Raw genomic sequence first — 144179 nt, forward strand, 5'->3', positions numbered from 1 at the left:
GAAACATCAACAACACGGGAGCAGCTCTCTGAAGGTTTACACCAGTGAAGGCCGAATTTCCACATGCAGGTGTTCCATGCTCCCAGTAGCCAGGCCACTGCCTGCCGCTGCCCTCCTGCAGCGGGAGCGGGCACCTCCCCGTGCCCGGGAGCGATGGCGAGTGCCCTCGGGCTCCTGCCGGCCCAGGGCTGGGAGCCTCAGCCCCCGGGGCTGCCGAGGGCTGTGACCACCCCTTGGAAGCCACGCGGGCACCAGGTAACTCCCCGAGTACCGGCAGCGCCGGCAGCATCTCCTGGTTTTTAAAGCTAACGCTAGTTTCAAAACTCCTCCGAGACGAGCCCTGCTCAATATCCCTCACGTTTTCGTGGGGCTTCTGCCTCCCTACATGGCCCGGGGCTCTCCCAAAAAGGGCAGGCCCCTCACCCACGGTCTTCCCTCGGGCTCCCCTCAGGGCTTGCACCATCCACGGTAAAGCCTTGGGAGAAAGAGAAAAGGGGAAAAACCTCACACCGTAAGGCCCACAGGGCGTTTAGCGGTGGGGCTGAGCGTGTCCCCCTCGCTGTGCGAGCGGGATGCCGGTCCCGATGCCGGCGGGTGTGAGGGAGGCGAGCGGGTCAGAGCCCCGCGGGGGCGGCAGCAGGTGGCCGAGAAGCCCCGAGGAGGCCGGGGCGGGGTCGATGGGACCTGGCGGAGAAGGCTGGAGCAGCAGCAGGAGCCGCGGGCCGCGCCGTCGAGGGGAGGCGGCGGCACAGGGCCCGTCGTGCCCGTCCCGTCTGGGCCCGGTGCGGTGCCATCTGGGACAGGGCCAGCCCGGTGGCACACGGGTGGTGGAGGGAAGGGAGGTATGGAAATCCGCCATAGAGAAAGCACAGAACCCTTTCTTTGGGTTGGAGTTGGGTTTTGGCAGAGGGGACAGAGGGAGGAGAAACATCAGCCTCCCCGCGCCTTGCTCCCGCCTCGCCCGACAAATGTCCGCGGCGGGCAAAGCCAGCCGGCCACCCCTCCGCCACCGCGAGGGCTTCTCCGCCGGCCCTGGACTCGGTTTTTGCACTGTGTCTCTCCGGTATTATTTTTACCAGCTTCCTCTGGTGCACACTGGGCTCCCCGCGCCAAAACTCGGCCAGGGGGTGCGCACCGGCCGCCCCCCGCTGCCCACCCGCCTGCCTCGCAGAGGCCGAGGTGCCCCGCGTCTCCCTCGCCGCCGGCCCGCCTGGGGATGAGAAGGCACTGCGGAGCGCCAGGCTTCCCCTTTAACAACCTCGCCGCTTGTTTTGCTGTGTGGGGTTGGTGGTTTTGTTGTTTTTCTTTTTTTTTTTTTCCCCCGAAGGGGAGAGGGAAGGGGGGTAGTCTGGGTGTAGGGAGGGGAGAGGGGGAGAAGAGTGGAAAACGTTGGCTCTGTCCATGGTCAAAGTAATTCAGCTATAATCCCCCTTTCTCTTCCTCTCCTGGAGCTCTATTCATATTCTAATCACAGCTTTTCCTTCCCTAAACCAGCCACTTTTATCAGAGCCCTAGCTTTGCACTTTTACTTCCACTTCCAGCACATACAACCGCATGCAGAATAAGCAACTTTTTCCAGCCTCTGTCCTGCCTGCCTCTCCCCCCGCAATCCTCTAACCCGAAATGGGATCTTCGCATCCTCGGACTAAAGCTGGGAGGCAACACCAGTTTGAAAACGCACCCGTTCGGTTCTTCATTTCTCTTGGCTGTCGGGATCACCCACCCCCTGCTTTCCGCCGGGTCCCACGGAAAGCTCTCCGGGCCAGCCGCTCTCCGCTGCCAGACAAGCCGGTGGCAGGCGGCCCCCACCCCGTCTTGCCCTCGCTCCCCGAGGCCCGGGGAACGCATGGGAGTCCCTGCCGCAAGACTGCAGTGCCAGCATCACTTGCCGAGACACTGGCTACTTCCCTCTCCCCTCACACCCCCCTTTCCTACCCACACACATCGCCCTTTTTAAATTTTTATTATTCTACAATAAATTAAGCTTACAAGATACTTGGGAAGCTGTGCAGCTTCCAATGCCATGTGCCCGCTAAGGATCCCAACTCAGAGCCCATCGGGAGGAGGAGAATGAGGAGGAGGAGGGGAGCTCGGCCGCGCTGCACGCACACTCGGCAGCCCCAAAGAACACAACCCCAAACCTACTGCCCGTTTGAAGATCTAAGCCAATTTTGATCTCGGGCTGTAATGAGCCAAGGACCTTGGGTGGGGGCTGGGGTAGGGAAGGGAGGAGTGGAAAGACCGCTGGAACTTTAAATAAGAAAAACGTTTCTAATGCTCTAATAGAAGAGGGAAGTCGAAGTGTTGGGATTGCGTAGATCTAAGGCCCCCCTTTTTGGAGGAAAGCTTTTCTTATTCAAAACAGCATCACAATGGGCTTCACATTGAGCCTTGCCACATCCCCATCTGAGTAGCAGCCATTCATCAGGCTGGCTGGCCTATCAATGACATTTCTCCCATCAGGGCTTCTATAAAATGATGCTTTTTCCCATGAAACATCCGCAAACATTTTGACGGGTCTGGCTTTGCCCTGCTGGATTACGGAGTGTCCCTCTCTCCCGCTCTACACCCCCCTCCCCAACTATCTGCCTCTGCCCTCCCTCCCCACCCCCTCGCCGCCACCCTGCTCCCTCTCCCCCGCGCATCTCTGAGATAGGGGCTCTCCACACCCCGGGACCTTGGGGCTCCCGTCCCGTCCATGGGAAGAGCATGCATTGCGGGTTGCTGGAGGAACCCGATATGGACTCCACAGGTAAGTCCCCCCCCGCAGGCAGCGGGCTCCTCTCGCCCCTCAGGGAGAACTTTTTAACTTGACCGTGGTGGCGGGGGCAGCGCGGGCGGCAGCGGGGGGAGCTGCCCGTCGCACCGACCTCGCAGGCAAATGAGCCCGGGTGTGTGCGGGGGAGTGAGGTGCGGGGGCCGCGGAGGGGGAGCTCTCGCTCCTGGGCTGGAGGAGCCCTGCGGTTCCACTTGCAGTTACGATGTAGCAGAGGGTGGTTTTTCCTTTTTTTTTTTTTTTTCTTCTTCATACGCTGCCGGCCGGCAAACTAATTGCCCATCCTCTTCTAGTTTTAGACGCTCGCTTAGGTTTGAGTAGAGCCTTCCAGAGGGGAGAGAAAACGAGGTTTATTAAGGAAGATGGTTGGTGGGCTAGGGCGAGCCCAGCACCGGGGTCGTCTTGTCCCGCGGGCAGAGCCGGGACTGGGCCGATTTGGAGGGAAGGCAGTTTGGGGAAGGGCAGGGTGGGTCTCTCTCCCCGCACCCCCAAACGATGCCCTGGCCGATCCGGCAAGCGGACTGGAGAAGGGCGGCTGGAGTCCCACCAGCGAGCGCCGCCAAAGGGGAGAAGCCCCGGCGAGAGGCTACGGGGACGGCCTTAGTGGAGAGGCCGCCGGCCTCGAGGGCCGCAGTCCGCGCCCCGCCATCCGACGGCCGCCTCTGCCGCCCGGCCCGGCCCGGGGGCGGCGGCGGGGGACGTGGGGCTGCGGGTGCCGGCTCTGCTCGGGGCAGGGACCAGGCCTAAGTCTATCCCACGGCGGCTGTCAGCCGGCAGCCTCCCGAAACCGCGGGCCCAGCTCTCCCGCTCCCTGCCGCCGCCCTGCCCTTTCTCCCGCGGTTTCCAGCGGCCGCAAACGCTCCGCTCTGCCCGGGGCGCAGCCCAAGCGCTCCCGCGTGCAGCGGAGGGCAGGCGGCCGCCACGGTAACCTTTGAGATTTTCCTTTATTTTATTAGCACAGGAAAACACCCCCTCGTCCCCTTACTCCATCCCTCCCTCCATCTCTGCCTGCCTGCCTGCCCTCCCAGGCGTTTCCCAGGCGGACAGCTCGCACTTTAGGGACGGCCCCCGCTCTGCCCGCTCCTGATCTGCCCCGTCCCCTCCTGCAGCCGCTGCGCCGGCTATGACTGCCGTGCTGGGGGCAAGGTGGCCGGGGAAGTGGAGAGCTGAGCTGTCCCAGCCCCGCAGCGGGATCAGGTCCCCTCTGCCCTTCCCCGACGGCCTCGGCGGGCCACGTTCCGCCGGTCTTCGGGGCTCCGCAGCTCCGTTCCGGCTCCTCCGGTGTTGCCGGCGCCGTGCTGGTGCAGCTGGTGCGGGTGGGGACGGGCCAAGGGGCGATGGGGCAGGGCAAGCCGGCCTCGGAACCGCTTCTCTCCCTGCCATCACGAACCCGTCAAGGGCTCTCCCATCCCTCGCTTCCAAAGCAGCCCGACGGGCATTTTGTATAATTTAAATATTGATTAAAAAAAAAAAAAAAACAAAAAGGGAAAAAAGAGAGAAATGGAGGGCGGGTTGCCCGACCCCGCTCGGCTGTTCCTGCAGCGGTCCCGGCGCGGGGCGCTCAACGCACCGGGTGGGCTCGGCCCCTCTCCGGCCACCGGCGACATCAGCCGGGTTGGGGCCACATTTATTGCGGGGCCCCCGGGACTGTAAAAACCCTGGCGGGCTGTTCCTGGGAGAAAGCGTTCGGCGGGGAAGGAATCGTTGTGTTCGGGTCAGAGCGTGTGCAGGAGTTAGTAGGGTGTTAGAGAAAGTTGCTCTCCTGTCCGGTGGCACTGCCGAGGTGGGGTTAAGGGAATGGGCGGCATCATCTCGTTGTCGAGTGGAACTGGTTTTTACGAAAAGAAAAAATCAAACATAACAAAAAAAAAAAAAAAAAAAAAAAGCCCCGCGTTTTCTACTCCTCCTTTAAGAATTGTACATCCTCCGGCTGAGCCTCCGTACTATTCGTTCCTTAATTTCAGTATAGTTATAATAAATGGCAGCATGATTGATTAAGATAATATTAATCAAAAAACACTTTAGTCGTGCTAAACAGATGGCAAGAAAAGTGGAGCTTTGCAGTTGTCTCATTCAGACACCTTAACCTCCCTTTCAGAGGACTTAATCCAATTAGCTTTTCTCCTGAGTTTCAGTTGTTATGTAAAGATCCTTTTGCATTGTGGAGAAATATGGCTTCATTGAAAAAAATCAGTCATGTTTTAATTTGTCCTCAACAGTTTTTCCCTAAACCAGCGGGATAAAAAAAAAAAAAAAATCACCCGCGATTCTAATTTTGAAGTAGGGGAATGGTTTCGTTCCTTCGCCTTCCCCCAGCAGTGCCGTGTGCTTCCATCGAGTTTGGTTCCCGTTTCCCCAACCTGTAGAGTGACCCATGGGGGCTGTCACCAAGGCCGAAGTGATTTCTGGCCGTCCGGGGTCCCGGGGAGCCCCCAGCCCATCCCGGGGGCCGGACAGCGGCAGCGCTCCCGCAGCAGCGCCCGGCCCCGACGGCCCGGCCTGGGCACGGCGCGGCGGCGCTGGCGAGGAGCTGCCCTCGGAGCTCTCCCGCTGCCCTCAGGCCCGGCCCGCGGCCGGGGAGTGGGACACCCACCCCGGAGGGCCACACGCCCTTCTCGGTGGGTTTGCGGCATCTTTCCTCTCACCGTTTTGCCGCCGCCTTTAGCTGCGTCAGGCGCCCGCCCGCCCCCAGGGGTAGTATCTCGGACTCGTACCTGCCCCCAGCCAGGCCGGGAGCCGTCGAGCCGCCGGGGGAAGTGTGCGGCCCCCTCTGGGGCTCCCCCGCCCCTCCGCTGTGGGGCACAAAGGGCTCATCCCGGGAGGGCTGTGTCTGGGTTTTGGGCTTGCTCCGCCTGCCCTGCGCTCGGCCCGGCTCTCACCCCGCAGCCCCGGCGGCAACCCGACACCTCTGTGCCCGGAGCCTGCCGGGGAACCGGGGACTGCCGCACCAGGACCCCATCACCGCCCCCGGCAAAGCTCACCGGCGGGCTGGGTGCTCGGAGCCAGCGCCCAAGGGCGCCCCGAGGGGCGGCTGGGCCGGGGGAAGGAGGCTTGGCGGGCTACCCCGAGCGTTAATAGCGGGTTTCCACAGCCGCAGCCCCCCCTAGTGACATCGGCACGGTGAGTGCGGGGCGCTGCCGGCGGGGCAGAGCTCTGGCCCCGGTGCTCAGCCCCCCCCGCGCCGCCCCAAGGGAGCTCTCCCACGCAGGACGCCCCGCCGGGCTCTCGGGGGCGCCGCCCGGTCGGGAGCGGCGTGCGGGGCCGCGGGGTGGTGTGGATTTCCCGGGGGGCCGCCGACTTCTCTTCCCCGCGGCATCCGCGGGACAGCGCTCGCCGCCCCTCTCGGGGAGCAGGAGCCGAAGGAAACAGAGGCACGTTCTTGGAGCGCAACTTTTCTGCACAACTCAATAAATATCCCTCGTTATTTCAGTATTGGAGCCAGGCAAAACCTCCACTGGTTTCCAGGCGCTAGATGGATGAGGTCCTTGGGACGTGAAGCTGAGACTTAGGAGCTGATCCAAAGCCCATTAAAACGAGCAGAAAGCTTTTCAGTGCGGTCAAGGACATTGGGATTAGGCCCTTAAAGCAGTTTGTTTGAACCACGAAAAGCTGGTTCCGCCGCCTGGGTTGAAAACTTTGTGGCAGTGGCCAGATTTCAGTCTGTGTTCTTATCAACATAGACAGGTGTTGCGGCAGTGGTGGGTGACCTTTGCGACGAGCCTGCCATATAAAATGATCTAGCATATAAGCACCGATTGAAGGGAATTAATGGCTTTCATATGCTGGTTCAATTAATGAAATTACCAGTAGTGGTAATAAGTACTTGAATGCTAGTTGGGAATGGAGCTGTGACGTTTCAGAATGTATGTGTGATGCTGAGTTGTGGGATCCTACATTCCAATTTGTTTAATCCAAACGAATGGTTGATTTTGCTTCTGAAAACTGTTTGCTTTTCTTATTGCAACATAGTAAAGAGGAAACTTGCTATTGGCTTTTTTTCCACTTACTTTTCTGGAGTACTTTTCATACTTAAAAAAAAAAGTGACTTACTTTTATTGGAATAAGTAAAAAAAAAAAGTTCTTTACTGCTCTAGAATTTGTGTTTGTAAAAGCTCTTATATGCTGTGCAGTTAAGATGATCCAATGATTCTTTAGAATTCTGAATTTGATATGATATGGAGATGCAAAAGAAATACCACTGGTCCTTTGCATAGTTGAACCTGAGTATTTGTCCTATGTCATTTTGTATCTCATAAGCTTTCACACATGAAAGAAATGGAGCAGGGGAAAAAAAAAATCAACCCAATATAAAGTTTCTTCTTTCCTGCTGCCTGTGGAGATCCTGCAGGCAACGTTTGTGCTGAAGGGCCTGATCCTTGGCAACTCCCTTTGCCTTCAGCAGCAGCAGAACTGGGATCTAAAAGCAAGTCCCATCACCGGATTAGGTCTTCATTCCTGAGGGGGTTTTATTAACTTTGTAAAATCTGTAGGAACTTTTTTAGAGGTTTATAATTTGATCAAAATTTCCTTGAACTAAGAAGTTTATCTTTTAAGTCTGACTCAGAGAAAAGAACAATTTTATGATATATTTGTCTGCTAATGAATTAATTCTAAAATTCTTAGGGAGGGGGAATTGTGATACTTTTCACTGCTCTGCAATCTGTTATTTACCTGCAGTAGAGAAAAGGTCTTTAAAAGGATGGGGAAAAAAAAGAGCTAAAACAAATGTTTGCATGAGAATAGCCAGAGAACTATAGGAAACTATTTAATTTATTTAAGGTGCAGTTTAGGGTTTATAGTTCTCAAGATTTTATTTGAGTTGAACTTTTATTACAGAAGGGACTCTGGATTCAGACAAATAAAACTTTTGGGTTTGAGACTGTAAAGAAACCCGTAGGCTCAGTTGGCCTATCACTGTTACACCTTTGCTATAGCAAACATACATTGAGCAAAAGATCTTCTTGAAATTAGCAGAGACCATTTTGTGCTAAGATACTTGTGATGCTGCTAGAACTGTCCCACATAAAGCCATTGAAATAGTATCCTGCTTCCATCAGGGTTGTTGGCTTGTTTGCTTTTGGAAAATAAATCTGGGTTTCAGCCAATGATGCAGTGAGTGTGCAGGCAGGGAAGAAGGTTAGAGTAGCTGTAAAATCTGCAGCATCTCCAAATGTAAACACCTTTGCCTTCTTCCACCTTAATCTGCAACTGATCTGCAAGTTAGGACAGCCATAAGGAAGTGCATCCCCTGGAATATGATTTCCATACATAGGATTTCACTGCAGCAAACTAAAGATCAAATCATGGGATCACTGAAATCCGCATGGTGACGAAATGATAGTACCTCTTCAGATCAAGACTTTTGAAGAGGTGGCCTTAAATGCAGCTGGGGCTTGATGGTTCATAACAATGCCTTGAGAGCAGTGGTGGGCTGTCATGTAACTAATACAAATATAAGGTCAGTTCTTTGGGGATACTTGATGTGACATTGGAGTCCAAATAATTAGCTCACAATTCTGTGAGCACTGAGGTTTGTGAATTTTTTAAGTTCACCCACTTGTCTGTTTCCCTGCATCTGGGCTGGATTTTCTATTTGTTTCATTGTGTCTGAAAATGAATACCCAGTGTGATCCGACCCTGCTGGAGCCCAGCACTCCAGCAGCCAGGGGATTTGATTGCTAACATACTAGTTAGGAAGATGGATAGCATAAAGGATATTTGATGGCTGAGCGATTCCATAGATAACAAGTGTAGGAAGGAAGGGTATGTGGCGATGATTAAGACAGTGGAGGCCCGCATAGGTTTTTTAATATGTCTGTACTACAGGCATGTTTACACACTTCTTTCAGGTCCTATAAAATTCTATATGTGTTCCAAAGAGTTTCTGTGAGCTTTTAAAACTGTGGTGCAATTTGCTGTTGGAGATGGGTCCTGATCCTGCAATGGCTTCACAAGGGAAACACCTGTTGAAGTCCATGTGTGTGCCTGGGAGGCGGCAGGTGCCCAGGGTTAGCACATAATGATCCCTCCCCACAGCTGGGAATGTGTAATAACTTAATTGTAGCTATTTTACATACATAACTAGCAGTACTAGGCTGTCTTAATTTACATTTATTTTTTCTCGGGAGATTTGCAGCAAGAACAGTTTGTTAGATATAAAATATTAGCCAGTCTTAGAAACTGTGCATTAAGTCGGCGTCAGAGTCTCTCTTGCTTGTTGCAAGAGCTGTGGTTTCATTCTCTGTATATAAAGAAGTGTTGGTTAAATACTTTTGTCCATTCTTCCCTTTCTGATAAATTTGAAATTAGGAAAAAGTGGAGAGGGTTAAATATAGCTTTAGCTCTCACTGCACCCAGAAGGAGACAGCTCATTTGCAGCTCAAATTGCCCCAAGGTCGAAAAGCAGGACTCAGCACTATTTTCCTTCACTTCAGCTACAGTTAAGCACTTTGTTTTCTTTTATTGGTAATTGAACTTAATTTCTCTGAGATGGAAGTTGTTATAGGAACCAAGGAGTTCATTCACACCTATGAATGATGTGATCACAATTAATTAGCAGTTTATCCTGAGCATTTTTGTGCAGGATACCAAATATTATTGTAATGGCAAACAGTATATCTTAGATAGCTGGCACATTCTCTGAATGAGTGATTCCCTGAACCTTACAGCCCTGGGGATTAGAGGCATTCATTTCAGAGCAGTAGACTGGGTACATATGCTGGGATTTCATCAGTTTTCTGGTCTTGCTGTAGTCAGATGCTGTGATCATCGCTCTGACAAACTTCGTGCTGAAGCTTTCAGTGCTCATGAATCCCATGGCAGGGATTCAAACACTTAGAAACACAAAATCCTCTTTTCTAGGAGCTTTGATTTGCTTGCTGAGATTGTATCTAGAAAAAAAAAAAAAGGATATTTGCCTAGAATTAACGACTACAAGTTTGAGTGTTAGAAATTACTGCCTTTTTTTTTTTTTAAAGAATACAGTGTCTAGAAATAGAACTACTTGCTGCTCACCTTCTCTATTTTCTCTTTGTAAACTTGCACTCCTTAGAATTATACTCTCAGACTCTCCTGGTTCCTTCAATGCAGCCATTTTTACTAGTTTGGCTACTTGGGGCAAAACTTACAGATGCTTCTATTAAGTCAGGTAAAATTCATTATATGAAATATCTTACATGCAAATACAGGTTTGCAAGGGAGATCTCCAAGTCAACAAAATAGACATGAGCTTTCTGTTCTTGTATAGATCTGTAAATTCAGATATAGCTTGTGCTACACTTGTAAAGCAATAAAATATCAGAAATGCAGTGACAAACATAATTAAAACTAGCAGGAAAAGCAAAAGGTAGAGGTAAATACAGATATAACTGAATGTTAGAAGGGTTAACATATTTCCCTCCCCCCCTACAACCCCCAACAATTTTAATTGCTGAACTACTTCAGAAATGTTTAAACTACCTCAGCTACAGCTGGAGGGAGATCCTAATTCACTAGTCAGATCTCATGAGAGGTCATCTAGTGCTGGGAGAAACCACCTGTGTCCCAGAGGTAGGTCCCCTATGGTGACGACAATGCATACCTGATTGAAGAGACCCCACAGAACATCCTTTTCTACAACCAACCACACTTTTCAGCACTCTGTAACAAAGGTGCAGTCTGTTGCAAAAGACCAAAAGTTCCTGTGTGGCAGAGGAAAAGCAAGAAAGGCTGTATCTTTTCCTAATATTCTCAGATCTTACAGAAATAGACCATTTGTTTATTACAATTCATGGATGGTTGTAGGAAGTAGGAAAAATCCTGTCCTTCAAAGGGGAAAAAAAATTCTCAACCACCTGGCTTGTGTGATTCCCACTGTCATCTGACATTCTTTTTAACCATCAGCATGGGTCAGGATGTCCTAATTAAGCAAATGAGTATTTAAGGCTGTTAACTACTAGCTACCCTACTCCTGACTGTTGCTATCTCTGATGCTGTGAGGAAAGTAAAATACTTTCTGTTTCTTTATCCCTTAAAAAACTTAAGCAACGCGGGGAAGTAAATATTCCTGGCTGGTCCTTAAGGTTGCAGTGGCCTGATAGACCCTTTAAAAAAATGTGGTGCAAGAAAATATGGAAGCTGAGTACTGCTCCCTGAGTGCCCTGTGTCCGGGTACAGCAGTATCATGCTGTTCCATGATGAGAGCTGCCTGCTCCTGTGATGGGCGTTCCTGGGTGCGTGGGCTCATGTCGTGGCTGGAGGGAATGGGCTTCCATGAAGAGACTCACCCACCTCCCAGCACAGCCGTTCATCTCCATGTTTCTCTCTGTTGGACTGGGCCAAGCAGTGGGCCAGAGATTTGCTGGCTAACACCTTTGGCACCCTGGGGGCAGCAGGAGAGGAGCTGTGCCCTGTGCTGTGTGTGAGACAGAGACCCCATCGGGGAAGATGTGGTGCAAGAGCCAGACCAGGAGTTCTCGGCACGACAGGTCTGCAATGTGTGCCTTGTGTAAGTAAAAGGCTGCTTCTTTTCGTTCTCTTGGGATCAAGGGTAGAATCAGCTATGTTTTAGTCATCAAGGAAAATTTGGCCTTAGGAGAGAAAGAGTGCAAATGACACATTTGCTAAATGGCGTATTTTGTTTGCATGCCAGCCTGTGTCCCAGATGGGCCTCCTTGGTGCTCACTGTGTGACACCATAATGTCCTAACTCAAAGGAGGAGCACTTAAGAGACTTACAAGATCCATGGCAGACCAAGGCAGCAGCCAGGTAAGATTCACTCTGTGCCCTTTGCAGGCTGAGAGCAGGGACTGCTCCCAGAAAGGTGCCCTGTTCCTTTCTCCCAAGCAGTGGCAATAACACATCCTGCTGGTTGGACTAACTGGCTAGCACAGGTTTCCCAAAGTTTCTCTCTCCTAAGTGTAGAGTCACAGGAACAATACTGGTGCAGGGGCCCCTCTAATGTAAACATTTTTTTTAAAATCAGTTGTGGTAGGGGTAGCAAATGGCCTCCATTGTAACAAAGTGGGGAGGACTGCATTTACAGAGCGGTTTAATCACATGGATGGAGCAGTGTGTTCACCTCTCCTTCTTGCTGGGTCATTTCCACTTTGAGCTCTGCAAACAGACCGTCTATTGAGCAGTTAGTATTCAGTCCTGAATATTCAATACTAGACTCTTGTTTTGGTGAGTCTTCGGCAAAAAAAGAAGGAGGAAAGAAGAGTTCTCTTTTTTCTCATGTTCCCTCCCTGAGTTTGTTTTGCATATTGTTCAGCGGAGACTGGAGACTTCTCAGAAAAGCCAGGCTCTTGGTTTTAAAAGCACTGGTCTACTTTCATAATACTTTCTAGGGGGAGGGAAGACGCAGTGTGGAAGGGACTAAATTCATACAAGGTTTACAAATCCGTGAGTCTAGGCACACTGGGACCTGGCAAAGACTTTTTGTCAACTCCATTTAGACTATAAAATTAATAGCATGAAATGCTTGTTCAGTATACACAGAATAGCTTGAAGAGGTACCAATCTTTGCAGGGGTATGTTATGATGATTTGTTGATGTCCCCTCTGCTAGTTTTGGTAGGCAGATATTCTCTGGGTGCAGCCTGAGAGCTGAAAGAAACTGTTCATTTGTTTCTGTCTGCTGTGCCATATTTGTCCACAAAATGGTTGTGAATAATGTGATGGCTGCATCCTTTGACAGTAGTGAACAGCTAGATCTGGAATAGAGATCCATAAAGTGAGGAAAGGTGGCCACCATCTGAGTAAATGTAGTGTCTCTTTCCTTTAATTCACATTCTTTTTGGGTCAAGTGATTGTCTCTTTCTTACTGCTATGATTATGTCCTGACAGTTGAGGTTTTTTGTACATATGTGTCTATCTTCTTATGTTCTTTCTATCTGCCTTACTGGATGCTGTTTCTAATGAGAAATATTTACTGTAGCCCCATTCCTTCAGGAGCTCACCTCTTTTCTCCCAATTTAAAAAAAAAATCTCCTCTCTAGTTACTTTATTTTCTTCTATCCTTTATTTCTGACCATGCCCTTTTCTTTCTCATTCATTCTTTTGTTTCTTTTCCTTTTCTTTTTCATCTCCTTTCCAACAGCCAGACTTCTCCCTCTTCTCTTGTCTCTCTGAGCCCCACATCCAGGGTTTTTTGTATCCTCCACCCATATCTCACATCTTTTCATTTTGTCATCTTTGTGGGCCTGTCTTACTGATGTACTGCTGCCTCTGTGCCAAATTGGCCTGTCTGCTGGATTCATCAGATGCTGAGGCAGAGGGGAAATGTTTCATGGCTACTTGATGCAAATTCTGTTTCTTGTTGAGTCACAGCCTTCCTGTTCAGCCAAATGACTCCAGCCTTGTGCACTGGAGAAGAAGAGCTGAATTAAGGACTTGAGGACTTTATGTCTTCTGGTACACACTGATGAACTGAGGGGCAGTGGCAGCAGCTGGGAATGTTTAATCCAAAAGCTAATGAGCCGAGACTGCTGCAAGGTGTGAGTATAAGACATGTTGTGCAAGGTACCCAGAAATTAAGGCCCTATGAGCTCTCTTGTGGGTCTCACATTAATTCTATAGTATAAGAAGTTAGTGGTATCTGGGGCAGAAAGGGCATCAAGAAATGCTGAGCTTTTTTCTGGGAAAGAATAGGTCCGGCAATGATCAAGAGGCATGTTTGCATTTCCTTGGAAGGAAACATTGCAGCTAAATCAGAGACAATGATAGCATTTACACTGATTCGTGCAGCAGACCCCGAAGGACTGAGGAGCTATAACGCATCATGTTGTAGAAGCATGAGGGTACACTTTGCTGTGTGCAGAGTTGGTACTTGGAAGGCACGTGATGTGTGTGATGATCTTTACTGATAAAAAGATTGGCTGCATGTTGCACAGCAAGTTAAAGTTCAGCTCTGAGAGAGCTGAATTGGTCAGATACTGGTGTCACTAGCTTAAATGATCCTAGGGGAACGTGAGGAAATGTCACTGCACTGAAATCAGACCAAGTGAGGTTTGCTTTGCCGTTAAATGAGTAATGGCCTTGATGAAGCAAAAGCCAAGTGGCCATTTACTGGTCTGGTGAAGCTTCCTTTTCAAAATAAAACAACAGATAGCATCTGTGTGTGACTGGGAGAGGAAAAGGGCTACTCCCTAATTATCATGCATATTGAGTTGGAAATGCAACAGCAATATGTTATGTGATTCCAGAGAGGGGAACAGGTAGGACTTCACATCTTGTCTGATGCATGCTCGAGGCTGCCCAAAACACCAGAATCAATGTGCAAAGAAATCTTGTATTCTAGAGTTATTGAGGGTGCTTGATCTACAATTGGGGTGCAGTTTCTTAACAAGGAGCATTGTTGGTAGAGTACTTAAATGAAAGTATCACATTTAATTGAACTTCTGCACAGTGCAAAGGGTAAGCAGAATGCAACATCTCATAAATTCCAGTTTTCCTGCCGAAGTATTCTGGAGGAGTTAAATTATGAACTGTGGTGCTTTTTATTAACAGTTTAAACATGGCATGCCAATTTTATATACTTTATCAAACACTTTAGTAGAAAATCAGTACTAGGACCAAAGACCTGGTTAAAAGAAGAAAAAAAAAAGAGCTCTCTCACATTCAAGAGAATCATACTTTGCATTCTTATGATATCAAGGCGAATCTTCACAATGCTTTACCACAATCACAAGTCAAAGAAAAAGAACAAAACCATTCCTGCCAACATCCAGTAAGTGCCCTGGGCCAATGTCCATTAACCCTGAAATAGTTCCAATAGAATTGTATGCCAAGAAATAAGAACAAAAGAAAGGACTGAAACAAGAGTGCCTGACATTTTGCCCTGCTGGAAATGAAATAAAAAGTTAGATTAGCAAACAAAACACCAAGGTATCTGGCAGCTTGTCAGGGAAGCGGCTCTGCCATCTGCACCAAGGCCATGTGTCACTGTCATCCCTGAGGAGAAGGTCTCTTGGAAGAACAGAAGATGGCTATCCAGGACCAAGGAGGACACTGGCATGATTTCCTGTGGAGCTTGAAGAGGTTCCTGACAGCTCACACACACTGACTGAAGGGAGTGTGCCTTGCTGGCCGATAGCACCAAATGACACACTGAGGAGCAAAACTAGGCTCTGTATGGCAGGTCCTCCTCAATGGTCAGAGAGGAGCTGGTTTGTGAACTAGGAGTGTCTATGTGCTGAAGGAATCAGAGGGAACAGCAGCTGGATGATGGCCCTGATATGGTCTCGCAAACCTTTTGTTTGACAGTGGAGAGGAGGGAGATTTTGATTACATCACCTGTGAAAACATATGTCTTAGAAAATTCCTGTGTGCGTGATTGGCTGTTCAAATAGCTTGTTCTGCTTGATTTTGGTTTACAGGGGGTTTAATGCCCTCGATGGGAGCCAATGGCTGCCAAGCCCTGTCATGTTACAGGCACACAGTTGTTCATTACATCGTGCAGAGAGTAAGCCGCAAGATCTTGTTCAGGTCTTGCTTTTGCAGTAGATTGAGGTTTTGGAGATAAAGTGATTCTTGTTTGTTTTCGTTCAAGCAGTGTGGTTCTTTAAAAGCTTTAAATGTGCTGCTGCAACCAACCTGAAGAGAACTCCAGCAGCATTACACTTCTCAGGTGGCAGATGTACCTGTAACCCAGAGTGCTGTGCTGCAAGGTGTGAGAGAGACAGAACAGGAATCCTGCTTCTATTCAGACTAAATGTTATGTACAGCAGGTAGTAGAATAGGCTTTTAATAGTTTGAGGGTCAGACTTCAGGTTTATCTCATAATCATTACTCCTGAGAGAAAGGGATCATCTCTTTTGCCTTTAAGGGACTTTTAAACTAGTGGTTTGTCTTCTAAGGTGATATGACAAATTGATCCAAGACACTGAAGTGCTACACGGTGTAGTCTCCACTTGCATCAGTCAAAATATTAGACGTACTGGCTCAGTTTTTCTTTACTTTCATATAGCATTTAGAAATTAGATTTGCAGCCCACTAAGGGATGGCCAAAACAGGCAGACTGCTCAGACAATATGAATTTAACAGCTGTAGAGGTTAGAAGTTCTCTGTCCACAGCAACGGTGCAACATAGCAGGAACAGTGTCTGTGGGGTGCTGGCATATCTCAGACCATGTTCAGCAAGATCAGCTCTGAAGAGAAAAGCTTGAGGAATCATGCAGACCTCAGCACTTACTCTGAGACAGACAAAAGAAGAAATTCTTAGGGTAGTGATGGTTTCCTTAATAAGAAAAGATACAGAGTATCATCCTATCAACTCCAATGAAAAATATTATATTAACTTAGTACCATGGGTGATCAAACTGGAAATGAGTGGTTCCACAATCTTCAGTCAGCCTCTTGAGCTTTTGAGTTACTGCTTTTACCTGCTAAACCTGCTGTCTGCAACCACTTTCTCTTGGTCTAACAGATCAGATGAGCAGCAAGGCAGTATTGCTGGCCAGCTCAGTACTGAGACACTTGGCAAAGAGATGCTGTGGGAAGAGATGAGTAACTCTTCCCTCTGAGAACAACGAACAAATAACTCAGAGGGGTGCTAAGACTCTGTATGCATGAGAGGAGTTCCTCCTCTGTCACTGGAACTGTAAAATTAAGCCTGTCATCACTTCTGAGTATTCATTTTTCCAACATGTCCTCTTGTAAATCCACTAAAATTTGGTTGTCCCTTTGTATTTTATATACCTTTGCTCGCAGCTACTTGCTGGTGGGTTTTTTTCTACATTTGCCTTGTAAAACTGGGGAAAAAATTACAAGAGCAACCATGGATGCAAATAAGGAACTGGACTGTGGCAGCTGTGCCATCCAAGTTGGTATATGGCTAAGGCAGTGGTTTGGGTCCTAACAAATCTTTTATTCTTATTCCAGTGATAACTACTTCAGTGACAAGCAAACTTATGTGAAAGAAATGCTCGTCCATGTGCAGCACCCTAAGTAATTGTGTCATGCTTATTTGTGAATTGCTTTAAAATTTGGAATAGGAGAGCCAATTTAGAGCTGAAGGCGTCTGAGAGGGATTTTTGTGCCATTGCTAGGGCTGTGGTGAAATAAATGATTGTGCAAACTGATACTGTGATTGCAAAAAGCCTTGACTATCTCTCTAGGACATGGGAATTCTCATACAATTTCAGAAAAAATAGCAATTCACAGTTAAGCCAGTGATACAACCACATCCAGATCAGAGGATATGGCATAACTGGGGAAAACCAGTACTGCTTACACCACTGTAGGGAATGAGGTGAGCAAAATGCAGCTCAGATTGGGAGACCACAGGGTCTCATTCTGCCTGTAAAACCTCTTGATCTCCTTTCAGGGTGCACACACATACCCTCAGGGCTGCAGCCAGTGGCTCTGGGTACACTTGCCTACCAACCATGCGGCACAGCCCCTCCAGTAGGTTTTGGCATCCTGTTTGGGTGCTGAGCAGGACACAGTGTCTCACAAAGGCCAGAGGAGAATCTGCTTACAGGTTGTGCTATTACTGAGTAACGCTTAGCCCTCCTGGCAGGACAGGAGCAGCAGAAGCCACTGCCAGCTGCAATGAGGTCCACCTCCTCTTCTCCTCCACAGAGCCTGAGTGGCTCTTGCACTGCTCCTGTTATGGCCACGCACATGAGGGAGCAACGGGTGCTTTCTGTTCTGGGCTGCAAATATGCTAAGCCAATAACCACGACAAACGAGGGAGTAATTATCTCATTTAATGTACTGGCATTACACAGGCACCTCTGCTGTATTTCTCTCACCTCAACTGAGGCTCTGTAGGGAGAAGCCTTTCAAAGGTGTCTTCTAGGAGCAAACCCTTCCTTCTGAAGAAGATAGCATGTCAAAATAACCTGTTAAAGTTATATTTGAAAAACATTTGTGCTTCTCATTTCTGAAAGTTCATGTAAGCTCCTGCCACTGAGCAGCTCTTGTGTGTTTCTGTCTGTTTTGGGGAATACTGGGTGTGCCTTCCCAGCTCAATGTTTGAAACACCATACAAATAAAAATATGTTTGTTGGTGTGAAGAGAAGAGCCTTGGTAGGGACAGGGCAAAGCTACACGGGCCTCTGTTCTGCCTGCTTTTGAAAACAAGTTCAGTTTAAACTTCTGTTGTTAAAAGTGTGGTTGGCACATTTAATGGAGGTGAAATACTCTTGTGCTTGAGGCTCAGTGGAAGTGTCAGTCTTAGCAAGATAAGAGGCAAAATGAGGGCCAGAAGTAGTTCCATACTTCTTTTTTAATCCATTTTTTCAGCATTTTATTGGGAACAATTTTTGTTATTTGTTTGTGTCACAGTAAGTTATTCTGCCAGAAAATTGACACTGGAAAAATTATTGTAATTTGAATAACCATTTCCTTTCCCTTGCATAGGAATCCCACAGAAGACACAATGTGTTTGTATTCAGTAATGTACAAAATTATATAGCAAAAGTTTGAAGGCTGAGGAACATAGTTGTGTGTTTCACTATAATTCACTCTTGATCTTTGGGAAGTTAAATAGTTGACCTTATATTTAAAGATGCAGCTTCAAAATGCCATTAAAAACACTATTTGCTTTCTTTGCTAATAGGATTGTGATAGTTTCCATACTGTATCACAGTGCAGAATTATCAGCATGTGACTATACTACATTTTACTACTAGATATTAATAAATATATTTACTTTGCCTTGATGGTTTTTGACTAGTGTTGACCCTTGCTCTGTTGTACTGTCCCAGTACAACTGAGGGTACAATATGCTGGGGCTTAGGATCGGAAGGAGTCCCTGAGAACAGAGAGAGGAAATGCCTTAATGCTTGATACACTGAAAATGCAGTGAGTGAAAATACAGCCTGTATTAGATGGGATATATTTTCTTTTGCTCTCACAAGCATCTCCCACTAGAAATTTTGAGTTTCTCATGTTGTGTTAATGATTCACCACTTTATGAAGCCTGATACGCACTTCTGCTCCGTCGATGCCTGAACTCTCCATTACTCTGTGACTGTTCCTGATGTGAAAACCTGTCTGTGAGAAGTTTATAAGGTCCAAGTGCAATAATTTAGGCTTTAATCACATTAAAGCTTCCATACCATGTGACTCAATGTGTGTTTAGAACAGTGGAGTAATATGATCAGTGTCAGCCTTGGGAGCAAGTGATGGAATCTCAGCCTAGTGACACCAGGGGTTTACTATGGGTCTTTTCCTGCAGCTCTGCAGCCAGACTGCCTGGGACAGGCCCCAGTGTGGCCCAGTTGTACATCCATGTGTCATGAGGGAAAGAGAATTCAATGTATAGAGGGCTTTACCCGGCATGTTTGTTATGCTGGAGCAGGATCTAATGCTATTAACTCTTACAGAGCTTCTAAAAGTTAGATTTAGTTTTGACTTTAGCTTTTGTTTGCTCTGCCTCTTTCTCCTATTTTTTCTTCTTTTCTTTTTCCTTGCTTGGTTTTATTTTAGGCAGATGCTATCGTATCTGGAATCTGCAGGCTGCTGAAGGGAATACTCAAAATTTTAGCAAAACTGTGGTTGTATTTTTATTTTCTTTTAATACCTGAAGACATTGTTAATAATATGGGAAGTTTAAAGCCCTGTAAAAATGTTTTTCATTATACAAACAGTAAAAAATTGCTACTTATAAAATGAAGATATTTATTAGAACATGTGTTTATTTATTAATACTTAAACAATTTGGTTTATGAGATAATACAACCTCTAAATGGTTAGTCGGTGTTGTCACGTTTTGTCATCTGCCAAATAATTTGACAAATTTGCTATAAACTCCCTGACATTTTTGCTCAAAGAGTTAGTTTTCTTCTTTCTTTGGTGCTAGACAGGTCATGTATCTTTTCAGGCTTGAAGAATTTCTGTCAGCTATTTAAATGCAAGGCCACAAAGAGAAAGCCAGACTCAGGCAGCAGCAAGCTCAACCGGGGTGATTCAGGACCAAAGGAGTTGCAGCACATACTTAAACAGCAAATGTGCCCTACTCCAGAGACTATATCTGTCAGTGTAAACCGTGTTCTTTTCAACGGAAAAGGTGGATGTGTGCAGTTATCAGAGACAGTAAGTGAACCAGAATGGTGAAAATTGTTATCAAGTGACACTTAAAAAGTTTTTTTCCCCTACTACTTAGACAGGGAATGTGACTAAAAATGGCTGCTGCCAGTTCCCTGCCGCCGAGGGAAGAGGATGCGTTCCAGCTTCCCAGCTCTCGGTGCCGGGAGGAAAAGAAAGGGCAGAGCTGGGCATCGGTCTCTCCTTGGTACTAATGGCAGCTGCCTTTGCTTTTACTCCCTGCAGCTGGGCTCAGAGCCAAGGGAATTATATACAGCCATGGCTGTGTGCTGAAAGGAGGAGGAGGAGGAAGGGTAATCTTTCTCAAGGCTTCTTGCACCTCTCTCTGATGTTGCCCTCGGCAGCAGGTTTCTCTCCACCTTGCAGGGATCTGGGAGGATCCAAGCTCCTGCCCTGCAGCCCATGGTACTAAAATGGGACAGGAGAGATACCGTTTGCTCCGTTTTGGGGCAGCAAAAGAAATCTGGCACAAAGCAGCCATATCGTTGTGTTGGCCCTCAGACAAGGAGGTGATACACCCCCACCTGAGGCAGCTGAGCAACATGAGCAGGGAAAGCCTTGAAGTTGAGAGTCACCACAGGCTTGTGGGTTAATAACAGGGCAGGGGCTGATCAGACAGCCCAGGCATCACTGGCAAGTTTTACATTGTGGTGTCGGCAACATTAAAGTGATTTTTATACAAAGCTGTGTTGAATTTGATGGGAGGAGAAATACCCTTTAAAAAATCTATTGACCACACGTATTTTTTTTGCCGATTTTAAGGGAGGTGCCTCAAAAGAGAAGGCTGTAGGGAAGAGGCAGTGTGGTTGTGAGGGACCTTAGGCACAAGGCAGTTTGATGGTGAATGAGTAAGATGCACACAGGGACATGCTTGTACTGACGAAGGCAGAACCACAGCATGTTCCCCCTGTGAATACGTAGGCAAAGAGGCACAGGGAAGGGAATAGCCTGGAGGTGCCACAACATTGCCTGAAAACCAGAAGTGCACAAAGTAACAGTACCTGAAGTCTTGTGGCAGGGCCTGGAACTCAACCTTGAAGGGTTCTCAGCAGATGCTTTCTGATGTCCCTTTTGATTTTCTCTGTTGCAGTGGAGAGTGTGGGTACAGAGCAATATGTACAAATTTGTGCAATTGCCTGGGTTTAAAAAGCATTTTTTCTGTAGGATGTAGTTGGTCATGACTATTTGTCTTTGTTTATTGGCATCCAGTGCCGAAATGAAGTCATACCAACTTTTATCTTCTATAAACCAGATGGGCAGCTTTCCCAAGACACTGGGTTCCTGCTTTCCCTTCAAGTCTGCTGCTGTGATGGGCTTTGCTGGCTGGCAGATTGCTGCCTACGCTGTGCAGGTATCCTGATGTGTCTGGAGGGGGGGGCTCATGGAATGGAATCCAAAGCCATTTCCATGTCTTTGAAGGTGTTTCTGGCTCTGGCAGTTTGCTGACAGCGAGGTCTGTTTCCCCTTATTTCTTGTGCATCTCTTCACTCAGCAGGGTTGTTTCCTGTTGTAACTTGTGGGGTTCCCTTGCTGCCTCCTCACCTATCCCTTCTTTTTCGTGCTTTGTCTGCAGGGAGCTCTATGAGCATAAGCTCATTTCTGACCATGTTCACGCCCTTGAAAAATAGCCTTCTGAGGGAAGTCAGTTTATTGTAGCAATACCCAGGGATTCCAGACAAACTCAAGGACTCATATTTCATACTTTGTCCAAGGAAACACATAAGAAGGTGTAACTTTTGCCCTGAAGACCTGTAAATTCTGCTGAGTCTGGTGCATCCTCTAAAGTCATCAGGGGATGTAAGTTATAGCTTCCAGAAAGAACAGCAGAGTCAAATCAATGTAATGCTGTAGGTAACTCATCTGACTGATGGAAATAAACTGAAAGTGGGAACAGTGGGAGGACAGAAGTGGTTGAATTTGCACTGTGGATTGACAGAGGTTTGGGCAGCTCAGTGGCTACTGACTTGCTGTGTTGGACTTGTACCAGTGAGGAAAAGGTCTTGGTAGGGCCTGGGACTCCGCCAGTGTGAGTGGGGTCGTAGGACTGGACTTCAAAGAACACAGTTTGATCCTCACTGTAACCAGAAATCACATGGATGATTAATTACACACGTTAAGATTTGTTTTCAAAACCAGTAGAAATACTTGAGGATATACATCTTTGCCAGGCTAAGACTTGGAAATTATTGCAATTTCTGTGTTTCAATTGATTTTTTTTTTTAATGTATCATGTCATGGGGAGGGGAGAGAATATCCTGAGAACCTTTGTTTTGTACACAGAAGTGTTTCAGCCTCTGTAGTTTAAAAACAAACAAAAAATGAAATTGAAAAGGAACAGCTAAGTTTGAAAGCAAGAAAGGATTTTCTTGCTAAATAATGTCAGACTGAGCATGTTTTTACAGAAATGTTACAGAACACCATCTGTTGAAAAATGGTACTTTATTTAGATTTATCTGTTGCCAGTTTATTTTTTATGCAAAGAAAAACCCACAAAAAAAGATCATCTTTGGTTTTTTTGCAGAGAGTTGGATTGAAAGATGTCTCAGTGAAAGTGAAAACAAACGTTACTCCAGTCACACCTCTCTGGGGAATGTTTCAAACGATGAAAGTAAGTAACTTGTCATTTGCTTAAAATCAGTGTGAACATGTCCAAGTGCTCATTTCCTGCTATATAAGTTGCTACATCTGGGTGATGTTTTTAGTACTGCATAGTTTGAAAAGTCAACTCACTTGACATATCCAATAGTTTTATTATTTTTTTTAATATTTGCATTTTTTTTAAAAAAAGGGAAATAATATATCTATTACTTAAAACAGCTAGAAGAATTTGTATGTCACTGAATAAAGGTTGGATGACCTCTAAAATGTGCTGTTAGTATCAGCTTATGAGTAAAACCACCTGTTTTGCTTTTCACTGGTGAACAACACGTGGCTGAAATACAGTAAAAAATGTGCTGCTTGTCAATTCTACTATATCAAAGCACACATAAGAAATCTTTCCTTTAAGAATTAAACAATCATAGCATTAAAACACCATATACTAAACCTTGATATTGATTCCTTTCAGTCACAGAGAGGAAACAATTATCAATCTAGCTGATTTTAAAATAGCTATTTTTTCTTATCTTTTCTAATTATCATAATTTCAGATCTTGATTTTTAACAACAGCAGGTAATCAAAAAGACTCCAAAATAGTTTAAATTAACCAAATAATTTCTTTTTAAAATTGCAAGACAATTCTATCTTACCAGTAGTTTTCCCTGTTTATGCAATTTCTATTCTGATTAATTTGCCTAAAGCAAAATACTCTTCATGTTAGTTTTCCTCTCAGGATTTCATACATTTGTTCATGTTATAAGACATCGATGCAGACTGAATTATTTAATTCAGTAGCTCATGTTTCCTAAATAAAACTTTAGAAAGTATATTTTAAATAACTTCTTGGTTGCTGAATGTCCCATTTACATTTTTTATATTTTAAGAGAATTACTTTATATTGATATCAGGGTAAAATTACATGCCTTGCAGCACAATGTTGTAATGGAACATGAAATTTGCTGTAGTTGGGCCTTACTCTTATTTATCTGGGGGTATCTTTGGAGGCAATATCTCTTCTGAAGGAGAAGGGAGGTGTTAGTAGAAACATGGTATTTATTTATGACTCCCAAATGGGCAAGGATCCTAAAGACAGACAATAAAACTAGGAGAGGTTTGGGTTTTTCTGTTTTTAAAAGGTAAGGGGTTAGAAATTAATTTATCTTTAAAAATAATAGTGAATGTACGAACATCAGCTTGTTAATTTGCATTTTATGAGAACCTGTGAGAGGTATGAATTTGATTTCACTCTGATTCTACTGAGAAAGTGATGAAAGAAATCTGTAATGAATGAGATGTGACTTCAGACTCTTAATAGGGCCAGAATTCAGGACTCAACTCTATTGACTTTAGTGAACTTTCCTTAGACTCACAGTTCAAGACAGTATTGTCAAGGAAATTATTTAGCACCATTAGCTACATTAATAGTAAAATTATAATTTCACTATTACAGGTCTCCTTCTAGGTTTTGTTCTAGATTTGTTGCCTTAAATAGGTTGTAACCAAACTTGCAGTAGTTTGTTACATGTGCTTTAAATGGGAACATGAGAAACCATTCCACCTACCTTGGACCTGCGTGGGTCAGCAAGAGCCCGTATTTCAGACAGTGCCATCGAGAAGATAGGATAGTGGTTCCTTCTGTTTTCTAGGGCTGGAATTAAGGGGCAGGCAATGCTAATGAAAGGAGGCGAATTCAGAACTGATGGAACAAATACAGAAATGAATTTGTCCCACTATTCATGTGCAGAAGACATTATTGTCACAGTATATTATGGAAACCCAAATGAGACTGAGAGTTGATTTTATCTGGCTTCCTTCTTAATAGCCAGTTCTACCAGATGCTTCCTTTGCACTGATTACCAGCATTTCTGCAGTGCAGATAAGAGAATTAATCCACCTGAAAAGTCATCCTTGTTTTGAGGGGGAGGTGAGAGAGAAAAGAAGGTGAAGAGGAAGGAGTAGGAAAGCAAAATAAGCCACTTGTCCATCAGCAAGACCAATAATCTGTGAAATTCAGAACAAACTAGAAGTTTCACCTTAGAAATCATTGTACTGTGTGCTCCTTTCCAGCCCTGGAGTTCTTTCCAACATTTCTCTAACAGTGCCCACACACCAACCAAGAAATTTCCAAACTACTGTGTCACTTTTTGTCCAGCCTCTGTCATACACTTGCAAACAGCAGGAGGCAAAATGTTTTGAGAAAACCTACATAACTCTATTTGAATTCTTCAGAATGGTGGTCAAATTGCTGTTGTCAGTGTAGCTCCAATTTTCATCTGGAGCCAAAAGAAGGCATCATCCATCCTTCCCTTGACTAGATTTTTGTCTCTAAATACACTAGGTAGCAGTTGCTGGATTCTACCAGAAAAAAAATGTGGATTTGGTGTTTGGTTAGGATTTTTTTGGCCTTGTATCCACTGAAGATTATAAGAACTTGTGCTGTGAACTGATAATGTTCTTACTGACCATCATGCTTGCTCTCGTGACTGTTTTTTCCTGGATGATTTTAGAGTTCATAGGGTTTTAGGACAGGAGTAATAGTTTTGCTAGTCTCCTTTTCTACTGATGAAGTATGCTATAGAGCCATACTTCAGGCCACAGGGGCCCTTTGCAATCTTCTATTCTCATCCAGATACCTCCAGGCCTCTTAAACCTGCATTAAACTGTGAAAGGAAGCAATGACTCACAGCTGAGGATTCCCATGATCGCTATGCTTCTTGAGGTGTTTCTTACCCTTTTGAAACATTTTATGACCTCTTCCAAAAAAACCTTTTCTATTCTAATATAAAAATTACCAGTAAATTTTATTTCACTTTCCAGTTTTTTAAACACTTTCCCTCCTACCACTTCCACACTCCACATATTAGTCAAAAGACTCAAGGAAAAGGGAATGGAACAACCTTGCATTCAATAATTAAAAGAAAAACACCCTCACATTATTTTCTGTGTACTGTGCATTGAGCCAGATTAGCCAAATTGAAATAGGGATCTGGAAAAATACAAATAAAGGCTTATGAAAGTTTCACTTTCAATTCCATTGGAAAGAAGTCATGGTGCTACTTGGTGAAGTGGAAGGATTGCTTATCCAAATTTTCTTGCTTAGTTAGAAATGTGAATGTGTAGACAGTTCATATGAGATAAAAGAAAATATTCACACTAGTTTTGTACTTCAAAAGCAGTGTTCAAAATCCACAATCTCACCAGCTGAATCGGACTTATCCAGCAGCTTCTTTTCTTATTTGAACTAAACTTCTTACTCTTCTGTTAAAAAAAAACCTGTTTAAAAAAGAGCTACTTGTTTTCATTGAAATTTTCCTTGGGGAAAATTCTTGCTTTTTCAGTCATACCTGCTCAGTGAGAACTCTGCTCCTATGTTTCTCAGAGGGTTTTAAAAAATCCCACTGTTTAAAAAACACAGAATACATGCTAATGAGCCTGAATCTCATTTATAGCTACATGTAAGAAAGAGACAAGATAGCTTCTTACTCTAAATTCTAGCTAAGGCCACTTTTGAGAATAGTCAGAATGTGGCCTGCAAGGGCTACAGAGGAGGAGGCTATTCCTCTGAGAAGTGTGGAGCTAACCGAACAAAGGGAATTGTTTTATCCATATAAAGCTACTAACAGCAGGTTAGCTGCTTTTGAGATGCATGCAGGCAGCACTGGAAAGTAGGGAGTTCTTCAACTACATCCACAGTGGAAAGAACTCAACTCCATTTTAGTTATGACAAACAGATTAACATAAACACTTCAGAAAAAGGTGTGCTAATGCAGGGGCTTCACTTTGGGTTGTTCCACACACAGTGTTTAAGGCAGGATGCTCAAAGAGGTGCTGAGCATAGCTCCTACTGTCTCCATGTCTTGCCCCAAGAAGCAAGAAGTCCCTCAAGCTGTACCTAAAATCAGGCCACTGAAGTTAGAGGATGCCACTGAGAGCTCAGGGAAAGCCACAAAGACACAAAGAGAACTCTGCTCTGGTGGCTTTGAAACAGAATTTTGAAAATAGAAAGATGGAACTGTTATCAAAGAAACTTACATGGAGTTTGGGAAGAAAAAGATTTGTTGATATCTCTGGGAGCCAACAAATATTGTTTTTCTATGATGATCCTTGGTTTTAATATCTTTGAAGGCCCCTTCTGTGTTGAGAGTTTTACCCATTTGAATTTTAAGAGTATTGAATTTTAAAAGGTATGAGTTCATTTTAATCTACAGTTTCGGTCTGATGGGGACTGATAACTGAACAGGCCAAAAAGTAAGAAGTGCTATTTTCCCTTTCCTTTTCCATGTTGTGCAAAGAGTTCTGGAATCAGACTCGAGTCAAGAGTTACAGAAAACATTCCTTGCTCAGTGTGGAAGCCATCAAGTGCTTCTACCAATCAAAATATAAATAATAGGGATATTTATTATTTTCTGCTAGTCAATTATCTGATAAGATTATATAGTTAAAATGTACAAGGTAGAATAAGATGCTTTTATGTGTAATGCTGAAAGTTTGTATTTCTAGATCCCCTCTATTCCTATACCATGCACAGTTCTTTCCATCTAATAGAAAAGAGAAAGTTTTCAGAAAATAAATACTTCAGAAAACACCTGGTAAAAATGAGAAATATATTGGCTGACAATTGGTCCACTGGCAAAAAACAAAGTAGCTCTGTGTTCTTGTACAGAGAATTGGTTTGGGGGGAGACAAGCACTAAACCTGTGAAAAATTTAGTTTTGTTGAAAATCCACTTTTCAATGGGAAATGTTTTATGGGAAATGATGCTTAAATTTTTTTTTGAGTAAATTCATCATTCTCCTACTTTGTACTGAGAGACAGTTCATGGAGGATGTTGGAGAGCCTTGAAGAAGGATCTCCAGGAAAAAAACATACCTGAGGAGGGAGATATAAATTGCAGCTTATTATCTAATTGTTAGTTTGTGTTATTAAAACAAATCCTTACATGGGAGGAGCTGAGTAAGGCTGGCTTGAAGTGTGTCTGAGGGCAGGTAAAGCCCCTGCTCAAGGGTGCTCACTCTTAATGCAAGCAAAAAACAGCTGGAGGAGAGATGGAAGGGGTGTGGAGACCCTTATATTGTGTAATTTAGATATTGACTTAATGTCTGAGGGAGTGTCACACATCCAGGGGGGAATTCGGTCTGGTTAGCACAGGTGAAAACCTCCCGGTAACACGTCCTTGAGCGTGAGGAGCGGCGGCCGCTCGGCATTCAGGCCCCGTGTGCCGGGGGTTTGTTGCACGCCGACCGTTTGTTTGGGAAAAACAAATGAAAAACACAATTTAAAAGTGATTTGAGATGTGTGTGTTGGTCCTGTGCGCTGAATAAAAGCGGTCCCTGAAAGGCAGGGAGGGAGTGTGCGGCCCAATAATTAGGGGTCCATTGTCATGCAGATGCAGAAGGGGGGCAGCGCTGGGGGTCCGCGGGAGCTGCAAAATGGGATTTCCTGACACTCAGGGGAGCGGCCGAGCGGGATAAAGGATGTTCGGTTAGCACAGCTTCCCTGTGTGCAATGGGAGAAGTGCTGTGGCGCGGAGGCTGCAGACAGGGCGTTCCAAAGTGGGGTGTTATTTGTGTGCCTGGGTTCACGGAACAGCACAAAAGGCCTCCCGACAGGGTCTCATGTTCAGAGGAGGTCGCTCGTAAGATCGGCTCTCTTAAGATGCAGCATCCTAAAGGCCCGCTTAAATAACTTCAAAAAGTTGATTGCATGAAGAAATTAAACTTGCAGTGTGGTGTACAGGCATAGTGATTTGTCTCGTTGTTTAGGTCTTTCAAAGTCTTCTATGCTGAAAGCTTTCATCAGGGACAAAGTTGTGAAAATATCAAACTGTGTTTAATACAACAGCGTTTCCCGAAGAATATCCTTCTGTAGCTGCTGATTGTGCTTTACTCCAGCTTCCACCTAGGAATGTTTTATATGTTTCACAAAACACAATTTAATAGGAATTATTCTATACATACTTTTAAATTGTTTCAAAAGAACTAACACAAACTAGGAAGAATCCAGTATTTGAAGTTTTATTTTAATTATCTTTTTCTTTGTTCATCTTTTATTTAAATTTTTGTAAAGTCAGAAAATCAGAGTTACCTTGAAAGCAGTTAATGAGGAATACTATCAGATAAATTATCTGAAAAGGAATAAAGTATATTACAGAACATACACTTCTCATTCAGAATCAATCTTTGTAAATGTATAAACAGCTAGTACATATCATATGTTAGGATTAAACAGTGGATGAACCCCATTAGTTTAAATGCCTTATCTAATATAAAACTAAGGTAAAACAACAGTTCCCTTAAAGCAGGTCAAAGTGTTTATATGTCCTCACATGTTGCTAGAGATCTAAGAGTTGCTTTTGCTCCATATAAATTTATCCTTTTTGGTGTCATTCTTCCTGGGTACCACTCTGCTCCTGCTATCAGTGATGTTTGCAAGGTTTATTGCCTCAAGCAATATCTACAGATGGTAGTTTAGAGAACATCATTATTTACATTTCCATAATTTAGCTGATATTTTGAGAGAGCTTTAATACTTGAGAACATTTTAAAAATATTTTTTAATTATTTTAATTTTTTTAACGAATTCCTTACCATTCATAAAAAACTTTTTTAAAAAATTACTTAGCAGTTCACAAATGCTTGGGAAATTCCCACTGAAATTACATAACATTTCTTTTGTTTCTTAACAGATGAGGAAAAAGAAAATAATAGAGCATCAAAACCTCACTCGACTCCAGCTACACTGCAATGGTAAGATGCCTTTTAAAAAAATCAAGAAAACCTGTTAGTGTTGTTTCTTATGTATTTTCCAGAGGAGGAGAATAGAGCTCTTAGACATCTTATACAGTTCTAAAGAAACTTTCACTGTAAGTGTTTAATGTGCTATTAGTATCCTGTACAGCATTTCTCAACAAATGTCCTACTCTTAAGGGATTTGTATGAATAGAGGAAACTTCTGATATAGTTTAGAAGATCTACTTGGCATATTTGTTTGTCACCTTGCCAGCTGGTGATTTGTGGTTTGCCATCGTTGTTATATTTATTACAAAAAGAAAACTAGTACTGAGAGGTTTTTTCAAGACTCACATTTGTTTCAGTGTCTGATGAAGCCCACCCTTACCAGCTATTTTACCAAACTGGGATCTATGTAATAAGATGAGCAAACACAAATAAAGGCATTTCGTTGGGAACTATTGTTTCTTTACACCTCTTTGTATCACAAAAGTCTCATTTTTCAGAAGTTCAAGAAAAGTGACTTTCCTTGAACAGACACTCAAGAAAAGCAGTGATTACAAACAGAGAGAAAATTATAAAAATCATAGTGAAATGTCATAACGATATTTTTTTTTTTCATTACTCACTCCCACAACTTCCACACAGTTAAATTGGATAATAAAGAATAAAGAATTATCTAGGTAAAATAAAAGAGCAAGCAGGGCTTACCAGGCCCAAATTCAGAACAGTGTTTATTTTGCAGTGAAGTCAGTTAAGAGTCTTTTCCACAGGAGCAAACAGTGTTGTAGCCAAGAAGCCAGCATTAATTAGAACGTGCCAACGATACTGTTCCCAACAGAAAACATGCAAATACTGTAAACAGTCTTTTGCCAAATACTTTCAAGCTTCCTCAGTCATAAAGGTTAGTAAATCCCTAAACTCCTGGGATATTGAGCCCTGCTGGAATGTACTGTGCGCACTTAATGCTCATTCAGCAGTGTTTGCAATAAAATCCTAAAATTTTGATTCTGAAAAGGCTGCTTACATCTTCTTCCCTTCTCTCTAGCTAGTGTAATGGCTTACTACCTCTCTGCTGCACTAGGTTTCTTACATGTTGAGGTAGGTCAAACATTCTCCCCTTTGACTCTTCTGGAATATCTGCAATTTCCTCTATTTATTTTCCACCCAAAATTCCACAAGGGAACAGAAAGCAAAGAAGTTTTAACATTTAAAATCTTTAGCTGCTGTCAAACTGAATTATACAATTGGCTAATTTATTAATAGGCCTGTAGGTAAAAAGATTCCCAGCTTAGTAGCCATACCATCAAACAGTTTTCCGATGGTTTCCATGTGCTTTTCAACATATGTACTGCAGCTTTGAATTTGTATTTCCTGGAGGACTTTATGTTCTAAACGAAATTACAAGCTCAAAATTTAGGGTCAAATTGCTGAGTAGTAAGCTTACTTTGTGTGAAGATGTGGAGTTTTCGCCGTTCTGGAGTATCAGACACATTAGCATCCAGTTATTTGTACAGCAGAAACACCTAGCAACACATGGGTCAGTAAACTGTTGAAACAGCACTGTAAAAGTGCTTCCTGTAGGTTTAGCTTTATGTGTTTGACAGTTTGGCCTGCTCAGGTGCTGTGGTTTAACCTCAGCCAACAACTAAGTATCACACAGCCGCTCGCTTACTCTTTCCCCTTCCTGCTCCCACTGGGATGGGGAGGAGAGCTGGAAAAAGATGAGATCCATGGGTTGAGATAAGAACAGATTAATTATTAAAATAAAAGTAAGATAATAATAATAGTAATAGTAGTGGTAATGAAAAAGAGAGTAATAAAACCCAAGAAAAAACAAAACCCAAGAAAAAACAAAACCCAAGAAAAAACAAAACTCAAGAAAAAACAAAACTCAAAAAAAAACAAGTGAGGCACAATGCAATTGCTCACTGCCCACTGACCATTGCCCAGGCTGTCCCTGAGCAGTGATTGGCACCTCACAGCCAACTCCCCCTGGTTTATGTACTGGGCATGATATTCCATGGTTTGGCTAGTTCAGATCAGCTGTCCTGGTTATGTGTGCACCCACAGCTTCTTGTGCAGCTCTTCACTTGCAGAACCTGGGAGACTGAAAAGTCCTTGACTTAGGGTAAGCACTACTTAGCAACAACTAAAACATCACTGTGTTATCAACATTATTCTCATACTAAACCCAAAGCACAGCACAGTGCCAGCTACTTGGAAAAAAGCTAGCTCTATGCCAGCTGAAAGCAGGATCAGGCCTCACACTAAGTATTTGCACAGTCAGGAAAGACAAAAAAATTTAACTGGATGTGCCTTAGGCAAACATGCATCCTACCTTCTTATAAGAATCTCTGGGCCAGATTCAAGAGGTAGAAGTGGTGGGGTAAGTTACTGACCAGATTTCAGGACAGAGTATCAAATTGCCCTTGTTCTGGCAAATGGAAGCTTCACAATCATCTGCAGCATCTGGTGTCTGCCAAGTTAAAGCTGGTCATGTTTTTCTGTTAGATGCTTCTATCACTTACAGCTAATGAAGGCTATAGAGTGTCAGAGAACAGAAACAGAGGAAATGCCAGTTGCAAGGAAAAAGAAGAGGAAGAAAGCAGTAGGGAAAGTGTAGGAAGACATAAGGGAAATAAGTACATTTTGTCACGTGGTTCACATTGCCATCAACTTCGTTAGTTATTTCTTGTCTGGCATCTGGCCAAAAGGGGCAAACAATATCAATCCCATGAGGATCTATTCTTAATTCTTGTGCCTCTCCAAAGGCAAAGTATGTTGAACATTTTAAATGTGGAGGAGGAAGAACAGCTGAAGAAGCCAAGATGTCTGGATGGCTGTCAGCCTGGCTAAATATCCTTTTCCTGGAAACGGGAATGATGCTTTTGTTTTGTTTTGTTGATGACAAAAAATGAAGTGAAAGGCCTGGTAAATGTAGCGCTACTGCCAAATACATCATAATTGGGGAAAATATGCAAGCTTGAATTTAAAGGTTAAGGCATGAATACAGCAATATCTAGTATCCTGTGCTTATTCCACATTCCTGTGTTCATTATCATCTCTAAAGCTATGGCTTGGCTCTAAAATGTTCATGATTATTTCATTGGTGAACTGGTTGACCAAAGTGCAAGTATGGAACTTTATTTTACTTAATTTTGGTGTGTGTGTATGTCCACTTCTCCAAACACAGAATTATTCGAAGTACAGTCAACCTAATTCCATGCAGTTTTGTGGCTTACAGTGTACTTAACAGTATTGTGAAGCTAAAATCAGCAAAACTATCCTATTTTCCACAACAATTATAAAAAGAATTTAAAAAGAGGAAGGTAAATTGTAAGGTAATGGGTTCTCCCCAGGTTACTACTTCCTCAGAAATTGTTATACTGCATCAAAATTAATCGGTTCTGGAATCTTTTATGTGATTAGCAGTGATTAACATCACAGTTGTTCTGTGGTCTTGATATAAATAAATAAATCTGGAACAAAACTACAGACCTGATTCTGCTATAGAATAATCTCATTTAATCTTGAACTATATGAGTGTATAAAGAGGGAAGCAGTAATAGGGACAGATAAAATTGTCATTCCTGTGGAAGTATTAGGGGCTTTATTCCTACACTGAAGTGGCACAAAAGGTCTCATTGTGAACTACTGGATTTCATGTAGCTTTATTACAACATTCAAAGTGTTTATATATATATATGTATATATATATATATTCTTTCTGGTAATGATTTGTTAGGTAGAAGATTGCGTTCATTATCTTCCTACAATACTGTAGAATGAAGCTGGATTCAAAATATGATAAAGTTGTTAAATAAAAGACAGGAAAATAAAAGAAGTGGAGCAAGATGGGTTTTTGATCATTAAAAAAAAGTTCAGGTATAATGGGGCATTGTTCAGTGTCAGACTAATGACTCTCTGTGAAAGAGAGGAGAAAAAGAGAAAAATTCATCAGATATGAAGAGAAATAATTAACTGCTTTTCTTTCTGTCCTGTCTTGGTCACGGAAGCTGACATTCCAATTAGCAGCTATAGTATACAAACGAACTCTCCAGGTTTTGAAAGGAGGTTTTGTTAAAGCGCTATGAATTTGAGGAAAGATGCCATGATGATATTTCTGTAGAAACCAAGGAAGAATAGATGTTTCCCATACAAACGGAGTCCATTCATCTGGCCGGATATCTTATTAAAATAGTTTGCAGTCACAAATGATCACGATAACTGAAATGGAAGGTAGGTAGGTCCTGAAAAAGGCAATGAAGGAGAGAAACTAGGTATTTGGAAGGTGTTCTACAGCTATAAAATGATAGGGGATCATCTGCTGTAAAATTGGAGTTTTTTGAGAATATGTGTTAATTTTTTAATACATTTAAGGGGAAGTTACACCTAACTTCTTCTCTTACCCAGAAAGGCAGACAAGCACAAAAACACACGTTTGCATATGATTGACACTATGGATGACAAGATTAATTATGGTTTAAAGTTAAGTGTGTATGTAAATATCTCTTGAATATTTTTGGATAAGCAATAATAAAAATTCCATTTCAAAGGAATGTTTCTTTAATCTATAGATTTATAATGAGACCAGTTTCAAATTTTAAAGATTAAGCACGTGCCTACTCTTATATTTGACACATAGTATAAAATTTTGTAGTTTCATATTTGCATGTGCAAATAAATAATAACTTCTAAAAGGCTGAGGAGGATGTTTTTTTCAGCATTGTGTTCAGATCATGGATTCTTTTTTCTTTCCACTTTATCACAAATAATAGCAAGAAAATATTTTACAGTAAGATTTTGTGCACAGTCTTGAGTATTTGCCAATAACTTGCTTTAGCTGCATCTGCTTCCTCAAGGTAAGCAATTTTGCAGCTGGACAGGAGTGAAAAGAGTGTCATGAACCAAAGGTGACCTGTTCTGTAAAGGAGGAGAAAGTGCTTCCCCTCAGGGAACTTTTACTGTTTCGTAGTTGTACATATATTTGTTTACTGCAGGATGCACTGAGAACTCACAGCCTATAGTTTTGATAGCAAGTATGAACCAAATAAAGCAAGTAAGTTTTATGGAAATGAATTGGAAGGAACACTTAGGAACAAAGCAAATTTAGTAGACAAGAGGAAGTCAGAATGTTTGGTTGTAAAAGATGCAGCTTTGTGTACTTTTTACCATACAGGACATCCAACATACTTGCAGTTCTCTCTGTTTGATATTTCCTTTTTAAGGCTGGAGGAGAACTATGAGATAGCTGAAGGTGTTTGCATTCCTCGAAGTGCTCTCTACATGCATTACTTGGATTTCTGTGAGAAAAACGACACACAACCTGTTAATGCTGCCAGCTTTGGAAAGGTAAGTCTAAAGCAGCATGATGACACCTTAAGCTCTCACTTGGTTCATGTGCATTTGTATTATTGAAAATAATTAAATCTTCCCTTTGAGATTGAATGAAAATATTTTGAATGAAATATCTTATGTGTTCAAGTTATTGGACAAAGGCTAAGATTTTAAGTATTTTGATGGTTGGAATAATTTGTAATCATGACTAAGCTCCAAAATACTTCAGTCCCAGCCTAGCTGACAGTGACATGGTATACAATATTGGCAGTTAAAGCTGAGTTGGAAGTTGAATACAAGCCAGTGTAAATACATTTACATTGTGACCTGCACTGCTTAAACAAATATATAACTTTTAAAAACAAAAGGGTAAAACATCAGTCATTGAATTTTGGAGCATGTCTAGCCCATTCTTGTAAGCATGATATGGAGATCCCTGAATTAATAATATCAAATGATATGGCAAATTCACATGGTGGAGTACAATGCCTCCAGATGTGAAAGTCTAGAAAGCATCTAGCTGCCTTTTTGTGGCACTGCAGGTACAGGCTGCCAAGTTATCTTTGCACTGTGATTCCTGCTCTAGTAAGAGCCACTGTGGTTAATTCCAGATTCGCAGTGGAGGTGCATTCCTACCGCAGACACACCTCTGCATCATCCAGGTATGAGCAGTAAAGATCTTATGCTCTACACCACTAGCAGATGTTAATAGCTGGCTAGAAGGTTACATAAAGTTCATATTTTGGATTTTCTGGCCAGCTGAGGTTTTCCTTTCAGTGAAAAATAGGGTGACATTTAAAACTGAAATTCTAATATAGAATGTGTCACAGGTCTTTAAAACTTGTAGGCTGTGAGAAAAACAAAGTGTAGAATTTGCCACTGTTTTTGAAATGCTTGCAAGCATGAGTCTGAAGCCAATTGTCCTGCAAGATATTCTCTTTTAGTGTTTGCAACATTTGTTCTGTAGAAATGCTGGGTATTCAGAGGAGGAAAAATGTTCCTTGGGTAAGTGCCTGTGTAAAAAGCAGGTGAAGGAGAAGAATGTATTTAATGAGGTGACATTTGCTGTAGTGCATATTTAGGTAGGTAGTCTAGTAAGGAAAGTAAAGTGTACCATGTTGTAACATTACTATGTCTGTTGTGTCTTGAAGACCTGCACAGCTCAGTAGAACCTGTGTTAGTTTTCTGTTTAAAGACAATGTGTGTGAATGAAATTGCTCATTGTATGTTGTATTCTTGTTACCAAGTGTTAAGTGCAGTGGCAACATTTAATTTAGGCACAGTGAGAACAACAAACAGATTTCTTGTAGACTAACACATTTGGAACGTAGCTCAAGCTTACACAATGTTAATTTTGTTGCTGCTAAGAACTTCTGTAAATTGTAAGGTGTAAATATTCTGAAATGATTTCATCAGAACATAAATTTACCGGGGACTTACTCCACAATTTTTTGGTATGTGGCAGTTTTGTTACACTGCTTAATACTTCATCCTCCTCTTCTCCTGCCCCTCACACAAACACCCCTGTTCATTTGCAGGAGTATCTTGACCTAGCAGGACAGGTACAATGACTTCCATCCAAAAATCACGGCATTCCAATGTGTTCCTCGTATGCCGTCCAAGTGTTTCCCACTCAATTGCAATAAGGTTCTGAAGCAGTGATGTATGAAACCTCTTTTACCTTGTTGTGAAGAGGAAGGGAGCCACACAGAATCATCATAATACTGTCTCATACTAGTACTTCATGTGACCATTACTTTTGCATCTGGGAACTGATGCTTCCGCACTGATGTGTCCAGGAACCTCAGACAACATTGGGACAAATATTGAAGTGAAACAGGCTTCTGCATCTTCAGAACCTGGAGCAGACCCCAGTGGTCCTTTCCAATCTATTACTCCTAAGAAAATGTACTGCACAATTATGAAGACCTGTAAGGCACACTTCCACTTCCTTCCATCAACTTCTCCTTTGGAGCAGGTACATGGATGCAGTTTTAGCCAACAGAGTTGTTATTATGTGACTTAAATACCATCTTGGAAATGTGCATTGCATAAATGCCTTGGAGGCAGTAGAAGTAGTGCAGTAAAATAGGTGCTATTTAAGGGGTTCTGCATTTAGGTGCTGAAACAGAGACCCCAGACATGTTTGTCCTCATTGGGAAACATCAAGAGCCCTGCAGCTGTCATCTCCTCCAGAAAAAGGAGTTAGTTGTTCTGTGAAATTGTAGATAGTTCGCCTTTCAGTAGACCACACTGAATTTATGATTCATCTTTGAACTTTAGCTCTGTGGCCAATGTTAAATATTTAGGCTTTTTCTTTAACAGACTGGCAATTTTTAGAAAGAGAGAGAGAGTTCAGCACATTAAAACAAACTGTAATAAGTAACATCCTATGTATTGTTACATACTCAGTTACATCTCACTTAAAAGAACAGTGTTGATTTCACTTTTAAAGATACCACAGGAGACATGAAGCTTATCTGAAAGTGTTGCCTCCAGATTAAGGTTTTGTAGACAGCACTTCAGCCCATGTGTTCTTCTTAAGCCTGATATAAGTCAAATATATCCACAACAGAGCGTGGCAGGGAGAAGAGACAACTTGTTCATGAACTGCTGCACTAATGAGACTTCCCTACCATCTCCTATGTTCCCTAAATCCATAGCTTTACCTAAATCTTATGTAATATCTCCATGTTTCCCTGAAGTACATTCAATCATTTCCAGGTCCCAGTCACTACATCAAAGATCTTGCTTCTTTCAGTTTTCTCACACATCTGCTGCACCTTCTTTCTACATTATTTTTTGAGTCCCTTGTGTCTGCCTGTCTATTTGTCTGTATCATTTGTTCTCCCCCCTCCATGCAGACAGCTGGGCAAGAAGCAGCACATGGGGTGGCTGATTCAGAGCAATAGAAGTGTTGACTGGTTGCCTCATGCTCATGATTGTCCAGTCAGGCAGGGCCAAATGGATAAGCTAAAATCTGAGATTTTCTTCCCTGTCTTGTCCTCAGCATTAACATCAGTATGTTCTCCCCACTCTCCAGCCATAATAGTATTTTCTATTATACTGCTGGGACATGGACACCAGACACTTGGTAATATTTCATTAGTGAAACCAAAATTGGTCCAGGGGGTGGAGAGATTAACAAAGAGACAGTAATATTTGTAGCTTGATTTCTGAGGAAATCAGGTTAGTAGCAATTAAAGGAATAAGAAGAGCAAAGAACAGAATTACTGTATAAATAAACACCTTTAAAAAAGCAACCTGTACTCCTAAGCCACATAAAGTACATATGAAATTAAGAATAGTATGGTATGGTTATTAATGTGATATATTCTTATATGACAAAGTAGTTGTAACTTTAACTTGTTAGCCAAGATTTTAGTGTTTTACTCACCCAATTAACATGTGAAAATTACAGGCAGTTTTATTTATACTGGCATTTACCAATCTGCTATGCTATCTAACCTGCCATAATAGTACTTGTCTGCAAAAGGCAGGACCAAGGGTTCTTTTATATACCTTAGATAAATAGTGACTAGGGAGGGCCCTGTAATTTGCTGGTTACAGCTCAGCTTCAAGTTAAGACTCCAGTGTTAAGCTTCTGCTCTTACTGTAGACAGCAAAGCGTATTATATGCAACAGGATCATGATTTCACGTAAAAGTGAAGCAGAGTAAGTAAAAATGTTCCATGCAACCAGTGAAAAGACAGGGAGGTACAGTGAGGCAAGGCAGGTATGTCACTGAGTTATTAACAATTAAATGCTGCATATGAGAACAAGCTCTCTCACAGAGAACGTGTTTAGACTGTGAATTAGTCTTCAGGCAGAAGGAGTGAAAGCCCTGTTGCTGAGGTCACTTAAAAAGGACGGCAGCCTTGTGCCCCTCAGCCCTGTGCTGCAAATGCCTTGGGCTCTGCTCCGGGATCTTGTGGATTTGGAGAGCGGTTTAAGATGTTTCCAACTGAAAGTTCTGCCGCTGCCTGCAGCAGGGAATGCAAATGTATGGCTTGTGTTTTTTTTTTCTGAGCAAAAAGTTAACATAAAACACCAGTGATAATAAGTACAGTGAGCTAAAAATTACAGTGAGGGGTGATGACTCTGACATGCCATTCTTACTGGGTTTAATTGCAAAAGCTAAATCATTCTGTTTCAGGGCCTTCACTGAATCAAATAAAAAGCAGGAATGTTTTGAGCATTTCCAAGCCCCTCAGTAGCTATAGTGTATGGATGGGTGCCATAAGGCTCTCCTGGCTGTACCATACTGCCCAGCTGTTCACTGGCAGGTTTTTGAGCTTCTCTGTCACTTTTATTTCCAACTCCGATTTTTGTTCTTATTTCTTTTTTGACCCTGTATGTACATTGTTTTCTTAATCAAGACCCCTGAAGATGTAATCTTCCTCATCTTCAGCGACTTCTCCTATCCTATGTCTCCTCAGTTCCCTGCTTTAAATTTACTGTACAGTGCTAAGTCCTCTGCCTGACCCTGCCATACCTCGCACACAGAACAGTAAATATCTCCTGGTGAAACTTCCTTTGCATCCTCATAAAGCATTCTTCCCACAACTCCCATATGCCCCCTGGAGGTTAAATACTTTCCTCTTCGGTTTTTCTTTTTTTCTTTTGGGGCTTTCCTGATATGTCTTTTGACAAGCAATAATAAATTAATATTTGAAAGGGAAAACGAAGAACCCTGACACTTTTCAGGGTGGTTCTCCCCCAGCCTGAGGTTCCTTTACATCTCTCCGGCAGCATAAAGAGGTTTAACGTGGATGCATGCTCACATGAATTTTGTGCTTCCTGACTGTCTTTGCTGTAAGTGAAAATTAGATTCCAATAAATGCATTTCACTAAATAAAGGGCGAAGTCCACAACCGATTTGTAAGATTGGTTAGGAAAGAACTTTTTTTCTCAATAGTTTGCTTTGCTCCAGGGAAGTACAAGCTGTACCAGCCAGATTCTCTTTTTATCAAGATGCACTGTCCCTACACCCAGAAGTTTTGCCAGCAGGACTTCTGCTCCAAGCATGATTAATATTAATAGGATTTACACTTTCATGCTATCATACCATATGATTTTAATGTTTGAAAAGGACAGACAAGTCCTTTATTGACACCTCTTTGATGATGACATTGTGATGGGATTATGTTCTGATTTGTCTTTGTATTGAAATGTACACCCCAGTAAATTGCCTGTTGTTCATAAGGAGGTACTTTCCTGAAGATGTATTTTTTTTTCTTTACTCTCAATTTGCTCCTAAGTAGCCTCAATAGTAACTGGTTTAGCAAAGCCAAGTTTATTCCTAGTATTCTCTTCTGATAGACTAAAGTAGCACTTGCTTTATTATGAACAATTTCTACAATATTGAATACAAAAATAGAACTGAGGAAAAATCAATCTAAATCTGAGAATGTGCTTTCTGTTTCTGCATCGAATGACTGCATCAGTCTGTCAGTGCTATCTGAGCTGTGCCTGCTTTTCCTTCATCTCTTTTTAATAGCTGAGGTTCCTGACTGAAGGACAGTTGACAGCAGTGTGGCTTTTCTTCCCAAGTCAGAATCTTCTAGGCCAAGCTCCTCTGATGAGACCATAGTAACACAAGCACTGCACAAGCAGTCATGCTGGTGTGGGGAATGATGATCCTACAGTGTAGTTGGAAAGGTATTTGGTCCCTTGGCTCCGCTTCACTGACCCCTTGTATTATTGCAGGTTGCTGACTATTGTCATTTTCTCCACAAGCTTGGAAAGTAAGGAAACCAGCAAACACACCTCAGTTTCTCTGGAGTGACTTTTCCTTTCTCAGTGCCCTATAGGAACGGGATTTTTAGTGGCTTTGCGAGTTCAAGCATCTGGCTTCCAGTTAGGCTTTGAGCATGAAGTCGATTGGCCTGGGCTGCTTTACCTCATGCCTTGTCAACACGACCCCGAGGCTGTGCTTACAGCACCGGGTCTGCCAGAGTGCAGGGATCCTGGCGCTCAGCCTTTTCCCACAGATATGTTGGGTGATGGCAGCGAGCGGGCTGGCACCAGTACAGAGCAAGGGGAGTTGTGCAAGGCTTTAGGTCTGCTTGGCTTCAGCAAGTCAGCAGCAAAAGTGGCTGCAGCTCAGCTGAGGATCTGAGTCAGAGCATTTGGTGTCTGCAGTTTTATTGGGATGCAGTAAACTGTTTGATCATGCCTTAGGCTGAGTTCCATCTGGCCAGAGGAACTGCTGAAGGAGGATATTGTTGTACATAGATGAATCTGAGGAGAGATCTCATAAGCTTCACTAAAGGGTCCAGTTCAGTCAGAGTTCCTCACAAAATCTGATCTCCATGACAGGCAGAACTTGGCACAGGCATTAGAGAAAGTGCCAGCAGGCTTTTCTGCCTTGCTTTGCAGTATCAGTTGAGATGTATCAGTGATAGAAACAAGTTCTTATCCTACAGCTAGACTGTGCCCTAACTCAAAAATTGCGAAAGTGAGTGAAGAGAAATGGGAAGGTTATTGAATCCAAACAGACAATAGATCTGTGATCAAGAGTACATTACAGTCTTCCCTCCTGGCCATGCAAATAAGTAAGCAAGAAGTAGAGAGGGTATAGACACAGTCACAGCTCTTCTCCTTTTCTTTACATGGTTTGGTGGATTCGAGAGATATGAATTGTATTTTGTAATGGACTACTTTGATCTTTCCTTTCTCATTCTGGTAGAGTGCAGTTATTGGGTTGCAAATTAGTTTGATTTTATTTCATTACTCTATGAAGTTCTAGAAACATGAGTAGAACTATTTCAAATAGAAAGGAACAAGTGTCATGAAGAATAATGTCCCTGTAGATCAGGTGCATTGACAAAACGATTATGCCCTTTGAAAAGCAAAAATTTAAATTATTTCAGAGAAAAGCCTTTTAAAAGCCATCCTCTGCCTATTGCCCCCAGAGCAAAATTTAGTACTTTGACATAGGAGGGAAGAAAAAAAATTACTTCAGAAATTTCCAGACCTCTGATTTCTTCCATCCTTATTTGTTTGCATAAAGACAGGCACATAAGATGCTTTATAAGATTTTTTTTTCCCCCCTGATTTGTTTTGACATCTCATATCATAGACAAATTTAGATGGAATAGTTAGGAAACAAGAAGTTCACAGTTTGATAGTGAATGCAATGAGGAGTGATGGGTCACAGTGTAGTGATGAAAGCAGAATATCCCTGCCCATGGCAGAATGTTCGGAACTAGATGATCTTTAAGGTCTTTTCCAACCTAAGCCATTCTGTGATTCTGCAAGTCCTCATTTTAAAGCTGGGCCTGGCTCTGCTTGTGTTGGAATGTTACAGTACTGGAGATGTGAGGAGAGAGGCAGTGGCAGAAATTACAGCTGGCAGTAATCAGGTTGAAGGAATGCACCCTTGCAGCCGCTTGAGGGTTACAGAACAGCTCCTGCAGGCTGCCATGTCTAAGGGTAATAGATTGTGCAGACTGTAGCACAGACCTGTGCAGAGGAAGTGCATTTTCCTAGCTGTTGCTCATAAAGCTCTCTCTGTTATACATGGGTGCTCAAGTAACCTATTTAATTTTTATTGTCTTATTTTAAGAATGACCAGAAATGCAAGTAAATAGATACTTAATTCAAGTTTATTCAGACACCTCTATTGGGTTTAAAAAGCTGAAATGGGATAAAAATCCTGTTGGCTCCAAGATTTGTGCAATATATATTGAATGTTGTACTACCAGTGTTGCAATCTCACCATGGGAGAATATGAGAAGATCTTTCTTTCCTGCATTCACTTTCGCTGTCCCATACATTGAGTGTCAGGGTTACTGCCTGACAGAGAGAAAAATGTCCCCTTCTGTTCTTACCTGCACAGACATTCTGAAAATCACGTTTCAGGATTGTCTGCAAAAGGGTTAAACAAATGCTCACCTGGTTATACCAATCCCCTGAAAAGGTGTAAACTATATATATATATCTGTGTTGTTCTATAATGTAATGAATTCTATCTGGCTCTTATGTGTGCAGTAGGCACTCAGCAGAAGAACCTTAGAGCTGGGAAAAGATAAGACTGTTCTTAATATTGTTGTTTTTATTTGAGAAAGGCATAAAAGGTCTTCTGTAGACAGAAGGTAAGATCAGGTCTTAAGCAGAGCACAGAGAAAAGAGAGGGAGAACACATTAAAGTTTAGTAACTGAGAAAAATTGCGGGAGCATTGGCTTCTGAGGCTAATATAGTAGGGATAGAAGTTACTTCCATCTGAAACTCCTGATCTACATCTGTCTCAAAACCAAAAAGCCAGGTAACATAAAATAATGCCTAACAGTCAAAACTCCAATGTAATGTAGGTGAAATTTCACTTGGAAAATGTAAAACCTGTACCTTTTTACTCAGCAGATCTTATAGGGTAGCTGGAATTTTGGTCACTTTGGAGAAGTGTGAAATGAAATTTCAGTTCCACTGAAGGACAATGGTAAAAAGGTCCGTTCACTCCAAAATTCCCTTGGATACCACCCATGAGATCTTTTTACCACTGCTTCTGTTGAGAAGCCAGAGCTTCTGTGAGAAAAGGGACTGGGCTCCATTCAGAAAGCAGCTCAAACTGCATGATCTGGTCTTGATTCATTTGCTTGTGCAACTTCACTGCAGTGATGAAAGGAAAATGACCCAACTTGGTTTTCAGATCCAAACCTGAATTTTCATGTCTGACAATTAGGATCCCCTTCCCTCCCCATAAGATTGAAAACTTAACTCGTTTCCTCTGTAGGTCTTTAAAAATTAATAAACATTAAACCTATGATGACATATTTTATAGAGTGACTTTTCAGGCTGAAAATGATTTAAAAATCAACATTTTGGACCCTTTGCTTTTTCTGTTCATTTCAGCACACAGTGAACTCCACTTTGTCTTGCCTTTACCAGTATCATTGCACAGGGATTTGCATAAACATAGCTTAATATAAACATCTGTATGAACAGATAGTTCTCTTAGTACTTGACTTGTTTTATTCAGAACACAAACATTAATACCCGTGCATTTTGTACAAGCCCCTAGGTATGAGTATGCCATGTTATACATATTTTACATATTCAGCATTACATTAAAAAAGTCCTGACTTTTTTTTTAGAGGTTTGCTAGATTATTCTCTCTTTTTTTTTTTAATTATTGATAAATGATATTTTAAATTATGCATACTTTCTAGATGTATTCTGAAAGGTGTATCTCATTTAAAATTAGCTGGATTTAAAAAAGAAACAAACAAAGAAAAGAAAAAGAGATCATCTGATCAACTACTTCATTATTCTTCTCTTTTCCTTATCACCTCTGCCCTGGTATGTAGAAATTGGCTGATTTATTTAAATCCCAGGAACTCACATGACATATGGTTCATAAAGTAGCATTTACAGTGTGCATTGTAACACTTCATTGCCACTAGAAAGACTTGAAAGTAATATGGGTTCATCCCGTTCAGAAAGAAAAGATAGAGTTAATACTAACTAAAATTAAGTTAAATGCTGAAAAATCAATTTTTGGAGAGGAATGGTATTTTCTGAATGGCAATTGCCACCAAAAAAAAACCCTACCCCAAAAAAACCTACACAACCAACCCTAAAAAAAACCCCTAGCCCAAAAAAACCATCCTCAGAAAGTAGTTCTTCAACACTGCCTTTTTTCCCACAGCCTTGTGGAGCCCCCAACCCTGTCTGCAGAAAATGAAAGAGAGAGGGGTGGGATTAATGTGTAATTAAAGGGAATTTGGAAGGCTGAGATGTTGCGGAATGTTAGATCAGTAGCTGGAACAGCATGTGGTGTTCTTTAGGCAGGCTTCATTGAATCCATACAAAAAAAGAAAGAAGGGCTGCTTGCCTGTCTGCTCATTTATCAAACAGCTAGGCTGAACTTTCACAGCTCCACAAAAGTGTTTTACTGTTTGCTGAAGTTTTGCTCCAGAAATTAAAGCTGAACAACCTAGTGACTCCGAGTCTATGCTGCATTTTTGACATCAGCCATGTCTTGAAAAGCTCTTGGAAACCAACACAGGTCAATTTTTATATGATACAAAGGGAGGATGATTATACCTTTTGCTAAAAAAATAAAAATTACTGAAGAAATGGTCAAATATGTGACATTGTAATGTCTTTATTTATGTAGCACCTTTTGATCCAAATACGTGTTCCAACGCTTTCAGTCATCAATCAGGATTAAATATTTATCACTGTGGCAAAATGGTTAATGGAGAAAAAAATCTGTATTATCTAATCAATATAAATTGATTTTTTCTAGTTGAGCAGTTATATTCCATCTTGTGTGTTTGTTTTTCTTTAATCTTAGTTGGTGTTCCCACTCAAAGAGGAAGCATTTAGCAATTTAAATAATGAAAGCACAATTAAAATGGATTACAAATTTTAAAAGGAAGAAATTCCTTTGCAAGTGATTCTTCAAAGCTTGCTGCAGTCTTTCTTGCATGACTGTTCTCGCAGAAAAATTTTTCTCCTACTTCAGACCACACTGATAATCAGGTTCAATCCTGTGAGGTGCTGAGCACCTCCTTTCCAGCAACTACAGTAAAGCTTTTTCATCAGGATTAGCCTGGTTGATAGAGGCTCTGATGACTGAAGGCACAATCTACATTCATTGATCTATTTCCTTAAATGCAACTGGCACTGAAGTTTTGTTTTACAGTAGCAATGTTCTTTTAATATCTGCTGACAGACTAGAGTCTGGATTCTTGATAGTATCCTGCTGTTTTTGAGATGCACTTGTTTTCCATAGAAGATTTATTGATTACAAGTATCTTTACAAATGTCACTGAGAATCTTTCTCGGCAGAAATGGTGCCCCTGTCAAATACCAAAATCTTTTTGGAGAATCATCTGTCAGAAAAAGAAGTGTTTAATGGCAGGTTTGTGAAGGTCCATAGAGAACTTTGTTGATCCTGCAAGCTGACAAATAATCAGTAGGCCAATTCTCATTACAATCCTCCTTATTTTAGAGGCAGAACCGATCTGAGATTTTTAAGGAAATATGTTCTATTCCTGTAACATCTGAAAGTATTTAAATTAATGGTAGTTAATGGAGTTATATTGAAGTTTCAAGTCTCTTTCCCCTCTTTCAGTAATGGAAAAAATAAAAGCTTTATTTCTGATTTCTCCTGCCATGTATTTTGCTGACATTGCTGTACAGTTTTTCTGCTTTTGTGTCTTAAAAGTCCATATTAAATTAATAAATGTGCTTTTCCATTTTTCTTAATATCAGTTCTATTTATTTGCAGATAATAAGACAACAGTTTCCACAGCTAACAACAAGAAGACTTGGAACCAGAGGCCAATCAAAGTAAGCAGTGTATGGTATCATTATCACCTTGCACAGGGCCCTATCTGGCCTTTGCTTTACTGAATAGAATAGTAAAAGAACAGGGAATAATTTGTCCAGTTGGGGACTTAAAATCAACTTTGATGGAGGTTTCATTGTAATCTTTACACTGTCTTATTGATTCAGCAGTGATCCTGCAAAGGTGGTCTAATGGAGGCCTTTTACTGATTTCATCAGCGATATTTTCCATGTTGTTCCTATACTGTTTTTCATCTCAACTCACTTTACACAACGTAAAGAACATTTACATCCAGGAGTACTGGAACTACTGTTGGAGGCTGGGAAATGACAGCAGGTTAGCATCATGCTTCTGTTTAGAGGACCAGTGTCAGAATGCTGTCTAGAACGTAGGTAGGAACATGCATTGGCCTAAAATGAAATTGTCCACACAATTTAACCTCCATTTTGCCTGTGTAATGAAATCCAGCATACCTTTAAGTGATCAAGGCATTAAACTTATTGCCTTACTCAAAAGATTATACTTCCTGAAAACAGTTCATCCTAATTCCAGAATGAGAAACTGATTCTGAATGAAGTATGCACTACCTTGACTCTTTCCAATTGTTGACAAGATGTGACTCTATCAATTTATGAAGAGGATACAGTGATGTTTTTATACTGTTTTTCTGCTTGTGCACTCCATGAAATGTTTCTAGCGGAGCTTTGAGTATTTTTTTGGCAAATGTAAGGCAATGTAAGGCCTGAAAAATAATAATAACTACTTTTCTTGATTAACCTTCACAGAATCCTACAGGGTAGCATAAGAGCGGTGTCTGTAGTTCACAAGCAGAAAACTGGGGAGAAGAAAATGAAAATCTGAGATGGTGTGTTTGCAAAATTTGGTTGCTAAAGTTTCCCTTTCATGACAGAGCCTATAAATATAATATTCCTAAATGCTGAGAAAGAAATATGCTATTAGAATTGAACTTATATACTCAAGTTAGAATGACCCACTCTTTAAAGGAAAAGAAAAACTAAGATGCTAAAAGAAATGTCATTAAAAATAGCCCTACTCTGCTCTTCTAATAAGTTATCCCTGCCAAGATGTATCTCTTTGATGGGACAAAATGTCCTTTCCCCCAGCTTGATATTTTCTTAGTTTTTATAACTAAGCTTTCTTTCTCTAGAGCAGACATATTAAAGCAGCTAATTGAAGATCTGAAATCCATCCCCAAATGCAAATTCAGAGTTAGTGTAACATCAGTCATAAAAGCCACCAAAAATCTCTCGGTGGAAATTCTGGGTTAGTGCAACAGCATATTAGGAAAACGTGATAGGTCCAGAATCAGAGGATTAGGGTTTAGCACTGAATATAAGTTTCATGGAGGTTCATAGTGACAGAGTGACAGTGTGCACAAGTTGCTTTATGGATTCATATGAAAGTACCCACTGTCAGTCTTCCTATCCCTCTGACATCAGCTACAACTTTGTTATTTGTCTTCCCATTTAATGAAAGGAGTGAGCACTGCTGTATTTCCAAACTGGAGCTCCACCTGCAGCTCCAGGAGTCTCTCAGAGGAGCAAAACACTCCTGATCTGCTGACTGAAGGTGTCTTGCACCTCCAAAAGCTGTCTCTTTACTCTCAATGAGGCTAAAAATCAATGAGACTTAATATCTCTTGCATAATTTCCCCCTAATCTGTCTGCCTGTCAGAGCAGCTTTCAGGTCACATACTCTTTTCATACGACTTTTGCAACTGTTCTGCTCCCTATATAGCAAATAAGAAGAGGTTTCTGTTACACAGAGAAACTACATGCATGCTGTACTTCTTTAGGATAAATACACTCTGTGGTAGACCCAGCACATCTGTAACTGAGCTCTGGGTTTTGTTTTCAGAAACATCTGACTACTTTCCAATTAAGTGTTATGTAAAGAAATTACTTTAGACATTAACACTTCAGTTCCTTTATCACCAACTGTGCTGACCCATTGCTGCCAGTATGATTTTCATTCTACTTCCCTGCTACTGCCAAAGGAAGTTCTGCCATAGAAGTGGTTAAGATTATCTGACTTCACACTGTTCTGCCTTCAGTCTTTTTATAGCACGGCTGCCTTGTAACATTACAAAGTTCAGAGCTACAATGGTGCTATACTCCTGGCCATCACTTGTGAGCCTTTCTTCCTTGCAGCTGGGTTTATTGATGTAAGCATGCAGCTGTTCTCTATCTTGCTGAGCTTAAATACAGTTCCACCACAGGTGAGCCATGAGAAGGCAGCTAAACATAAAAGCCAATTTCTTTCTGTACTGCAGTCTGAAACTCTTCCATTACACACACAAGATGTTAGTTAAACCTATGGAAGCTACATGATTTGAAGGGAATTTTGCTTCTTTCTTTAAAGGAGTACTGCATGAGGGGAAAAAGCATTCCACAAAAAAGATTGTGTTGTCTCCATGTTATTATTCTGCATATCAGAGTTTCAAGCCCTGTTTATTGGATTAAGTTGTTTTGGGTTTTTTTGTTGGTTTTGTTTTTCTGATAGAAATACACAAAAGTGCTTGAAAAAGACTCTGTGTAAACTACTCCAGTGAGTTTTGGTCATTTGGGATGGTAAAATTACTGAAGGAAGAATCTATCTAGAAAAATTTTGGGGTAAATTTGGCTATTGCTGTCTATATGATTTTGAAGCCACACAGTAGTTTACTGCCAAGTGCAATATATCAGGAATTAAATAATGCACAGTGAAACTTGACTACATTTTCCAGACTTTTTTTTTTTACTGATTTAAGACAAAACTTGATATGAGACTGACCTCTGTTTAAATTATACAAACCTCTCAGTCAGTCTAGAAATTTAGCAGTCCTGTTTGCTCTCACTTCTTCCCTCTGCCCCCCCTTCCCTCAGCAATTTTTTTGTGCTACCTCCCTGTAGCATTTCCTTTTGGCTTCCCCTACCCCAGGTGTAGCATGCAGGACATACAGAAGTTTTGTGGCTCTTATGTGCAGTGTATGCATGGCAGCTGCCAGGGACCAAACTGGGGTGTTACTGTTCAAGCTAAAAAGCCAAACTTCTCTAGCTGCTGTCATAACCCCAGTGTTAGCACAAACTTGCCATTAGTTATCTGTGACAGGTCACAAGCAGTCTGGAGCCTGGTTTCTGGTGTAGGATGCATGTTTTGACCTAAGCTCTGATGGGCATATTTGGAGCCAATAGTGTGGCTTTCTAAGGTATTGAAGTCAGGAAGTCCCTCTCACAGCATGTCAATTTAATGTTTTAATAAATTTCACTTGGATTATTCAATACTGAGTTCAAAATAGCTTTTATTTTTAAAGGAAAATATGGAATGTCCTCAGTGGGCATGGCAAGGGCATCATGTACTAGGAGTTTGCTACAACTCCCCGGGCCTCCTCTCAGCCTGTCTGTGCTGGTAGACAAGACTAGATTTCTAGCTCTTTGCCACCATTTTCTGATGGGTATTATGACATGCACTGATCTGTGGGTGAGTGACTGTGGCTGAAAAAAGGAAAAAAAGTCACCCGAGTTAGTTTAAACCACCGTCACTTAGATGTTACTCTTTCTTTAATTTAATTGATGAGCTTTGTAGAGCCAGCCAATTTGCCCAAAGCAAATTTGTGTCTATTGAAGTGAGCAGGTCTGGTGGCAGAACTCTGAAAAAGTAACTGACTGGAGAGTAACAAACATCCAGAGATTATAACTTCTGGTGCCATCATAGTGGGATCCAGAAGGCAATGTCTTATTGTGATGTGATAGGTATAGGGAGAAAAGTAGAGGATCATTGAAAATTCTGTCTAGGAAATTAGGCTGATGCAAAAGTATACCAGCAATACAATCTTGTGATGCCTTTTGCAATCATTACAAATCTAGCTGATGGATTAGTGGTTCCTGAAGCTGAGAAGCTGAAATAAATTTAGGAAATTATGGAATGACTAAGATTACCTTTGATGCTTTGATGCAAGAGTTTTACTTGATAATCACTACTTCCATCAGCACCTATAATAAAGCTGAGTTGTAGCATAAACTTGTACCATAAGACTACCAATCCATTTTTGTTGCACAGCCACACTGTGTAATTCCCATTGTGGTCTGCTGAGACAGTTAGTGTTGTATAGCTACTCACCTAAGCCTAGTGCTGATGTAGGGTATGAAGGAAATAATTTGAACTGTACATTTCCTACCATCCATTGCTTTCCAGCACAAGCCTTTCTCTTCCTCTTTTCTTTGAGGTGTTTTCAATTTTTGAAATACTTCTGATCAACTCATTTGCAATAAAGACTCACGCTTTTCAGGGACCAAAACAGCCCTCAACAGTCTGAGAATCAGGGAACTGAAATAACAACAGAAGGGCCAGTCCAGAGGGTCTGTACTTCTGCTTATTGCTGAACTAAAGGAGCAGCTGCACAGCAGAGCTCTGCCAACAAGCAGCTTTAAGACCCTTTTTTTTTTTAACTAAGAAGAAAAAAATGGAATTTCTTTCTTTCCTGCCCTGCAACAGAATTACAAAGAATGAAAATAAGTAAGCTCAATATATTACCACAATGTTCTGCTGCTGCATCAATAATTGTTAATAATATGTAAACTATTGCCCAATCTGTTTTGCTGTAGAAATTATCAATTTCTCTTGTCTCCATTTATTTTTTTCAAACTTTCAAACAATCCACTTTATAAAATATACATCTCTATGTATCAGGTACCATTATTACGGAATTGCAGTGAAAGAAAACTCCCAGTATTATGATGTGATGTATTCTAAAAAAGGAGCAGCTTGGGTCAACGAAACAGGAAAAAAAGAAGTAACCAAACAGACAGTGGCGTATTCACCACGATCCAAACTGGGAACATTACTGCCAGAGTTTCCAAATGTCAAAGATCTAAATCTGCCAGCCAGTCTGCCAGAGGAGAAGGTAACACTTTGGAAATCTTTTCTCAGCTTGTCTTGGGGTTTTTTTCTCTGCTCTGGATGAAAGCTTTGTCTACTATATAAAGACTTTAAATTAGAGTAAGTTTAATAATGCTTTGACTTGATTTATGGAGGACTGAATTACTTCATCTAATAGGAAGAAATATCTTCCCTTAAAATAGGCAGCCGACACTATCAGCTGTACAATATTTCTAAAGCCCATGAACACTCTTTTAAAACTTACATTACATACAGCAGGTGAGGTTTGAGGGCAACTTCTTAAATACATTATAGCTCTCTAATCTGTGAACACATTTGGTGGCAAACTGAACAACAGTTCTGATGCTTTCTTGAGCAGAGAGGGACTTAGTGCATTTCTTATCCTTCTAGACTAGAAATTAAGAGAATCCTATCTGCACACATGACAAAAATGCTCTGGCTTCTCTTGGCTGAGCTTGCTAGTTTTCTGGTTCTATTCACATGTGTAGTATCGATGTAAAGTGGACAAAAGAATAGGGTTTTATAGTTCTTTATGTCCTAATTAGAGCCACATTCTCGTCTTTGATCTCACTGAGGCTTTTTGCTCCTCTTACATTTGAAGAATCCCCATTGACATAGAAAAATCCATGAATTCAAAGGGAGAATTTACTTTTAAGAAGAAAACTCATTTTACAGCTAATATAACTAATCTAACCAGACGCTAACTGATTTCATTATTTTTGCAGTTGTGCATAGGTAAGATAAGAAAAAACTTACTTTTTCTGTGCTCTATATTCTGAATTTTTAAAAGCAGATTTCCTAAAATAGAATGATCTTTTGTGTGTCTCCCTCATTCTTTTTCAGGTTTCTACCTTTATTATGATGTATAGGACTCACTGTCAGAGGATACTAGACACTGTAATAAGAGCAAACTTTGATGAGGTATGGTTACAGTTGTAGTTTAATGATTACACATAAGGTATTAATGGAGCTGAGACTTTCATGTATGATATTACAGACTTACAGTTCTGTGCTGGTTGATCCTTTTTATGAGAAATGTACAATAGCTATACCTGAGTATATACTCTGTGAGCGATAGCACTAAATCTCACTTTTAAAGCTGTGTGAGTTGGAGGAACAAAAGCAATGGAAATGTTTTTGTCCCTTTGTTCTCCAGCAGGATTAAGGTAGCAATATCCCCTTACAAGACATGGGACAATCCACAACTCAAGAAGTGTGTCCACCACAGCTTTTTGAAGCATTTTGTTGGGACTGAGCAGTTTGAAGGAATTCCTCTCAGTGTTCAGTACAGACCCAGGTCAGGTGTCACAGCCAAAACAGTGGGCTCTGCTGGTCTGTTAACAATGATACAGAGTGGTGGTGGGCTTACAGCCTCCCAAGTATCCCAGAAAGCTATAGCTGAAGTGTCCAGTTGCTCAGCTGTACTGCAGCGCAGCTAGGAACGCACACACTGCTCAGGAGCTGATACCATCTGTTAGAGGTGGATAAGGTTTGTACCTATTGCATATCTGACTTAATCTGAGGGGTTTCTGGCAGTTCATGCAGACAACTTTATAATTAGAGCTGAAAAAAATCAAATGTTAATGGGATACAAGCAGTTTTATATTACGTGGGAAGAAGGCTTCTAAGCCAGGAAAGCAAATCTGACTGTAGAGATGCTGAGGACCTGATTTAAATATGACATTCAGGTCCTGGAAGAAAATATCAAAGGAAATAGGTCTTTTGACTTTGTCTTCTGAACAGCAGGACGAAATTCCCTGCTTTTCTTCCTCTCATTGTTTAATTCTCTCAATCTTCCGGTTTAAATCAGTTTTTGCCCTGTTGTACCCAGTCTAGAAGTTCCCTGTGAGAAAAATATGTGATACATATTCAGGAAATTTGGCTGGGTGACTCTCAGAATACTTTCTTAAGAGCAGGATGCTGTATTTTGTTAGGGAATCTGTTTATCAGGATTGATGGTGGGGAAGGGGCTGAGCAGCAACAATACATAAATGGCGAATATTTTTTACTGTACCTGGTGTGGTTATTTACTTCACTACAGATTGCACGCAGGTTATCATTCATGAATGCTGGTGTTCTGACCCCTGTGGAACTGATCCTGTCATTCTCTGAATAACACCTTTATTTCCTAAATTAAATTTTTCAGAGGTTTATTTTGTTGCGTCCTAAATCTCCTCCCTATTTTTTTTTTTGCCTTTCTCCATTTTTTCTTCTCTTTCCTTCATATCGGAGGAAAGGAGAAATCCAGAAGTGTAGTGTTTCTTTCCAAAATGAAGAAAATGGTGTACTGACCCCTTTAAGCCATGTGCTATCCTCCTCTCCCTCGTTACACCAAACCGTAGATTGCATTCCTTTGTATACAGGGTCAGAGAGCAAAGAGAGAGAAAAAGGCTTGACATGTGGAAGCCAAAGAGTTACACTCACCAGCCACTGATGGAAGGTAAAAATATGGTGGTTCCCATGGGTCTCTCTGCTGTAGTAACACAAAGACACCCAGTAACCAACTCAGAGTGTCTCCTCACCCTTTGGTTGATTCTTCCACTGAGTGCTGTGTTACAGTATGAGCCTGTCTAGTTAAGAAATATGCCTTGCCTGTGTGGCACACTATCATACCAGCTCTGGGGCTAAAACAAATGCTATGTAAGCAGGATCATTTCAAGAGAGGGGTATTTGTGGCCGTTGATTATTTTAATTTAAACATCCCTGCTTCTTCTCATGATTGCAGGTTCAAAGTTTTCTTCTGCACTTTTGGCAAGGGATGCCTCCTCATATGCTGCCTGTATTGGGTTCTTCAACTGTAGTGAATATAGTGGGAGTTTGTGATTCAATTCTGTACAAGGCAATTTCTGGAGTTTTGATGCCAACAGTACTACAAGCCTTACCTGACAGGTCAGTATAGCTCACAGCACTGACCCCTTCTAGCTCAGCTGTCTTTGTTGCATGTGTTTTCTTCAAGAATGACACCAGTTCTCAGAAAGCTGCTTGCTGCCACCCATTTTCTGAGTTTAAATCACAGTGTCAATTGAAAGAAGTTGAAGAGCTTACATGTTCCTCAAGAAATGTTCAGATTTTAACAAGGCTTGTATTATAAAAAGCTTGGAGGGTTGGGAGTTTTTATGGGATAAAGGATACCATCTTCTTGGTTTCTTAACATTCAGCTGATAGTTTTGTCCCAACTTTCAGGGAATGTCAGAAGTCTGCAGGTTGCAGAGTACCACCCTGTCTTCTGAAAATTTCTGACACTTTTCTTCTAGTCTGTGAAAACAACATAACTGTTCTGGATCATCATGACAAGAGAAGGTGGCCTGACCACTCTGTTTGTAAATATTCACATGCATATTCAGGCACTGCAACCTAAGCATTTGTCTCTGTATACAGTCTAGAAACCCAACTGTTATTCTGCTTGCCAGGAATATAAAACATTAAGACCATACTTGTGAAACCTTGAAGAAGATGATTTAATTTTAATACTATTCTATGAAGAACAGAAGCATTATTTGCTTAGGATCACTTTATTTAATAAGTATTTGCCTCTGTTGTTTCAAAGCTAAATTCACTTTTCCAATCCATGTGATAGATTTCAGCTGTTCTCTTCCTACCAGGAATTCACATCAGTCCAAGAAGTCTTGTTTATATAGGTGAAGCAGGACAGAGATCAACAGTCCACAGCAAAAAGTATAGTCATTGAGTGCAATGTTTCTCCCTTTGTTTTTCCTAATATGAGTATCAGGAAGGTATTTTTCCAGACATATTTGTACATCTTTAGTATTGTTTGACTGATGCAGTCCTGGTGCGGAGCAATTTGTTAAGAATATTGCTCTAGGAGTTTCTTATTGATGCTGTATATTTAGCTCCCAAGATTTTAAAGTGTCTCTAATCACAGAAAATGTTTTCAGGATGTTGTTCTGCTCCCCTGTGTGCCTTTCATGACTGCTAAAGTACTGAATTACAGGCAAGGTATTTTTTACACAAGAAATCTCTTATAAGCATGGGCTATTTTTGATAAGACATGTACATTTTTAAAGGCTTTCCTTCCCCCCACCCCCCCCAAATCTATTTCACTGGAAGGATTAAACAGAACAGCAGTCCTTTTCTCAAGCTGCTTAGTTCTTTCATAGCAAATAAGGAGAGACTTGAGTGTGAATATAGACTTTTGTAATGCATATAAAGGGCCAGATTGTGGCTATTAAGCCATAGCCTGCACTGGAGGGGGTGAAGAAGGGTCTCATTGCAATGGAAGCTCCTGAAGGAAATCTTGCTGACTCAGCCAGAATCCTCTGAGATACTTCCTGGGAACAAATTCTGGCTATCTAGAAAAGCCACTTTTTAGTGAGCACAGCAGTTGTCATCCATCCCTTTTCCTCTTTAGCTGTCTTTGTGGAGCAGAGCAGGCCTATGGCCATGTTTATTTTACCACATCTCAGTGCAGTGTGTTAGGACTACAAACAGAAAAAACTTCCTAGTTGAAAGAGGAAAGTTCCTTGTACCTGTCCTCTCTCTCTCTCATTTGTGTATCTCTGCTATTGCTACAGGCAGTTCAGCTTTGTCTGTCAGATCCAGCTGTTAGGGTCCCCTGAACAACACTCTGCAGCTCTTCCTGGAGACTGACATTTTATACTGAGGATTCCAAGAAGAAGAGCAGAATGGATCTCCTACCAAGTTTAACAGGAAATGATGGAACCATGAGGAGTGGGTAGCAAGGGAGAAGAGAGAAATCTCACTTGTCTGGGAAAGTTCCAGTCCTGCACAGAGCTAAGCGGGCAGGTCCTGCTCCACCCCCGTTTCCCCCACCTGTGTGGGCTTGGCCTGAAAATTCCTCCCCTCCACCATCATCCCCACTCACTGGTTCTGGCCTGCAGCATAGTTGATTGTTGCTCCACTTGAACATCCCTGTATACATCTGTATAAATCTGGGCACAGCTGAGCAGAAACCCAAAGCTCAATTTATTGTCTTCTTTAAATGGTTGTGATTTTGTATTTGTACAGAGTATGAATGATTGTATTTCAAGTAGGAATACTGTTTGTAAGTATCAAAGTGGTGCCACACAGAGACTTCCATTCTTTGTGAGGTTTTGAACATGGTGGTATGTTTTGCTTTTGCTGCAAAGTTTTCAGCAGTTTCAGAAGTTTTTCTTCATGCCTACAAACTAAGATATGTTAACAACTCTGCATAATAATGAGTTGCAAATAAATGACTCATGGTCCCACACATTCAGATTTTATAGTATAATGCACAGAGTAAATGTGTTCTGATGCAGTGATTCCTTTTTGCAGTTTGACGCAGGTGATCCGAAAGTTTGCAAAGCAACTGGATGAGTGGCTGAAAGTAGCTCTCCATGATTTGCCAGAAAACCTACGAAATATCAAATTTGAATGTATGTATTGCTCAATCTCTCTCCTTTTAAACTAGGATGTACAGTGTTTATTGATTACAAATTAATTGCAAGTGAGACTAGTGCTCTTTTAGGAACCTGTCATCATTATAAATCTTGCATTCACTTACACTCTTCACTTGTTCATGAGAACCAATCTCATTTAGCGAAAGAAGACGCTGCTCAAAATGAGAATTTCTTTTCCTTTCTTGTGGATTCTGATAAGAAATTAATTTTGTTTATAGTAAGCAAACATTAGGGATGATATTAGGCAAAGAAAATTATTAAACAAACCTTTAGGCAAGCAGAATTTGAATACAGCTTGAGGCCCTTACTCAAAAAAGTGCCAGAGTTAAAAATGAAGGAGATCAAATTACCCTGTCACCACAGGAAAGGGCACTAGTCCTTTTCAGACGTGCTTTGTAGATGCCTGCAGTGCACATCACCTATTGATAAAGCCTGCTTTATTTCACGGCTCTCAATTCTTTGCCTTTCATGAGCACTAAATTCCACACCACAAAGTTAAAAGAAAAAAAAAAACTAATTTAGGAGAAGGATTAACTATTTTGATCAGCGTGGAAAATTAGGTGTATATTTTACTGAGAACAGTCAGAATGAAAGTTGGAACAACTGATTTTAGGGGGTTTTGAATTTGTTTAAAAATTAAACAAAATAGGAGCTGAGAATATGCTTTACCACATCTTTACCAGTTCAAAAATGTTGAGAATCTTCAGCAGCAAAATCTTTTCCAATCTTATAGGTAGAGAGAAAGAGTTGGACGATGTACTCTCTAGTCATTCTCAGTCTCTGTTCTTTGACTGCCTCTTTGTACAGTACAGAGGGAAAATACTCTGTGGCCACATCTAATATCTCTTTGGATATACCTGAAAGTCTGGTGATTTTGATATAAGGAAAATGTTGCGTGCATCCTGCCTTTTACATGAGTCTTTGTTGCTTCTGCCATTGTTTCCTCCTCATCAGAATTGGTGATAGTGTACACAGCCAATGGAGGTACTGAAAGGAGTGACTGCAAGCTTTGGTAATGTTTGCAGTTCCAGAGTCAGAGATTACAGACAAAATATGCACAAACCAACATTTTATAAGTTCATTTTCCAAGTATAGGAAATATCGTAATACCAGGTCTATATTGCTTGCAAAGAGCTAAAATAGGAGCAGAGGACTGGCAAGTACCTTCTGAGGCACTTTAGTCCATAATGTATTAGCATATCATGCAACCACTTTCAGAAACTTTGATCAAATACTACCTGAAACTGTATCAGAGTTTAGCTCCTACTACTTCAGTCAAAAGACTTCTCCAAAACTTGTTTGCATTAAGATTTAGCAACCTTTTCTCATTTCCACACATAAGGTACCTATTTATATTTTATGCCCACTTCTTCTTGCACCAACATTTGTCTTCCCATTAAATAGTTCTTTCTGGTCTTCAGTTCCTTTGTGTAGCAAGAGAAAATTTGCCATGCTGAAAAAGCAAAGCACTCCTATTGTCCTCTATGTTTCTCTTGTCACCTCATTATTCACAGCATCTATAAATCATTGCTTGCAATATGCCTCTGTAAAACTGATTGAGCATCCAGATTTAAGGTTTTAGGTCAAGGTTTAAATTAAGTGAAAATTGGGTTATTTGAGTGAATTTTATATGACCACAATTTTATATAGGAAACTGGATCTTGTTTTGTTTTATTTTATTTTGTCCTCATTTTAATTTAATACTTTCAGGAATAATTTTCTTTATTTAGCACAGTATGTAAATATGCATCTCTTCTTTCCTGCAGTGTCCAGAAGATTCTCACAAATACTCCGGCGACAGACTTCACTAAATCATCTTTGCCAAGTAAATATTTCAGTTACCCAAGTTTGATGAATGCCATTTTAACTGACTTTTCAAATAATTTTATGAATTGACAGGTTGGACTTTACTCAAAGAGGAGGAGAGCATGTTAGCAGTTTGTGTCCAATATTTATTGTGACCATCTTTACAAAACCAAAAAATAATCAGTGAAAAATGCTTTTCTAGACAACTGGCAACTCTTGATTATTAAATCCAGCAGGGCATTTTCATGAAAAAAAAGTATTATTTGATTTGAAGAGATGGTTCATTTCCAGTAAGTAAATATGAGACATGTCATTGCTTTCAGAGCAGTGTGTACTAGGCCAATTGCAAAGCAAGAAAAATTTCTACCTGCCCAACAATAAACTTCAAGTCTAATTGTATATTACAAATCAAATGCAAATTGGGAAAAACAAAACAGCTGAACCACTGGGCTTTTAAATAGACATGGTCATGTAACCATAGCAAGTGAATATAGAAACTGCTCTGAAGTGTTTGGTTTTCACCAGTTCACCTATCAACTACCTATCAAAAAGTCAGGAAGCCAAATTCTGCGTAGTATAAAAAGGGAGGGAATACATGGAGCTAATTAACATTTCATCCAGGTATTGGAGGGGATAGTTTGTTTTCAATGTCACACTGAAAGCTCCATTTTTGGAAGGTGTATCCAACACCTCTGGTTAAATCTGTGAGAGGTGAAGCCCACAGGAAGAATCTGGGGGAAAAAACCCCACTCTTGCAAGGAATTCTTTGTAGCTTTCTTCCTCCGTTATTTTTATGGTGGAGGCAGAGAAACCAGTGTTACCCTTCCCCAAATTTGGTGGATCATCCCCAAACCTTGGAGGTCCATAGGAATTCAGAGGAAATCAAGATAAAGAGACCACAACCTTCTGCATCAGACCTGTGATCAGTTTACCTACATGAAGGACTCTTTCAAGTGCACCACTTCCTTGGGGAAGCTGATAACTCTAGTGCGGGTTATCATCCCTGCTTAACTTACAGAGATCCATTGTACTTTATATGACCATGACCTTGTGTCACTTCCTTTCCTCTCAGTCCATCCTCCCCATTATCAACAGCAGCTCCCTGTCTCAGTCAACCAAGACACATATCTGATGAGGAGGCAAAGGAGGTTTGACCTTTTCATGTGGCTGAGGGAAGAATGAGAGTCTTCCAAGTCTGGGAGAGGGGAGGGTGCAAACCTGAGTGGGGTTTGTTTGGTTGTGTCTTGACTTTTCTTGTTGCTTTTTTGTTTTGAACTGAAGCTTGCCATAAAAACCAACAGAGCTGATAGAGGTTGAGGGGTCTAGCAATGGCAGCATCAGATTAGTGTTGCTCCTTAGGGTTTGGGGTGGATGCTAGCAAAATACTTGTAGTTGATTAAAGTAGGCAAAATTACTTGAGAAGTCTCTTGTTTGAGGGCCTTGTAATATCCATAAGACATCAAGCTGGTGGGTGGGGGTCCATGAGGAGGATCAACTTAGTGAGCCTAGCTAAGGAAGCGTAAAAGGGGATAAAGCCTATTTTTTAACCTAATAAAGCATGAACTAATGAATAGATTGGATTGGATTACAGGCATCAAGAACAGTGATCCACAGTGCAGACATCACATTTCAAATGCTGGAGGACTGGAGGAATGTGGATCTGAATAGCATTACCAAACAAACCCTCTATACTATGGAGGACTCACGGGAGGAACACAGAAAGCTCATCATACAATGTAAGAGCAGAACCTTCAAATAAAGCCAGGTGAACTTGGTTTCCTGCTGCAAACAAAGCTCAGAGAAAGTAGCACTATTTTTGCAGCCATTGGTTTGCTTGCAGGCTTAAGATAAATGCAGAGACATTCTACCAAAATGTAAGGCAAGCCCCTGCCAAGGCCTTATGTTTTGTGACATAGATCTGGGCACTCTTCCATTAATGAGTTCCTTTCTAGTATCCAGAACAGTCAATGGCACAAAACTTTCACCCAAATTCAGGAGGATTTTTCCATGAAAAACTAAATTTATGAGTGAACCACTGAATATGTGAAACTCCATTCTTTCCTGCTGTAGAATTGCAGGAAAATTGTCTTTTGAAGGCCTTGAACACTCAAGTGGCTGTGTATTTGAGTCCCTTATAAAGTTGTTTATAAAAAGCTTCTTTTCACACCGTGTTTTCATAAACAAGATCACCTGATGGGGTAAGCTTTCACCGTGAACTTTCATGAGTAAGTGGAAGTCCTATATCAAACAAGTTCATTGGCTAATTTAGCTTCTGTCTGGTATAGTGAAGGGCATGGACTTAAAAGTGACTTTGGAGATATGGGCAAATTGGTTTTAGAATCAAAGATCGTTTGCAAATATAAAATATACCTTCCATAATCCAGCAAGTGTTTCATGGTTGCAAGCTTAGGTGCAACATGAAGCACCTTGAGTTTCGTTGATCTGAGGCAGCAGAGCTTTGCCTCTAGCATCGTTCATAACCTCACTTCTCTGGGAACACACCTGTTGTATTGCCATCTCTCTCCTGAGAACACCAGTCATCTTTTATCCAGATCCAGCCTTAACGGAGTGCAAGCTGGGCAACCACTTGTGGGAGCCCAGCAAGGGTAGGTTTGCTAGTGAGGTAACTCTTCCACTGAGTGGCTGGGAAGAGGAGGGGTGACACCTTCACAGGTAAACTGGACCCTACAAGGTTGACTTTGACAGTCATTCCACTGTGTTAACACTAGAAGCCTTCTCCTCTGTTCAGGGATGGGCCTTGCATTCCCTGTTAGCTCTGTTTTCCAGTGAGAGGTGCTTGGTACTCTCCTTCTTAACCCTTTATTCATTTCCTAACAGGGCCCTCTTCCCTTTTGAGGAGATAGAAGCTTGACATGGCAGTAGAGGAGGTAGCATATAGTGAGATTGAAGTCCAGAAGCTGAGTGCATCCTTCTGCTATCTGTTCTGTTTTCACTATCTAACCAACATCCTCGCATTGCCTGAAAAAGAGAGTTCCCAAAGTTACACTCCCTAGCAGCAGGAAAAGTTTTGGCTGCCATTCAGAAAATCCTTAATGTTCAGGAAAGCTTCTTGTACATGCACTAACTACTTAAATACAAACTTTCGTGTAATAAAATCAAACTGAATTTTCCTGAATGCTAATGGATTTGAGCAAGTTTTTCCATATTTTAGGTCCATACTGCAGCATTTAACATCCTGCTTTCCAGAGGCTGCTGAGCTTTTTGGGCTGGAAGTCAACTTAAAGAAGACACAAGTTCTCTATCAACCAGCACCTCAGAAAGTCTTCCTTCATCCCCATATCACCGTTGGCGAATCAGAGCTCAAATCAGTCCAGCAGTTTAATTACGTAGGTAGCCTCATCTCCTGGGATGGTAGGATTGATGGAGAGATAGACAACAGGTTAGCAAAGGCATACATTGCCTTTGGAAAGCTTCATAAAAGAGTTTGGCGAAATAAACACTTGAAGAAAAGTACAAAGATCAGTGTTTACAGAACCATAGTGCTGTCTACTCTCTTATATGGATCTGAATCTTGGGTCATCTGCCGCCACCACCTGCGACTCCTCGAACACTTCCATCAATGCTGTCTCTGCACAATCCTAAACATCCACTGGTCAGATTATGTGACCAATACATCTGTTCTTGAACAAGCAGCAGTCACAAGTATTGAGGCCATGTTGCTGAGAACACAGCTGCGTTGGGCAGGGCACGTCTCCAGGATGAAGGACCACCGCCTCCCTAAGATCTTGCTTTATGGTGAACCTGCCACTGGCTGCCCCGAAGAGAAGATACAAGGACTCCCTGAAACAACATCTCAGCCTTGGCCATATTGATCATCATCACTGGTCTACTCTGGCCTCCAATCGGGAGGTCTGGAGACACACCATCTATAATGCTGCTGCTTCCTTTGAGAACGCAGCAGGATCACTCTCGAGGAGAAAAGACAACGCAGAAAGAACCGTGTCTTGCTGATACCACCTAAGGAGTCTTTCTGCTGTGCCTTTTGCAACTGGACATGTCTACCTTGCATTGGCCTTTTTAGCCACCAGCATGCTTGTAACAAAGGTGGGCAGAGCCCTTCCCAAATCTTCATTTGTGAAGCCCAGCCATGAACGAAGTCCAATAAGTAGTTACTCGGAAATAGTAACTTATTATGAATGTTCATCATGAGATGAGATTCCACTGAGATGTTCTTATATGTAGCAAGATTATTCTAGAACATTTTTTTTTCCATCTTTGATGTTTATTGCACTTGACTAAAGTTCTTTTTAAAGGCTACATTCTGTGTGACTTATATGACATGAACTTAAGGCCTGCTTTCACATTGTGGTACTACTAATCAAGAAAGTACAATTGCCAGCTTCCGTAACTAGAAAAAAGTAAACATGTTTATAAACCTTTAAACAAGCTTAGAGAGAAACAGAGAAATCACTGGACATAAGAGAACCTCTTTCCCGCTCTCCTCTGGTAGCTATCTCTGACATGATTTCTACTTTATTCCCTCTTTCTCAGATCCTGTTGAGGTATTTTTGACAGGCACTAAAGGTTAAAAGTTTACTTTTCTCAAATAGGTTGTTGTACACAGTTGTATTGCTCCAGCAGCAAAGGAAGCAACTGATTTGTTTTTCCACTCTTGCTCCCCTCTTTGCACAGCATATGAATTACTTCATCTGTTGTATCAGGCAGTTTTTGTCCAGCCAAATATTCAGGTAAGGAGACATTTAGATTCCTCTGTGATCTTGTTCTGAATAAAAGGAGGTTGCCCATCCAATAAAACAATGAAAGAAGATGAGGGTGGCCCAAATATCCCTTCTTCCCTGACTAATGTTGCTGACAAGTCAGCCTTTGCAAGCCTAAGTTAAACAAAGTTGTAGTCAGGTGTGAAGCAAATGCATTCCTGGTTGTCTTGCTGATTCAACTTAAGAGACCAGGGAGGTTTTCTTTGCTTTATTGTCTGATAGCCTCCCTGGCTCGTATCTCTAGCTGTCATCTCTAAGCTTTGCCTCCTTCACTATCTTTTCTACGGTAGGAAATTCCTTCCTCCTGTTATTTATAACTAAGCAGAAATGGAAACGCATAGCACATTGAAATCATCCTGCAACACAGCAGGTAGAAAGTATCTTTCTTGACTTACTATGCCTTTTATTTTAGCTGAGTTGAAGAACAGTTTGTTAAGGTGTCAAAATACATGATTCTTTGTCTTCCAGCCATTGGTTCTCATAAATAAACGAGATGCAGTTTTAAGGGCGGCACTCCAATGACTTGTTTTTACTTTTTGTGTTAAAATATTAATATTGGAAAAAGTGTGTTTGGAAAAGCTTAAGAAGTATACAGGTTGCTTTTTGCAACTCTTCATAATAAGTATAACATTTCTGCAATGACAGCAACTTGCTTTGAAGAAGTAGAAGTTTATGGAAATTGTGTGTGTGTGTGTGTGTGTGTATGTCTGACATTGCAAACAGATGATTTACAGCAGTTAATTCATGTTTTTGCAACTAAAGTGTTATACAGATGAGTGTCCTACAACGATACTCATCCACTTGGTGCCTAGAAGATTCTTTATGCATTTCTAAACCAATATTATGCATGACATTTTTTCATCACTAGGGTCCATGCTGACTTTCTCACTCTTTGTAGAGAACACCACAAACATTTCACTTCCAGGCACACCCGATAGCTGAAGCTTAAATCAAAATATTAATTTTAAGAAATAGGTTCTAATTTGCCCACATGAAAATACTGCTTCCAATGATTGCATCACTTCCATAGAAACAACATAAGAGACTGAGCAAACTTTTTGGGTCAGCACCAAGATGAACTTATTACACTTATGCAATCTATTACAAAAAAAACACAGCGAACTTGTGATGCTACTGGTAGCCTTTTTTTATTTGTTTTTCTTTTGTTCCAAATGTAATCCAAGTACTGAGGTGGGCTGTTGTTTTGTTTTGTCTGCCAGTATATCAGGAGTTTGATCACCTTTTGGAGGAGCAGTCCCCCATTGAGTCGTACATCGAGTGGCTGGATTCCATGGTGGACAGATGCGTTGTAAAGGTTGGTAAGCAGGAGCAAGGAGCTGAGTCACTGATGTGCATTATGAGCTCTATTGAGGTCATAGATTTTTAGAAAAAATAAAAATAATTTTTTAAAAAAAAAGAAAAAGAAAGGCATCGGTAATAAGCAGGAATAAAGCAGCAGTGGGCAAAATCTCACCAGTTTTCATGGAGAATTGCTCATGTTCAGGATTCTGCTTTATTCTGCACTTGTTGATTTTATCCCAAAAGACAGTATTCAAGAATGAACAGAGCTGAGATTTCCAATCAAATCAATATTTCAAGAACATGGAGAAATAGATTGAGAGTCAGAGTTGTCCTAATGACATAGTACAAATAAAAGCGTAATCTAGCCTTCTGAGATTTTTATGAAAAGGATATTTAAGCTAGTTAATTAATTTATATATAATCAAATGTAAGGATGAAAGCCTATATTACCATTCAATCAAAGGCATATTTTTGTCAACTTTTGAGCTGATTTGGATACCAAGGACTTTTATTTTAATTTAAGTGCATGCAGAAACCTACTAACAAAGCTTTAAAACATATTTTCAAAAACAATCAGTCATTGCCATAATTTTACATAGAGTATGAAAATATATGACTGACTATTTTAATTTCTGTCACTAACAATATTTCATATTAGGATGTTCTATTCGAATTTCAACTCTTCATTCCAGTTCACAGAATCACAGAATATGCTGGAAAGGACCCACAAGGATCACTGAGTCCATCTCCTAGCCTAGTTGTGAAAGCTCAGAAGCAAAAACAAAACAAAACAAAATACACTGCCTCTCTCTGCTGCAAAAGGGCCATACAGAAAAGAACAGATATTTCCCTGGATTACTTGAAATATTTTGATTGTTTTGGGGAACTTTTGCAATTTGAAATTCAGACCATGACTGTTAATTTTAATGAAGAACCTGAATGAATTCTAATAGCTGATAGGATAAACCTAATTCTTTAACTCACGTATGGCTATAATAAATCAATTTTTGAAGAGTTAATGCCTGAAATGTGCTTTCTGGAAAGTATTTTTCCTAGTTAAATGACTAAGTGAATTCACAAAAATAAAAACATGAAGTAACAAAAAACTTTATGGACAATAGTCTCGGACACATGATGTGACTCTTGGGTATGGTCCTGTACAGGCCCAGGAGTTGGACTCAATAATCCATGTAGGTGCCTTCCAACTCAGCACATTCTGTGATTCTGAGTTCAAGAAGCATTTATACTCAATATTAAACCTTACTTGAAATATCAATATAAATTTTCAGTGTAGATCAAGCATTATGGATTATAAATTGCTTCCTTGACTAGGAAGCAAGAATGAACATGTAAGTAATTAGGTTAAGATGAAGATCAGAGCAATTTTTTTGCCTTCCTTTCATCATTTATGAAGGAGATCCAGTCTTGAATAATACTTTATTAATTCGTCTTTCTGAAGGTTGTATATAGTTATATGATGGTTTTCTGTCTAAGGCCATTTAGAGTTTGGGTTTTAGTAATTTATAATGTATATTTTAACATGAATATAATAGTAAGAAGTTTTTCAGTATTAAAAAAAAGAAGATGGATATGTGCATCATTTAGCTGTATTGCTGGTAGAAATGTAAGTTTCTTCATGTCAGACATATCTGTCTTCTTGCAGGTAGCTGCCAAGAGACAAGGCTCTTTGAAGAAAGTAGCTCAGCAGTTCCTCCTGATGTGGTCCTGTTTTGGCACTCGAGTGATTCGGGACATGACTTTGCACAGTGCACCCAGCTTTGGTACTTTGATTTTGTTGTAATAATTGCATGTCACAGTCAAAAAAATCTGTATCTTAGCTTGTAATGTACAGTTTAAGTGAAAACATAAGCAGTTTTCACATGTCCAGGCACCATTAAAAAATAAGCTGGGGCTACTGACATTTGGAAATAATGCTCAGACAGATGTCTGTCTTCAAGATCTAGCCAGGTGAGCTGAAAACTTTACTGCTTCCTTCTGTTTGCTGTTAGCCAGTAGCTGGAGTGATCAGTCCCTGGGCCGCTGGAGGAGTCGGTTACAGGAGCATTCCCTAGTGCACTTCAGCACAAAGTGAGCCTGGTTACCCAAACCACTCTGACCATGTGTTGTGCCAAGAGAGATGACTTTGTGCTGAAGTGGATGAAAAGCTCTCCAGTGAACCACTTTGCCAGCTCTCCTTTTAAAGGGCATAGCATTTGAAACCGGTCTTTGCAAAACAAGTGCACTTCTATAACCTGGACAGATTCTCTTACAATTTTTAAGGTATCAGTTAGGATGGAAAAATAGATTTTTACTTTTTAAATAAAAAAGCATCTTGCTTTTCTACAGAGCTTTAAATGGGGCTTTGTCCTGGGATACAAACAGTTCAGATTAAAATCAGTTAAAAGCAAGAATGTTTAGACTGCTGTGTCATGGATGTGAACATTCACAGTCGATTGGGACTAGATTTTATGTGAGGGATGGTTTTTGTGGTACATTTATCTGAATATGTTAGTAGAAGATCAGTAGAGAACGATTTTATATGGGCACTGAATGGAACAAGTGCAAGGATTTCTGCCAGCTGAGCTTTGAAGTCCTTGATGCTTTTAGGACCACCTAACAGCATAAATTCGGATACTGTCAGATAGGCACAATATGATATTTGTATTATATATTTATATATTTATAATGTATATTTATGGTATATATATTTGTATATAAATTATTTATATTTTAACCTGAAACTGCTTTCATTCCCATTGTAGAAGACTTTTCCAAGCAGATATTAGTGAGTCATCATTAGACATTAGGATAGTGACTGTTCCCGATAGTGATTACAATTTTCATCTGCTAACTTGTGTTTTCAGCACCAATATCCTGGTCACATCTATTTTCCACCTCCTTTAGGACTCATTTGCTCCTTAAGTCACTGTGTGTTTTCTTTTATTGTGGGCATAAAAATAGCTGGTACTGCTTAACAGTATACTTTCCCCTGGTGTTCAAAAATCCCTTTGCATGAGTACTGAATAAATGCTGAATTTCCTTTTCTAGAACCTTGGGTTGCAGCACTTCTCTGTGCAGGCACAGTCCCAACCTGTGAAAGACACCGGTGGACAACAAATGAAAAAACATTCTGTGTTAGTACAGTGTTGAGATTATATTATTACTCATGAAATGCTGACTTTAAGCTGCTCCTAAGGACTCATTATTGCTACTGAAATGCACATTACAACATTATTTTTGTCTGTGTTCAGGAGATACAACCTAATCAAGCATCCTCTTGTTTCAGAGTAACATTCACCAAAACATCTTTAATCAAATGGAGATTATCTAAATAGTCATTAGACCACTAGTTGTCTTGATGGTCTGTACAGTGATCTTCAGCTGTGATTTCTTACTTATTAGTGGAAATATTTATGAACTTGCTATATAGTGAGAAAATGAGAAGACTGAGAATTATTTGTTGTTTCAAGTTTGAGATGCACTACAATATAATATATCACATTTATCAAAATAACTTACCTGTTGTCTCCTTAAAACTTTGGCATTTGAATTTGTCTCTTTTTTTGAGATCTTTAACTGTTCAGCTGAGTTTGTAGGGTTTGGGGTTTTGTTTGTGTTTTGAGTTCACTGAGTATATTCGTGTGTACAAATGCATGAGTCGTCTTCTTGTATGGACACACACCTTTGAACATTATTTTGATATGTTTGTATGTAACTACAGTCCGGAAAGGAATGGATTGGTCACAGCCGACATGTTATTCGTGGGCATGTGATTATAATTAGAACAGGATCAATAACTGCTTTTCAATTTGGCAGCCAACTCAAGAGTTTGAAGAAACCAAATTATCATGCTCAGTGTGAAGTTGAGATAGTTTGTGATTTTCGTCAAATTCAGAAATCTTTTCAAAAATAAAATCAAAGATAATTCTTTTTCACCTGTCAGATTTCAGTGCTTAGACCACCAAGGAAGTTGGAATACCTGGCACTGGAGTGACTGGCACAGACATTTGATTCTGCAGAGCTTTTAAGAGCGGTGGCGTGGGCAGGTTGAAACAATCCCTGGCAGAAGAAAAAAGCTTCTCTCTCTTGCTCCCTCTCTCTTTTTCTCTCTGCCTGCCTCTCTCCCTTCTTCCTGCCTATGCATATCAAAGGCACAGTTGGTGGCACTGTTTGGGTAATGCATCCAGTGTATAAAGTAACTAATTAGTAATAGAAGCTCCATGATTTTGTCCTGGAAATCTCACTGTTGTTTTGCTAGTTACATGTAACTGCTGTATCCCTTAATAGTTGCTGATGCTTACTATGCCTTAGCTGGGTAATCACTGCCATAGTTTCTGTTAACTCCTGAAAATCACAGCCAAATACTATTTATCATTGTAACTACAGTCTCTTGAATGACTTCTTACCTTTTCCTAAAGAAGTAATTGGTTTGCCAGCCACAGCTGGATCTATTTCAGTATTTAAAGATACACTTGAAAGAACTAGAGTTTCACATGAGAAACAGTAGATTGCAAACACAGAATAAACTATGGTACATCGTGCTGAATAGCCATTCACTGTGAGGCTGAAATGCATGCCCTGGTATTGGTTTCAGTCTATAGCTTATATTTAATTCAACCCATTTAAAAATGTAAAAATATTGCATTCATTCAGTAGGAAAAACTTGTTTGTTTGGTGTCTTTCACACAAACTCCGGGCTCAAAAACTCTATGCAGAGTTTAAAAATACACAGTGGGAGAAATAATAGGAGAGGAAGAGAGAAATTCAAAAGAGTGACAAGGGCACTGGAGTGTTTTTAAGTGCTGCATTCAGTATTGCCAACATCGAGTCTTCAAAATAAAGCATTAGACCCCCTGAAAGCAAACACATTTTTTAAAATAGCAGATCTTGGGTTCCTGTCATTTGCTTGCTATCATCACAGTGTTTAGGGTTCACACTTCAAAGTGTTTTTATGAAACTACAAGCAGCTTTCCTTATTTTATTTTTATTTTTAGTTAAAGTTGAGTAAGGAGTTTGATGGAAAATACTAAATACCTTGAGTTTTATATCACCACGTGAAGTTTGCCAGCATTTTGTCCTGGTTTTTTTTGCCTTGAAAATACCTGTTGGTAGTAACTGCACTAGAGTAAACAGAAACTCTCAACTGAAAAACTCTAGTCAGAAGAAGACTGAGCATTTTGTGGAGATTCTTGATAACCTAGGCTTCCACTGGGGAAATTCTAGGTCAATAACAAGGTGATCAGCCATGTCTACTGTCTTTATTGCGCTGCTTAATTGAATAGTATTTTATTTAACAAGGCTTTGAGCTAAAAAAATTTCTGAAAACATGTTCTCTGCAGTAGTTAAGTGCAGATCCCCCGCTATTTACCCTTGAAAGGCTGGGGAAACTTGTTACCATTTTGATTTGTGTAGTCACATGAAACAAATGAAGAACTGGATGCTTCAGGTTCACCAGCAGCCAAAGATTTCCTGCTCATTGCAAAGGTGTTGCAGTGACTGTGTCCTTTTTCTGTGCTGCCTTGCCCAAGAGCACAGAGGCCCAGTGGCAACCTCCCAGGGTGTGTGCTCAGCTCATACCAGTGACGACAGAAGCCATGCAGGCCTGGATTGAGAGAATGAAACACAAAGACCATCCAAGTGACAAAGTCTGTGCTCAGTGCCTTGAAAGCTGAATTGCCAGTTAGATTTAAATAAGGATATAGGGTCTTTCAAACCACTTCTGCCTTCAACAGTATGTTTGAGTACAGAAGTCAGAGTAGGAGTAGTTAACGCTTCGTTATGATGAAAGCTGGTGTATTGAGATAAACCTTTGCTGTGAAGAAACCAGTCACTATGAAATTTGATTGTATTTGGAACTTGTTTGATCTTTTTCTCATGGAAGTATTTCTTCTCTAATGTAGTAATGGAATTTCCAAGGGAATACATCCAGATGAGGGGTTTCTTTTGGGTTTTTTTTGTCTGGCAGTAGTTGATCACTGTTTCCAGCTCAGCTGATGATCTTTCTCTTAGTTTAAGCTAGCTGCTGGACAGGCTGTTATGTTAACCTGACTGTATTTGCACTTGTCAGAGTTATTTAGTAACTTAGATGAACATATAATAATCCATGCAAGTATAAAACCCCATTGGATGAGAAAGTTCTGTTTGGAGCCATTACAGGTACTTCACATCATGGCATCTATTGCATAAACTGACTCAACTCCAACTTGATACTTGTCAGTCCTCTCCTGCAGATGGGTGTTGGTCTGTTCAGGAGGGCACCACACAATATCTCAGCTCTGATGCTTTGCTCCTCTTACTTTTCCCTGAAATGCATCTATGCTCTCTTCTTACATATCCTTTTTTTTCTTGTGGCTATTTGTGCTCTAGGGCAAACATTTCTTCACCATACCTGATATGCATCCTTCTTTATAAATTATGGGAAGCAACTCACTTCCTTTCTGCAAAATAAAGCCAATTGTGCATTTTTAGTCATTTAAAATCTATTATCTGTTGATCACACCCTTCTGGTAATCTTCTCCATACCAGTTTCTACTTGTACTAATTTCTCTTGAACATGGGTGACTAGAATTATATGCAATGTTCTAAGTGAGGTTTCACCAGTGCCTTGTGCAACAGTATTAATATTTCTGTTTCTATAAGGAATTATATAAACCAGGGGATGATATAAATCTCCAAGTGCAGGACTTCTTACAGCATGCTATTAAACTTCATTTCCATTACTCTAGTCCATAGTATCACCCAGTCCTTCCTCCTAACAACATTAGCAAGTTCTCCATCTGTATTCAAATCTTACTTGAGGATTTGTGGCAGATAGCTATCCATATAACCTCCTTTCACTATGGATTTTCAAAGTACTTTTTTGACTCCATACCCCGCATATTCTTTTGCCCATAGTCTTCCCTTAATTCCTTAAGCCTTTAAGTTTTTCACATTCCTGTAATGGCAGTTAAGAGGCAGTATCAAGGGCATCTCCATAGTTAAGCACAGAAACAGGCCAAATGTTATGCTGCTATGATCCAAACTGATAATTAGGAAATGGTAGCGTAGCACTTCTTCAGTAGAAGAACTATGACAGAGCAAAGCTTTGGCACAAGTCTTTTCCTTTGAGACATCTACAGTTGCTGCTATTGTCTCCATGTTTGGCAGATACTGCACTGGGGAGATACCATCAAGAGATTTGGAAGGTTGCTTCTACCTTCCTATTGATTAGTCTCTCATTTCTTTGGCACAGGTAGTTCAGAAAATTCATACCAGGATGTGTTGCTAAGGCAGCCAGTTTGGGATTCTACTTCTGACAAATAATTATATCTGATCCTTTAGATAAAACGAAACCATTTCACTGTAGTGCAAGTGTCAAAATTGTCATTCAATGCTAATGTAGGAGAAGAAAAATCTGTCAAGTTCCAGCTTTCAGTTAGGTGACTTTCTTGCACCCTAGACCACAATTGGTTGTAGAAGCCTGTATAAATCCAGGAATGAACAGGGTTTACTACTCACCAGTTTTATTTTGACCTCTCCTGCCTCCAGTAAGAGAGATACTTCAGTGGCAGTAACATATGGAGGCAGTCCTACACAGTACTGTTTGTGTTGAGCACCGTAATAATTGGTTTAATGAGTGTATTGAGACAGTCAATGGCTTTTTTGTTTTTTCACTTTATTACCAGGGTCGTTTCACCTTATTCACTTGATGTTTGATGACTACGTATTGTACCTGCTAGAATCACTCCATTGTCAGGAGAAAGCTAATGAGCTAATGAGGGCAATGAAAGGAGAAGGAAGCACAGGTGAGTTTGTTCTTTTATTAATCATGTTGTTTTATTCCATTGGTTTCTCTGTTTTCTATATGGGGGTATTTCTTTATCCTTGTCTAACCCACTGAGGCTTATATAGGAGCAAGGTGGTTTTCAGTTTGATCATGACATGAAATAAATCATTTGGGAGGCATCCCTGGTTAACATACTCTGGAAGAGATCTGCCTGCTTCCCAGTGTCACTCTGGATGTCTGAAATCCCATTCCTAAGCACTCAGTCAGTGTTTCACTAAGAAATTTTTGTACTGAAACTTTTACCTCAGTTATTCTGTCTAATTGATTACTCCATTTCAGTGGACCCAGTGTTAATAAATTCACTGATATCAGTGGATTTTTACCAGTCTAAATAAGAGGAAGACATATCAGAAGTGAGAAAAGACAAACCCCAGAGCTATTGTTTCTGGTACACTTATGTTCTGAGTGCCTGTACGGAAGGAGATTCTGAGTCCTGCTCCACTCTACACTGCCTTGCCAGAACAGAAGCAAGCAGAGATTTCCTTTAGTCTTTCTACTCTGGGCAATCCCTTGCGATGAAGGGTCCTCAGTGATCTTCCCTCCTTGAATCTCCCATTAATTTTGTCAAGTTAAACCTCTCTGTCACCTTTGGAAAGCTTCATTTTCCATTTTAGCTGTGGCTTAATTTGTCAGCTTGTAGATTTATGGGAAGAGGAACATTTCAGTGGTTAGAGTAATATCTTCTATGTGGAGAAAGACTTGAATTTAATTCACTGCCCTACCCTAGCCTCTTGGATTTTTAACAAACAAGTTGCTTATCCTTGCATATTTTCCACATACCTTTAGCAGTTAAACCATCCAGGATGTCATCCTCTTTAGTCAACAAAGAAAGAGGATTGTGACAAAAACCACTGGAATCCCCTGGAGATTCCTATTTCTTTCCCATGTCTCTAGAAGGTGTAGGAGCACCTAACTCAGAGTGGACTCCTAATTTTAGATATATAATAGTACATTACAGGAATATAAGCCTTAAGCTGTCCATGCATGAGTTTCCTATCCATACAATAGCAAAAATGGTACTTTCCTTTAAGAAGTCTTATGTACATTGAAGGTTGTAATGCTGAATGTTACAGAAGTACTTCTTTCAAAGATTTGTGGTTTCTGCTATGTATTTCTTACACTCTATGGAACTTAACTGCTTTAATTAATATTTTTTTTTTTAGTTTCTCAGTGTTCCCTGAGTCTACCTTTAGCTATGTTTTATGATTTCTCTCTCATTCTGCAGCAGAAATACGAGAAGAAATTATTCTGAGTGAAGCAGCTCCTCCAACTCCCTCTCCGGCGCCGTTCTCCCCTGCTAAATCTGCCACCTCAGTGGAAGTGCCCTCTGCCCCATCACCCATCAGCAATCAGTCCCCAGAGTATGGTGGCATAACAACTACTACAGGTAGGTAAGCTTAGGCAACTAAATCTACTTGAAGGTGGCTTTTGCACTTGGTGACCTGATATTGAGCTCGAGAAGATGATGTGCTGGCTTGCAAGATATGAGAAGCCTTCCTAAACCAGAAATCTGTTCTCACTGTATCCAAACATTATGTGCAGTCTATCAGGAAAAAGATATGATGTTTGGATTTTTTTATGCATTTGAAGGAAATGTGCCATGTATTTTAGGTTTTGTGAGATTTTCAAAATCTCAATTCAATACTGACTCAGGAATTCCTACAGGGTAAAGTGAGAGATGGGTATCTTTCAATGCATTTCACACCCAAATATGTTCAAATAGCTGTGCAAGTTTCTCTTGGGAATGTTTTACATATCGCTGATAAATTTCATCTGTCAATGTTAGAGACTAGGAATTACATGTTTGAAGCCTATTTTCAGTTTTATACTCTATTATGGCAATTCATGACGTTGTATTCTGGTGAGCCCACAGATTAAAAAAATCTGCACTTAAAGGTTGGCTTAAATTTGTCAGTAGGATTGACAGAAAACAATAAACATAAAACTAGCTTCTTCTTTGGGTTGTATAAATGGCCATCATCCTCTTTACTCTAATGCAAAACTCATTACCTTTTGGATGTGGGCAGGACAGTCTGATTGTATGAACAAAAGAGTGCGTTTTCTTAATTCATGGAAAGAAACTTTCAGAAAGCATTTCAGGCAGCGAAATTCCAGCTTTGCTGCTCCTCAGTGAAAAGGGTGTATAATCAGAATGTGGAAACTCTCGCTTTTGTGATGTACTAGAAAAGTTACAAAATCTTCTTGAAAAATGTCATAAAATGATGATTTACCACACTAGAGAATTTGGCAGTGGCTGGACAACTAATAAATCTTTCTGAAAAATATTTTTCATGTTTTCAAAGGCGCCACAGGGAAACACAATGCATAATTGTGGTGGAAAGAGATTTAAAAACATTTGTCCCTACATCACAACTTAAGGTTTTCTCACTGCTGGAGATAATACATTTTTAGGAGGGAAATAGGATGGTATTACGCCCAGGACAGTTAGACGAGAGACAAATGATTCCCACACATGGCAGGTGATCACATAGGTTTAGATCAGTCAACAGTGGAGGTGGTGTATATCTGTGACTTTTGTTGAAACATTGATTTTGCAGGTAATTTGGTCTGTAGGCATTGTGGTCCAGTGAGATCGTTGTGTAGAGCCAGAAGTTAGTATGACACAGGGCTGTCATCATCATCATGGCTAGGATTCACGAACGAAGATTTGGGAAGGGCTCTACCCACATTTGCTACAAGTGTGCTGGTGGCTGAAAAGGCCAATGCGAGATAGACACATCTGGTTGCAAAAGGCACAGTAGAAAGACTCCTTAGATGGTATTGGCAAGACATGGTTCTTTCTGCGTTGTCTTTTCTCCTCAAGAGTGATCCTGCGTGCTTCTCAAAGGAAGCAGCAGCGTTATAGATGGTGTGTCTCCAAACCTCCCGATTGGAGGCCAGAATAAACCAGTGATGATGGCCAGATATGGCCAGATATGACCAAGGCTGAGATGTTGTTTCAGGGAGTCCTTGTATCTCCTCTTCGGGGCTCCTCTCTTGCGGCAGCCAGTGGCAAGTTCACCATAGAGCACAATTAGGTTACCCTGAAGCCTTCTCTTTTCCAGGCTGAACAAACCCAGTTCTCTCAGCCTTTCCTCATTGGAGAGGTGCTCCATCCTTCTAATCATCTTGATGACTTGATGACCTTCCTCTGGACTCGCTCCAACAGGTCGATGTCCTTCCTGTGCTGGGGACCCCACAGCTGGATGCAAGGCTCCAGGTGGGGTCTCACCAGAGCAGAGCAGAGGTGCAGAATCACCTACCTTGCCCTGCTGGATGTGCTGTTTTTCATGCAGCCCAGGATGCAATTGGCTTTCTGGGCTGTGAGCACACATTGCCAGTTCAAGTCCAGCCTCTCATTTACCAGCAACCCCAAGTCCTTCTCAGCAGAGCTGCTCTCCATCCGTTCATCCCCCAGCCTATGTTGATACTGTTGATACTGATGGAGATGTTTGCCCCAACCCAGGTGCAGCACTTGGTCTTGTTAAATCTCATGAGAATCCCATGGGCCCATTTCTCGAGCTTGTCCAGGTCCTCTGCGTGGCATCCCATCTTTCAGGTGTGTCAACTGCACCATTTAGCTTGGAGTCATCTGCGAATTTGCTGAGGGTGCACTCAATCCCTTTATCTGTGTCATTAAGATATTAAATAACACTGATCCCAGTAAGGACCCCTGAGGGACACCACTTGTCACTGATGTGCATAGGGACTCAGAGCTGTTGACCACTACCCTCTAGATGCAATTGTCCAACCACTTTCTTATCCACATGGCAGTCCACTTATCAAATCCATCTCTCTCCAATTTAGAGAGAAGGATGTAGAGGGAGACTATGCCAAAGGCTTTACAGAAAGACAAATGACAGATAAATGACATCTGTAACCTTTCCCTTCTCCACTGATACAATTGCTTCATCATAGAAGGCCATTAGATTGGTCATGCAGGGCTTGCCCTTGGTGAAGTTGTGCTGGTTGTCCCAAATTACCTCCTTGTCCTCCATGTGTCTTAGCATAGCTCCCAGGAGGATGTGTTCCATGATCTTCCCAGGGACAGAGGTAAGGCTGACAGGTCAGTAGTTCTCAAGGTCCTCCTTTCTACCCTTTTTAAAGATCAGTACAATGTTTCCCCTTTTCCAGTCACCTGGGACTTCACCTGACTGCCATGACTTTTCAAACATCATGGAGAGTGCCTTGGCAACTACATCAGCCAAGGAGACTGGGATGCCTCTCATTTGGGTCCCATATGACATAAACGTCCCATTTATGTACATACAGGTTGCTCAGAGGGTTTTGAACCTGATCTTTACTTACAGATTTAAGTATGTTAGTATGTCCTGCTAAGGCCAAGGTCTGCTAGTGTGAAGTCTCAAGCCAGAAACAAGATGGTTTGGGGACATTGTGGAAGAACCTACTCCCACAGTACAGCAGTAGAACTTGATGTAGTTTTTCCCACGTCAGAACTTTTTAGACAAGAAAACTATTTCTGATTATTTTTACATTGTTTTAAAAAATTTTGTTGGGTTGAATTGGGTTTTACTCTTACCGTCTGGTGCAGTCTCACTTCTGTGAGTGTGAAAATTTTTGCCTAGCACAAACCAAACTTGTCAATGCAAGTAGTGGTCTGATTAAGATTAAATATGAGTAGGTGGCTATTTTTTGTTCATAATTTGGGCAATAATTAATACCTCTGTTTCCCATGTTCATCATGTAGATGAACTGATCACCTTTTTAGTTTGCTAACCATTACACCATGGGATGCACTGTTCATTCACATAAAGCAATATGAAATAACAACTGTATCTCAGATATAGGAAATTACTATACTTTAAAATAGGAGTGCTGAAGATACATTGCATATACTAAAACTATTTTATATACAGATCTGTGGTATTAATACAAAGAATATTTTGGAACAGGAACCTCTGTTCTGGAAAGGTGTATTTAAAGTATTGGTTTTCATCCCCGTCTTTTATGAGGTAAATGTAAAACTCTGCAAATGCTTTGCACATCTTGAGAACTAGTTCCATTGGTTACCATAAGCTTTCGGTTTCCCAATTTAAGGTATCATTAACTCTTTCTTGTTTTTGGAATTACCAATAAAAGTTAACTATTAAACTTGCATTTTAACCTCTTTGCCTTCAGTCAGCGGTCAGTGCAAAACCAAATTAAACTGTTGCAATTACATGATACTGAGCAAAAGAAAGGTAAATGCTATGTATCACAGTCTGTGGTAGAACATCTGGCATGGCATTGCTAACATTTTATTTAAAACTTTTTGTTAGGTTACTAGACATTTAAAAGGCTAATTAGTCTTCATCCTTTCTAAATCACAAAGGCCAGATTAATGATTATTCAAACTGCAACAATATTGTAATAAAATTGATAATGGTATGGCTGACTATGCTGCTCTCTCTTAAAGCCCCTCTTAAAGCTTTTATTACTCATTTACCAATGTAATCATTTTTAGATGGCACAGAATTAACTCTGAATAGTAAGTAGTTCCTAATGTGTTATTAAACTATGGAGTTTACTGTTCAGTTTCAAAAAATATATGCTTTAAATGAGTCTTCAGGTCAGCAATGGTCATTAAGGATCACTGTTTTTCCAAGTCCAGGCTAGGTGTTAAAGATCTGGGAGTGCTTGCACAGAGCTACCGCTTCTCGTATTTTGTGTGTATGAGTAGAACAAATTTCTGGGTTTTTTTCGTAAAGCTTTAGCTCCTGGACTTATACAAGTATTTGAGAACATCAGCTCTTCTCCAACAATCAGTTCAATTCTAATAGCTGCAGAGTGTAAAAGTCAAGGGTTCCAACTTCAAAAGGCAATTCTCCCCTTCAAATGGAAGGGCTTGTGTTTTTCTGAAGCTGATAGGTAAGGTAATCTGTTCATTGTGGGAGGACAGAAGGGGGGTCTGACTCTGGATTTCTGATTGCTTGAGGTTGACAGTACTTCTTAATACGAGACATAGTACACAGTGCTGTGAATGTCTCACTTGTACTTTCATGGTCATTTACTCCAGCATAAAGCAGATATAAAATTCAGCACCATGAAGCAACTTTTGGGGGTTTTGTGCACTGGTGTACATGATGGCACCAATAACAACAGGGCCGTTGTTGGACTAAGAGCAGTTCCATTTACATTTGGCTCCCCTGCAGGTCAGATGACCTCTTGGTTAGTATCCCCAAAATCACTCTTTTTTTTTTTTTTCCAAAGAGAAAAGAAAAAGGAGTGATAATAAATGAATTTCCCTATTTTAATCAAATCCTGCATGTTCAGAACACAAAGCAGAGCAAATTGTTGCTCAATCACTATTGTTTTTGCTTATTTCAAAAAAGCAGTTCAGTTGGGTTCAGTCATATCTAAAAGAGACTTCATCTCCTGGAGTTCAATTCTGTGACTAGCTGAGGAAATTAATCACCAAGGACTGGGACACAGGCATATTGAATACAATATTAGATAAAATGCAAAGGATCTTTTGGCCCTTTTATTACTCTTTGTGTTAGAGGTAAGAAGGTCATGAGATTTTTGGATTAATGGTCAATTTCTTTCTGGGGAAAAAATAAAATCCGGTCAAAGTAAATTCGTGTTTTATGGTAAAGTGAAAAAAAAAAAAAGTGAAAAAACCCATCCCCAAAAATAATGTTACCTAAAAACAAGTATCTGGGTTTTTTTCACCATCTTTGTTCTCCTTCTTTCTTTTCTCTTTGTTTTGCCTTTTGAATTTAGGCCTGTTTTGAAAAAAGTTTCAGATTTTCTTTTGGAAGATAACACTCGAAAAATATGTTGACCTTTTGAAACTGGAATGTTTCATAAAAATATTCTGTAGACAAGTTGTTGATAATTTCAAAACAGTTTTTCTCTTGTTTTCAAATGAAGATATTTGGTGACCACATAAGAAGTTTTGGCCCCTTCCACATAAACTTTTTTAGCAAAGGCAGGCTTCCTTAAATAATTTCCTCAACTCAGGGAACCATGATCGCTTATACCCACAGCAACAGTGATGGGCTGGATTATCTTTGGTCTCAGGGATCTCAATGGTCCTCTGCAACGGGAGGACATGAAAGACTGAAAATTCAAGTCAGTGGCAGAAAATGCAGGCATGTGAAAACAGACCTATCACAAACACCCTTGGCCATAGTACATCCAAGGATGTCTATTATAAGAGCAACAAATCACACCCTGCTGAAATATTTCAAGCTGGACTTACCCTGTGGAGCTCAGAATGCCTTCATTCAGTCCCAGAATTAAGCATTTCCCATTTAAAAAAAATATTTGCCTGATTTTGCCAAATAAAATCACACATACCTGAGGAAAATTATGCACAGCTAAGATAGGCTTTTCATTCCCCAAAGCCATGGAGTGGGCACAGACCTGGTAGTATAATCACTTCCCCCTCTGAATTACGTCCTTTGATACTACAGGAAGTCCTAGAATCCATACTGAAAAAAAAACTAGTCACCTCCTGCAATTCCTTTTAGCTGATGAAAAAGAGTCAAGAGTGCCCAGAGACCCCCAAACTTGTGTTCACATTGGGCTAAATTCAGTGTTCTGGTCCTCATTTACAGGGTAATCTCAGCCAGTATGGTCATGACCTCCAGCGAGAGCTATGTTATACTGGAACAATGGATCTGTCAACCTCCTGAGTGAAAGGGGGGTGTGCAAAGGACAAAGGTTTCTCAGCAGCTGGCTCGTGAAACTGGAGTTCCTGCCTGGAAGGGATCAGGATGATTAAAAAACTCAGCACCTTCTAAGCAAAATGGAAAACCCACTTCTTTGCTCTTCCCACAAACACTCTACATGAAAAAAGAAATAAACTCCAGTCCCTGCTGCCACAAAAAAAAAAAAAAAGAAGGAAAAAGAAATATTATTTGCAGGAAGGAAAAGGCCAGGCAATTTCTATCTATATACTTGTTATAATTTGAAGATCTTTTTAGTGTTGCCACTACAAGGGCTGGTACCTGGTTGGGTGGAACAGGTACAAACTGCAAAAGGAATCAAGACATTTATTTGTGCAACACCCATTTTTTTTCTAATCCTTCACTGTTCTGATCATACCTCCTGCCTCAGTCCAGGCAGCCCTCTTCATATGAGAGAGACATCAGGGTTTGGTGTATCGTGCCTGAGAAATCTTAACACTGGTGCTTTTCTGAGTCCCATCCAGATTTGTTTGGTTTTTTTTTCTGAAGAATTATTTCAACACCACACTGAAAGTTCACAGTGTGAGCCATCCCATATATGTTTCACACTTCTGGATCTTTGCACACTCCAAATGATTGAAATGTATTTTTACTTATGCCTAAGATATGACTGGTTTGTTCACTTTGGTTGATACCCTTTCCATCATTATTGCCTGTTAACTTGTTTTCCTGTCATTCTCTCAAAGAATGACACCTCTGTGGATGGCAGCCCATGTTAACTCTGTTCCTTTAACATTTGTTTGTCTGCAGGGGCTATGCAATCCTACACATGGTCACTCACCTACACTGTGACAACAGCTGCTGGGTCACCTGCTGAAAATTCCCAGCAGCTGCCCTGCATGAGAAGTCCACATGTACCCTCTTCATCTGTCACACACCGGATACCTGTTTATCCCCACAGAGAAGAACACGGGTAAGTCACTTCCCAGTGGCTTGGGGTTTGTTTTGTTTTGGGGTTTTTTTGTAGGTTTTGGATGAACTTAGGCATTTCTTTTAAATACAATGGAAAGCTATTTCTTGATGCAGTAAGTCTGTACTGCAGAGATACTGGTATCATAATTCTTTGGCTGTTGTTACTGTTGTATAATTATATTATGTCTTAGTTTTATAATCTCATTTAATTCTATTTAAAACCACAGTAGGCCTAGAGGATATTTTCTAAAACAGAAGGTTACAATAGATTTCTTCTGATTTCTGTTTTCCTGTGCCATGTTTTATCCCAAAAGCTAGACGTGCCTAAAGAACAACCCTACTATACCATGTCTCAGGAGAGGTGATCCTTCTCCTCTGGTCAGCACTCCTGAGACCACATCTGGATCCAGTTCTGTGCTCTCCAGTACAAGACAGACATGGGTATACTGGAGTAAGTCCAGAAAAGGGCCACTTGGATGATTATGGGACTGAACTATCTGCCATAGCAAGAGAGGCTGAGAAAGCTGAGATTATTTAGCATCAGACACAGAAGGCTCAAGGAGGGTCTTATCAATGTGTATAAATACCTTCTAGGGGATGTAAGGAAGATAGGGACAGATTCTCCTTAGTGTTATTTAGTGACAGGCCAAGAGGCAACAGGCACAACTAGAAATACAAGAAATTCTGTTTAAACATAAACAAAAACCCTCCTTGTTTTACTGTGTGATCAAACACTGGAGCAGGTTGCCCAGAAAGGCTATGGAGTTTCCATCCTTGCTGATATATAAACTCCATCTGGACACAATCTTGGGCAGCCTGCTCTAGCTGACCCTGCTTTGAGCAGAGGGGTTAGATTAAACAAATTCTACAAGTCCCTTCCAACCTTAATGATTCAATGACTACTGTTAACCTGTGGACAAAAAAACATTCAAAGACTGGAGAAATGGGCACATTTTCACTATAATATTCTAATCCTATCTCCATCACCAAAATTTGCTCAAGGCTCTCAATTAAAATAATTACAGATTTAAAATAAGTATATATATTAAAATAATTATAAATGTATGTAACATTATTTGATCTTGAAATACTTTAGACACTCAGACTCCCTCAGTGCTTTTTTCATCAAGCAACACTTCTGTGCCATCCACATCTGAGTGTATAACTCATAGATATCCATAACTAAAAAGAAACAATCACAAACTAACAGGTGGAAAAGGGCCAGGCATACAGCAAGATTAGCAAATGCCCAAGCGCTGCTATGATGCAAGAGGTTCAAAAGGCTTCACTGAGTTCCTCAGTCTCACTGCATACTCATTAACTTTGTAGAAGTGCTTTCCCAGGGTGGAAGATTCTATACTGTTTGGAAGGTAGCAGTAGAGTAATTTGAACTGTGCATCTTCTTCCCTCTTGGATGTGATTAGGTTTAGATATCTGTTTGAAAGTCAATGCTAAGTCCTTACTGGTAAAAACCTGAATATGGAGTTATGGAACACTTCTCTTACCCAGCAATTTGACCGTTTGGTGGAGGCAGAAATAGAGCAGCAGGGAGGATCAGGAATTGGAACAGACCACAGTAAGGCAGTACAAACGTGTGTATATGTGTGAGAATTCATTGTTTCTAAAGGAATCTCTTGCCTCTGGTGTTTGACTGATTATGGTGATTTAAGGAAACATTTTAATCTAGGTGATGGTCATCAAAGATCAAATGTTCACATGGCTACACAAAGATGGGGAAATTGCAGAAAGCGTCCACACACCTGTTAGTGAATGGTCTAAATAATGGTGGTCAACAAACACTGACCCTGCAGTTTTCTATAACTACAGAAACTGCTCCTTCCTTTTCCCTGGCTGTTCCTAGACAGGAGGTTGAGAATCAAAAAAGAAAATAGACAAGTTCTCCGGCCTCACATCCCGCTCTGTTATTGAGCTGGCTGTGCTAAAGCTGTATGTTGTACGTTTCAGATTCAAACTAATACACCCCTCTGCCTCCCAAAAAAGGAACATCTGACCACAGTGCAAGGAGATAGCTGAACTCAGTACAGTTCTTTAAGTCAAAGCTTACTATACTTCCTCAGCCTGGATAGCAATTTACTAGGAACATGGCACTAAAATAACAATAAAAGGGAAAGATACTTCCTCCTTAGAAAGTGCACAACTGAGTCTGCAGTTTAAAATTAGTCACAGAAACATGCTGAGTCTCTCTGTTGTTGTGTTAGACACGTAGTTTCACTAAGTGGCATCTGCTTCCCATCTGACTTGGGAAATATCTTTTTTAAAAAGATTTAAAAAATCATTCTCTTATTCCAAAAAACTGCAACTGTATGTTTCATAAAAGTTCTGGAATTATTAGTTGGAATACAATTATTGTGCACATTAGAAGTCTTTTTTAATGTATTTTAGATACACAGGAAGTTACAACTATGGTAGCTATAGCAACCAGCATCCCCATCCAATGCAGAGTCAGTATCCATCCTTACCACATGATTCTGCTATTTCTGGACCACTTCACTACTCAGCTTACCACAGAAGCTCTTCACAGGTAAGTTGCAATTATTATTTGTTGATATTTATAACATTTGAAGTAAATTTCTGTTTGTAAATTTATCAACCTATAGGCTATCTGAATCAGTAAGCTGTCATCAGTCTAATCATTAAAGGCTCCTAATTTTTTTATTTTCTTATATTACCTAGATATTTTTTTTTTCATTTTGGTGGAGATCAGAAGTAGCCTTAGATTGTGAATATAAAGTACTAACCCTAAAATCCAGCAGACTGGATCATGGAAAGTGTTTCTGTTTTAAGGAGTAGCTAAAGCAAAAACGAGTATAACTAGTTGCATGATTCTTAGATGTTGGGAGCAGGAAGAGATTCTTAAAAAGAAATTAAAGTGTTTTCATACAGCTGAAGATGTAGAGGATGTAGTGGAATCTTCTGGAATCTCTGCTTTTGAGAATACTCATGTTTAGGAATTTGCCAAATTAGTGAGTTCTGCAAAAATTTGAACAACTTCAGGACACCACTGCAGAGGTTTTGTTTAATCTCTATGCTATAGTCTCCTGCTATAATGCTGAGAAATTATGTCAGTAACTCTTTCACTTCACAAAACTGAGCCAGTAGGAACCAGCACAGATTAAGACTGAAGATGAGATCTGGCAATAGTTCAAAAGTAGTGCCACTGTAGGAGGGCTTTAGTACCTCATGCAGCTGATGCTTCCACGGTGTAGGCAGCTGTTTTCTGGGCTCTCTGCTGGAAGATTTGCAAAAGGTGGATACAGGGAGGGGGCGAAGGCATTAGGATACTCCACCCACATGGCACCACTTACCCTTTATCTACTGGAAATTTATACAAGTATATTAGGGACTGCCAGGCTCAGCTATCATCACCAGACTGGAACAGTTTCATATCAGATGCAAAGATATGAATTTGGTAATGCTTTGAACTAGAGCACATGAAGCCTGCCTCTCATTCAGGTCTTTGTTATTAGTCTGCCACATGATCTTAGAGTAGTCAGATCTCCTTTTTGTGCTTCATTTTCCCTAGCTGTAAGATAAGAATAATGGTATTGATCTCCTTAAAGCTTTATAAGATCTGCTGGGAAGATTGTCCTGTAAGAACCCAACATGCTCATTTGGACCAGCTCAGCAATGGCTGCTTAGTTTATGGAAAGGATAAGCTACAACTTCTCACCCATGTGTAGTACCTAGTCTATTGGACTATATGAGGATTAGTTGTTTAAGGGGTTTTGCAGCTTCTGTATCTTCAATAAGAACAGTGAGTGGTCATTTAAGTACAGAGTCCTATGATAGGTTTGTATTCCTTCTTTTTTCAGTACAGGCCTTACCCTGTTATCTCAAGAAATAAGAAAAGCAAATCAAGATCAACACATTTTTAATTTACTCATATCCTGGTTAACATGTTGTATGCAAACAGTAACATACACTGAAATCAGGCAAATATTTTTCATATTGTAGTAGGCTGTCTCTACAAGTGAAGATGTCAGATCATAGATCATTTTTTCCTCTCTTGCTAGTCCTTGAACTCTCCTGAACATATGAAGAACAGATATACTTTAAAGATCATACTCGAGAGGAAAGTGATTTCAGTTTGTATTTAGCATATTCTTTCTCATGCTGCTTGCAAACTGAGATGGAATTGCACAGCAGGACACAGCTACCAAAACCCTATCAATGTGCTTGTTCTGCACTGACAGGAGCTACAAGCTGAAACCTTACTTTCAAAAAATGATCTAAAAGTCTAATGGTTTGATATAGAATTTGCTGACAGTCTTTTTAAAGCTAAATTATCTTCTATAAGATTCCTGCCCTGATAATAAATCCTTTATTAGCTACTCTTTACCAAAAAAAGTTCATAAGATGTCCCTAATAAGCTGTTAGGGAACTACTCTTTTTCTAGCAGTCTTTCTGAAGGGAATATGGTGCAAGGAATTGCAGTAGGACTCGTGATGTTGCAAAATAAAAATACAGGAAGCCAAATTTACAACGAATATATCAAGAGTTGCCCCTATACTGAAGCCAGAGGAGTTGCAATGTGTATAGCTGGTGGTAGTATAATTAGTTGAGAAGAGGAGGCATTGACCATGACTCTTAAAAAGAACTCTTTGTTATAATCTACATTCAGGCCAAATATAGAACTCTGGCTCAACTTTAGTCTATCATTCTCTTTAGGACAGTGTCTAGGGGTTAACCCCTAAGAAAAAAATAAATGTGTGCGGAGGGTGTAAATTCTCCTCTGCAAACATGGATTCAGGGAGAGACCTTGTCCCAGAAGGGGGCTGAGCCAAAACAGGCAACATGTAATTGAGGTGGATTGTAGACTGCCACTATAAACTACTCATTTGATCTTGAAGAACACTGTGTCCAAGCTCTTTCTGTGGAAGAGAGTGACATACTCCAGGTTTTATCAGCTACTTTGAGGTTTTTGGGTTTGTTGTTGGAATCTTTAGAGTGAGGCTGTGTTGGGGAAGAAGTCACACATATTTTACTATGTGCAGCTCTCAAAAAATGCAGGTGGGGGTCTGGAAGTATAGGCTGACTAATTTCCACTGATGGCTAAGACTCTTTTTGTGACAGAAACAGTCTGTTCAAACCTTGGTCTTAATCTGAATTTTTTTTTCTTTCATCAGCATCTGTGAATAGTTCTCAGAACAGTTCCTTCCTTGTAATTCCAGGCCTGATTGTTCATTTCTTGACTTGGCTTACTGGCCAGGAGCCCGACACACAAATGAAAATGGTTTACAGATTGATCTGTTACTGCCTAGTTCTCTAAGCCATAGTGCAGAAGTGCATACAATACTCTGATGATACTCCATCATCATATAGAAGGGGACCATTTCATGTCTGTACACAAACACATCTATACCAACACCATATTTCATCAATTCTCTGTCTCTGCAGTTTTAGGTACCAGGTGCCAGGGTAAAAAACAGGCAAAAACTCTCTCTAAAAGCCTCTGAGTGATCTAATCAACCTATCTTGACCTTAGCAGAGAGGTACATCCTTCAAAGGTAACCCCTTCCCAATGTCACTGCCTAATCCACCTCCACGATGTAGGCTTGACTGGCTTCTGAGCACAGCTTTGTCTGCGAGGTTCACACTGGTTAGACAGGTCTTAATCCTCTATCAGATGATGGATAAATATTTCAATTCATATCATTCTACCTTTTCCTTTAACACAAAGTAACTCACGACACAGTCATTTTTCTTTGTAGATTTCAAGGCTAGCACTTTTAGTCTGAAGGATAACTAGAGAGATCTGCATCAGTGTACATTTTAATATATCTGGTAATATATACAGATGCACATCGTATGAATGTGCATCACTGTGCATGCAGTATGAAAAACAGCAAACATACAGTATCTTTTTTAAGTACTCTAATGTGTAGCTGTAATGAATCATACTGCGGTCCATTTATCCACGTCTTCTCTCTAGCAATTACTAGAACGTGTGAAGGAAAAGTCTTAGAAGCAGGGTAAGTAGAAATTGGTCCTTTCACTGGCACAGCTATGCTGTGTTTGGCAACAGCTGGCCTAGGGACATCCTGAGTAGGAAGCAGCAGCTGGACTGATGTATTTTGTAGCAAACCACTCTACATTACCCTGTCTTTGAGCGATTTTGTACATAGAGACTTCGCAATGGGTTGCACGAAACATGCATTCTCTTGTTAATTTTAAGTCTGTTATGACTGCATTGGGTGCCCTAAGGCTTTTTGGTGTGATGAGAAATAGGGAATACTCATTCCCTATTTATCTACTCTTGCCACTCAAGACATTATAGATCTGCATCACTGCTCTCACGTCCTTCCTGTCACCTCTTTTCCAGAGTTAAGTGTTGCCATCTGTTTAGTTTCTGTTGTGACAGATACTCTAGAGATACACAGGAGTTATGCAAGGGCTCCATGTGCACTGCAGGGCAGGCGTAGTCTGAGGAGTGTGCAAACACCCCGTTCTCTCAGTTGTGTTGAGCAGGGAGCCTGATGGAGCTGGAGCTCCCATCCACCCTTTCTGTGCAAACCTGAGAGTAGATAGGAGGGACTCAGTTAAGAAGCAGCCAGATCGGCCACCTAGATCTGAGAATCACTCCTAGATGCCGCACTAAACACAACCTCATTTTACCTTTTCTCCTTTGCCACTTCCAAAAATGGGACAACCACCTCCAAATGGTCTATCTCAGGTGCAGGAACTCAACAGAGTAGCGTAGCAATGTTTCTTGTTTTGTTCCTTGTGATGCAGTTCCTACTTAAAGACAAGCTGGTTTTTTGTTTGTTTTTTTTTGTTTGTTTGTTTTCCACTTGTATTTATGAAGACCATAGTTTATTTCCACAGTCTGGAAAATGCTGCAGTAGTACAGACTGTTGTTATGCAGTAGATTGGGTCTGTACTACTCAGAGGCCCAGAACACAGTATTTGGACCATAGTTAAAGGGACTTTAGCTGTATTTGTACTCTGACTCTCCTAAACTGCTCTGTAGACTGCAGTGGTCTCACATAACTTCCCAGGGGTGCAGCAGCTCTGTTTCTCTGTAAAATATTGTATGCCAAAATTCTACCCAATCATGTCTCCATTTCCCTTCATATGCCTCTGCAGCAGGATTTACATGAGAGCAGTACTGGAAGACAGTAGTAACTGGTTTTTGTTACCGTGGGGAAGCCAAAGAAATCCTCTCCCAGACAGAGTCAACACTTTAGTGTCCATTCGTGTTGTTCTGGCCCATCTACTTCAGAAAAAAAAAAAGAGGGCAAAAAGTTCTTAACTCCCCAGCACATACACATTATAAACCCATGACTATAGCAATGCAGTAAGAATAGTAAACCCTTCCCAATAACCACTTTGTCAACAAACAGCTGGTAATGACAGAAAGACAAAAATACTGTCCAAATCTCACCCATGCAACAAGAGTCATTGTTCCAAACTGTAAAGCTTCATAACGGACTTGAGATTGCTAGCATGTAATTGAAGTAATTATGTATTGAATGCAACAGGAAACAGATGTCTTAACTTCTCTTTAAATAATTACAAATAGCATTTTTTTAGGGCTCCAAATGCCACTCCCAAAAGCAACAAAATCACTCAGCTGGACTTGGAAGTTTTGCCTAACCTATTTAAGAGATTCAATAAGGTTCAATTTATGGAGAAAAGGGTCAAATTAAGGGTTATAAAGACACAATCAATAGTTTAGATTATGTCATTTAATGAGATTTTAAACATATTTTTATGAACGTAATTTATAGCCGGCTCTTCACAACTGGTGCAGCTTCTGGTATGAGTTATTTTCAAGCCCGAAAGTAGTGGCTAACATACAACATTAATTTACAACATTCAGCAAAAGTGTGAGCTAATGCCATGTAAAGTCAGAGACACATTCATAAGGAAAATATTTTGCTCTTTGGACAGAGACACCTTTCACCTCCACTCATAAATTGTTGGTGAGTTGAGGATAAGGATAAAGAGATTATTCTCCATTCTCACACTGCAGAAACTCAGCCTTCAGTATATGGGAGGACATATTTATCATCATATTTTCTAAAATAATACTAAAAGAAATTGAATTAATTTTACTTTTTTGGGAAAGGCCTTAACAATAATCTGCTCAAAGTCTCCCAGACTTAAAGGGCTTCTTGTCTGTCTAACAGCAGCAGTAGCAACAAGTGTGAGTTAACCCAGAAAATGGTAATTTCCTGTCAAGAGCCCTCCAACAAATGTCGCTTTTATATCTGGCAAAGATCACTAGGCCCCAGTGTTTTGAGTTCAGCATGCTTAAGCACTCTTCATTAAACCGGATGTAGAGTGTGAAAGGTGATTCAGGCAGCATGGGCAGGCATCCGCCCAGATGGCTATGCTTTGGACACTCCAACAAGGCTGAATAGATGCTTCATTGGGTGAGTTAATAGTCAGGCAGGGGCAAATGAGTACTTTAAAAATATTGTCTTTCAATAGTCTCTTCACTGTAGGGAAAAAGAAGTCACTGACTCATTTGCGATTAGCTGACCTACCATTACAAAACTTTCCATCTTGCATTCAGTCATAACAGAATTTATTGTAAAATACTGGATATTTAGAGTCCATGTTATTTTCAAGCAATTATTCTTTTTACATTCATGACACATTCATAAACACAGCTGCGTCGGGTGCGCTGGATGAAAAGGAAAAGCAGCACACTGTATCCTGTCCCCTCATGCACAGGCACTGCCCTGCGTTCTTAGTAAGCCTTAGCATGGCCTATTGGCTGCAGATAGGAGGAGGAATGTCTTTCTTTTTCAGTACATCCTCAAGTTCATTCTGGGAGCCAAGATTTCATTTCACCAATGGTACAGGTTTTGTGGTTCCAAACCACCAAAGAGACATGATGTGACTTACCCACACAATGCCGTGCACAGCAAGGAGGCCCACCTCAATATTCCCAGAGTTCATTTTCTTCCTCTTACCCATAGATTTTGCAGTCTACAAATTATCAAGTAGCAAATTATCCCAGCTGAAGACAGAGTTTCTCTTGGCATTTTTAAGGGATATGAAAGCGAGTAATTCCCCTGTTGTAAGTCATGACCTCAGTTTCACAGCCTCAAAGGAAAATTGCGCTGAGTTGGGATGGCAAGGGCTTCTGTTACGGTTAACAACAAAGTAGATCAATTACCTCTCTGGAAAGAAAAGAGATAATCGTTGGTGTATTATGGCAGAAGTCTAGGTTAATATTGTTATAAGTATATTTTTTAATACAAGAATCTACAGTGACTTCAGGTATAGATCAACGGGTAATAAAGGCAAAGACCACAATAATTGGTATCAAGTAAAGTACTACTGAAGACAAAGAAAAAAGTTTTTAGCTTTGCCCACATCTTGCATCTCCACAGGTAACATACAGAAAACAGAAAGTTAAAAATATTTAAATTTATGTGGTGTGATTTTGTCCCACTCATCTATCCTGCTCCTGACTCTTACCATCTCAAAGATGACACAGTCATTAGTGGGTCATTTCAGATCAGCCAGAAAAAACGATTTATGGATTTGACAACTATGCAAAGGAGACTTTTCTTCAAAGAACTTAACCAGTGGATTATATCATGTAGCAAGAGGAAGCAAAGAGCCTGAGGACTGTTCATCTTCTGTCTCAAATATTTATCTTGAGACTTGATAAATTCTTCCAGTTGCTCTAGACAGTGCATAAGTGACTCACTTTTACTAGATGGCTGACTTTTTGATAACTAAAGTTATGGGAGACGAATTCAACTCTGAAGCTATAGTGAATCAAAAAACAACTTGTTTCCTCTATATTCGTTATGGCAAGAGCTTTCTTTAGGCAAAGGCAGTCAGCAGGCACTGGCAGTAGGGTGACTTCTGTGTATTGCCAGTGCAGACCAGGAAAGCAGCATCCTAAATCTGTTAGCTAATCTCCCAAACATTAAAAGTATGAAAATTGTTCAACTTTTTCTGGAACCTCTCGTATCAGCAGCATCAGAGTTGAAGTGCTGACATTTCAGTATGATGCTGCTGTTTAACGCTGTTTCATCAGCTGATTGCACAGGTAAATCCAGCCTCTGTGGTGATGAGAAGTACATGGTAAATAATGCATCATACAGCTTTGATGTCTTCCCCCTCATTTGCCAAATGGCCTGTCTCCCCAGGACACGGAGGAATATGCTAAATCACTATGTTGGTCAAAAATAGTCTTCCTTTTTCTCCTCTCTAATTAGGAGTGGCCAGCATGTGGCTTTGAGCTGCCTGAGGCTTGTGAACTGTTTGAATAGGTTTGCCAAGGCAGGGCTGCCTTCCTGGCTTCGGTCTGAAGGGAGGCAGCACAAACTCCTCAGGGGACATTGCTGTAATTGCCTGGGGCTTATGCAACAGTTGCTTATGCAACTGATTAACCCTGGGCCCATTCAGCACTGGAGTAATGTAATGAGACCCTTAGGGAATCACTGACACCTCCCTCCTAGGAACAACTACAGCAGCTCTTCTCTCCATGAGCCTCAAAAATATGGGCAAGGGGTTTTACAGTCCTCAGCCTTATAAAGCTTTGGCATGCAGCTTGAAAGGTTTGTAAGCATCAGGAAAGGTGACAGTCCTACTATAGTTATGTTTTGGTGACAGCTTTCTAGTTAAAGAAATAATACAATGTCAAACAACCTAAGATAACGAAATTTTAAATTATGACACTTTTTGCAGAAAAGGCATAAAGAGGTAAAATGTAGAAGCTCTGAAGATACATGGCTGGTCAAGGGGAACAGGGATCCTAACCATCTCTCTGATGCAGATGGGGGACAAAACAGGGAAAGCCATTTCTTAGACACAGAACACAGATGATCTGCTCCTGCAGCACCAGCAATAAGATAAATACATGTTAAGCAAGCACTCATAAGTACAATTTACTTTCAGTTGCTGTGGCTACAAAGGGCAAAAGCTGTTCTCTGTTTTCCTGTCTATCCTCTCCTCAGCACATCTTCTGCTTAGCTGAAGCCATTTGTCAAACTTCTTTGATTTCTAGTTTCCAACTGTCACTGCGAATAGCTGGGGAATAGAGAGATTATTCTTCTTCTGCCTGCCTCTTTTCATAAGTTCTCCAATTAGCTGCTCACTCTGAGGCCAGACTATACTGTTTTTCTGCAGGAACTGGGAGGATGCCTTGTGAACATTCTAAGTGGTAGGCCCCTTCCCAGTAATAAAGATTCTTTTGCTCCTCTCCCTTGAAACTGAGTTGAGTGAGCAAGAGCTGGGACATCTTATACAATGATTTTTAGTAAATAACAAGTTTTCAAGTAAAAGTGGGAGAAAAAGATTAACTTAATTTATTTTTCTGCGACCAGATATAGCTGCCAGTGCCTAGCACTTTGATAAATTAATTCAATATTTAAAAGCAGTGACTCTTTTGCAAGGCTTTCCCTGAAACTTTGTTTTACTGCAGACACTAGTTATCTGATATTCCACCTTCAGTATGATGTCTTGTTGTTGGAGAGCTGCTAATTCATATGATTTTGGCTTTGTTAAACACAGAATTGTGACACCACCAGCCCATATTTTAAAATTAAGTATATGGCAAATAATTATTTCATTCGTTTTTATTTGTTTGTTTGTTGGTTTGGTTTTTTTTAATTGTAGTACCCTTTCAATGGCCCAACATCAAGAATGGAGCCCTGTTTGATGAGCAGTACTCCCAGGCTGCATCCCACACCGGTGACTCCTCGCTGGCCGGAGGTCCCAGCTGCAAACTCCTGCTACACAAGTTCATCCATGCACTCCACAAGATATGGAAATTCTAGTGACATGTACACCCCCTTGACGACACGCAGAAATTCTGAATATGAGCACATGCAACACTTTCCCGGCTTTGCCTACATCAATGGTGAGGCCACCACAGGCTGGGCTAAATGAAAATGACTGCTATCAACTAAGCACACATACTTAAAAAAACTTCATGTTATGTGGGACTTTTCATGGATGTTCTTCAAGAGAGGTGAAGATGGAAAAGATCCCAGGCATATAAACGTAGTTCATAATGTGGGCAGATTGCAGACTGGTATGCCTGAACGTTCCTGTAGCTGAAAAAGACTTTTGTGCTGTTCTAGACCAGTTTTTGGGCCAACCTGTGCCTTTTTTAATTCTGGCATGTGGGCCAACCCTGTGTGCTGTCAGTTTGAGTGAGCCATTTTTGCCCCCCTCTCTTATTGACAAATGTTAATGAGTCTTATAAAAAAAGTACTGGAACAAGAACTATTTATAACTTGAATTAAAGACAGGAAATTCACCCTCAGCAAAACTCTGTCACCTGTTCTTCTTTTAAGCTATTAATGCATTCCTTAAAAACCATTCTGCAGTCATCACTTATTCATATCAGTTTCTCTATCTGGTTCCTTAAAAAGACACTTGTTGCTGTAGATTTCAGTTTACACCTAACTTTGTGTATTGATGCACCTTTCTGTTGATCCAGTAAGTTTGATCTTTACAAAAGAGAAGACATGTAGCATTGAATTATACACTGCCTTAAGTTGACTATTGTTCTTATTATATATGTATTTGTGTTAAGTTTGCACAATCTGGAAAAATCTAAGTTCTCTGGTCAGTAATGACAAGGTAAGAAGGGACTTGGGACTGGGAAGATTTTGGATTCAGAGCCACATATGTTAAATATGATTATATGAAGCAATTATATAAAGAAAATGACAATGCAAACATGATTATTCACTTAATTACCTATTGACAGGTATGAAAATGTTCTCTCAATTCCTTCACGTGGTGATAATTCTATATACGTCTACAAAAGCAAAATTCAAAGCTGTGCCTTTGAACTTATTCTGTACTGTGTATGTGTGGAAAAATGTATTGTATTTTGGGGAGAATTTTTCTTAGACATTTTCTGTCAGATTTGTAGCTATTTGTGAGTTTTTGTTAGTTTTTATTAACATAGCTTTTTCTTCTGTATTATAAAATGCACCAAGCAATTATGGTGGACCTATTACCCTATGGGTAAGAAAAAAATAAATGGAAATATGACAACAGGCATTTTAGTAATTGTTTTGTAAATAAAATCTTTGATAGCACCCAGTGTGATGATAACCACGTCTATGCCTAAAATGGACATAAGTGTTATTTGTACAGTTGTGCAAGATATATGAGGGATTTTCGCACCCAAATAAAGTTCTTGAAATTAAATAGATGCTATTTAAATTCACTTAAATACAAAAACTTCTATAAGATGCAAACCTTCAAGAAATCTTAAATGTAATCGTTCATGTTTTTATCCAATGAAGGACTTGAGAACAGATACATCTCATAACAAATGAGTAGTCCTACACCTAAGCTTGCAGCTACAGACTGCTGAAAGGTTATGACAGGAGAGATGACTCCATATTGCTTAGTTTAAGACCTGCTGTTGTTGTTCACCCAAGGCATTGTATTCCCTGAGGCAGGTAAGATGTGCTGTCTTCTTTACAGTACCTTGTAAGAAACATGTCGCCACGGGAACACTGGAAATGGAAAAGTCATTTTTCCTCAGGTAAGTAATAAAGGGGGCAAAATTCTCAGATCTTGCATATTTAACTAATGGGAAAACTGGTGAGAGTTTGGGGTCTAAAGAGGAACGTGCTGGAAATCTGCAAGGATGGAGGGAGAAAGGCTGCTCCAGGCCATGTTTGGCAAATGTCCAGGCTCTTAAATACTCAGCCAAGGTGGGACTTTCAGAAACACACCAGGAGCCAATCTCCACCTTCAGGTACCTGATGAAAATCTTGTTCTCTCAGTTAGTGTCACAGACCTTTTGAAATTTTGCCCCTGTCAGCTTGTGTTATTATGCAGTATACTTTTACTCTTCACTTTTATTAACGACAGGGATGATCAGGCTTAGGCTAACTCATTTGTTTTATTCTTATTCCAGTTCCCTTCAGGCAAAATTGGCTACATTGTGAAGAAAGATTCCCATGAGGAAGTTTTTTCAATTGCCAGTCTCTAGCAACTACAGTTTTGATGTGTTTGAGACCAAATCCTATATTGCATTTTGTTATTGAAGATGTTTAAATCAAAGCATCGATTCTGGCCTATTAATTTTTAACAGGCATAGAAATATCTGCTTCCTCAAGACTGTGTGAAATTAGTATGAGAAAGACAGTGACACTAGAATATAAAAATACACTTTATTTTCTTCAATGAATTCCAAACCTCTGCATTGCTTTGCATCTGACAAGAGCTCAATGTGACCCAAATCACTCAACTCATTATCACTGGAATGTTGATCCATCTCCACTTACCTGATGGACTGTTGGTCATGACCTGTCATGGTCCCTCCAAGGAACAGATGCATTGTTAAAATGTTTGTGGGCAGAACTGACCAGGAAGGATCAGGATGGAGGTGAACCCAAGCACCACTCAAGAGAAGCCAGAAGCGCTTCCTATGTTTTTCATAGTAGCTTGTTAAACCAAATGAAGTCTAATCCCCATTGACTGAAAGAGAGGAGAAAATTAGACTATTTTAGTATATAAACATGCCATATCCTTCAACATGTTTGGGGACAACTCTGTTACCCTGATTTCAAGAGCTAAGGCAGACTGTTCAGGAAGGAAGATGGATATTGGACACAGAAATAATAAAAACTTTCTGAGCAGAGAGCTGCAACACTGAGCACAAAGGCCTAGGAGACTTTGTTCTAACCAACAGCAGCACCACAAAGCTGCTCATAAAAACAGAGCCAAGAACATCATCAGTCAGATAGGGCTTGGAAACTCTTTTGCAAAAGAATGTCCACAATCTTTCTTGTTTTTTTTAAATTAATTTAGAATCTTGTGTTGATGCCACAGGAATCTGAATGTGTGCTTCCAACTACCTTTGAACTGCTTCCTGATGAGGGCTTTGAAATTTAAACTGGACACTCATGGGGAGCAATATATTGATTGCCAAATGCAGCTCTACAGAGGTCACCATCACCACCTGCATCAGAAGTGCTGCAAGGGAAATCAGGCCCCCTCCCTGACCATCACAGGTCAGAGCCCACTGTAGTAACACAAACCACTGGAACTTTCGGGTCACACGAGTGTACACCAGGTTGGGAAGTGCAGCTTCTGAGAGGATGATAACCTCTGGGTAGAATGGCTGGTTTGGGGCAAAAATCTCTTAAGTCATCCCAGTACAAATTGCCAAACCTCTTGAGTTAGATTCTGCAGCCTTTCCCTTGACCATGGAAACTAAAAACTGCTCTTTCTTGCCTAGATATGTATTTATGTGTATATAAAGTAAGTGTGTGACTACAGAAACGTTTCTGAAGAAGCTGTTATACCACATGCCAAAATAGTCAATCTCAATTCCACTTTCTCTTCTGTTATTATTTTCCTTTTTCTCTTATTTCTCTTTTCTTTCTCCTTTTCCTTTTCCTTTTCCTTTTCCTTTTCCTTTTCCTTTTCCTTTTCCTTTTCCTTTTCCTTTTCCTTTTCCTTTTCCTTTTCCTTTTCCTTTTCCTTTTCCTTTTCCTTTTCTTTTCATTTTCTTCTTTTTCTTTTTTCTTTTTCTTTTTTCTTTTTTCCTTTCTTTTTCTTCTTCTTCTTCTTTTTCTTTTTTTTTCTTTCTTTTTCTTTTTCTTTCTTGCTCATTTTCTATCTTTTTTTCTTACAACAAATACACTTTTTATTAAAAATGTGCTCTTTTTCATGGCCTAAAACATAGGAAAATAAATTATAGATATTGGTAACATACACAATAGAATATAAGTTAATATTATATATTACAGCCTAACTTACATAACACATATAATATTTTCAAATAGATGTATATGCACACATAAATGTATATGTATGCATGCCTATAAAAATCCATTACAATTCTTCAAGATTTTTCATTACCAGGTAGAAAAAAGACTCAGCGGGGGAAGAGCAGTGAGAACACCATTCAGTGGCATGAATCCTGTTTTTGTCAGGCTACCTCTTGCTGTTAAGGTCACTACCCTTTGACAAAAATGGCCTCTGACCTCCCCAGCCCCACAATTCTGTTGTGACTGACCCTGAAACCCATGAAATTCAGGGGCAGACATTGCTTTGGAAGGTTTAGATAAAGCTGACTAACATGGGAAGGGCGCATGGTATGCACCCATCTGAAAAGGTCTGGCAGTTCTTTGGTAGAGGATGCAATTTATTCTGTCCCCCTCTTTCACTGAAATCCTAATCCTTCATATGCTACATAAAGTGGAAACTAAAACGGACTGATGATGAATAACAATGTGCCTTTAAAGGGTAGTAACAGTTTCTTAATCTTTATTTTTTAGGTTTTGTAATTAAAAAGAAAATAATTTGCTATGTACAATTAAAATGAGTATTTTGCTGTGCTATATAGTAAATCTAAGCAGGCTTATGAGTTACTATAGAGTTGTAAATCTGACAAGGAAAGGATTATTTTCATTGGGTTTCTCTCAAAATCTGCATTAGTATAGATATGGATCTAACTCAGAAGATATGGCTGGATTTTGTTACTCCTTGCAGTCCAGTGACCGTGCTGTTCTGGTTTTATATCTCAGTTCAACCCGTTGTGGCAAGAAACCCCTACCCAGAAAATTCAGATCCTAGTTTGGGTCTGCATCTTAAACACACGCAGGGATACGGCAACAAGTCTCAACACCTTCAGTGCTTGTAGGAGCCACTATCCATCTGCAGGTGCAACCCTGCTCCAGTGGTATTTCCCACCATGGAGCCAGTCACTTGTGAGACTAAAGGTTTCTCTTTGTGACCATAATTCGAGGACAGACCGACCACACCTCCCTTTGAACATGTTGTTTTGTTAACTTCAGTATATCGTTCTCTTCCCTCTGGACACTTAATTTCGATTGTAGGGTGCCTTGAATATGGAAATACTATGTGTCTTCTTACTGTAATTTAAACCCACGGTCTTGCAAAACTCTTTACGGAGACATTGTTCACCTTGCCCGGCTCTGCCCTCCTGCCACCCTCCCATGCTGCCACTTCCTCAATGAAACAGGGAGCCTTTTCCTGTACCACCACTGCTCTGGGACGTTGGACTTGAGCGAAAGGGGTTTGTTTTGCAGCCAGACGTTGTGGCAAAGCCCCATTTCAGGGAACAGACACAGACTTCGCCCGTGGTGGGGGCCCAGTGCCCAAAAAGTTTGAGGAAAGGTGGCCAGCCCTGGTTTTGGCAGCCTTTCGCCTTCTGATAGCTATGGTACGCGCAGGGCAGGTCGTAGAGAGCAGACAAGCCTAAGGAGGAGGGATGCGCCATTGGGCATCCCCGCGGTGCGTTCCCGGCCTGCCGGGCCCGCCCGGGACTCGAACCGGCGGCCTTCACCCCGCCCCGCCGCCCTTCTCGGCGGGAACACCCGGGGCTGCCCGGCACGGACTGCAGCACCCATCGTGCCCCGCGGCACCACAACCCCAGGCACCCCGCCGCGCGCCCCGGCGCCGCGCCGCTCGGCATGCTGGGAGTCGTAGTCCTCTCTCAACATCGGCCTGCCGGAGGCGCGGTAGCCAATAGGAGGGCTCGGGGACGCGCGCCGCCGGCCCCTGCAGCCAATGGCGCGGGAGCGCTGCCCGTCAGTCGGGGCGGTTCCTGAAGGCAGCGCCAGCCGCGTCAAGGGGCGCGGCGCGGGAGGTCGGGGCGCAGCGGGGCGCGGCCGCTGCCGGCGGCGCGGAGCGGGGCTGGGCGGGCATGGAGCCGGGCGCGGTGCTGGAGGCCGTGGAGGGGCGCGGCGGCGCCGAGGCGGTGGAGCGGGTCCTTGCGCGGTACAACGAGGAGGTAACGGGTCCCCTCCCCCGCCCCTCTGCGCCGCTCCCCCGGCGGTGTCGCCACCCCGCCCGCCCTCGGCGGTGCCGCCGGCATCATCCTGCTCCCCCGGCCGGGGCTGCACCCTCGGCCCCCCGGGCTCGGGTCAGCGGCGGGTCCCCAGCGCTCACCGCTTCTGCCGCCGTGCCCCCAGACACTGACTCCGGGGCGGCCCGGCCCGGCCCGGCCCTGCCCTGCCCTGCCCTGCCCGGCTCGGCACGGCACAGCTCGGCACGGCACGGTACAGCCTCCCGGCCCTTCCCTGTGCGCTCCCGCCCGCAGGCCGTGCAGGGCACCGCGGCACTGCCGCGCTGGTGAGCCAGGGCATTGCCCAGGGGAAGTCAGACTTTCACGGGAGCACAAAGCCAGGGTTGTCGCGGGGAGATCAAGCCCGTGGTCGGGCTCGGCCCGGACACCTTCGGTCTTTTGGTGGGGCAGTGTTGTGGGTTATCGGTGATGGGGCTGTAAAAAGAGCTATTCCACAGCGTACATCTGCCTCACAAGTCTTTTAACCGGCATATGCCGCCGAGAAGAGGCTGGACAGAATAACACCGGAGTCTCTTGGCTACTTGCCCACCTGCCACACCACCGTGCACCTGCCCACCTGCCCGAGGTGCTGCCCTTTGTCACCGGCTCTGGACAGGCCTTCCTTCCACCGCCTGGGCAGTGACCGTGTCCATATGCAGTGGGAGGGAGTCTGTGTAAAATGGGCCGCCAAATCTCACCTCATTTTTCTGTGTTTCCCGTCAAGCAAAGCGAAAAGGGAGGAGACAGCTCCGAGCAGGTTGAGCTTTTAATGCTGACAGGTGTGAAAGAGTACCAAGTGTCGTCTACTGCCCTTGCACCGTGATACATGTGTGCTCAGTCAAGAAGTGAAGGGGTTTCCTGGTAATGCAGGAAAATACAAATCAGAGTGACAATAGGTGTTAGGTGGATTTTATTTGCCCTCCCCCCATCCCCCCTCTTCTGATAGGGACATTTTGACACCTAGATTATAGTAGAACAGTATAGTCCCTTTTGACAGATTACCTCTCAACCCATCAGGTGTCTGTCCTTTGTGTGGATGCTTGTGTGACTGGTGCACAAGTCTCTAAAGCTGGTACTGACTCAGAGTTTGGCTTTGGATGTAATTTAAATGCAGTTGTGTTGAAACTAACTATCAGCTGAAATTTAGGAATCCGTTACAGGAACAAACATTCAGATTCATAGCCAAATGAATGTGGATTGGTGTATAGTTATTCTTCAGCCTCCAAGAGGTGTCTTGAAATTTGCTGCCTTAAGTGCAATATGTTTTAAGACTAACAATAGCAGTAACTGGTTTCTTAACTTAAACTTGAGCTTTTGTGCACATGAAATTCAAATGTAGAGATAGATGCAGCTGCAGGGCACTTTTTCTGAGGGATTGGTAGACCAAGAGTTTGTTAGACACATCTGTTTTAACTTACTGGCCTTTGAGGTACAGAGGAAGAGTTCTGATTGAGGAGAATTTTATGTCTGCCCTTACTTTTCAAAATGACCCTGTGTTAAATGTTAAAACGCATGCACAAACATAATTTCTTAATTTTGCTGTATTTGGTTTTATGCCTTCTCAGTAGCTTTCTGAGATTATTTGGGCTTGAGTTGTCAAGGACAGAGTGAGAGCTGGTGCAGTTTCTGTTCTGGCATTTCAAGTCTTTGAATGAAGTCTTGGAGTTACATGTGTAGCTAAATACTGCTTTTGAAGTGGGGTGGGAAACTTTTAATACTGTCTCAATATAACGTTACTCTTACTGTGTTTGTTACAAGTTTCCCATCGTGTTTCCTACCTCTCTTTTCTCTACAAGGTGTTATTAAGTCACATATTACCTGTGGGCCAATGATGACTGGGCAGAGCACTCCAGTTTCCAGACCTTTACCCATGCCTCTTCTGGGCTTTAGGTTTCCTTAGTTTTTTTTTCCCAAATAAGAAACTTAATATGCTTTAGTTGAAAAGAAAGGATGGATCAAGTGTAGTTCCAAGATGCAGGTGGCTGTAGAATAACTATAATGAGAGAAATCAATAGGTCTGTTGTTGTTCCTCTGTGGTGTTCCATTTGCAATGATTATTGCAAATCTCTGTTCCTCCAGCACTTGGACTTGTTGCTGTCACTACATTTCTTTTGTAAAATTTCCAAAAATATTTATGTGCAAACACAAGGGTTGCCTTCTCTTGGTTAATTACTCATCATTTAATGTTCACCTGCTTTTGACTGGCATGTTGCTGAACTTGTGCGGTTCAATCAGGAGCCTTGTAAGAGAGAGGAAGGGAATTGTTTTCTTACTGTTGAGAGAGGAAGGGAATTACTTTCCTACCGTCCTCCAGGCTCTAGCTGATGTTGGTAAATTTTGATGGTAGGGGAGATGTCCAAGGTCTTTCTGTGTAATTGCAAGCTTGGGTCATGAAAGGTAAGAAGTCCACGAATGTGCTATGGAAGGTCACTTTTGTTTTCCAATCACTTGCATGATGCAGCAAATTGTATATTAGAAACAGAAATTGAGATTTTTATTTTTTTTTCTAGCTGTTCATTATGCTTAATCATTTAGCTTGGAAGTTGTAAAATGTTAAAATAACTGTCCGATGTTACTGCTGTTTTCTTTGGCTGTCAGAATAAACTTTGTCACATGAGTAATATTTCACTAATAACATACTTCAGGATACTAACATAGAATTAGACTCAGCTGCTGTTTGAAGTGTTTAATAAGTGCTTGTTGTTAGACCATGTCTATCTTGTGTTTAATTGGGCCAGAGGAACAAATACCTTGGTAATGTGGTTTGGAAATTGCCAGAATACAGAAAGTGGTAGTTTTTGTAGCAAGACTTATTTGATTTATACTACTTGTTTTCTGGGCAAGATGATACAGTGGTTGTTCTGCTTTGGAACAGTCAGTGCAGTTAAAAGCTTGTAAACGAGATCTGCTTGGGAAGGAATGTGAGGAATAAGGTATTTGTAAAACACAAGGCTCTAGTTTGTTTTTTTCACTCTAACCACGTCACATGTGGCATTGATAATGCTCATCAGAAGTGCAACCTGTAGATAAAGGCTTACTCTGCACCAGTAATAGTTGTAAAACTGCTCAATGAAGCCACTCACTGGAGCTCTCACTGTTGGGTAGGATGGGAAAAGTACATGAATTGACATGGTTATGGACTCACTATCTGAGACTGGTTTTAACCAGACTACTGAAATTTTATGATAATTTTGCAGGCATTACATACTTAGCAGCTGATGTGCATGTAACAAACTCTTGTCTTTATTTACAGAATCGATCCATTTTCAGATTTGATCCAGCAGATGAAGACAAAAGAAAGGTAAGTAAAAGAGGCTATTGAGCTGCATGCCTCAATGTAGAAGTATCAAAGCAGTCTCTTAACTTAGTTGCCATTGTAAAATGGTGCAGGCAGTGATTATAAAGTTATGTTTTAATTTTTGTTTCTTCAGTGCAAGAGACATGACAACTACACGTTCCCTTTTTTTCTGAAAGAGAAGACCAAATTTCCTTAGCAAAACCCCCAGTCTTGAATGAAAGTAGTAACAGAAAAGCCCATAAATAATTTCACTGGGTATAGATTTGGGATGAGATGGAGGAATAAGGGTAAAGATAACTTTCTGTATCTGCTGAGATGAAATTTTGCAATAGATTTTCCCATTTTCTCTCTTCTCAGCATGTACATATGAAAGATGTATTTCTTGTCTGTGTTAGATACTTAAATAATGCTAGAGAATAAGATGAAGTAATAGGTACAGAGGACAGCTATGAGGCTGTAAGGGAGGCAGAGCTACAGAAGGCTGTTAATTCAAAGGTAGAGGTAATCAGTGGTATGTGCATGTTGGGTTTCAAAGATGGGAAATGTTTGTGTGTTGCAGTATTGAGCTGTGCAGGTGTGTCAGGGCTTAACAGATCCCCTGACTCCCACCCACAGCCTTGTATTTAAAGCTTGGACATGGCTTTTTTTATTTTTTTCCAGTTGTTATTTTTAGGGTGTACTATATAACAACAAGACTCTTTCTGTTCTGTAATTAATTTTTGGGCTGATTTGCATATTTATTCAGAAAATGTTCATCAGTGAATGAGGCTGCGTGTTTCTGCTATTTCTGGAATAAACTCAAAGCTTGAAATCAGAATTGCAAGGTTCCTGCAAGGGTAGCTTGTTTGAAATTGGACACACATCGATTCATTCCATGATTTTGTGCAAAATCTGAATATTTTAAGGTATTAAGTCTTTTTCTGGTAGAAATGGGCAGGATGATAAATCTGTCCTTTGCATTTGCAAAACCATCAGCTGTGTAATCCTAAGTTACAATTCTTTATTTACACAGATGGCTTGAAGACCTCTTAGCTTGAGTTTACCTATGGCTTTACTCGAAGCTGACGTTCAGTAGTGTAGTGATGGACTGTCTGTGTCCTTTTTGATCTGTAGAATAACTCAGCTGGGATCTTGATTTAGTTTCCTTACTGTGTTTGTGTTCGCACATCTCCTTCCTCGCCATCCCTTCCATCTCTTTTTACGTTGCGAATGAGCAAGTGTCTAGTCTGAAAAATAGATTGCCAATTAGAGAACATAGGAAAAGCTACTCAACTGCATATGCTCAATATCTTTAACGTCTGTAAAACACTGAGCATTCTCTTTTCACCATTCTGTTAAGATAAAAAATAAAAATGTTTGAATTGAAAGGGAACATAGTACGTTCTTGCTAAGAGAAAATTGCTGAAGTTGTCAATAAAATTGATGAGAATTGCTTGAAAACAACATGATGCAGCCTCAGGTTCTGTTTTTTTGTTTAGTTAATGTAATTGAGTTGATAGTATTTGCAGTTCTGCTGCTGTTAACTTAGAATGATTGGAGTGAAAGAGAGTTTAGACAAAGGGTCACAATCCATAATGAAGTTGTATGGTAGACTTGATGTTCAGCTACAGGGGCAAATACAGAGGGACTTCATGATTTTGCCATTGGTTTCTGGTGCTATTGAAAGTTTGCATTATAACCTGATGAATGCAACACTTAGTTTTTACCAGTCACTTGCTGCATGTTGGGTTTGTTCATGGCCTAGGAGTAAATTTGCTTATTTACTGCAGCAAGCCTGACAGACTTTGTTGTGAGGCATTAATGTCTATGCAAGAGTGCAAGTAAAAGATCAATTATGGCAATGCAAGTTTTTTCTCTGCCTCATCACGCAGGTTCAGCCATGACCTTAGGATTACATCAAGGTTGTGTCAGTGGTGTGATTGTGTTTTGATGTAGGTGTAACTATGCTTTAAGCTTTTCTGCATTGGATACTGTCTGTTAGGGAGAGGACAACCCATACACAACAGTGACATGCTGTAAAATATGAAAGAAGGGCAAAACTATGGCTTGACTGGAAGCTGGGTAAATTGGACAGAATAAGTTGCTCTGCAATGATATGGCTATCAAAGCATGATGCTTTAGGCTATAACCTAACTAAATCGGCACTGACTTTGTAATATTGAATTCCAGGAGGAAAGTAGGTTGTGTCCTCTAGAAGGCAGGAAAATGCTGTCAAGCGTGTCTATCTGGACGTAGCCACAGGACTTTAATACATCACAGGGGGATAAAACACAAGATTGTAATGTGAGGTGTCCTTCTATTTGTTCTGCTTTGCTTAATGATGTATGTGTCTGCATTGCCCTGTATGGTGGATGCTATCTATGGATATAAATCAGATAGCAATCTGTGTTGTACTGTAAGATCTGCTCAGATACCAGCCATGTCAAGTTGGTGCCATTCCTTCTTAACTTTTTATATACTAATAAAAAACTATGAATTTCTGAAAGCCCATTTTCAGTTTTTGTGTGTAAACTGTATAGAAATTGCCAACCAGAAGTAAATGTGTTCTGGAATAGCAGCTGAAATTAAGGCAGCAAGGTTGCTTCTGAGGGCCTTAGCCAGCTCTTAGAAATCTAAAATATTTGTCTCAACCAGTCAAGAAGCTGTTAACAGTGTTTTACTGGAAAAGTTGAGTCTTCAGAACTGTGACACTTCACAACAGCATGTCACGGTTGATACACAGTTGGTTCTTTAGGTCTGTGCTGGAAGCAACTCCAGAATATTAATATCTATTCACTTGACCGGGCAGTCACCTTGGAGAGAGGTGTCAGGTGTAGTGTCTCCCTCTCTGTGTGGCACAGTGGGTACTTCAGCTCAAGCCTCACATGTCGTAATACAAAAAGGGAAGGGTTTTTAGGACCACTTTATCATTATTTAATAGCTTTGCTCTCCGTTATTTATACCTTGTCAGGGCCAAATACTGCTGCTGAAATAGCAACACAGTTGTGCTGTTTACAGGCTTAAAATTTTAAGAAAGTTATAGCGCTGTTTGTGCCCTGGAAATGTCAGCACTGATTGCCTAGTTAGCCATAGCATTCCACAGCTAGAAGTTGCTACAGCACCATTTTTTGAGGTGATATAACAGAAAAAGTACATCTGTCTGTGGTAGCAAGCAAGACTTTTTTAAATTGGATGGAGATGCTGAGTTTGGGGGAGAAAGGGTTAAAAAAGGGAGCAGCAGTCAAATGTTAGAATATTACTCGTATTCTTACCAGAAGTGGTAAGATATTTATGATTCACATATTTCCTCCTCCACTCTGTACCTTTCATCTGCTTCACCTCTTGTAGTACTTGCAACATCTGATTTCTGCTGCATTAGCTCCAGCTTACTGTGTTAGGTCAGTTCTGTAATATAGATCTTTAGAGTTTTAGATCAGTTTTCTTGAATTACTGTTCAGGTTCAGTTTGAACAGGATGGGTCTAAAATTCAGTGGGAAGAAAAATCACCAAAACAGTCTTTTCCTATGTTGCTGAATGTTTTCAAGATGTTGAAATAGCTGGTGGTAAATCATACCCAAACATATTGTGGGCCTTTCTCTCCCAATTAAATTCATGATGTGGGGAGATTCCTTAAGGCCGTGGACAGTACCATATTTGAACTTTGGAAGGATGGAAGCAGTGAAGTATGTTGATGGAGCAAGATGCTGTCACGCTCTAAATCTCAGAAGAACCTCATTCTTAGATAGCGCTGTTGACGCTGATGCTTCAGGGAGGTCTGAAGGTTCCTGCAGCCACCAAGGCACAGGGCTTTTCTTCTCCCAGTAACTTTGTTGCAAACTTTTAAAGTCTGCTAGTGAGTGTCCTGTAAAAATATTAAGTTCAAGTGCTCCTGTGGGCACACTGTGTGGTGTCTTAGTTGTTATTGTTCTGACTTTACTGAAACCCCTTAAGGGATTACCAGTCTGTAAGAGAAAAAAAGTTACTAAGTATCCTTCATTAATACTAAGCTGTTGTGCTATTTCCCTCTGGTCCTGCCAATTCCCATCCAGTATTTTTCAGTTTTTTACATCTCTTAAGGTTTGTGACAAGCCAGTGAAACCCCTCTCTCCTTTTAACACCCTTCTTTCACCACTGGGTTACAGAGGGTAAAAGGGTTCTCCCTCTCCGTGTCCAGTGGGGAGGGCAAGAAGGGCTACTGTGAGTGCAGCTACACAGGATTTCACCTTTCTGTGACTCTGAAGTTTATTCCCCCAGTTGTGAGAACAGGGATTACTGTGCCTGCTCCTCACCTCACCTGCAGAGTTTTATTTGCAAATGCTCTCACCTGTTCAAATGTGCAATTTGGGCCTCTGCCATGTCAGAGCTGGCAGGCTCCTGCCAAACAGGCCAACCTCTTGCTGTCAGTACCAGCTGAACAATGAAGTTTTGAAGTGAAGCAGACTGAATCCTCGAGGAATACAACTATACTCCTTCCCTCCTCACCCACATCAGTCCACAAAGACTAGGCAAAAATTTGGCATGGCCTTTTCAGAGGAGGTTATCTAATTGTCCTATTATTCAGCACAGGTGATGATACGTGTTATATAAATGTTGTCTTGACTTCCAGAGAAAATGAAAGTTTAAACTAACATTTCAAATACTCTGGGGCTTACCTTCTCACTGCCTTGGATGCTTGCTTAGCTCTGCAATCTAATAGAAACTTAAACGCAGAAACTAAAGACTTGTGCTCCCCTTTCCTTCCTCCTCCTCTCCCCAGTCTAATTAGCCTACAAACAAAGGTGATGGAAGAAAATGCAAGTAAAGAAATAATACCTTTTTGCCCAAAGCTGTACACAATAGGTCTGTGGCTGAGCAAGGAAGAAAACACAGGTCTCTTGTGTCTCAGGAGAGGACTTTTTCTATTGGGCTGTGTTGCTTCTTAGCATCAAGGGTTTATGTTGTCAGGATAAAGCACCAAAATGGATTTATTCATTAAAACAAGACAACAAATGGATTTTTCTGGGCTTCCTGTTTTAACACACAATAAAATTTTATACTACAGCACAGACAAAAAGAATGGTGTGTATTGCTCTGTGTTAATTTTACTATTAGCACAAAAGCTGAAAAATCATGAATTTTAGAGAAATTAATGGATTTTACAATAAAAAGAAGTTTTAAAAATACTAGAAACTGCCTTGAGACTGTGGAAAAGTATATGAAAAACATTTCTTGCATGCCTGATGAAAGTCCATATCTCATCTGAATTTTGAAAGGATAGAACTCAAAGGAATGTTAAAATCTTAGTGACTTAGAGGTTAGCAATAAAACCTGTGAAACTAGGGCAATCATCATGTAAGTTGTGGAAGGGGACATACCTTGCTGTCTGAATTTTCACTTCCTGTTGTTTCCAACCAAGTAAATGAAATCTGTGTCTCTGAGTATGTGATGCTAATGGCATACAAGGTGGTGGAAGGAGCACCACCTAAAGAAAATGAAAACCGTGATAATGCTTTTGTAGTCACATCCCTTCCTGTTTCTCCTCTCTCTGCATCGTTTCTGTTGTACTGTCAGGGCGAAAACAGAAAATGTGAAATTGTGCTGTATGGCATTTGGTTTTAGTTGTCTCCAAGGCAATTTTCTAATAGGATGACTTTTGTTTCTTCAAAACTTTCCATGGGTAGTTCTTCAATTATAATCAGATGCTGTAGCTTTTCCTTGAGCTGCTATTGGCACTTGGTACCAGCCAGCGATGATTCCCTGTCATGGATATTGTAACTCAATGTTGATTTCCCTAAAGTCACTCTTGATGGCTCGCTGGAGTCTAACTCCAGACAGAGAACTTTGTCAGCAGTTCCTATGTGTTTTTCACATACGTGAGTCTTGTATCTTCAAAAAATAGTGTGTGTGTGTGTATATATATATATAATGGCTAGGAAGCTTAGTGACCTGTTCTTAAGTTTGTTATGGCCAAGCTTTTAATCTAGTATGCAAAAGACTGTAACTGATGCTTTTGAAAATAAACACTAACCTTGCTTATATTGTGCAATATAAGCAGCCAAGTCTTCAGGAACATGTAGGAAATAAAGTACCTTACAAGCACAGTGATGGTTTGGGGTTTTCTAAGTTGTAAGCAGGTAGCTAAATATCAAAAAAAAAAAATCTATTTAGTATCTATCTTTAGTACAGCTGTTCAGAGTTAATCCTCCTCTGTTGCTGCGTTTCAGTAAGGTTTGAAGCCAGGAGATGATTTTATAATCTTTAATTAAATTGCAAGGATAGCCTTTAAATGTATAGAGGGAGGGTTACACTTCCACTGGCAAGTCAGCCAGCAGCGGGAGTTTGATACCCTTTGTGATGCCTCCTGCAGTGCTTTTGACATTTTGCAGTGACACTTCTGTAGCAGCAGGTGGGTGCAACTTATGGGAAAAAAAAAAAAAACACTAAAAAATCAATCTGAGGTTTGAGAGGCCTGGTCTCTTTGTAGTCAAATGAGTGTTCAGGTTTTATCTGATTGAGGTTAAAAACCAGAGCACCAGATGCAAGATTTTTGTAGGCAATGCTGCTCACCAAAATGTGGTGTCCCGCTCCTAAGAGGAAGGAAGCACCCAAGATTTGTAGATGGTCAAAAAGGAAGGACAAAAGTCAGATGGTCTGCAAAAACTTGAAAGGTTTTATTAGCAAGTTATACACTTGGCATGGAAATTGGTATAAGTTAGTCCCTTATCTTCTGGTATAAACACAAGTGTGGTGGATTTTGAGTAAGGGGTAGGGCGAAAGAGAGGGAGAGAGAAAGATCACCAGTCCTGGCTCCAGCATGAATCCAGCTGATGGAGTGTCCAGGGTCCTGGTGCACATGCACACTCAAGCTTTGTGGGGGTACCTTTTTATAGATAAGTTTTCCCCACAGTGCAGCTAAGTTTTTTGCTTTCTATGCAAATTAATTATTATACACAGTTCTTCTAGACTTTTCTGGAAATAGGTCGAGAGCTTTGAGGGTCTTTGGTGGTCTTGATTCCCACCCACTGCATCAGCCTTGGGTCAACATTCCACTTCTCGACCTCGTTCCTGCCCTTGTGCTGTACTGTGTTGTGCCTATCTCCAGGAGCCAGAACAGGGACGTTTGTCCCAGAAAAATGCTGCCCTACCTCCGTATGGCCTCCTTCTCCAGCCACATGCTGTTCTTTCTCACAGTGTGTTACTGCCAACAGTCCTTGCTTGTCTGCACAGCTATCCAGCTATCAGGGTTTGAGACATACACATTAGCCCTTTAGCTGCTCAGCTTCTACACAAAAATGAGGGGAAGTTCCCCTTTATTTCAGTGGTATTGATCAGATCAGATAATTTATTAAGTGATCCTTGATATTTAAATGCCTAGAAGAAACCTTCAGCACTGTTAATGAGAAATCAGGTCTGGTTTTGTGCTGTATGTATTTACTGATAATGCAGTCTGTCTGGCTCAGTATGTCTTTGAAATGTCCATTCAGCACCTTGGTGTTGGGAAGGCCGGTAACTTGGCTTCTAGTGTTGTTAGTATGGTTCTGCCTACACAGTATCTGAAGAGAAGGAGAGTCCAGTTGGTGAACCAGCAGTTGAATTTGAGTAAATTGTTACAGACCACCTTGTTGCAGCTGATATAAACAAGGAAGAAAATAACTGCTAAGTCTAATAGAAATGTACTTAAACAGAGAACAGAATAAACTGGCATTTTCCTGGAGTTCTGTAAACTGTCCATTCAGTTCTGTGTTACTCCTCAAAACCAAACAGGCTTCAGGGCTGTTGCTTCAGCTTGCAAAAGCACAGTTAATTGTATGGAAATCTCTCTTAGCAATAGAAACAAAATTCTTGTAAGAAGTTGAGCTATGACTAAGTAATTGACTGTGGATCTGGACTGTCATTTTTTGTTTCCTAGGCATTTTTAAAAACACTTCAAAGATGCCACCTTCAGAAACATTTAGTGCAGATCTAGCATACCATGCTTAAGTCAGGGGGTTGTATAGATCTGTGTGAGATCTTATGTTAATGCTGAAGCACTCTTTGTCTTTGAGTATCTTTTTCCAGCCATGGTAAGTACCTCTGTGCCTGTACAAGTAGTCAAATGTGGTTTTTATACTATTGCCATGTCTTCAAGATTCTGATAAAGATTTCTCCTGTTGCCTCTGCGATAGTAAGAGGTAGAACTCATTCCTTGTTTTCAAACTTTCTACTGGATTAATCTAGTCAGAGCTGTGGAGATGCAGTCAAGATCTTGGTTGTCTGGGTGGTGCTTTTGGGTGGGCTTAACCCCAGGACAAGCATACTAGAAATCATATTGAGAGTTCCTACTGTCTGACTTTGTTTACAGATTGTCTTTTAACATTGTTGAAGACTTGTGTTGTTTTCTCCCTTATTCTTCTGGAGTGTCTGTTCTAGATTTGCTGTAGACTTAATGTTTGTTGTTGATTTTGTTAATTTTTTTATTTTGGCTTTAGTTGTAAGCGATCACAAAAAGTAACAAAACTTGCTTGGATGTCCTAAGTGGAACCTTTGTTTTGAACTTTGAGTCAGGCTGATGGGCTTCTGTGCTCCTCACCTTTTCGTTATGGTGGTGATGGCGAAAAATGAAATTCCAGAGACCATTCCCCAAGAACTGTTTTATACTTTACTATGATTCCTATGCTTTTTGTAATTACTTACATGACACAGGCTGCTTGAGACCACAATATGAATTTCAGGTCTTAAGCAGACTTCTGCACTAGGGCTGTTCAACTCAGTTGCTGCTCTGGCTTCTTTGGTAATTTATTCATGTTGATGGTCAAGACACAAGCTTGGGAGGTGAGAAGTGTGGAGGAACAGTGTTCTGTGTGGTACAATGCAGTTTGTATTGTATTGGGAACTTCTTTGTAACTGTACTTCTGACTCTAGTACCCCAGAGTAGTAGTATTGTTGTCCTGAGCTTAAGGCATAAAAATCCTATGGAGTCCTCTCACATCAAGCAATCTCTTCTGTCCTGTCTTTTCTGCCCATTAATTGATCATCTAATTGTCCATTTCTGTCTTATAAAAGGTAATTCTTCTGTAATTCAGATGTTACAGTTCTGACCTGCAGGTTATTGGAGTGTTGTATTTTTCTCATGCTGCATTTAAATGATTAATGTTTACCCCTGCAATCTCGTGGTTATAAAGTATCAGTGAAGTATTTTGACAATAGCGGCAATGTTGACAATAGAGAATAGCATCTGCCATTTTGCTTAATGCTTTTGCAAATGTTGATGTATTTGGATTGTATCCATGAGGAAAACTGCTTTTGGTGCTCTCTGGAGGCCTTTTGTAACAGTTTGTATTTTGAAGATCTAATATGGAATACCTAGTTTCTCAAGTCAGCTGGAAACTCAGAAGTTATATGGAAGCTTAGCAAAAGTAGTTTCTTATTGCCATCAATATTTTGACACTAAAACTGTTCCTTTTTTGTTTGTGTTTGCCTAGAAACTGTGTGAGGGAATTCTAAACATCCTTGAAAAAGACACAAAAACGTCATGTCAAGTTGCCTGCCTGGAGGCCCTCCGGATTCTCTCCAGGGACAAGAAGGTTTTAGTGCCTGTAACCACAAAGAGGAACATGCAGATCCTTATGAGGCTAGCAAAGCTGGACAATGTGGAAGATCCTTTGGAGAGAGTGTCTGAATTTCCTGTTATAGTAGAAGCTTTAAAATGCCTCTGTAACATAATTTTTAATAGTTCAGTTGCACAGCAGCTCAGTTTTGAACTGAATCTTGCAGCAACGCTCTGCAATCTTCTGCAGAAATGTAAGGACCAACAGTGCGTTGATGACATTAAATGCTTTGATTTGCGTCTGCTCTTCCTCTTGTCACTTCTGCACACAGATATTAGATCACAGTTGCGTCAGGAACTACAAGGGGTGCAAGTTTTGACTCAGGCTTTGGAAAGTTCCCTGAGTGTAAGATGGACAGAAGAATATAAAGCAGCGGAAGATCGTGACAGGCCTCCTCTATCTTTGCAAGAGACAGACTGTGCCATTGAGGCACTAAAGGCTCTATTTAATGTAACCCTTGACAGCTGGAATGTCCACAGCAAGGTAAGGCTTAGCTGAAGTGTTTTTTCAATTGATTTTGTTTAGCCTGGGAGAGCCAGAACCAGCAGGTAGATACAGAAGAGGCAGTTGTTGTCCAGGCCCCAGGGCAAGGATTTTAGTGCTTAACTTTTTCTACTCTAATTTTGATGGAATATAGTTGCATTTTTCAAAATAGTAGCTAAGGTAGTCTTCAAATTTTGCATCGTAATTTCTCTGTATGTAAAACCAATCTGAGAAAATTTGTCTGTCTGAATTCTGAATGTGTCAAGAATTGATGATCTTGGTATTTCAAGAGGTGTTGAGTCTTTAGTGCTCATTGCTTTGAATACCAAAATAACATTTTTGTTCTTGTTACTACTTAGGCAAAAAATCTAATCCATATGTTTTCTATGTAATGGGAGAAAAGCTTGGATTATATGATGCGAGGTAAAACTGTACTTTTTTGAATAAAACATGCAAAAAATACTATTTTGTAAAAGCCTGAGATTTACAAAAGAAAATAAATGTTGTTCACTAATGGCTAGGAAAAGCTGTGTAATTTAAAAGTATCAGATGGCTATATCTCTGGGTGTATAGCAATAGGGTAATAGAACTGAGAAGACTCCCTTGTTTTCATCTGTTTTTCTGAGCATGACAGTAGGTAACATGAACTCTAATTTTGAATAACCCAAATCAGTAAGAGAATTATATAGAGAATCTTTCTTTTTAGTCCACATCATGTTGTCTCTAAAACGTTGTTGTTAACTTTTCACTGGCCATTGTAAATATGCAGAGTATAAAGCTGATCAAAATCCACAGTAGTTAAAACTGACAAATAATTGTTCTCTTTAGTGCATTGGACTAGACAGCATATAAGACATTAATCATAACTTTAAGGAATATAAAACTTGAGAAAAGTCCGAAGTTTATTCTTTGATTTAATGTCTCAAGGATATGCTGAATAAGAAATCCTGAAATTTAAGATTGAGTGATGGGGGAATCAGAGAAGCTAATACTTTGAGTTTCAAGGAAATATAAACAAAGTGAGGTTTCTTTCTCCTGTTAATATTCCTGGTTTAGACCTTTATTAAAAGTATCTTTAACTTTGTCAAAGTTCTTTGTATAGAGAGGGTAAAAAAGAATGTAACACAGCTTTATGGAAAACTGGGAAAAGAAACTGTATTACACATTCACCTCTTTAAAAGCTAGCTCTTGAAATCTGGATCTTGACGTTGGTTTACTTTTACAAAATACTGAATCTGTAGAGATTTAAAGCCCAGCTCACTGCAGACAGGCAGGCAGGAGATGGCACGCAGTTGTGGTGTTACCTGATGAGGTTTCATGTGGCTGCTGTCTGTGGGATGAGGGAGGTTTTTGTTGGGTTTTTTTGGGTTTTTTTTGGGTTTTTTTATGAGAGTTTAAGACATCCCGGGGCAGGAGAAGTTTATTTTGTGTTTTGAGATAAAGCTTATATAATAACTCTTTACTAGAAGTTCCTAAAAGGAGGGAACCTTTAAATTAAAGAGCTTTTTAGTAGTTGATAACTGTTAGCCAGGTATGTTGGTTGACATTCTACTGAGTGAATGTCCCAGTGGCAGTTTTAGTGATCTGTAAGAAGAGTAAACAGCGTGTTAATGAGGTGGGCTGAAGATACAGAATTTCAAGAGGTTCCAAGCAGTAGACAGGTGGAAAATAAAAGGAGAGCAGAGAAGTTAGACGTGAGGGTAGAAAGCTAAACGAGATCCATCCTAAGGGGGACAGAACCATTTGAAACACCAATATTTAATGAGTGGAGATGGTTTCAAAGTAGCAAAGCCAGACAAGAGCTGCAGGTTGTATAGCCGGCAGATTTGGATGCTGATGCTACAAAAAATGCATTGGGGTGCTTTGTGCTCAAACACACCAGAACATATGATGGATACCAAGAAGACCTATTGAAAAAGGGTGAGGACAAGGTTACACACAGTTAAATGATTGCAGTTACTGGTGCACTTTTGTGGGGCTGCTGTCTGGTGGGAGGTTGGAAGGGGGAATTGCTTGGAGAGAGCAAAAGTAGGGCAAATAAGATTGCTGAGAAGTTACTAATGAAATGGAGGAAAGGTATCAAGGGAACAAAACCAAGTGAATTAGGAAAAGAAACAGACTGAGTGGAGGGAATGAAACTGTTGGCAGCAAAAGGCCTAAATGAGGAGAAGGCAAATTAAATGAAAAAGGTGTGTAATCTAAATCAAAAGGTGGTCTGATGTAAATACAAGAAGGAAAATAGCAGTGGTATATTAAGAATAATGTTATGGAATTGAGCAAACACTTGTAGTTGGTTTTTCTGGTAGCGAAGGCTCATTTAACTGGAAAATACTCCCTAGTGACTTTTACAAGGCCTAGTTTGAAGTCAGCTTATGACAGTTATGTTGAATTAAGCATTTAGTGAACTCTAAGGTACAGTCCTTTTATTGATAGGGATGGATGTTATGATCTAATAGGTATTTCCCATCTTTAATTTTTATTATTCTAGTGACCTGAAACCCTCACTTGCAATCTTCAAAATGAAAAAATATCTTCATAATTTATATTTATATAGAATGAATCTCATCAATTTCGTTACATGGCTGCCATCCTTCGACACTGCTTATTAACCACGGGCCCTACTGAAGACAAAACTGAAGAGTTGCACAGGTTGGTGGAACTGCAGAACCAGTCCATGTTAAAAGAGTTTTGTTTGGTTTTTTAAGTAGAAATTACTTTGACTAAAATCTAAAATGGAAATCTGAGAAACAACAAAAACTATTCATTGTGAGTAAAGTATTATTAATCTTTTTTTGATGAAAGCTATTTGCCTCAAATATTGTTTAGGCATGTCCTCTGTTCCAGACAGAAAGTGACTGACAAGGTTGTTATATTCTACCAATGATTATGAAGCTCACCTTTGTATAATTTCTTTATGTGCATATGTGTGTATCTGAGGATGAAAATACATATGGAAGTTCTAGAAGTAGTGTAAATTGGAGTGGAATGCAACTTCTGTTGTTTTGCACAGAAGCTGATGGAAAAACTACATTTTGAGATTTTCATATGTAAGTTTTGCAATTCTGATGGATTGGGATGGAAGTAACAAGTTGATATTTAATCTCCAGTAGTTCTAGGCTACTTCATTAACAGTACAAATATTTTTTCTTTTTTTTTTTTTTTTCAAAAATGAGTGAATCATCTTGTGATTTTAGGTATGTGGGCGGGGGGGTTTCCTCAGTCCTGCACCCAACTGTTAGCTATTTGCAGCAAAAAATTCAATCAAAAATCAGATTATTTTTAGTGAGGTGGTGGTTTTCTGTTCAGTGTTATTGTTCTTTTTCTGTGAAACTCTTACTTTTATCCAAGTAGGTCAGCTGTTCACAGGGCCTGACAGTACAGTAGCTTCAAACACAATTCCCTGTTATCTCTCAGCAGTGAAAGAGTGTTGCCATTTTCTTCTTCAGAGATGTCCATAAATCTAAGTGTAGGATCTTTTGAAGATCTTCTGAACCAGCAGTCTCTAGGAAGAAGGATACACAGTTTTTCACACCCAGCAATCTTGAAAGTGTTAAATGAACTTGATTAAAATCTTAGAAATCTCTCAGAGATCAACAGTCTTAGTAGGTGAACCCTAAAATCCTACATCAGAGCCCTGCTCAGCTGGTGCAGACCAACTTGGAATAATTTAGTATTCTGTGGCAGTAGTTGCCATGACTAAAGTTGGTGCTGTGTCCTAAAAGGCAGTCAGTGCTTCTGCTTATGGTGGGCATTTTGAGCTCTCATCCTCCTTGAAGGGAGGGACTGGTGGGAATAAATTCCCCACTGCTGGGAGAATTTAACAGTTGTGGATAAATTCAACAACTACAAGAGAGAGCCCAATATTCTGATGAATTATGATACAGCTGATGCTCTTCCCAAGTTCTGTTTCATTGTCCAGAAATCCAACTAGTCTAATCACCTACATTAACTACATTGCCCTGTAAAATTCAGTTATCTTGTGCTATTGCAGAAAAATGCGTGTTATGCAGGTCCTTTTGGTTTTAGCTTTTGCAAACACTTGCAGATGAGATCTAAAAAGGCCTTTACATAAAGAAGTAGGAAGCTGTGAAGAATATGTAGTATAGGTGTGATTTCTGTCCTTGTTCTTTTCAGTCAGAAGGGATATTTTGTGTAGTGATGCTGCCCATGTGGACCTTTTGGAGACACCACGTCAAGGCAAAGGTTCTCCATTGAGAGGGTGAAATTTTGAGAGGGTGAAACAGAAAAGAAATGAGGACAAACATCACTGCTTTGTGTCACTTCAGTTGTTTCCCCTTCTCCATCAGACTCAGTGTAACACTGCATCACTTTCTGTTATGCTGAGAAAACAACTTTCTCCCTCTGTTAGCAAACTGTAGCTAGTTTACTTAGCTCGAGTTCATAAAGAGTGCAAGTACAGCATTGTCGAATGTAGTATTTGATCTTGATTCACATGCTAGAAGAGCTCTGTGCAGGTTTTGACTTTTGTGATTCAAATATTTCAGCCCATTTGCAGAACCTGAGTTTTGTCTTTGAATGCTACAAGGATGTAATGAAAGCTGAATAATTGAATATGCTTTTCTACCAAGACTATTCATCACAAGGCAACTCTGGGATAGAAGACCTATAGTCAGAAATAATGCCCCTGCAAATCCTCAGAGGGATTGGGGCCTGGATCAAGGGCCCCACTTCAGTCCACTGATGTATTTGGACAAGCAAAACTTTAATTCCTGATAGTAGCTTCACTAAGGAATGAGTAAACTCTTGTTAGGAGTCTGTAGCTAAAAAAGAGGCTGTGTCATCATTTAGGCTGTTCAGCATGCTGGACTCTGACCATGCAGTCTTTATTGCTAGAGATGAGGTGTGAGTCAGAGAGCAGAGCATAACTTCCAGCTCTGCTTTCCACTTGGAGCCTATCAGTAAGGCAATTAGGAAAAATCTGTCAAAAGTAAAATAAAATACAAACAGTGTTGAATGCAGAATAAACTTTATGAAGCGTCAGGGAGACGTGTATTTCTTAGGATTGCTGATGACTTGCACTTCCTTAAGTTTATTAATGTGCAGAACCCAAGATGCTTAAATGAAGGGTTTAGTCAGCCTGTTAAAGCCCATCATTGGAATGCTTGTGCTCTCAATATGTAAGTTGAGGATTTATTTTATGTGAACATCAGTGTTGGATACATGCCTGTGCTATGATGTACTGATTGTCAATGTGACTCTATTTCTAATAAATAAGCAGAAGTTACCTGTAAGAATATCTTAGCTAATTTAGTACCTAGTATTGTTGTCATTATTCTGTCATGTCATTATTTAATGTTTGAATTAAAGTACCACATATTAGAGTGAGTGCCATTTTTGCCACTAACAAGGTTTTAATCAAGGCATTCAGCAGCTCTAAATAGGCCTTTGCTTTTAAATTTGCATATCAGGAGGGGGCTGGGAGCATGAGTGGGTGGATGTCATGTCCCAGTGATTAATGATCTCTAGGAAGCCGAGAAGGAGAGAGTAATATACGCAGTATTTCTACCCCCTGGAGTAGGAATGCAAACACTATTGTGCAGATCTGTGCATAGTCACTGACTTCCTGGTAGCTGGAGAATTTCATACACTCCTCTACCACAAATAAAACTGTCAGTGGAGTGACAAAGATCAGAAAGCCGGGCTTCATTTATTGAAAAGAATAGCTCAGACACAGTGATCCAGAAAATTAATTTTGTAGGTGTTTGGGAACTTGGTTGTTTAATAAGAAACTGGTAAAAAGAGAACTTTTGATGAAAGGCCTGAAGGCACCAAATATTTGTTGAATTTCAGTCTATTTTGTTTCTGACTATTCCCGAATTGTTGGAGAGGAATAACTTCCGTGATATAAAAGACATATCTTGAACAGGAATTAGAAACAAAACAAAGAGAACAAGCATTCCCAAAAGTAATAGTTGTCTGAATTTCAATTGCTAAAAGAGCAAAAGGGAGATGGCACAGTGTGGAACAGCCACCCACTCTGATCAAACCAGAACCAGCACATTTGTTAGAAATCCTGTCTTGTCTGATTGCTGTGATTTTCTTTCTCTTTTACTAATTCTTTGTTAGAATTGTATTAATAACTTAAAAACAGAGGGCAGCTTCTAAGTAGATATTATTAAAAGTCTTAAATGAAGTTGTTTGAGAAGTTTTCTCTATTCTTGTAACACTTCACTGATTGTTGAAACAGCAGTGCTCATTGCTTCATTGATAGCTTTGAAGTCTGCATATGTAAACTGGATAGTTCTGTAGTATTTCTAAATACATCCATTTATAAGTTTAGTTGGACATGAGCAAGTAAATAATGACAGAATTCTAATTTTTGCAGCATCTGTGTAATTGAGCCCAATATTCAGCAACAGTGCAAACACAAGTCAATGTTGACAATGAGAACAGGATAGATAGCAAACTCGAGGGATGTGTACCTTGCAAAGTAAGTTCCATCCTACTCCATTAAAGAGGAGGGAGGAATCTTATGGTCTAATTTAAATCACTTAATGGCTCTTTGGGAAGCACTCCTCTTTGTGTGTTGCAAAATGTGAAGGTGCTGGTTACTGAAAGGTAGTGCTTGGTAAATAAACCTGAATCTTTTTTTAATGTCTTAAAAGCCTTCTGTATTTCATTTACACTACAAGTTAAATAAAAGTGAAAATATTTCAGAGGACCTAAGAAATTACCACCATGCCCTACTGTTACAGCAGGGGGAAATGTTTTCTGTGGTGTACTTTGTCACATTAATGATGGTAATGCAGATATGTGGTAAAATGTTTTAAGTTTCAAGGAGGAAAAAACTGACCACTGCAAATCAATGTGAGAGTTCCCCCTACCGTCCTTTGAGATCAGCTGCTGTAGCTCACTGCTGGAAGCTGTGCCTTATCCATGGAATGGGGAACTGTGGGGGCTGGAAGTATTACTGCACTGCTGCAGTATTGCTTTTGGAGCTTTTTGTCTTTCTTTTCCCTTGTTTGTCCCAAGAGCTGACACTCAGGCGATAATGCGTGCCACCTTCTTTAAAACCCAGAGAGCACAAAATAAAGCATTGTTTGAGTTGTAGGGCCTCTTTTTGATTGTAGTTGTACAAGCAGTTTATGGGGAGTTGTACTCTGTTTTTAATTCTTTCTTCCAAATGAATAATGAATTTTTAAAATCTGTTTCAGCAATGCAATCAACCTCTTAAGCAATGTTCCCGTTTCTTGCTTGGATGTTCTTATTAATCCATCATCCCAAGAAGAAACAGATATAAAATACAATGGTATGAATATGGGAGCAATTCAAATTTTACTGGATTTCATGGAGAAGAGAATAGACAAGGTATGGGCTGGAGGGGTTCCTTGCAAAAGGGACCTCTTTCATTAAAGTAAAAAGTGCACATATGTAAAGCTTGTTCCAAACCTTCCAGCCAGTATTAGCACAAATATGGATGTTCTTCTAGACTGTGAAACACCTCAAAGTTTAGAATAAATTCCTGTGAATATCTGAAGCTACTTGCTCATGCGTGTGTGTGTGTGACTATGTAAAGTTCATATTTTGCCTGTCATATAGAACTTCATTGAAGTGTTCATAGAATTTGTAAAGGAAAATTTGTTACAAAATGTTTTATTAGTATTTGGTTTTATTTTAGGGAAGCAGCTATAGAGAAGGTCTGACTCCAGTTCTCAGTTTATTAACTGAATGCTGCCGAACTCATAGGAATATCAGGAAGTTTATCAAAGCTCAGGTAAGTAAAATATTCATCAAAATTTGAATATAAAGCTATTGATAAACTTTGAGATTTGTACATTAGTGCAGGACAGTACTATAGAAATAATTTTTCAGTCATATGAATCAGTAGATATTATGGCCTAAGTTCCATGATACATTTTGTAGTGCTGTTAAGTGATAATATCAGGGATATTGTAAAGCTGTGTTATTGTGAGTCACCATGGATCATATGAGATGGGACAAAGAACTCAGTGAGGTCTGTCCTCTTACAACTGGCATATAAAAACATTTCCATGCAGTTGATAAAACTTTGCAGAACTGTGTGGTAGCATGTGAGAATACAGGTGTTTTGATGGGTTCTACTTGAGCTTTAATTTGACTTCAGCAGGCAGGAATCATTGGGGTTGAAACTTGTGTGCCAGTGTGCATAAGCTGTCCTGGCAGAGTAAAACTCTGTTCCTGAACAGAGGCACACTTCATCCCTCAGTCTTTGAAAGGAGCAGTTTAATACAGTATGGACTGTGGGTTGGCTTTTTACAGGAGAAAAGATTTCCATGCCATGGTTAAAGATCTAAAGGGTCTGTGTAGTTTGGTGGTTAGGTGTGGTGTTTTCTATTTGTTTTGCTGGTTTTCCTCAAGTCAAGTGGAGAGAAATTAAAGGATGAGCAAGGGAGAGATAGCTGAAAGTGGCTGAAAAATGTTCTTTTTCCTAAGCTGCAGTGGTTTTTGGGTTGCATCCTAGATGCTGCTCCCAGATCAAAGCTGTGCCTGAATTCATAAATGGAGTTTAAAACGGAAAAGAGCATATATATCATGCCTGTTTTATCTATACTAGAAAAGTAGTTTTGAGGAATTTAAGAAACTTGTTTTTTATTGTTTTTGTTTGCAGCAGTTCTTTCTCAGGATAATCTGCTGATCTGTTAACTAAAAAAAAAGTTGCAGAGCCAAATGTTCAGAAGCTAGAAAATGAAGTTGTCTGCATGTTTTTACGACATCTCGGCATCTAGATGTCAGGATATAATTGCATGCTGACTCCTACCACAGGACCACTGCCTCATATAGTGCAGAGAATGGATGGATACTGTTAACTGCATGACTGGATGTTTGATATTTTGAATTACCCTCATTGTTAAGTGTTGGCCTTAGGCTTTATTTATTGTGCACTATTCAAATTGTGATCTGAAGACAGTATGATTAATTTCCTCATGGACTGTCCTATGGCACTCATCACTGTATTAGTATTAGAGTACTCTAAAAACATTAATTCATTCTTACAACACACTGTGAAATGACAGTCATGGTACTATCCCCATTGGGGAGAGTAAGCAGGGACAAAGTAAAATGTTTTTGCTAATTGTTTGAATACTTAGTTTGAAAAAGAGGGGTCTGCTTTTTTCAAAGTAGTCAATACTGTAGCATTCATTTGTTTAAGTATCAATTCCCAGTGAGTCTGATTTCAGTAGTAATTGTGTAGTAATTTAGCACAGGACATGACATTTTACATTAGACACCTAGAAGACAAAGGACCTGCAATTTCTTATGACAATTATTGGCATATTTTTTTTCATTCCCAAGTAAACCATTGAAGATCCGTAATTCTTATTAGAGTCTTCAGATCATTAAATATTCCATATTATGGCCCAGATTTGTTTGCAGATCATATCATATATTCTGTGAATGTGAAAAAATTAGTGTAGATTTTGACTCTGAAGGCATACACACAGGGAGGCAAGACTTAGTTTGCCAAATAAGCCATTATTCACACACATCCTGCCTTTCCTGAGGGTTGAAGTTAACAATATTAATGACACTTGATGAGAAAATAGTGTTGAGGAAATGTTAAATAGTGTTTTCTCCAAAATATTTCTGAAATTTAGCTTGAACTTTTAGAGGAGTGTTTTCTGGGAGAAGTATGCATTTTCTCTATACATGTAGAGCCCATTTTTGAAATTCAGCAGTAGAAATTTGAAGTAGAACTTGCAATATAACTTATTTTCCTGCTTTTTCATTATAAGCATATAGTTTTTCTATGTAAACTACACATCATGTTAATATTGTGAGTTTCCTTAGGATGGTATTTATAATGCTTTTACCAGATACATGAGCAAAACAGAAGACACAGAGAACATGAGGTTACTGCTGCCTGTTGACCAACTGTTTTGGTACACCCATTTGTGCTCATAAATTCCTGATAATTGTATTTTCAAAGTCTATATTTGAGACTGAGTGCTTTTCTGCCCTGAATGACAGATCAGAAGACTTAAATATATTAAGAAGCAAGAGTCATTACTAAAGCATGTAGGCATAGTTGGCTGATTTTATTGCCTTTTTTTTTTTTTGAAGAACAGAGCTTACAGTATTTCCTTGTTCTGTTGACTGTAGGGGTTTTTGCAAGTATTGGTAGATACTGCTGTGCACTCTATGCCATTTTTTTTGTGCTGCCAGGTACTGCCTCCATTAAGAGATGTATCAAATCGTCCAGAAGTTGGCACAACAGTGAGAAACAAACTCGTGCGCCTTATGACACATGTTGACCTTGGAGTAAAGCAAATTGCAGCAGAATTTCTTTTTGTTCTTTGTAAAGAGAGAGGTAAAATCTACTTTTCCTTCTCCCTTCTGTATAAGGTCTTGCTGTAATTTGTACATTTGCCTCTTGCTATAACTCTCAATTCTAGTAGCACTATGGTGGGGTTTGTTTTGTAGCTGATTATAGCTGAATCATTTTCTGTGTGGCTCTTTGCAGTCGATAGCCTGTTGAAATACACGGGCTATGGTAACGCCGCAGGATTGCTGGCAGCAAGGGGCCTGTTGGCAGGAGGAAGAGGAGATCACTGGTACTCAGATGATGAAGATACAGATACAGAAGAATACAAATCTGCAAAGCCAAAGTATAGTAGTGTTTTCAATTCTACATATCCTGTTGTAATTTAGATTTTTTTTTTTTGACGTAGTTTTTTTGTTTCACCTTTTCCAGAGAAGCCAGTTTTGGAATTACATGTGCTTATACTAAGTACTATCTTCTGCTTAATTCATGGTCTAATTATTGATAAACCAGCCTCTAGTACTGACCATCACATAGTCATATGGCTCCAGAGGGAAAAAAAATCACAATGACAATGATTTAAAATCAGCCTGAATAACTATTTAAAATTCAAGTGTGGAAAGAGATTTTTAATCAAATTTTAGAAAAAAAATTATAGTAACAAACTTAGCAAGGATGGCTTTTGCCCCAGATTTTCTAGGAACTCACATGAAGTTGCCAAACTGCAACTATTGTTTGTGGGGTATATCCCTGTAATGGAGAAAACAGAAGTGTCAGATATGGCTTAAGATTTTAATCAGAACTTTGTTGAAAAAGAACAAACCAGTAGGTCTAGTTTCAGTTTTGGTCTAGCTTCAGAATGGTGGTTACTAAAATTTTCCTAAAGAATCAAGTGGGTCACATGTAAATATGGAAGGAGGAAAATAATTTCTATAGAAGTTATGCATCAGAAATCCAATTTATTTGAATGATTCAGTGATCATATAGAAGCTGTCTGTTGCTTTTTATTAATTGTAATTGATTGGGTGTTAGAGGTTTCAGTTTGTCATGTTACATCTAAGATTTGATGCCATTTTAAGTAGGTTCTGAAATTGTCGATAGTGGAGATCTGAAGGATGTTATTTTTCTGTTTTACTGTGTTTTCCTTGAATTACACATATATGGTAATATGATATGATGGAGAGTTGTGGTTTATTGAAAGATTCTTATTAAGGTACATGAATGAAACACAGGATTAAACGTATGAGAAGTTATAGGAATTACATTGCTTCTCTGTGAAGAAATTAACTTTAAACCAGGAAGTTTCTTTTTATTTCTGTGCTTCAGGAATTTTTTTCTTGCTGTTTTCTCTCTGCTCTTCTTTGAAAAACCTGACATCCAGTTATACACATATAAGTGAAACTATAACATCTATTTAGTTAAAAACTGACATTAAATGGAATATTCAAGACAACTGTCAGCTGATTTATGCATCTGGTTTTCTGTATGGCTGTTAAATGTTTGTGATTAAAGTGTTTGAAAGGATAATTTGCCCTGAAAGTGTCCTTTAAAACTACTTCTCTGCTTGTTACCATTTCCGTAACACTGTTGACTTGTTTTAACAGTGAAAATAAAACTGGCATTGTAAATTCTCAAAGTAAAGTAACTTAATTTTGTTTGAGCAAAAAATCATTATCATGGGAGGGCTATAGTAAACTACTACAACAGTTCTTCATGAATAAGGAAATTAACTGGAAGCTGTCTATAGTTTTAACGTTAAGCCTGTACAGAATTAGTTTCAAACATGTATCTGTCATTCAGTTCCCTATTTATGTCATTATTGCTCATGACATTGTCATTGCACTATCATTACTCCCCTATGTGTGGGTTATAACATAACAATTACTGGGGGGCTGTGCATTTCTGGGTAGCTAATAAGAAATTAATACAGTGAATCAACAAGAAGATAGAATTACATTTCATGAGAAAAGGCTAGAAAGGGTATAAATATGAAGGTTGGCTATTTATAACAAAAACTTTCATGTGCAGTTCAGACAGTTTTAGTCTTGGTGGTTTCTGTTAGTTCCTTCCTCGCTATTAAGAAGATAGAAAATGTACATATTTCTACAGAAATGTAAACTGTATTGTTTTTCCATCTCCAGCATTAACCTTATCACTGGTCACTTAGAAGAACCAATGCCCAATCCAATGGATGAAATGACAGAGGAGCAAAAAGAATATGAAGCTATGAAGCTTGTCAACATGTTTGATAAACTTTCCAGGTATTGTACTCTAGCTGCTTTTGAGAAAGGCAGCTTATATCCTGGCTCTTTGCTAAGGTCTGGTGCTTCAAAACGGTGCTAGAATCAACTTCTTTGGAGGATTAGGACCACTTTAACAGCAGAGAAAAATGTTTAAATGACCACTTCAAAGAAAAGAGTGGTATGTTGCAGGACTTCAGAGGAAACCTCTTTAGGAAACGATAGGACAGAATAAGAAAGATGTGATGGTGAGGAGACCTGCCTCCTGAATAGATAGGCTGATGTTAATGGAGAGAATTTCTTCTTTTAAAGTATGGGACAGATCCAAGTCCAAGGCAAATGTACTCATTTTTCCCCGAGTCAATCAGCAGCATCTCATTGTAACTACTTACCTCTGCTACTTATATGAAGAACAAATACAATGTGAAAATAGTTGTAATCAGAAACAATAAATTGTATAATGGAGCAATTAAAATGGAATTTACATTTAAGACTTATTGCGGATTTATTAGATTAAGCGTGGACTGGATTACAGATCAGTCTTTGTAATTTGTTTTATGTGACTAAGGTAATGCAATGAAAGAAAATGGTACTTAGTGTGACATACAGGTGTACAGTATTGATACAGAAAGTTGATCTTTGTTTTATAACTTTCTACATACAAAATGGGTACAAAGCTATTATCTGTAACTTTTTTCGCTTGGATTCAATACACCTAGAATTTACTGATTTTTTTTTTTCCACATACTTGTAGATTGCCTGTAGTTTGTTTTCTGTGTAAGCAGAGTTCTACGTTCTTGAGGAACACTTGATGTAATACCAATTTACCATTAGCTGTAGGAGATAAATATCTAAGTGGATCGCACTTCAAACGTGGGAAAACTCAGCAGCTGGAAATGGGTTTGTCTTGTGAGAGTGTAAATATTCAAATAACAAGATCTCTTGAGAGAAATTCAGCAAAACAAGTATTTTGCTGTATTCCTAATCTTTATTAGAGATGTAAAAATACTTATTTTGCTGAATATCTCTAATAAAGATTAGGAATACAGCAAAATAGGCAGGAGAATCTGAATTTTACATTAGCTGTCAAAGACTGAATTGCAAGCAGGATTGAAAGCAGGGAAGAAACTTGGAACAACTGGTCTGAGACTGTCAGTGAAGTAATTGGATACTTTCTCACATTATTTGCATGGAAAGCAAATGCAGTATGTCATAGTCTTTTTAGTAAAGAGAAGAAAATGCAATGCTCATATAATCTTAATTGACCTACTTTTTAAATTGGAATCATTGCTATGTAAGCTAAAGAATTAAGATGCTGAGCACCAAGGGTACCACAATAAAATGACTTAATGGTCTAAAATGTTTTTTAAAAAGAAAGATTGAGACCGGAGATGAACTAAGACTGCAGACAAGTCAGTTGCTATCACTACAGCAGTTACACAAGAACTCCCAATGGCACTACTGTAGCATAAGAGCCTTTTCAGTTTGGAGGATTGAGACACCTGCTGCGGTGCCTGCTACAGACTGACAATGACTGAGCAGCTGCTGCCCTGTGCCGACACTTACCCTCTTGGCTGGTAGCACTACTGTCACCTTGGGCTTTCTGTGTCACTTACTTCCACCTGCAGCTTCTTCTATAGTACTTAGGCTGCAAACACTTCAGGGCTGGGACTCTTTGTGGTAAGGTTTTTGTTTGTTTAGTGTAGTGATTACTGTGGGGCAATGTTGTTGGTGTGACCACTTTAGGGGCTGTGATAACATGAATAAAATCATTTGACTGTTCTTCCCACACTTTTTGTTTTACTAAAAATCAGGGAGGAGGGAAATGCTGGCAGGAAGGAAAAAGAAAGTAAGACTTGGTCTGGGAGGCTGTAGGACATTTTTCATGAATGTAATTGGGTGGGTAATCGGGGGCTTTGCAGATGTTAAATAAAATGGGAAGCTGCCAGTCTTGTATACAATAAGGAGTTAGTAACACGCTGATCATACTCAGAGTCCCTATCTGGTTTTGGAATAGAACACTTGTGCTGCCTCAAGCTTGAGCCCTTCAGTGCTGGGAGTTTTCAGATGCTTAAATCTGTGTTGAATGCGTTTTTTGCCTTGATTTGCACCCCACAAATGCAAACCAGAGGTTGCTTTGATAGGAGTCTTTGGTTGATTCTGGGGTTTGAATCTTGCTTTGAGGCAGACTGCTCGTGGCAGGTGTCCTTACTTCTGCTGGTCTTTGTTGTTGTCATCGTAGGAGGGGAAATACGCCATGAACAGTTTCAGTTTGGTGCAGTGTTATAAGTGCTTGCAAGTGCAGTGTTATAAATACAGTGTTATGAATGTTGTAAGTGCTTATAAGAGGGGGAGGAAGTTGAACAGGAACAAAGAGCTGGTTCTCATCTTGAATGACTTTATGTAAATTTATCTGTGTAACTTGAACAAGAGCTTAGAGTAAACTTGTGTGATGTGCAGCAAAACTGGTTTAGTGCACTGGTATTGTCCCAGTAATGGAAACTAAGCTTTGAAAAGCTGACATACTTTTACTGGAGAAAGATATGAAAGAAAACATTGAAGGACTGACAAACTTGCTTCTGCTCCCCGACTGATGAGGATAACCAGGCCACTCTGTCACTGGAGTATTCTAGATATGGCTTTGACTGCCTGAGTATCATTTTTGAAAGCTACCTGATGACACAAATTGAACTCAGAAAACAAATTTGCAGAACAGTGCTACTTCATTGAAAATATATAGCCTTCATTAGTGCTGCTGTTTACACTGTACCCTTTGTACAGGTTTATGGAAGCTATGAGTAATAAAAGGACACTTTTTCTCTTGTTTCATAATAGGCCAGTGGATTTTTGCTTTTCGGATTTCTCTTTATTTTCACCATTGACAATGAAAAATTTAAAATTTTTGAGGTGATGTAAAACTGATTCGTGCATTTGGTCATTTCAGGTCATACTTCCAAAGTTTTTTAGTTCTATTAGGTTGTTGGTGTTTAGGCCTGTTCATGGGGTAATTGACAATTACCTCACCATTGACAATTGATGAGGCTAAATTAAAATTAATCACCCAGTTTTGATTTATCCAGATACAGGTAGGAAAGCTGAATATTGTTTCTGAACCCATTTCCCTTACCCCAATATTTTACCATAGACTTTGGTTCTACAGAAGCTTTTATAGAAATTTTGCTCAGGTTTGGCTGGACCAGATATTTTTTTAAAAATAATTAAATGTATACAAATTATAGGTATAAATGAACATGAAAAACCTTGATTACTGCAGCTCTTGAGAGATGTATATATTACTTAGGTTGATTGCTGGATGCCTGAACTTGGCCCTGATGTGACTCTATGGGTATTGTCTGCATTAAGTGTCTTGTTGATTCTTTAAGAATTGTTTGGTGACTGTAAACCAGTGTTCTCTGCACGTGATGCACATCTTTGAGCTTTGAAAAACTCCCCAAATTTGCAAAAATATTTAACTCAGCCTCCCATTTTTTGCAAAATATCAAGTTAGCCACCTTGAGTCAGTGTTGTATGATATTCTGTCTATATAATGGATTATTGGAAATACTCTGTGTTAATTAAAATGTCTGGAAAAAGCACTAACATTTTTTCAATTATAAATGGCAGGTAGAATTGTATATTAATTGACTAATTTAAAATGTCAGGATGCTTTTTCCAAGCCAACCTTGTATTAATAGCAAGAATCCTTTTGCTGATGAAATGGTCTCCAATTATCACAGCTTGGGTTTTGTTGTACATTGAACAGAAGTCAACAAAATGAGTATGGAAGAGAACCTGTCTAAATAACCCACCATACTCATTAAAAACACGAAATTAATCATAGGATCAATGAAGAAGGCAATGTTACATAGATCTTTTTTTTCTTCCCCTTTCTAATCATAGAACAAAATAATGTTACATGAAAGGATCAGAACTATTATGTAGTACTCAATTATGAGGAGGTGAATAGGTCCCCAACATACTATTTTATGAAAGGAACAGACTGGTGTTTACATGACGGCTGTTTGATTACAGACACCATCATTAATTCCCTGTGTCAGCACTGCCCTGTGGCAGAGAGCAGACAAGAAAGAGTCACCCTTCAAAACAAGGGAATGAGTTTTAAGTCGTTATCAAGCTAAATGGCAAGCAGGAAGCCAAAACTTGTATAGATATATTTGAAGGGACTCTTGGGAGACCTGGAAGTGGAAGAAGAGAATGCATTTTACCAACTGTTTAATTATGGTGTGTTTCTAAGTACACTTGAATAGAATGCTTTGTCTGCATTAGAAAAAGAATGTTGCAAGGTGCATTTGAGTATGTGGGAGGTCACATAAGGATGTTCAAACATGCATAAATACACACATTGTGTGCTGGTATAGATCTTCATGGATACAGAAGAATTCTCGCTGCCGTCTACTAGGCTGAAGCCTTCAATGTTCTACTCTATAGTGTACTATAAACACCCAGTTTCTGGATAGTAAACTGTCTGCTGAACTGGCAGTTTCTGGCACTTCCCTTACCACCTTCTATCTCACCATAAACAGTAAGTTCATCCTCAGTTAGCCCAGGGTATCAAAGCACAGTTGAGGTCTCTAAGCGGCCAGTGCTAAGTGTGCAAATTGCTGAGGCTGGCAGGGCTGAGACTGTTCATGCCAGGTGGGCTCTTGCATGGTCCTTCAGTTTAGCTGAGTGATGCCTCTTGCAATCTTTTTGTTATTTAGCAGAGAATTGTTCCAAACTTCAGAAACTGGCTTTGTAGGCAGCCCAAATCTTTTCATCTGTTTGTCTCTCTCTGTAATTTTCCTCTTTGGAAACCGGGAGTAAGCTTGTGTGGTGTTCAGAGCTGGCAGTCAAATCTTCACTGGTGAAAGGATGCCATGTTTTACATGGGTTTAGGACTAGATTATGGTTAGAAGCAAAATAGGCTGATCCCTTCTTCTCCTCTTTCTTCTTCTTTTGGTGGCCTAGCATATTTCTGTGTTCACACAGTTCAGTTTTACTGCGTAACATTTGCCTAAGGAAGGATGTATGGAGTTCAGCCTTCTAATACAGAGAGAACAACAAACTGTAGCAGCCATCTTTCATCCTGCTCAAGGGTTTGCAAAGCAGGAAGCTTTTGTAGGGGCAGATAAACATCCTTGCTATTCAGTGCAATGCAAGCTCAGCCTAGGTCGAATGGTTAAAGCCTAGAGAGGAGGAAATGCATTGGGAATAATCCTCAAATGCAGTACCAGCACAGTTGGCTATGGTGCACTTGGAAATGAGCAGAGTGAGCTAAGAAATGGGCTGTTGAGCATCATGAAAGAAAATACAAGTTCACATCCATGACTCAGAGTTCTGCATTGCATTGTCACACAAAACTTGGTGCATTTATCCCCAAAAGACTCCCACACAAACCACAGACCAAGCCTTGAGCATAAGGATGTGTCTGGTCTCCTGCATCTGATGTTCAGTGTCTCTGCAGGTGACCCACCAGGAGAGAAAACATTTGTGTCAAGTTCTGGAGTGTGTGTAGTGGGATGTGCAAGTGAAGCTTGAAAAGGGCAGTCGCAGAGAAAGAGCTCTTTCTTTATAATTGACAAGTGACGAGATAGGACTTCTTGACTATTTACAGAAATAAGTATCTTTGTGAGGAGAAGGAGGTTCCCACATAAATGGACCTTGCACCCTTGTTTTCCTGTGTTTCTCTTGCCTTTTTCTTGAACGATTTCTTTATCCCTCAGTAATTATAATTTATTTATTACCAATATTAAATGGTAAATGACTAGAAAATTATGTGTTTCTATGACTTTTGGCTGCAACATTAAATGCTGCAATATAAGAATGTGCATTGGGATTTTTGAAACAAAAATCTAGGACCCTCTCAGCTTAGAGGACAAGCAAAGGTGATTTGGCTCTTTGTGGCCATTTTTTTACTTTTAGGACTTAAATATGAGCAAGGACTTTACTCTTCAGATTACTCTTCTTCAGAAATAAGTGTAATAGATCACTATTGAGGCTTGAACTTCAGTGAGTGGCAATGAAGAGTTCTTGCAAGATGGCGAAGGACAGTTGTTTTGTTATTATGGTGTTTAAAGTTTGAAAGCCAAAAAGACCTTAGATGTATAGGGTTTTTTTCATGTGAAAAAAAGGTCTTTGCTATTGGACACAACTCCAAAGCACTCCAGCTTTGCCTTTTGTGGGACCCCTACAGCAGGCAGGCAGAGTTCTGGTCCTGTTTGGACTCTATATCTGTAATCTTCGTGTTTTGAGCCCTTTCAAATCTGATTTCAGGTATTCTTTTGATGTCTTCTCCACACATCTCCAACAGATTCTTGAAAATTTAAGAGTGCTGTCATTTGGGCAGAATCTGCATGCTACAGATTGCATTGCCTGAAGCAAGAGGACTTGCTGTCAGTCCTTAAATAATGGCAAGCCCTCTCCGGTCTATTTAAAGGTAGCTCTTACTCTTCTACACACAGTGGGGGAGAGTCTGGCCTGTGCTCTTTGAATATGGTCTTGCAAACCTCCTTCCCTGGCCAGCAGCTTCCCACCAGACCTGGTTTAGCCAAGCCACAGCAGGTTCTCCACGTCCAGTTTCTCCTGTGGCATTTTTGATCTTAACCACTGTAGTATCTGATTGTCACATCTGCACAAACAGCTGCATTTATCTTGCTGGTCTCTGCTCTTCCTGAGCAAAAGGACTCTTTTTGAGACTTAATTTGACTGCTTCTTGCCTGTACAATATCTAGCAGATGCCTGCCATGTAATTCAGAGGTTGCCTTTCTTGCTGTTCCTGATGTGTTAAGGTTGGATCACGAGCTGTGTGCAAGGAATTTTTGTCCCTTTTTTCAGCCAAGGGAGAAGTGCTGCCCAGACAGAGAGCTGGTGGGATGCCTTTGCTTTGCCACTGAGTGATGCAGTTTTACTGTCTGTGACTCAGGAGGGTGGTAGATGTGTGTTAAATTGACAGTTTTACTGGGCTGCCTTTCAAGTAAGGGATAAATTGACATCAAACCTCCACTCCATTATTTAAGGTGACTCCTGAATATTTAGAGGTATTTTCCTTTTTTTTTTTCTTTCCCAGTAGAAAATCAAAATGTTATCTTTGCCCTTACAGCTTCTGCCATAATCCACCTACAAATGAGGTGATAAAAAGTGAGGATTAAATAAATCTTTGCTAATACTTTTTGATTGGCTTAATCAATAATTAATCATCTCTTAGATGAGGCTGTAGCTTGTGGAGTAGATATAATTGGATTAACTGCTGAGCAGCCTTTGGAGCCTTGAAGAGATTAAAATGGCTGTAAATCCTGTAATTAAACTGCCACAAACAAAAGCAATAGTATTAGAATCAGTCAGCTTTTTTAAAATGAATCAACAAGTACTCAAGACACCCCTAGTAGTGGTATAGGCAGAGTCTGTTCTCTTAACTGATTTATTTCCTTCAACAAGATGAATATGTATCAAATCACTGTTTAAATTGCTTGGGCATATATTAGCCAGAATGGCAGGTGAAATTTTAGGAAGAATTTGCTCTCAGAGAGCTTTTCAAAGAAAAGCTAGTTTGTGTATCCAAAACAGTGAACCTGCTCCTTGTCTTGAGCCTATTAGGCACTGACTTTTCATGGTGTCTTTAATTGGCTAAGTAAGTTTGGCCTAAATGAATGAAGTCTTTATCTGTCCCGCTCTTCCCCTCCCACCTATTTGGGAAGGGTTTCTTATGCCTTTTTCTTAAAAACAGAGGGCTTTAGCAGAAATAACTTCCTTTTAAAGGTTCATTATGTACTAAAGCATATACTGTATGTGACTGCATTATACACATGTGAATTGATATGTGTGCCTATGCTAATATATGTTCTTTTTTTTAAATCTCCTACAGAGATGAGCTTATAAAACCAATGGGAGTGCGGCCGGATGGCACAATGGCTCCTTTGGAAGAAACAGTCAGCCAGTACCATACCAACAAGCAAGAGAGTTCAGATTCAGACTAAAGCATCACCTGCTTCACTCGCAATTTGCCTCTAATCCACACTTTTCCTTAGAGCCACATCTTTTATCTAGGCATTTTATCCTCAAGTTAGCCAGCATAACTTTAACTGTTCTATTATTGGAATATTTAAATGATGGATCCTGTGCTGTAATGTCTGAATTTTTATTATGTCTCTTTAGAGAACATATCAATTTATTAGTTTATGATCTTTATTAATTTAAAACTAAACGTATTTCAAAGGGATAAAAAGTGAAAGCCTATAATGTAAAATAAAATACGAACACTTTCATTTTCCAGAATCCTGTTTTCTGAACTCTGTAGATTTTCTCACTCTTGATAATTTTTTGTATTGTCTTGCCAGTCTTCCTCTTTATGTAACTGTAATTAATGAAGCGTGTTTAATTGATGGCATTAGGAGCAGAGGGTGTTTAAACTTAGAAGTCTGATTGACCTTGTGAGGCTGCTTCAACTGGCATTGAGCAGTGATTTCAAAGCTACCCTTTTTAAAGTGTCATGGGGTTTCTTACTGCTACACACTTCTCGGGTTAAGCTGCTGCTTAAGATTTTAACAATGTGTCAGTCACTGCTGCTAAAAACTACCTTTAAATTGGGAACAAGATCATGTACCTTGTATGTCTTCACTCCCTCCCCTCCCTGGTTAAGACCACACAAATATACCTCCCTTCCTCCCCTCTTTGGTTAAGTAAAAACATCCCTACTCAAAACGGTGTTCAAGTATGTACACTTAAATGAATGGGAGTGGACTGAAGTGAAGTGCATGTGCCGGTGTTTTACTGAGTTGGGGCCTACTTTTGGAGACTAGCGGGTATGCCTCACTTGAAGGGAAGTCAAACTAATCAACAAAGAAATATTTCCCTTTACAGAGAACTTAGAAAGCAGTGGGATAGAGAGTGGGAAGGTGGGAAGGCGAAGTGTCACTTTCAATTCTGTACTCTTTGAAAACAAAGATTAAAGTTTTAGGCGTGCTGCACTGCTGTTCTTGCCTCTTTGCCTGCTTGGTTTCTTTCTCTGTTTCTCCCAGCATGACTTACATGAAGAATGTCCTCGTTTCTAATTCTCGTTTTTGCGCAGAAGCATGCACATGCCATTCCCTGTGAACCTTTCAGAGGTTGGTGATGGTTCTCCAGTTTGTTTTTCTTTCCTGTGACTTGACACTGGTTCCCTGAACTAAGGAGGTTGGTGTTCAAAGACCTCGTAAAGGGGGGGATTTGGTATGAAGTTGTGCTGTGGTTGCCTATGCGAGGAGCTTCCACAGATCTCCTTAGTCTTCCAAAAGAACTGAAAAGAAAAAAAAACAATGCACTGCTGTCCTCTCAGCAGTGCATCTTGTGTTTCCAAAGGACAGTGTCCAGCCACATCAATGTCCTTCCCACCCCCTGCCCCCCAAAAAAGTGAGAGCTTAGAGAAATTTATACAATTAATGTCCCTATGCTGGGACCTTTCTGAATGTTGATGATATTTTGGGTTGTGACTTGGCTCAGTCTATATTTGCTTGCATCCACATGGATGCAATTTGCTGAGGGGGAAAAGGAAGCCACCTTTCCCACACAGCAATAGCTAAAGAAAAACAATGTACTGATAATACTGTAATTGTACCTATTCCTCCTCTGAAAGAGGGAGGGAGAAGTTGTCCAGGAGCAAGAAGTATGCTTGGCTGCCTCTAAGCTGGGTCTCAAAAATGGAATTCTGGATTTAGTATCATCCACTGACTGCTCTGAGCCCATCACAGGCAAGTATAAACTGCCCTGCAGGTGCAAAGAATTTGTGAACTTTCCCCGAGGAGCAAAACTGAACTAGCTCTGCTAATGAGGAACTGAGCACTGTCTTAGTATCAGCTGAGGCTGATTCTTGGGACTGGGGAATCTGTTAGTTCAGTAATGGGCCTCTAAATGGATTGCTATAGAGGGCAAAGTACAGAGCATGAAAAAGGGGGAAATCTCAGTTTGTTGTTTTACAAGCTGTAGAATGTGCTCCTAACAATCTGGTTAAAGAGATTAATAAAACAATAATGGCTCCAGGGACCTTGTTACAAATGGTATAGCATGAGGCTTTTGGGGTCTGTCTCCTGTCATTTGCTACAGGGCAGCAATATTTGAAATAAACAGTTCTTCTCTTTAGTTTATCTTGGAAAACAGATGCTCTTAGGTTCTACAGACATGAGATGCTGCTTCAAGTAAAAAGAAATGAAGACCAAGCATAGAAGGTTCTGCCTGAATCCTCTAGCTCGAGCAATTGTCATAACTGGGTTCCTGTAGTGCAGGCTCATGTTGTCAAATTAATAACTTGTACTACTGCAATGCCCCAAAGCTGTTCCAGGGTGGTAGGCTGCAGGATTTTTGTCTTATCTTTGAAATGTGACATAGGTCCAAACTTAGTTGCGCTGGCTGGAGATCTGGGAATATCTTGGGACCAAGGTTCTTCAACTCAACAGTGCATGTGCTTCCTTTTGTGGTGTATGGTATTTTCTCTTCAAAGGAACTGTGCATGTGTTAAGATTTCTCTTGGAGGGAGTCTGGAGAAAAGTGAGTATTTGGAGGTTAAAAAAACCCGAAACCCAAAAGAGCTCCCTGGAATTTTTTGTTTACTGTGAAATTAGGATTTGCTTCTGGATTTATTTTCAAAGTTGAACCTCCAAAATTGGAGGCTTGGGCACCTGAGCCTTACTTAAACTGCCAAACTGGGCAGTGAGTCTGACTGGTTTGGGGAATGCTCTCTTTTCCCTCCCCAGCAGGCTACAGAGGTGCTGCATCTGCATTTGAGTCAGTGTCAGATGTTCCTGGCCAATGTGACCATGAAATCTGCTGCAGTCAACAGTGCTGTAATACCTGGTAGTCTCAAACCTGGAGAGCGATGGAAGGTTTGCTGCCTCAGCAGGTCTGATAGGGTCATCATATATGTATCTGAATCTATTATTTCGTTCAATTATATGAAAAAAAAATATTTGATGATATAAATGCATACTTTCATACTGTAATCAGGAAAAGGATCCCTCCTGAGTAAAATGTCAATAGATTTTCTAGCAGTGACTGTAAAGGTGTTAGGTAGTGGGTTTCAGATACATGTACTTTCATTCCCAAAAAGCCTTTCCCAGTCAGTCCCAAAAACAAAAACTTGTGTTTCAATCTTTATTTTGGCATCAACAGTCCAAAGCAACATAGTTCTCATTAAAGCTCGTCAATGATTTGGAAGCTTTGCTTTTCTTTGTTTCCCATTACAGTTATGAAACAAAAGATGATGGGATATTGCTGAAACTTGACAGAATACTTTGTTCTTTTGCAAAATAATGCAGATGCATTTGTTTAAATGTTCATGAAAACTTCCTGGCAGGTATTCTCAAATGCTAATTGAAACTTTATGTGCCCCAAAAGTGGTTTTCAGGAAAAAGGGACGTTTACAATCTGTTAAAAATGTTGTTGTGAGAAAATTACCAGAACTTTAAAGAAAGTTGCCAAAGAGGAAAACCACATTAGCTTCAATGTTTTGAACATGCAACATTGCTGTGTATGTGCGTGGCCAAAGTAGATTTTTCACCCTATATCTGGAGTTTTTTCAAATACCTGAAAACCTGCAATGGCTTTAAAATACCAAGAAAAAACCAAAACAAAACCCCAAAAAAATCAACCAGGCAATTTCTCTTACAGTTCTCTAAGTAATAATTTTCCCCTACCTGGGTGAAAAATCAATTGTCGAAGGTGGCTTTAAGGAAGAGAATATTACAATGAAGCTGTAGAATTAGTGGGTTGCCAAGCACCCAAGTCTGAAAGAAGAAAGTAAACCCCAAAGTATATAAGATCCCAAATCTCCTGAAGGAGCATTCCACAACATTGTACTGCACCTTATTACCACAAAACAGCTAATAAAATCCTGTGCTTTAATGAGACTGGCTGTAAAAAGACTGTTCCACTGTTCAAACAGTTGAAAGCCAGACTTTGCTGGTCTTTGATGAGCAGCAAGTTAAACAGCTGCCCAGGTCAGATTCTTTTCTGGTCAAGCATGGAAAAGCAATGATTTAGTAGCAGTGCAAAGATGCAGCTCACTTTCAGATGAAAAGAAAGAAAGAGGCACAATTTAATCCTGCAAATTAAAATCTTTGTTGCATTTACATCTTAGTTACTTGGATGGCTCTGGCCCTTATGAAAAGTGATAGGGAACATTTCCTAGTCTCTTCGTGCAAAAGAGTTTGCTCATCCTGAAGTTGGTTCTCTCCGAAATACATATTGTCACTCTGGTGATGCAATATTTAGACCAGGAATTTTGGGGGGAAGTGATGTCCTTTTAGTTTTTCCATGTATTCTCCAGCTGGCTGTACCCGAGAAGCAGCTCTCAGCAGTGGCAGTGGAGCAGGCAGAAGATCCTGGAAAGGTATGCTGGAACTCCTTCCTGACCTCTTCTGCCAGCTGGCTGCTTGGGGGTGACCTGAGTGAGGGCAGCAGAGGCCCTGCCTGGCAGAGGTGTGACCTGGGAGGCCACACTGCCCATCTCCTGCTGAGGGCCTGTGGGAAACCATGGCAGACACGTGGCTGCAGGGCAGATGGGGAGATACAGGTGGATATGTGGTGTGGGAAAAGGTGGTGATTGCCTACTTGTAGTAAACCTGGGTATTTTTCAGGGCTCCTCCTCTCACCACCAGCAACACCGTCTGCAGGTGAGTCCTGTTAATCCTCTGCTTTTACCTGTTACTTGGCCTAGTGGAAGGCTGTGCCTTCCTTAGGTTATTGCCTTTGGTTTGGAGACCTAGTGATGCTTTGGCTATTTGGGAGGTGTGCCATGCCTCCATGGCTTGCTTTCCTTCTCGAGAACAAGCCCATCTTCCTTGCTCTGTACAAGTGAGGAGGAGGGGGTCCCTCAAGAAGGGATCAAACTCATTTGTTGGGAAGGAGGTAGGAGCAGCTCTGTCTTCTGTCTATGCAGCACCAGAGCCACTTTCAATTCCACCATGAGACAACCCTGAGGGCCAGGCTAACCTACAGCTACTCCCATCTCAGTGGCTTCTGTCCGGGCTTGAGGACAGCAGATAGAGTCTGACAGGTACGGGGAAAAAAAAGCAAAACCCAAACCTGACCATTGCCACAGCCAGTCCAACAGCATCTGACAACACAAGGTCAGCTCCCTGTCCTGGCTGGGAGCTACAGGGTCCAACAGGATTGAGTAAGTTCCTCGAGCATCCCAGCTTTCTCTAGAGCAGGCATGAGCACAGATTACTGAACTGCTGATGTGCTTGGGAATCGATCCCTCCGACAGCATGCCAATCTCTGTGGGGTACCTAGGAAGGCTTTTAGAGGTTGGTGGGGAAGGAATTATTCAGACCACCCATCCTAGCTGGCTAAATTACCCAGATAGTCTCTTCTAACTCCTTTTCCAGTCACGGATGAGAGAGAGGACAATTCAGAGTAAGGCTAATTTGGGTGCACTGAATGACCCTCTGCAGGAGCTTTGCTTTCCCTCCCTCGACTACAGAGGGAGCCTGGGGAGACCAGCTGGTTACATTTAACTGCTAAATTGATTGCCAAAAGATGGGTGGTGAGAATTCCTTCCAGTTTCCACTTTGCCATGGACCACACTCTTCCCACAGCGGGATGCTCGCTTGCTCTCTCCTGCAAATTTGGAGACTGCTCAGTGCAGTGGGATACAGGCCCCCAGGAGCCACCACAAGACAAAAGCTGCATTACACAGTTGGCAGGTACTGTACAGCACTGTGTGCAGGGTTTCATGGACTTTAAAGCAGCTTTGCTTTTGGGAGCCTGTTTAACAACTTGAATTCATATAAGCCAAGTTTTATGTATGTTCTGAAATTTAAAAAACAAAGTGAAACCTCAAGCAAAAATTGTCACTAGGGAGGGACAGACAACAGAAAAGACTTCTAAGTTCATTCCAGATGTTACAAATGGAAAGGAAGGTGAAGCCATTCAAAATAAATGCTGCTGAGGTTACCCTTTCCTCTTTGCCTGATAAACCCATTACAAATTAAAACAAAAGCAGTCAAGATCCAAAGGCTTCAGGGCATCCATTAGCCCTCTTTTACCTTTTAGAGCTCATAACACGTACTGACTGTGGGGTTAGTACTTTTCTAATCAAAAAGGCCAGTTCTCATTCTGGAAGCTTAAAATAAAAATTTCTGCTGTATAAAAGCCAGCAAGTGTAAGAATTCAAACCTAAACCTAAACTATGATAATTCTCAGGCTTCAGGATTATTTTATGCTCAAGAAGTGATCTTGCTTGGTAAATCAGAGTGCTGTGGCATATCACACTTCCAAAGGCATTTGAAAAAAACCAGTAGTTTATTAGAGTTTTTTTCCTTTTTGAGAAGAGAGTAGTAACTGTCTGGATTCCCTCCTGTTTTCTCAGTCCCTAAATGTTCATAACACCCTGTTGGGGAGGAATAATTCCCATCCAAGTTGTAAAACACACTTATAAGTAGATGGGAAAAGCATGAACAGAGCTGTACGGAAAACAAAACCGCCAGGAACAAGATCTTATTTTGCATGCTTCTCACTGTTGTATTTTTGCCCCAATTAGCATATTTTAAAGACAAGGCTTTTAAAAAAAAAATTCTGCTATCTGCCTGAACTGTTCTCAAGCTTTGAACTTTTCCATCCTTTCTATTGATTATGGCCAAGTGACCCATATTTAAAAAGCATTTACAATAAAATTATAGCACTTTCTTTTGTGCTGCTGGCTTTCCCAGTGAAAAGCTAAAATGTTTTAAAATTGTCACTTTTTGACAGAGGTAATGGCTGTAATATATTTAGTCTCTTCCCCCTTGTTGTGCTTAAAATGGCTATGCTAATAAAGGGCACAGCTGTCGATACTTTATGGCCTGCTGGGGGGAAGAGGGGGAACGAAGGCAAAAAACAGATTGACTGTGTGTCAACAAATGCAGCTGGGAAAGAAAAAAAGAAGCCCCTTGAAGGCCCCTGCAACCTAAAGTCCAAGATAAATGATGTCCCTATGCTTAAAAAAAAAAAAAATGGAGGTTGGAATTCAATAAAGGGGAACTGAAAAGGAAACTGCTTAAAACTGAAAGCCTTTTCTCTGCCTCTAGACAGCTTACAAGAGAAATGAGCAAAACTGACCACAGAAAGAGGGTGAGCAGCCAAGAAAGAAAACAAAAGCCTATCCTGGAAAATATATTGCGTCAACGAATTATCTGAAGTGCATTACCGCCAGCGGGCGGAGCGCGTACAGTTTAATGGAGATGCGACAACTTTTACATGCCGCTGCCTTTTGGGGACCAGGCTGCTTTGTGCACAGCAGAGGGAAAAGGGGAGCTGGAATTATTCATAACAAAGCAATAGGACTGGGACAAAACGGCCAGCGGGGTGATGGTGAATGTCGCTCCTTGGGGATCTGAGCTGGGCTGCCCCCAGGACTTCTGCCTGTCTCAGCAGTGCCCGGCAGCTTTGCTCCCTGTGCATCCCGCTTTAAGGGTTTTTTTACTCCAGGACTGCTCTGGTATGAGCTTCTCTGGACTTTGGGAGGCACCATGAAAAGAAAAAGTAATGCTTCTCCCCTTCCTGGGGACAGCAGCTGTAGGAGGGAATGCCATTTTACATCCTGGCAGCCCTGTCAGGCCTCATTCCATTACCCGCAGTGAGCCGGGCCCACACGACATGGCAGGCACGGCCCTTCGTGCCCACCTGCACCTGGCCTGGGAGGCCAGCAGAGACCAGCCACTCTTCCCAAGCCCTGCAGTGGGGACAGCTGGTGGGAGCTGTGCCTCAGTAGGCTGGGGAGGGCAGAGGGAGAGGCACCATTGCCGTCGGGAAGCCCTGCAGATCATGGTGGGCCTGTCCTTGCCACCCCGGCTGTGCTGCAGCTGGGTTGATTCCAGAGATGGCAGACCCCAAGGATGTACACAGCTGGGATCCTGGTGCTTTTGCTACTTGTTAACTAACGGTCTGTCTTTTTATTTTCACAGCAATGTATGTTAGTACCCAGTACAACGCTTCAGATAGAGATGGCTCCTTAAATGCTCAGCTCAGAGGCAGAAACCCCTGAGCTGTCCCTGTGAGGGGCTGCAGCAGGTCCTGCCTGGCTGGTCATGGGGAACCTGGGCACACCATGGAATGGCTTGGGGCCATTCCTGAGGTACACTGAGAGGAGCAATAGGGTCGTAAGGGGTGTAGGGATGGGGAGCTTGAATTAATGCAGTGAGGAAATGGCAGTATTTGGTGCAAACCTGCAACAGTCAGGCGGTTTTCATGCCCCAGGTCATGAGACAGCTTGTTTGCATGGAAGCAAACTCATAATAAAATAACAAGTGACAGGGAGCCATTTGTTCATTGTCATTTCTTGGACAATTATGGAAGATGAGGACAGTTTTTCCCAGCCTTAGGCTGGGAAAATGACTTTGTAAGTAGTCTTGTCTCCTAGAGGTAGGCTGAGAGTATGGGTAAGGCTGTGTCAGTGCCACCAAAGCTCCTGTATCCCCTGGTAAGAACCAGGACCCAGACACTCCTGCTACCTGTTTTGGGTCTGGAAAGAGGCTTTCTGGGAAATACAGGTTTGACAGCAGGTGAGGCCAGGAGAGCTGGTCAGCCTGCATATAATCTCTGCTTCTGCATTTGGAGGGTGAGGAGACACAGTCTGAGGTGGGATGTCCTGCTTTCAGGAATCATTCTGAAGGTCTTCTCTTTCACTTTCCCACTTCTGTCACTCTTGACTTGTACCACCTTTTTTTTTTTTATTTATTTTTCTCTCAAGGCCTTTTTTGCCTAATTACTTGCTCCTATTCAAGAATATCTGGAAAAGTTTGTCAGATGGAAAAAAGAGTTATCTGTTTTCTCAGTTTCCCAATTTTTGCGTATGTGTATTCTTTTTAACCTCTGCAAATTCTCTAAGAATAGGAGGAAGGAAAAAATGAAGTAACCAAAGACAAGGCAAAATCAGAAAATCAAAAAAAATTCTGAAATTAAATTAAACTGTCATATCAAATTTTTACTAAAACAATGGGTTGTTAAAATGGCACAGAAAGTGCTCATTTCCATTTGTAATTATTCGAAAGAGTTTTAAAAGGCCATAATTTTTACTATTTCTGCTAGATTTCATTTGGTGAAGCCCTTGTACCAGTAGAGGTCAATACCTCCCAGTGATTCTGTGTCTGTGGGATGAACAGTTTGGGTTTGGTTTTCTTTAGAAAAGAGTGGAATTTGGTATGGCTGATGTGCAAGAGGAAAAACTGAAAGATAGCTGTGCCCAAGGACAGAAGAGTTAAGAGATTCCCCACCCACACTTGGGACTTCGGGAAGCAAAACTCCTTGCCTGTGACTGTGACTCATTGTGTGAGTCCCACTAGCTCTTTGTAGGTGATAGTTGGAAAAAAATGGGTAAAAACAAGATAAAAATATGTGCACTCTGTGTGTGTGATACAAATGATATGTTCACTCGTGTGGCCAGGCGAAGGTTCTCCTGAAGCTGGGTTAAAGGTGGAAAGACATGGTCCCTGTTAAAAGTAAGAAGTAATGCTATGAGAAAAAGCAATGCTGAAGTTGGTGTGGTGCATGTAGCATGACTGTAAGTAGCTCAGCAGTATCTGAGCTGTAACTGCTGTTGGAGAACATTGTCCTCTGGAAAACGTTCAACAGGTTCCTGGAAGGTCTGTGGCCCTGGGGAGACTCAGTGTCTATATTTGCGATTTGGAAAACAACCTGAAAGGGCTGGAGATAGCAGAAAGATGGTGTGTGACAGTCAAAGCCAATGAGTTACACAGTGGCTGCATAATCTCTGCAAAAGTGCCATTAGCCATAAGGAGCTGATCCCTTCCATACAGTGCTGGTGAGACCATGACTGTGGGCAGCTTCCACGCCCATAACCCACATATCTGCAGAGGCCTCAAAAACCCAGTGAGGTGATTTATGATTGTGCTGCTTAGCACACTCAGTGGAAGGCTGAGAGAAGGCTGTGTGGGAGCCACAGCAGATAGTTTTTGTAATTTTTTCTTTGCAGATCACCACAATTTTCCAGGGGAGATGCAAGCCTGGGATAGCGGCTGTTGAGCTCATAGACTTGCTTTGTTTAATTATCATTCGCAGACTGTTTAACAGGGGCCTGGAGACCCTAGGAACTGCCAAGAGCCAGAGGTTGGCAACCACCAATATCTCTGTAGGAAGAAGGTATGTAAAACCTCTATTTATTTAATGGAGCTGAAAAACAGCCTGAAATGGTATTTTATGTACATAATTGGGCATTGAAGTGACAGATTGAGAGCTCTGGTGGGCTTGCTGTCACCAGAAGCTCTTCAGTTGGTCAACTCGCTTTTGAATCTGGACAGCCATGCTTGCTGCTGCCATTGGTGTTTCATGGGCTGTGGGGGATCTGAAGGCTCTCAAAACATCTGTGCTTTGTACCAGTTACTTGTAATGCCGGTCTTCACGTCAAAGCCTTTCAGGTATGGTGTCTCCCACAGTCCTTTTAAACAAAAAATTCCAGCAAGGAACTGATCAAATTTTGCCTCCTGTTGTTAATATTTATTTTTAGTTTCAGGCAGTTTTGGATGTTGTCCTCATTGCTTGGTCTATCAGTTTTAATGGATAAAGTTTTAAATATATTGTGTTTCAGCCAGAATCCTTTAGGACTGGTGTTAATTCTCTTATTTTCAACTCAAAAAGTGTGGGGGTGCCTCTGCCTTCCTCCCAGGCTCTTGTGCTCTCTGACTGGTCTCCTTCCACTGCATGTGGGTGATGGGTTCTCAGAGATATCAAGTCACCTGAAATTTAACTAAAGGAGGGAGGGAGAGGGGAGGGAAAGGTTCAAGTGTGCCCTTTGCCTTTATAAAACATGACAAATGGTTTGCGGTCAAGCTGATATCTTCCTGTGTGCTATCAGGACCTGGGCACAGATTTGTAGGAAATGTGCATGAGCAGAGAGTCTTTCTCAACAGTTTCTTTGATAATTGTTTCATCCTGCTAATAACATTGTCGCTGTGTGGAGGTTCATGTGTGTTTCTGTCCTTTCCCTGTACCCCCTCCAGTAGCTTTAAACCTGATGTCCAGTTTAAAACACATCTGTCAGCACAGTAAAGGTGTCAGAGACACAACACTCCCATGTTTAATGAAAATCTGTACCCTCGAAGAAAAGAGAGGTGCAAAATAGGCCCCCTTGAAGGAAAAGGCTCCAGTACGTGCTTGCAGTTTGCTGGAGAATTTCCCATGTAAATACCCCAGCTCAGCCAGCCCCCAGGTTCCCATCAGACAAATATCTGCAGGAGGCCAGATGTTAACCCTTCCAAAACACTGCAGTAGTTTTGCCATGCTTCCTTCCTGCTATTTTCCTCTCCCTTCTCTCCCACAAAGCCCCTGTCTTTACCTTGCCAAATGATGTTTAGAGGTGGGTTTAGGGATGCTTATAGGACATTTAGGGGATGTGCTAGAGCTCAGGGATGTATCTAAGGTAGGTGTCCCCTTGCTTCTCCACTCTAGAGAGCAGGTCATCCCACCTGTGAGACCCATCTTGGGAGGCATCACTCATTCTCCAGGAGTGTCTGTCTCTACAGTGACTCCAGAGAAACTGCAGTGAATCAGACATCTATTTTCCAGACAATTAAATCTTTGAGTTTAATTTTAATATTGCCTTTAATGCAGGTAGTTAAATCCTGAGACCTGCTCTCAGCAGATGTGTTTTTCCAGGTGAAAAGGGAGGGCCGTTTTGTCTCCCTGCTACCCCAGAGCTGCCTTGTGAGGTGAGACATGCTACAGTTAAGGAGCCTGGAATGACTGTGCCACCCTTGCCCACCCCATGACCATGGCCATTCCATGTTTCCAACTGGGAAGGGAGCTTCCATGCAGCACAGCAAGTCGCCACCTGAGCGATACGTGCGCACACATGTGGGTGCCCCTGTGTATTTTTGGCTCTGCTGCCAACACTTTGGAGAGAGTTATGAGACAGATGAGAGAGATTTGGTCCAGACTTGTGTCTCTATCACAAAATCAGGCTGTGGTTCAGCACTGGGCAGGCTCTTCTGCCCTCAACTTACCCTTAAATGGGGACAGAGCAGCTGCTGGAACAATTTGTGGTGTGGATAACTGAAGAGTGCATCTGCAAAATACCTTCTGCTTGCAGACCCTTACATTGCCCTAAAGGAATCAGTCGATTTACAGGAGAGGATGCTACAGTGCAGGATCCCAGAACTGTTAAAGGATTTAATCCAAACATTCAAGAGTCAGAAAGCCAGTTGGATCCTGACAGGAGGGACATTGGTGCAAAGTCCTTGCTGGGTTTCTGATG

General features: G+C 40.7%; 2 protein-coding genes across 3 annotated transcripts; both read left to right on the top strand.

Moving 5' to 3' along the window:
* Positions 1–2322: 2322 nt before the first annotated feature.
* RFX4 (regulatory factor X4) lies at positions 2323–93513 on the top strand. Of its 2 annotated transcripts, none has more exons than XM_064654877.1 (18): positions 2323–2752; positions 22331–22417; positions 29094–29154; positions 34368–34491; positions 45717–45778; positions 50466–50679; positions 51519–51596; positions 53401–53564; positions 55950–56050; positions 57841–57899; positions 59472–59616; positions 63840–63934; positions 65585–65702; positions 71586–71705; positions 72975–73133; positions 80191–80353; positions 82756–82894; positions 91963–93513. In XM_064654877.1, exons 1-18 carry the CDS (start codon positions 2710–2712, stop codon positions 92233–92235), a joined length of 2205 nt encoding a protein of 734 aa, XP_064510947.1. In that variant the 5' UTR covers positions 2323–2709; the 3' UTR covers positions 92236–93513. The 2 variants fall into 2 exon arrangements, with proteins under 2 accessions (XP_064510947.1, XP_064510946.1); XM_064654876.1 differs by having other exon boundaries at positions 2324–2752; positions 72972–73133.
* Positions 93514–97959: 4446 nt separating this feature from the next.
* RIC8B (RIC8 guanine nucleotide exchange factor B) lies at positions 97960–132927 on the top strand. Its single transcript, XM_064654880.1, has 10 exons — positions 97960–98083; positions 101391–101438; positions 110855–111463; positions 114018–114112; positions 118639–118792; positions 119103–119198; positions 121628–121772; positions 121926–122070; positions 123866–123985; positions 131826–132927. The coding sequence occupies exons 1-10, from the start codon at positions 97997–97999 to the stop codon at positions 131935–131937; spliced, it is 1611 nt and encodes a 536-aa protein (XP_064510950.1). The 5' UTR covers positions 97960–97996; the 3' UTR covers positions 131938–132927.
* The last annotated feature ends 11252 nt before the right edge of the window (positions 132928–144179 follow it).

This window comes from Pseudopipra pipra, chromosome 5 (assembly GCF_036250125.1).
Source record: "Pseudopipra pipra isolate bDixPip1 chromosome 5, bDixPip1.hap1, whole genome shotgun sequence".
NCBI lineage: Eukaryota > Metazoa > Chordata > Aves > Passeriformes > Pipridae > Pseudopipra > Pseudopipra pipra.

Excerpts from the sequence above, each read along its gene's own strand:
- RFX4 (XM_064654876.1), top strand. The coding sequence starts at position 2,710 with ATGCATTGCGGGTTGCTGGAGGAACCCGATATGGACTCCACAG. Across the intron at positions 53,565-55,949 it reads CTACAAGCCTTACCTGACAG|TTTGACGCAGGTGATCCGAA; the intron begins GTCAGTATAGCT and ends TCCTTTTTGCAG. Across the intron at positions 59,617-63,839 it reads CAGAAAGCTCATCATACAAT|TATATCAGGAGTTTGATCAC; the intron begins GTAAGAGCAGAA and ends TTTGTCTGCCAG.
- RIC8B (XM_064654880.1), top strand. The coding sequence starts at position 97,997 with ATGGAGCCGGGCGCGGTGCTGGAGGCCGTGGAGGGGCGCGGCGGCGCC. Across the intron at positions 98,084-101,390 it reads TTGCGCGGTACAACGAGGAG|AATCGATCCATTTTCAGATT; the intron begins GTAACGGGTCCC and ends CTTTATTTACAG. Across the intron at positions 119,199-121,627 it reads GGAAGTTTATCAAAGCTCAG|GTACTGCCTCCATTAAGAGA; the intron begins GTAAGTAAAATA and ends TTGTGCTGCCAG.